Raw genomic sequence first — 122,621 nt, 5'->3', positions numbered from 1 at the left:
GTTTTCTTGTAAAATCGAAAGTTTTTAAACAAACCAATCATGAAGCCAGAACTAAAATCCGTTCTCCGTTTCGCCAAGCTTACGGATCAAGCCTTTGCCCCCTCGAAAGGATCGGTCAAGGCCGCCGGTTTCGATCTCAAAAGGTAAGTGTTAGGCAGGCCATTCGTCCGCCTGGTTAAACACTACTAAAGAAGGTTCTTCCCCCTTCTCGTAGCGCGTACGAGTACACGGTTCCGGCGCGCGGCAAGCAGCTGGTCATGACCGACATTCAGGTGCAGCTTCCGGAGGGGTGCTACGGGCGTGTTGCTCCCCGATCCGGATTGGCCGTGAAGAACTTCATCGATGTGGGCGCCGGCGTCGTCGATGAGGACTACCGTGGCAATCTGGGTGTGGTGCTGTTCAACCATTCGGACAACGAATTCAAAGTGGCCCGGGGTGATCGAATTGCGCAGTTTATCTGCGAGCGAATCTTCTACCCGGAGCTGGAGGAGGTTAGCAGTTTGACGGAAACGGAACGGGGCTGTGGCGGGTTTGGTTCTACGGGAACGCAATGAGACTGAAAGAGACTGGTAAGTGTTAAATAGGGGGTAAGATGTTTGTTGAAGTATAAGGATTGAATAAGGTGATAATAATAAAAGTGCTGTCAAATTTTTTAATAGCTGTGGATTTCACCGGTTTCCGAACTATATCCTTTCGGCTGGACATACATACTTTACCGGTCAGACTAAGGCCTGAGTGACCTCTGCTGTACGTAGGAGTCGTCTCCATTCTACTCGGTCCATGGCTGTCTGTCTCCAGTTCCGCACTCTGAGAAGGGTTCGCTAATCGTCCTCCACTTGATCGACCTACCTAGCTCGCTGCGCTCCACGTCTTCTTGTACCGGTCGGATGACTCTCGAGAATTATTTTAGTCGGGTTGCTATCCGACATCCTGATGATGTGACCCGCCCACTGTAACCACCCGATTTTCGCGGTATGGACGATGGATGATTCTCTCAGCAGCTGATGCAGCTCGTGGTTCAAACGCCTTCTCTCTCCAAGTTCCGTCTTCCGTCTGCACTCCGCCGTAGATGGTACGCAACACCGTCCGTTTGAAAACTCCAAGGGCACGTTGGTCCTCTGCACGTAGGGTCCATGTTTCGTGCCAATAGTGAACTACCAGTCTAATCAGCGTTTTGTAGATAGTTAACTTCGTGTTACGGCGAACTTTATCAGATCGTAGAGTTCTGCGGAGTCCAAAGTAAGCACGATTTCCTGCCACAATGCGCCTCCGAATTTCTCTGCTGGTGTCGTCGGCGGTCACCAGTGAGCCCATGTATACGAATTCTTCAACCGGCCATGTACACGAATTTTATCACCGTCGATATAAATTCGGGGTGGTGGGCGCGGTGGTTCCTCCCTGGAGCCCTTTGCCATCATGTACTTTGTCTTCGACACAATAATGACTAATCCAATTCGCCTGACTTCACTCTTTGGTCGGATGTACGTTTCCGCCATCGTCTCAAATTTACGAGCTATAATATTAATATCATCAGAAACCAAGTAGCTGAACGGACTTCGTGAAAATCGTTCCACTCGTGTTTATCCCCGCTCTCCTAATTACACCCTCTAAAGCAATGCTGAACAGCAAGCACGAAAGACTATCACCTAGCTGTAACCCTCTGCGAGATTCGAAGGGACTCGAGAGTTCCCTGATACTCGAACTACGCACATCACTCGATCAATCGTATCAGTTTATCCGAGAATCCGTATTCGTGCATAATCTGCCATAGCTGTTCTCGATCGGCGTATGATACCGATTTGAAATCGATGAATAAGTGATGTGTGGGCACGTTGTAGTCGCGGCATTTCTGCAACACCTGGCGGATGGCGAACATCTGGTCCGTTGTAGAACTCTCGTGTGTCCCTAGCGCGGTACAGCTCTTAGACTGAGTTCTGCCTGTTCCGCCCATGCTGTATTCTTCTCGTTTTTCAACTGTTCACATTCGCCGTCGTACCAGTTGTTTCTGTGATTTGGAGTCGCGAAGCCTAGTGCTGCAGCCGAGGTACTACCTATGGCGGATCGGATGTCCCTCCAGCCATCTTCAAGTGTAGCTGCGCCAAGCTGCTCTTCCGTTGGTAGGGCCACTGCTAACTGCTGCGCGTAGTCTTGAGCCACTTCTACGTTACGCAGCTGCTCGATATTGAGCCACGGCGTTTGACTTCGACGCGTGGTGGTAACTGTCGAAAGTTTTGAGCGCATGCATACAGCGACTAAGTAGTGATCCGAATCTATATTCGCACTGTGGTATGTGCGGACATTGGTTATATCCAAGAAGAATTTACCGTCGATTAGAACGTGGTCGATTTGGTTTTCTGTTTGGTGGTCGGGTGATATTCAGATGGCTTTGTGGATATTTTTGCGGAAGAAGAAGGTGCTTCGGACTACCATACCACGGGAGGCTGCAAAGTTTACACATCGCTGGCCGTTATCATTCGATACGGCGTGCAGGCTGTTTCGCCCGATTACCGGTCTGTACATTTCCTCCCTTCCTACCTGCGCGTTCATGTCCCGACAACGATTTTCACGGCACGCGGCGAGCAACCATCGTATGTTTGCTCTAACTGCGCGTAGAACGCTTCTTTCTCGTCATCAGGTCTCCCTTCGTGTGGGCAGTGAACGTTAATGATGCTGTAGTTGAAGAAACGGCCCTTAACTCTCAACATGCACATCCTTGCGTTGATCGGCTGCCACCCGATCACACGTTGTCGCATCTTGCCCAACACTATAAATCCTGTTCCCGGTTCATTGGTGGTGCCACAGCTTTGGTAGAAGGTAGCCGCTCGATGACCACTTTTCCACACTTTCTGCCCAGTCCAACAAAGTTCCTGCAACGCCACGATGTCGTAGTTGCGGGGATGTAGTTCGTCGTAGATTATCCTGTCACATCCTGCGAAACCTAGCGACTTGCAATTTCATGTTCCAAGTTTTCAATCGTAGTCCTCATTTCGTCGCGTGGGTCTTTGCCGATTGTATCGAGTCGTATTTTCTCCTATGTTATTCGCAATGGGGATTTTAACGGGTGACTTATTGGGCCTACGCCAACACTCCTGTCTCGCCGGAGGGCCATCGTGTCAGTTCTGTTTAACGTCCCAACCAACACTGGGACGACCACGCTGATGGGGCTACCACCTTGGATATAGCTGGGCGTGGTGCAGCGTTTCTTACTAAGCCGCTGGATGCCAGAACAGACGCTGTTTGAGCCGCACCTCCTTGGTGAACAGACGCTCGGGTCGTGCTTCCTCAATCTAGCTGAAGTCAGAAGGACGCTCTCCTTATTGACTCACCATTTTGCAGCCCAATTCAATGCGCTGATTACAGACTTGCGCACTTGAGAAAGCATTTACCCGCAATCGAAACGGCGGCACGTTTAACTTCACTAACTGAACTCCGATCACATCTTTCCGCTGTGATGAAGAATCACGAAGCCAGTTCAGAATTGGAGATGTTGTAATGCAACATTTCTCCGTGAGAAAAAAAACGATGTAAGTCGCAGCATGAATAGAGTGTCCTTCCCGGGACATCCCGGGACAAGAATTCCCGGGATTTGAGTGATTTCGGGATTTCCCGAATCCCGGGATATCATTTCAGAAATCCCGACAATCCCGGGAATCCCGGGATGAAGACAATTTGTAGATAAAACTGCCAAATATCAAGGCAAAAACTTTATCTGGCCATTTTCACTTTCGAAATATGAGCGGTTTTCTCACACACCACCATCGGGCTTTGGACACTAGGTCATACTTGAAAAAAAAAAATCAATCATTAATGATAAACTTGATATCATGTTATGCATTTCATTCATCTTTTTCTATTTATTGGTTTATTCAGCTTGCAGAACAAACTGGACATAGCCCACATAGTAATATGGTATACATTGTATTTTGGAAATCTTTATTTTATTTTATTTTATTTTATTTTATTTTATTTTATTTTATTGATGAACAAGAGGGTCATGGGGCCAAGTCTCCAATGCAAGTCCAAGAACTCACATCGTCCATAATACACCGTGGAATTTGGGAGTAGGCATATTGCAACCTCTTTAGCCATGCGGCTTTTAAGTTATGCGTGGCCTTAAGGATGAGGAAAGGTGGGAGATTGATTTAGCATATTGAGCTGTGAAAGAATGTGCTGTTAATTAAATGGTCAACGTTATTTACCTTTGCGTATTTTCACACAAAATGAACAAGTTTGACGATATGGTGCTTGATTTTCAGTGAATTGTTTATGCTAGTTCTTCTTGTGATTCTTCTTCTTGTGTCTTCAATATTGGAAACTTGGTTAATAATAATTTCAAAAAAAAAAAAATGGAAGGAAAATGTTTGTATCAACTTCTTTCCTGCAAATAGAAATCAAATATATCAAAAACAACAAAACAGGACCGTGACGCTTCTTCGTTTGATCACGGAAAGTATCGGTTCTTGTTGGCACCACGAGTGTGCATCTTTCTCTGTAGAGTAAAGATACATTTAAGCCCCGAGACCTGACAGCAATCAAGCTGATCACAAGGTTGTGCCTTTGCCCAGGGTATTACATTGTAATTTTAGAAATCTGAGACCAAACTTTTACTATTTTTTTATGTAAATAATTTGAATTTTTCAGAAGAGAATTAATGAATCTCAATAACAAGTACAAAAGTTTTAAAATTATGGAAAACCGCAATTGCAAAAAGAGTCCAACCTTTTGTATTGAAATATTCGGAAACTAAGAGTTCAAAAGGTACTCTTAAGGTATATTGAAGTGCAATTTTTACGATACATAGGGTATCGGGATGCTTCGTTGGCATAGTCCCCTCGTTCGGCCTATCTCAACGTAAACCAAAAACTCAAACAAACACGCATAACTTGATATCGGAAAAGCTTTGCGCCAAACAACTGTAACATTTCGTTTCAATTTTAACACTTCGCAGCATTAAAATTGAATCAAAATATCACTTTGTTTAGCTTTTGTAGACTCCATGATTCTTCGGCTTAGTGGGTAGTCCAATACACATGATCATAAATCGCATGATTTTGGAATATTTCGGATTGGCTTTTTGATAACTGAACATTTTATGTGACGTTCAAGGAAGCTATTTTGAACTTGTATATTTGTTTTCAACGAAAAATAACTATTTTACAAATTGAATGTGGGCCAAATTTTGAGGACATTTTTTTCACTATGTACCCAAATCTTGGCCCTTAAGTAAAGTGACGTCAACAACACCGATTAAATGACGTCAAGAATATTGCTTACGTAAGAACCAGAAAGAACAAACTGGAAGAAAGATTTTTGTGCGGTGACTGTAAAAATATAACACAATAATAGGGTTGCGTTGTTTTCATAACCAAATTAAGAAAGAACTTTAGTTTAAGTGATTTATTTATAGTTTTCTAAAAATTTCGCTCCGAAAATGTACTTTGAAAGTAAGGTTGATGAACAAACAGAGATATACTTTAGCAGAAATATTGAAAAAAATAGATAATAGGTGGTTCTAGCAATAGGCCAACGTTGTATCCAATAATAGGCCAATTTTTGTACCATAGACCAACGTTGCATACCATCGTATCGAATCTTTTCAACTTAATTAAGTAAAATCTTGAAGACTTACGTTAGTTTACTTCCAGTTGGTGAAACATGCATTACCTAGAGTGTGTAATAGGGTCAACATATTATTTGTAGTGCTACAAATTCATGAGTTATGGTCAAAATTGTCAAAAAGGCTTGCAAATTAGGCCAAGGAATGGTACATATACCCTATCTACAATACAAACATCTTCCGTAGCGATATAATACAGATTATGATAATTATTTCTCTTAAACTATTAGATATCGGTGGAAAATTACTTGCAATAATTTAACTACTAAATAGTTGAAAACAGACTGTTCTTGGCGAACTTAACGTTGATACTTTTATATGTATTTCGTTATTGACATTTGTACATCAAGTAGTAGTGCAGTACATTGTATAGACATTTTATAATACAGAAATAACCATAACTTAAAAAATGAATATTTCAACTGCACAAAAGCTAAACAAATCAATTTTCTGGGTTTTGTTGAAATTTTAAAAAATCCCGGGATTTCCCGGGATTAGCTAAGTATTTTGTCCCGAATCCCGGGACACGAAAATTGGCCGGGAAATGGACACTCTAAGCATGAAGATAGGTTGAAGAATAGCTCGTTTGTTGTTGTACGGAGGACTATGACATACATACATTGTCAAGTAGAACGTGGATAAGTCAGTAATGCAAGAGGAACGGGTCTTGGTGAAGTACCTATTGATATTGTGATACTATAATTGCTTTAGGTTTTCCAAGCACCTGCTTGCATTTTATTTACCTACACACTCGTAGTCATCATTTTTTTGCCAGAGCATTGTTTTCTTTCCTTTGAAAAACAACCATCTTAGATAAAATATGTATTTGCTGATCGTCAAAAGTTCTAAAAGCTTACAGGCAAAGATATAATCATAGATAAGTAAGTAATTTTGATTACTTCTAGCAAAGGCACAGCTTAAAACTAACATCCGTAAAACGTTTTTGTATGGTACACGATAAAATGCTTCATTAACCTGTTTGCGTTGGAGGTTAAAACAACCGAATACGAAATGCCTACCGGTAATCGTCGTGATCGCGCTTTAGCTTCTGTTTAATACTCGATATTTATGCCCAGCACATGGTAAAATATTTACAATTGATTGATTAGTCAGTCAATATTGGACGTTTCGAAAAAAAATATGGTGGCCATGACTTACAGTTCTCTAACCCGTTATTGGGGTTCTCCGCGTTTCTCAATATCACAAATTCTTGTCAAGGCTAACTCTATTCGTCTGTTTTCCAAAGTCTTTTGCTATTGCATTTTGATTAGTTTCTCCTTCGATTTTTCCTTTTCATTATCGTACAATGGCACTCTTCAACGGAATCTCCGTTGTAAACTACACGAAAAGAGAAACCACCACGGGTTATAAGTACGTTGGTATTTTTTCAGTACTCATTGCTAAATAGATCAAAATAAGCTCACTTGCGTAGGGCGGACTGTTTGAAAGTTTTAAATTAACATATATTTAAAAAAATACTGATCCTGCCATCAACACTCGTGCGATAGAACAAAGCGAGAGAACAAAATCAAAGTTTCACTCCGTTTTTTTTTTCTTGATAAAGTACACATCTATTCAAATCAACGAATAAGCCATTTTTTTCCTCTGGGCTTCGAACGGGGATTAGATCGCACTGCAGTACGACGAAGGAACCTTAAACACAATTACGGCACCGGAATGCTCGAAGGCAGGCGTCTCGACACCGGCGACGGCTTCGACGCTCAGCGTGCGCATCTTGTTGCCCAGTCGGAGCTGGAACGTCGGCGACACGGTCACCGGTAGGTCCTGATTGCACAGTCTGGAATGGAAGGAAAAAGGATGATTAGGTTTCGTAGATTGTTAGGAAGTCAGGTATAAGTAAATTCTGTTCATGATTCTGTTGTTGAAAACCAAGCTATTGTATTGCTTCTTAAAACTAGGCTGCAAAGTAGCGAGTCTACAACCTGGATGGAGCGTCCAAAATAGTTCTGATGCTCACAAAATGCTAGCTCGTGCTTCAACAGTTCTGTCGATGACAAAGACCACCAGTTAACCTTCCAAATACAGCTCGTTGGGAACAGCTCGCTGACGTAGTGTACGGTTTGAGACGAAAATGACTCTAATACAAAAGGAGGGTTAAGTATTGTGTGGTTAACTGGAAGTTAAGCCTGGCTCCTTTCAGCTAGATTGAGCAGGTTTAGGTGGGAGCCTAGAATTATTGCCCAAGTGACCCATACCCACATACTAGTGTGGACCTACCGCCTTTGGTGTTTCCTCCGGGAAGTGATCCGATTCCTGTAGCGCAGGTAGTTCAAGAGGATAAGGCTTAGACGTGGCAGGGGTTCAGCAGTGCACCCTGATTAGGCAACTAACTGGGTGGAAGTAGATTTCGCTGAACACTCCAGATTAGCGCTAATCCGGCTCTAAGCTCAGTTCCCACAAGGCACTGTTCCAACTCTCTGGTGGCCTTCCTGCTTGCATAGATAACCACTAGAATTGTTCTCGACTACTTCATTGAAAGAAAGGGATAGCGGCTTCAAGAAGGTGCCAGCAGACATGAGTTTTTGTATAATCAAAACAAAAGAGAGCGTGAAATGCGATGTAGATGGAGCGACGCGACCATTAAACCGTTCGCCATAAGGGAACTGTCGTGATCTCCACCACGAAGGGTGAGGATGGGGCAGCAGGGACGATAGTCCTGGAGCCTGAAGCACCCCCCCCCCCCTCGCGTTCGAGTCAGCCGCGTAGTCGCCGGCTAAGAATATGGCTTCTAACCACTACTAACCCCAATGAATTAAATGCTTTGGCTGTTTTCCTACTCTCCGCATCGACCAATGTGGCGCCAGCTTCTATGCGCGAAAAATCGCTAAAAGTAAATCGCAAAAATATTGTATGGCGAATAGCATCTAAAGGCGTATTTCTCGAAGTGGAACACAATATTTGAAAAAATATTTGGTAGCGGTTGTGCACAATGATGACCGATTCGGTGCCTACCAAATATTTTTTTGGTAAAAGCTTTTGATTTCGAGAAATTCGAGTTTAGATGCTTTTCGCCATACAAAATAAAATTATTTTACTCCTGCTGATCAACATTGAACGCACTCTCTGCGGGTAATCCATTGACCAGTGCTGAGGAATGAGTGATCGAGGGGGTGAAAAAGATGCTCGATCTTTAACGGAGCCAGTGGGGTACCTGGGCATCCCCCACAATAAGCTGTCCCTTACCGCGTTAATGCAGGGCTCTGGCGTGGTGGACATTCTTTCCCGTGCGACTCGTGGGATGTAATCATGAATAAATCATATAAAAATCAAAACATAGGTGGAAGTAGTGGTGCGATCAACCCCTCGCAAGAAGCGGGTTTATGAGGTCTCCGACAAGGAGAAGCGTGGGAGCTCCAGTCTACTTCCCGGCAAGCCAGCCGGTGGAAGTTATGGACGGAGCGTGGTTGCTGAGGGCCGTCAACCAAGACGGTCCACAATAGAGGTGGCTGAGCAGCAGCTTGGCAAAATCATCGACTTGGCGTCCACTAAGTCGAATATAAGCAAGGACCTGAAAACGGCCTTACTTCGACGTAGGGTGTCGATCGACGAGGCCAAGCAGGAGCACGTGGTACTCGCATTGCTGACTGCTGCAGCAGCGGAGCCTGCAAAGGAGAAAGCGCCGAAGTTCACTCAAACGGAGGCCTTCTCCTTCGCAGGAAGTCCGAAACAGGTGGAAGCGACTGCTCGCGAAAAACGGGGCAAGCACACGCAGAAGCGGGCGAAGCAGCCGTCAGACGAGGAGCTGTCTGGCGGTGCCCGCAAAGCCAGGGTTCCCGGAAAGCTGGGAAGGGTGGGCCTGAAAAGGCTGGCCCATCCCGGAACTATGGGAACAAGGGTTTGCGACGGCTGGTGGGCCCTCAGCCCTCAGGACCCCCTTGGACGAAGGTAGAGCGGAAGAAGAAAAAGAGACGATTCCACAGGTAGTAGTGCAGGACGCCAAGCCAAGGCGTAGGAGGGCAGGTGCCAAGCGTGAGAAAGGCGACGCGATCGTCATCAAGACGGAACAGCCCAAGTACTCGGACGTCTTGAAGACGATGCGAAGCGACGCCAAGCTTGAGGGTCTTGGAGCCGACGTACGCAGTAGTAGTCGTTCTCGTACGGGCGAGGTGATCCTGGAGCTGAAGCGCCAGAAGGAACACAAGGGCGCCGTCTACAAGAGGCTGACAGAAGAGGTCCTTGGTGAGAGTGTGCAGGTGAGGGCTCTTACACATGAGGCGACTCTGAAGGTCAAGGACATTGATGAGATCACCGAAGTGGAAAAGCTCGTCACTGCACAGTGCGATGTGCAGGTGGCCGCCGCAGCCGTTAAGCTACGGAAAGGGCTAGCAGGGACACAGATAGCTTTGGTTCAGCTACCTGTGGTGACCGTCAAAAAGTCCGTTAAGATAGGTAACATAAAGGTGGGTAGGTGTGTATGTCACCTGACATTCCACGAGCCACCAGAGGTTTGCTTCAGGTGTCTGGAACCAGGACACAAGTCGTATGACTGCAAAGGCCCCGACAGGCGCAAACTGTGCAGGCGATGCGGCGCTGAAGGTCATAAGGCCCAAAGCTGCACGAGTCCACCCATCTGCATGATCTGTTCCTGGAAATCCTTGAACAACAGACATCCGATGGGTGGTCCAAGGTGCCCGGCCTTCAAGAAAGCCGCAGTGAACAACAAATCACAGTGCAGGTAACGCAGCTGAACATGAACCACTGTATGCTTGATTGACACGGCGGGGAAGGTACTCGAAAAGATCATCCTCAATAGAATGTTGAGGTTCACCGAGGGCGAAAATGGTCTTTCGAGCAACCAGTACGGCTTCTGGAAGGGGAGGTCCACCGTAGACGCTATCTTGTCGGGTGGACGAGGTGGACGCGTACGCCGAGGTAAAAGGAGAAAATGCACTGTCGTCGCTGAGTGTGGATGTGATAAGGATCCGGTGCACCAAGACGGAAGAGAAGGGGTAGTTGGAAAAAGAGCTCCTACAATGCATTAGCCCAAGAGGTCTTGGGTAAGAAGGTGCACTCTGATGGCAGAGGCGACTCTACAGTGTAAAAATCTGGACGAGATCGTCGACACTGAGGAGCTCGCAGCCACCCTTGAACAGCAGTGTGAACTAGATGCACCAAGTGCAGCAATTTGTCTGCAAAAAGACCCGACAGGCACTCTGATTGCTACGGTTGAGCTCCCAGTAGAGGATGTTAGCAAGTTGACTGCAGTCGGGAAGATCAGAGTTGACTGATCAGTATGCCCGATCAGCATCTATGAGCCGCCAGGGGCGTGCTTCGGGTTTAGGAGTAAGCTCTGCAGAAAATACAAAGAAAAATCCTCATCGCCAGGGAGTGCAACTCGATTCCAAAATGTCTGGCAGCCCGAATCTACGCCCAGGTTGAGCGTGGATGTCGCGAGGAAGGTCAATTTGACCTTTTGAAGCCTAAACCCTAACTCAGACTGAAGGGTCGACGATGGGTACTAACACAGTGTCCATCTGACAATTCGGTACAGGGCTGAATAAGGAGAAGACAGTGACATCCGAGGGCCGTCGATAGCCATACCGGATGACTGACAAGCCGACGTTTGTGGAGCGATTGCTCGTGGAGGCAAACAACGACGACCTGTCATGCAAAGCCGCAATGCCAAGACGATCCCTGTCCAAGAATGAGCGCTGACCAGTTTACTGGTGGTGATCAGGAATTACAGGACTCCACTCCGCGCATTTTGCCTAACAAGGATGCGAAAAGCTCACACCAATGAGGATAGAACGGAGCGAAGTGAGACCTACAAAGTGGCTAATCTGGCACTGAACAAGGAGATTAAGGACATATATGAGCGAATCCAAAGATGGCCGTAGTTTATGGACAGGCCCCATAGAACATCATGGAAACGTTGCTTTCGCGACACAATACACGACCATGGGCTTCCATTCCCAAATGACCAAACCGACCAAAGCCAGAATGCTCCAGTGACAAATGGGGAACTCATCGCACTAGCAAAGTGACTCAAGGGTTATAAAGCACCTGGACTAGAAGGAATTTTGAATAGTAGCTCTTCTTGATATCTTATTCTTCTACGTTCCCACTGGAACTAGTTACTGCCTTATCTTCAACTTAGTGAAGTCGAGAAAAGTTCCCGACCCGAACGGGATTCGAACCCGCCAAAGCCTTATCCACAAGGCTAACTGGAGACCCTCTTCTTAACAAGTTCAGAATGAATATGCAGATGCGCCAATAAAGTAAAATCAGGACAGTCTGGTAAAACCTTAGACTATAAAATGGAATCTGGACATGTAAACGAGAAAATGCATACGTCTACGATTGGTTGACTTACTCGAAATATCGTTTACACACATGCGCCACTATCTCTCCGATGCGGTCTTCCTTCAGCGGATGCTGTTCACCTTGCAGAGCTATCACCAGATCGTTGTTATGGTGTGAGTGGAATACTACCAGCTGATCCCTACCAGGACTCACACTGATGGACGTGATCTGCAATGAAAAGAAAACAATGGTGTTGTTCTAACTGCCATCCCCCAAAAATTTCATCCTAACCTCTTTGATAGCGACGGTTCGCTTCATGTTGCGGAACTTGTTCCGTGGCCCATCCAGCTTGTAGATGGCTCCGTCGGTCACAATAACCGCCCGATCAGCCGATTTGTTGCACTTGTTGAACTTTTTGACGAACGCCGAGAACAGCACCACCCGGAAGTTGTCCGTGTTCTTAATGTTATTAATACTGGCATTGTACGACGAGTAGTTGGAGTTTTCCGCCGTAATGGAGAGATAGTTGCCCAGCCAGCGTCGATCCTGGCCCCAGAACTTGCGCCGCTTGCGGAACGCACTGGCCGCAATGATCTGCAACCGAAGCTGGGGCCACTCTTCCCGTGGGTACTTCCGCAGAATCGTTGCCGCTCTCCAGCGGGAGAACAGCATCCGAAGCTGCTTTTCCGCTTCGCGACCCACCAGCGGAGGCTGTGGCCATTGGATGCCTTTGCCGTAGTCTCGCATCTGGCGAGCATTACGGAAGCGCATGGCCAACTCCTGGACGTAGCTCTTCAGCTTGTACTTGCGGTAGTGCCGCATAATTACGAGCGCGGCCTTCATCTTCTTGTACTGCTGTCGACAGATCCATCCACGGACCTGCTTCTGAAGCAGAGTTACGATGTGCGGGATCATATCGTTACGTTGTTTTTCCAGCGAGAACAGGGTTTGCGGAGAGCGCAGGAAGATCTTCGTTTTGCCGAACTCTACGTCATGGCTGAAGTTCTTCTCGGTGATCAGTACCTTCACGCCATCCCTGTCGGAACCTCCCCGGAAATTGGGCCACGTGTACTGCGATATCATCTTGTATCGCAGCAGGAATTTGTCGTATCGTTGCCGATGAACGAATCCAGCTCTACGGACCCTCACGTTTTCTAACAGCCCGAGGTAACGGACCTGATGTTCTACACGAACATCATCGAAAACGGAGGCACTTTTTATATCGTTGGGTTTAATACAGCGTACGTAGAAGGGTTCTTTCTTGAGCAACGTTGCGACCAATTCCGTCATCGACCGCTGGAACAGTGTTCCGGCTGTCAACGGTCGCTTCGTAGTCTTCGATATGTCCTGAGCGCCTTCCGGCCACATGGAACTGGTCAAGTTGTCCTTCGAGTGGTAAAGTAACCTCTTGAAGTCCTGGAACAGTGTGTCTCGATTCTTTTCGATGAACCCGTAAATGCAGTAGATGACATCGCCAGCGTAGTGCGTGATACGGAAGTCTTGACGATGCTTCAACTCCTTATCCATCGGCTTCAGCTGCCGGCTACTGTAGTGTGGGTGGTGCGACAGTTTCTTGTCCATGGCATCCAGTAGCATCTCGTCGGTAATTTTTCCTACATTCAAGCAAGCCTCGTCCATGATGGATATCACGCCTTTATGCGGCTGCTCGACTAGTTCGCAGATAATCTGGAAGAATGGGAAACAAATTAGTAAATTTTAGGAATCGCTATCAACCGAATCACACCTGGTTATTGAAGTAATCCACGTTGGTCCACTTAATACCTTCACGTCGGTATTCCTCCTGTTCCTGTTTTAGCACCAACTCGATGAACAACTGCTGCAACTTCTCGTTGCAGTAGTTGATGCAGAACTGCTCGAAGCTGTTCTGATCGAAGATTTCGAAACCGTAGATGTCCAGCACCCCGATCACGCGATTGTACCGTTTTTGGGTATTGCCCCCCGGTACCACTATGGCCTTGTTGATCCGTTGGATTATCCACGTGAACAGTCGATCGTACACGGCCTTGGCCAGGGCATCCCGTCCAAACTCGGCCTGTTCGATGTCGTGAGTTTTGGTCATGATCTCACCGCGAGCTGCGATCACTCGCTCCGTCAGGGAACGCTGCATTTCCTCTTCGGTGACGTGCAGAAGTTGCGCCGCCGTTGACAGGGTTTTACGGTTCGCAATCTGGATCTGGTCATCTTGAGCTGTGGGACGGAATTTTAAATTGTACGTTATTTTTTGTAAAATATTGAGTAAATCTAGCTATGACGGCAAGAACAAACTCTCCATTTTTTTTTTGGAAAGTCCAATTGGAAATCATTGGAGATATACCATGATTCCGTGCGGCTTCCAATATGGCATCGAAAGGCACGTTGTCAAAGGCACTCTCGATATCAAAAAACACCAAAAACAAGATTGCTTTTGAGTGAATGCTTTCTCAATATCGTAAACAACCATGTGTAAAAGAGTCACAGTGGAATTTCCAGATTGATGCTTGGTTCACATGAAGAGGCACGTTGGCCAGATGAACATCACGGATGTGATGATCGTCAATGCGTTCTAAGCAATTCAGAAGAAGAGAGGTCCAACTAATAAGTCTATAACTCTTTGCTTCTTCATACGACACTCGACCCACTTTCGGAATAAACTTTACAGTTTTATACCGCTAGGATTTGAGAATACACTATGTTCCATAATTACAGATCCATCCAACATTTATTTGATATTTATTCAAAGTGCAGCTGATTATTTCATGTCCTACACCACAATGATTACCCGTGCGCCTTACACTTACTGCCGTGAAATTTCATTCATGCACCTGATGTACACACAGAAAACTAAAATATTAAAACCCTCTTGTTTCATGACTATAGATCCAATACATGTGAATCAACCATTGTGCCTAATCCACGCTTAGTTTTTGGTTTAGTGCTCAGTTATCTTTCGGTAATTGACGTATTTTGACGAATAAGCTTTGATGTTTAATATGTAGCAAATATTTATCTTGAGTTGAAAAAGTAAAAAAAATAGAAAATAACGAGAGAATAATGTCCCGAGCAAAGTCCATTTACAAAATTACAGCAAATCGAAAACATGATTTGTATTCAGCAACAAATTGAAATCACATTTTGATATCATTTTATCTTTACTTAATTTGATTTCAAATTTTGCTTTCGGTTTGCTGTCATTTCAAATTAATGTAAATATTTAGTATAACAATAGTTTTTAAATCTTTTAATAAACTATTTAAAGTAATTCTTGGGATATATCATTAGTGCAATTGTATTATTACATTTAGGATTTGAAATCAACCAAAAAACACTACATTAAACGATTTTTCATTTTTTTTTGCGCTGATAACAAAAACAGTTATCAATTTGCTATCATCGATAGCAGGAATGGCTTTCAATTTGGAACATTTTTCTGCTCTCATTTTTGATGTTTTAACCGTTAAAACGACCAAAACAACAGCAACCTGAGTTATCAAAATTTGCAATATCACAACATTAAAATTAGTTTTCAATTTGCTATCAGACTTTGCTCGGGGTGTCTACTCTTCAAATTTCTCGTTATGCAATCAAATTTTAAAGCTCCAATACAATACAGCAGTAACAAAGCATGAGGACAGAGAAATTGCAGACCAATCGTACAGAATATACAATTGTTAGGAGAACAAGCATCTTGCTAAAAAGTCCGAACCAAATGAGGAGAGAAATTGTCACCAAACGTGTCGCGTTCGACAATTTATCTAATCCTGAAAATGTTTGTACACGTTACAAGGGAAAAATTGAAACAAGTTCCACGACCTTCTCGGCCCATATACTGCCGTATGCAGCATAGTTGTCCCATGTTCTACAGGAATCCCTATTAACATGGGACAACTATGCTGCACACGACAGTATAGCCGAGGCGGTAAACGCACGGGTATTCAGCATGACCATGCTGAGGGTGACGGGTTCGATTCCCGGTCGGTCCAGGATCTTTTCGTAAAGGAAATTTCCTTGACTTCCTTGGGCATAGAGTATCTTCGTGCCTGCCACACGATATACACATGCAAAATGGTCATTGGCAGAGGAAGCTCTCAGTTAATAACTGTGGAAGTGCTCATAGAACACTAAGCTGAGAAGCAGGCTTTGTCCCAGTGAGGACGTTACGCCAAGAAGAGGAGAGGAGGACCTTCGTGTCTTACTCGATATGATCTCGTCCGTTTTTTTGTTCTAAATTTGTTCTTTATATGTCGATATACCAATTTGTTATTAACGGGAAAAAGTCCATTTTCCGGATGATAATAAAATACGTCTTGTGCAGAGTACTGACTATAAGGTTCTACTTTATTTATCTCGATCCGATTGAGTATCGGAGTACCACCTATGATTTACAGTTCTCACAGTGAGACGAAAGCCTCACTTATTCGATGTGTGTATTCTGTTCCACCACTACAACTCCTCTACCCTTAAGTAGAAATATATAGTATTCGAAAAGTTTTGATTCTGATTGATTAACATAATCATTTTGATAATATAGTGCTTGGTATGCTATGAAACATACTTTTATAAACTTATGGTCATTCAATTATTTGCACGTTTTCATTGTGAAACACATAAACATTTTTTTTTCACAAAGTTGATAAACTACTTAAATTTCTAACAGGATCTCCTCCCCCAGAAACAAAAAAAATTGTCATATTTCAAAGCTAGAAAAAAAACTTATACACACTCAAAACAAAAATCTTTTGTCATTAATGACTGGTAAAAATAATGATCACACAAATTATTGCTACTTAAAAATAATACAAAAGTGTCAGGTGTCCGACTACACAAAAATAGTACGTGGAAAAAATGAACCGGGAACACAAAACGTATTTAAAAATTACCTTCACCGGCCACTAAAGATAAAAAAAATACATAATCTCTTGGCGGATCGACTGAGAAGTTTACTGTAGGAATTAAACGGCTACGCAGTCTTCAAAACGGAAAACGAAGTTTATTGTTTGCCCGACGTTTCGACACTGGGGTTTTGTGTCATCTTCAGGGGTACTAAAATTTAATACATGTACTAGTTCGACGAATGGATACAAAGTTTGGTCTGGATTACTTACACTAATTGTTCGTTTTTGGTCCAAAAACGAACAATTAGTGTAAGTAATCCAGACCAAACTTTGTATCCATTCGTCGAACTAGTACATGTATTAAATTTTAGTACCCCTGAAGATGACACAAAACCCCAGTGTCGAAACGTCGGGCAAACAATAAACTTCGTTTTCCGTTTTGAAGACTGCGTAGCCGTTTAATTCCTACAACAAAATACATAATGTTGCACAAACTACCGTCCGACGGAAACACACGTACAAAAAATAGCAAATTATGTTACATAAAACAACAAAATCTAAACAGGATACATCTATCACACTAAAAAAAACAGCATCTTTGTTTCCACAAACTCCATCAGTGTAGTAGCTATGGTTCGCACATGCTGAACAACAAACATCTGTGATACGATGGCATTGTTTCACTGTTCCGCTGAAGCTGACCGGCTTGTCTCTGGACATCTGATTGTGTTTAACACGTATTTGACTTCTGGTCCATGCTGATCATAACGTTCGTTGATAGGTGTTACTCATTCTCACTGTGGAGCCTCTCTGCCTCTGAGATTTTGTTGCTCATAAAACAGTACCACTCACTCTCGGGCTGCAAAGATACCATGGCGGTAATCCTCTTCCAGGGGCTCACTTAGAACAAAATGGAAAGGTAAAATGGTCCTCGAAACTGTCGTAGTGGTTGAAATAAAAGAATCTATAAGCCAGATTCAAAATGGTGCAACACTAAAATATGTTGTGATTTCTCTATGTCCGTCTCTATGCACAAAACATAAGTAACAAAATCTGTTGCAACAGGTAAAAACAATTTGTTATTGTGGAAAATGTCCTGTTCATCAACCGGACACATCGCGTAGGAAAATTATTGGACTATTGCACTGCACGTATAAACTTGCGGATACACGTAAAACCCGTTAATTAGGCCGATTGCACGCACTTGAAGCACTGACAAATTAACAAGCCACATTCATTAAAACAAACTATTGAAAAAAAACGTACTTCATCCTCGTACGCCACTGTTATAAACGGGAAAAAGTCCATTTTCCGGATGATAATAAAATACGTCTTGTGCAGAGTACTGACTATAAGGTTCTACTTTATTTATCTCGATCCGATTGAGTATCGGAGTACCACCTATGATTTACAGTTCTCACAGTGAGACGAAAGCCTCACTTATTCGATGTGTGTATTCTGTTCCACCACTACACAATTATCATAGATAGTCCTGGTTTCTTAGCAGCAAAATACTCTAGGAAGGTGAAGTCAGTACCAAATTTTGAAAACGACGTATAATCAATGGTGTAGCATTGATTATACGTCGTTTTCAAAATTTGTTACTGAAGTGTCATTTGTTTTTTATTTGTTTTTCCTAATTACGGAGGTTTTCAAATAAATTCATCATTTCGATCTGTCCCTATCTCGTTGGTTAAATATCCTGATGTAGATAGTCAACTGTAATTTGTTTGAAGATTCAATGGTTTTCTTATATGGATCTTATTTGGATATTTCTGACCGCTTGGATCGACGGGACTTTTTTTCGTACTGGAGAAATTGATTAGAAGAACCACGTTATTTCTCCTCAAGGGGGTGGCTTTATGGTACGGGCAACATTCTGTCAAGATATGTACATTACTGCCGTTGGTGTTTCCGTAAATTCGAATGGACAGACAGTCAGAAATACATCGAGCTTCTGAAGGGATATTGGCTGCCGTTTTTACATCATTATAGTTAAACTAATTAGACGTATTAGGAAGATAATGCACACCTGTTCACACGAGTTGAGGAACCATGGTTTGGTGTCGTGAAAATCATATTCAAGTTATGGGATGTCCAGCATGTTCGCCTTACCAGAACCCAATCGTGAATTATGTGGGAGCTAAATGTAAAAGCAGCGTGTGGAGATAACAAGCGAGTTTGAAGCATTTTAGAACTAAAACGTGCAGTTGTTTCAGCTTGAAATGAAATCCAAGCACCTGCCTATCAATATTAGATTTAAAGTATGCCAGTTAAGCTATCAATCTGATCAATCACCCATTAAATGCAACTACATTAGTGGACTAATAACACTGAGCGCGCTCGGCAAAGTTCCATCATGCCGCTCAAAGTGTTGCCACATATAATGCCCGTAACTCTTATATGACATGTGAGCTGTTTGGGATTCCACTACCCTCATTACATCACGAAGCTCAAGATATATACAGTGTATGTGTGAGATGTTCATCTAAATCGCATCCGAAGGAAAACGGAGCCATGAACCGCTATAGCGGAATCGAGTTCACGTGGATTTTCAATTTAAATTTCATCGAAACGCATTCGATAAATTGCATCGAACACGCATTTCTGTTGTGTAAGGTACACCAGGGCAAGTTGAAACGGGTGGGGCAAGATGAAACAGCAGGTTAACATGATGTTTTCTAATGATAATAAACAGTTAGATCACCATAATACATAGTTTTTGATTCAAACTATCTTTTAGTGAAGGATAGATTTCCAAATTGTATTGAAATCTATATCAAAACTTCGTGTTTCATCTTGCCCCACCCGTTTCAACTTGCCCCGGTGTACCTTACATGGATGCTAAAGCAGTTCAACATTTTGAAAATGATATGTCAGACTTGAAAGTACTTACTTTTGAAATTGATGTTCCCCAGATGCAGCACGGCGGCCACGATTCGCCACACCATCGACAGTTCGTCACCGTTGAAACCGAGTGCTTTGAGGCCGGCCGTCGTGACCCGATAGTCGGTTTTCTCCGACAGAACTTCCACGCTGCCCTGGTTGGTGTAGTGGAACTGGGCGGGATCCCGTGTCAGCTGGAACTGTCTTAGCTCTGCGTCCGATGCACCTCGAAGTAGCTGCAAGGACAGAAAATATTTTGATGACAATTTGAAGACCGTCAGAACTATCCAAGTACATCTGCGATATGTGCCTCCTACACTTATAAATCACTTTGTACCTATTAAGCTTGAACCACTTACAAAGCATATTGCTTTCAGCCGATTGCGATTCGTACATGTTTTTGAAGTCCAGCATCAGTTTCAGAGCAAACATTTGATTTAGGCGTGAATTACCAGTAACATTTTTTACTTCTTCTTCAGGACCCCAATTACTTGCTAATTCACACACGTTTTCATTTAGAGTAACATGTAGCAATTAACGAAATCTATTTTTGTTATAATTGCGCTAGTATTTTGAAAAACATATTTTTTGTTGGGAAAAATATTTTGCCTTTTTCAATTGGGTTGTTTAGTGAATAAAATATTGCTATTTTCTATCGTCTAATCGAAAGAGCTCTTTTTACTGAGTATAACGGGATTTTATTGGATTCCAGTACCTTTGTTTTGATGGTTAAATTAACAAAACAGTTTTTATTTTGTGGATAGAATGACAGTTCAATCGATAAAGTGACCAGTTCGCCCTGAACAATCTAAATGCATTTTAAATAATGGTTCCCGGGCACAAAGAATGATAAAATTTTGGATTTCGAATAATTTTTGGACGGAGATTCCGATTATGTAATAATCTGGATACCCCTAAAGAACCCAATTGTTGGTCCTGAAACGATTATTTGTTTACCAACTTTAAGCTGTCAGTGGGGTTCCAGGATATTGGTTCACTTTTCTACTGTGGGGTGGTATTCAGGTGGTAACCGCTTGATTGCTTTCCATGAAAAGTACGAAGGGTGTTGCTTATGATCAAAATTGACGGTCCTATCCAATATTGATATTAACTTATATCTGATGGATCATCATATAATCAGATAGCTTAGCAATTAAATAGTATGTATGGCATCTGTTCATATTTGAATGCTGCAATTACATGCTTTACGACATCAGTGAGGGGGAATCATACTAAAATTAATTGACATTGGCGGCTTGTATCAATAGCACTTTAAAGCAATTTACGCTCTGATTCAGAAATCATAGCCAGATTGAAATAGGCATGGGATTGATAAAAAAGCAATGAAAAGCAATCATCGAATTTGTAGAGCAATATGTGTAAAGAATGCAAAGTTTGATTCTACTCATTTTTTTTAGTTTTCCATTCGTGGATTAAAACATTTTTTCAATAACCGGCACACCAGAGAATGCATAAAACAACAGCGAAACATTTTTCCGCAATCCTACAGCGAGGATTAGATTTTTATTCCTCCTCCCATACATACCCGAAAATAGGCACACACCCACCTGATAAAAGCAGTGAAAATTCCGTTCGCCCGGATGCTGCTGTATGACGCGTGATTTTTCCAGCAGATAGTTGGTGATGATACCACCCATCGGATCACCCTTGTAGTCGAACTCGATGTCCATGTACTTGCCGAAGCGACTGCTGTTGTCGTTGCGGTTGGTTTTGGCGTTGCCGAAGCACTCCAGGATGGCGTTGCTCTGGATGAGGACGTTTTTTACCCTGCAAGACGCAAAAAAGTGGGAAATGTTACAGTTTATTGACACAGTTAATGAACATTTTTACATTGGCTAATACGATTTTCAACTGTGTTCGCGAAGGATTTTTAGAAGGATGATTTTTCGACTTTTTGTGCTTTCGCCGATGTGTCCTTCCACACTGCAAAATATTTTTGCTGGTAATCAGCAAACTTTGCTGATTTTTGGCGTGCTGATTGCATTCAGCAATACAAATTACTGAGTATCAGCAATTATTTTTCAACTTGCTGAACCATCCAGCAATTTTGACAGTTGATCAGCAAAGTTGTGCTGAAATTCAGCAAAAATGTTGCTGAAATTCAGCAATTTCTTTTGCTGATTTTTGGCGTGCTGAAAGCATTTCAAAAATTTTGGTGTGCATATCTTATTTCTAAGCACTCCTGGTGGCCCATCACATATAACATGTCCCGACTGCTCAACATTCAAGTAAGTGAGACGTACCTAAAGTGCTTAATTGTCAGATTACACGATATTACTCTCTCTAAAATTTGCTAGTTGTAGATTTGTATTTTTTTTATCACCAAGCTCACTAGTTGACCAATTGACTAGTTCAAAACCTGGTGACTCGAACAGTAATGCTCTCACGGTGTGCCAAAAACCGTTATTAACAAATAAAAATGTCCACCCAAGTGGCACCCGGCATTCGAAAGATATACTATTCTAGTATCTCCTCTGAAAATTTGAAAATCTTTCATCGAGGGAAACTAAAGTTTTTGTGATCTGAAGATTTTGAGCCATTTGTATAGAATTTTCTTAAATGAGTAAATATGCACGCACGGTGTGCCTCATACCACTATTAACAAACAAAAATGTACTCAAAACTCACACCCGGCGTTTGAAAGATATACTATTCTAGTATCTCCTCCGAAAATTTGAAAATGTTTTATCGAGGGAAACCAAAGTTTTTACTGTTGGTAGAATTCTCTATATTTTCATAGAATTAGCTCATATATGGGAATATGCGGTGTTCTTCATATCTTAAACAAATTATAACACTGCTAAACAAAATTAAAAAAAAAAATCGTATTATGAGATAAGAAAAAAAGAACAGGGTTTTGGAACCCTAGAAGTGTCATAGTGAAAGAATTTTCGAAAAAATATTGGATTTCACAGTTAATGACCGAAGTTTGAATTGAGAACTTGGGGTGTTCAACTGATATATGCATTAGAGTTTCTAGGGTCCCAAACCCCTATTATTTTTTTTCTCATCCCATGACGCGAACTAGTGTTGAACGGCGTCATGAGTTTCACAAATTCCAAAAGTACAATAAATATTCAAGCAACTTCTCTGAAAATTTGGCAACATTTTGTTTTATCTGTATTAACGAGATTTCTAGCCCTAGGCTAGTATCTCGGGACCCACGATTTACTTCCCTTCCGAAGAAAGAACTCAAATTTTGTGAGTTTGTCGGGAGTGGGATTCGATCCCAGGTCTTCGGCGTGATAGTCAAGTGTTCTAACTATCACACCAGGTCCGCTCCACATTTGGCAACATTTCATTGAGAGGAATGTCAATTACCGTAGTTTAATATTTCATAGTTCTACCTGCTACTTGAATACAAATAAAAATGTGGCACGCCGTGGGCGTTGATTACATAAACTTTCTAAGTGTTTGGCACCGGTTTTTTTTTTGTTTTTAAGCACGTTATAAATATATTGGTATCTTGTCGGTGAATTTGATAACGTTTCATGGTGAAACGAGAGATAAACTGAATTAACAGCCCAATGTTTTGGTATTCCTAGGAAGCTTCGTCAATCGTTGGTATAATGTTTAAGATATTGAAGCTTTTAAAGTAAACCTAAATGCTAATCGTTTTACTACCCAGCTTTTATTCGTCATGTTACTAACGTGTCTTCCGTGAATTTAGAAATTTTACATTTGAACGATTATCAGTAACAACAATATTAAGCTTTCAATTTCAATTTCATTGGAGATATGCATACTACCGCTTTACCTATAAACACTTTAAAAACACTTACTGAGTTTTTTGTAATAGTATCGCAAAATATGTGATATATAATCAAAGTTTTAGATGAGTTACAAAATATATATACATTGCGAGGAAAGATTAACATGAGAAATTGCAATAATATTCTATGAAGTTACTACATTTTCATTACACTTTATCAAGATACGATATAATATTTTCAAACCACTGTAATTTGCGAGCGTTTCAATGAAATGTTGTCAAATTTTCAGAGAAGTTGTTTGAATGTTGTATCTTTGAAATGGTGTTTGTGAAACTTATTAATATGTATTTGTTTATGATTTGAAGAGCCAATGAAACATCCTATGACAATATTACCATATATGAGCTTATTCTATGAAAATAGAGGAAAATCTTCAAACAGTAAAAACTTTGGTTTCCCTCGATAAAACATTTTCAAATTTTCGGAGGAGATACTAGAATAGTATATCTTCCGAACGCCGGGTGTGAGTTTGGAGTACAATTTTTTTGGGTCATAGTGGTATTAGGCACACCGTGCGTGCATATTTACTCATATAAGGAAACCCTAGAGAAATGGCTCAAAATCTTCAAATCACAAAAACTTTAGTTTCCCTCGATGAAAGATTTTCAAATTTTCAGAGGAGATACTAGAATAGTATATCTTTCGAATGCCGGGTGCCACTTGGGTGGACATTTTTATTTGTTAATAACGGTTTTTGGCACACCGTGGCTCTACGATGAAGACACAATCTTTAATAGAAATCGAAATGCTGTAATGGGTGGGACATATTGCGAGAATGCCGGACAACAAACTTGCGATGTTGTTTGTACAAAAATCGTAAAGCAAATAATTTTAAAAATTTATTGGGGATATCATGTTTCTGTTGTTTTTTTTGACCGATTTTAAAAATGTTCGTACCAAAATAATCGATAATGTTTTTTTTATGTTAGGTTCTGTTATTGACCGCACGGTTCCGTAATTATTCCGGGACATCGTGGGTTAGTTTTTTTCGGGTCATGGTACGCATGCCTAATGGTGCCTTGGATTCCTCCATGAGATCCTTCCAAGAGATTTTAGCATTGGCGTATCTAGGATTTTTTCCTAGGGGGTGCCTAGAGGGTGCCAGTTTCAGTGGCTTCTAGGTTATTTTGCTATTTTGCAATTTTTATAAAAAGAAATACCGATCCACCCTCAATTTCTTATAATGATATACTGCGTCGCGGAAAATAATAAAACGGAAAATTAAACGCGCTATATTTTAAAGAACAGCTTTTTTTTGGAAAATACAAACCGATGTACTGATGTGAGGTTTGGGAACTTGATAACTTGATTGCGTATAATACATGGAAAATGTTTTGCAATTTATTTCAATTAAGACTTCTTTTGCAAATCTCTCAGAATTTCCTTTAGATTTGGCAAATTTCTTCGGTGATATCTTTGGATCCCCTTCGGTAATTTCTTTAAGAATTTATTTGGTAATTTGTTTAGAAATTGATACTAAACACCTTTCACGCAACTTTTGAAAATTTTATCGGCAATAACTTTGAAAATATCTTCGTCAGTTCCATTACGAGTTTATTTAGCTTAAATTTCTTTGCAAATTTTTTAATAGTCTTTCAAGCATTGTTTTGTTAATGTCAGCAATTCTATTGATATTTTCTTTCTAAAATTCTTTTAGTAAAACCTTTGGCTATTCATTCGACAATCACTCTGGGAACTTCCTCATAATTTATTTTTTGGAAATGCCATCGGCAGATCATTCTTTTTTTTGGTCGAATTTTTGGACTTTCATTATCTATGCTATACGGTATTCCTTTGCCAATTCCTCCGAAAACTTCTTCGGAAATTCCTTTATAAATCGCTTCCATAATTTTAATAAAAATTCTTTAGAATTTTTTTTCTAGATTTCTTCAGTAATTAATTGAGGAATTCCTGCAGCAGAAAGTTTTGGAATACCTTCGGCAATTCCGATATTACTTGCATTGAAAATTTATTTGGGGATTTTATCAGCAATTTCCTTGTAAATTTAGGAAACTTCGTTTATTACTTTGGAAACTTCTTCAGTAATTCCTTTAGAAATTGATTCGGCAAATTTCTTGAAGATTTCCTTCGAGAATTCATTTGAAAAAAATCTTTGGTGTTTCTTTAAAAAGTCTGTCACGGTGATACTACGACAATTACTTTTAGAATTATTTCAAAATTTTATTCAGCAATTCTCGGCAATTTATTTTGACATTAGATTTAGCCATTTAAAAAAAAAAGCCCTCATATTTTCAGGAATTCCACTGGTAATTTTTATATGAATTCCTTTACAACTACTTTGAAAGTTCTGAGGTAATTTTGATGGAAATTTTTCCAGTAATTTCTTTGGGAATTTGTCGGGAAGTTTTCCGTGAGTTTCATAGGATTTTCTTCAAGCAAGCCCAGTTTAGAATTTCTTAATTTTCGGAAGCAATAGATATAAATAGAATTAAATCATGAGGAATTGCAAAAATAATCATGATGAAAATGCCTGAGAAATTAAAAAAAAAAACTGAAAGAAATGCTAAAATAATTTTAGAAGAATAGCCATTGAAATTATAAAAAAAAATCCAAAGAAATTAAATAAATTAAATTCCAATCAAACTACCGCAGAAATTAAAAAAAAAACATGCTGAAGGAACTCGCAAAGAAATGGCCGTAGTCGAGCGAACACGGAGTCGTGGGTTCGAATCCCACCCATCTCTCAATTTGTCAATTAGCAATATTCTGTGCCTTCTAATTAACCTTCCAGGACGCGCGCCATCAAGCAACAGAAACTGCACCGCGCTCGCGCCGTATACGAAAAGCGAGGTTTTTTGGTAGTGTTGTACTTTTTACAACAGCGCGCGCGCTGAAGGGTTAAGTACATTAATTAATCACTAGAGATTTTTCTAGCATTACCTCCTACGATTTCTCTGGAAATTCCAACTATTCCCGAAAGTAATTCGTTTGAGGGTTCCTCTAGAGATTTATATTGGAATTTCTTCAGCTGGAATTTCTTGAAGAATGCCAAGGGGAGTTCCAGGAGTAATATCATGATACATTTCTGGAGTAATCCATGAATAAAAATTCTAGAGGATCTCCTGGATGAGTCTTAAGAAAAATCCCTGGAAGAATCAAAGGCATTTCTGAAAGTATCTAAGGAAAATTGCCTAGAAGGATCCTAGCAATAATGCCAGAAGAAATCCCTAGAGGGATAATCCTATCACAATAAGAATTTCTGGAGGAGATCTAGGAGATATTGCTGAATCATTAGAGGCAGCAAGAATCGCTAATGGAATCACAGGAGGAGTTCTTGGATGAAAGTCAAGAGGGATTCCTGGAGATATCCAATGATAAATATTTGGAGAAATCTCAGGAAAAACTTCCAATAGGATTTCCAGGATGAAACACTGAAGGCAAGGCTCCTTTGACGATTGCCTTGAATAACCCTAACAAGTTTTTGGAGGAATCCCTGGAGAAATTCTTAGAAGACTTCCAAGAAGGACTCCTGAAGAAATTCAGTAAGTATTTTTAGAGGAGTTCTCGGAGGAATTGCTGGAAGAACCAAAGCAGGAACAGTTTGAGAAATCCAGCTAAAATTCCGGGAGGAAGAGCATGAGAAGCTTATGAGAGAATCCTTGGGTAAAATATCTTGGATAAAAATTCCTGGAGAAATTACCGGAGTGCTTCAGAAAAAAATCACAGGAAAAATCTCAGAAGGTATTATTAGAAGGATTCTGGGATGTATCATTGTAGAAATCTCAGCATAAATCCTAGGAGGAATTGCTGGAGGAAATTATACAGGAAATGCCTATGAGGATCCAAAAAAAATCCTTGGAATACCTAGAGAAGTCCCTGGAAGAACCGGTAAAGGTATTTTGGAAGAATTTATAACGAAGGCTCTGAATGAATCGCAGGAGGAACTTCTGAAGGAATCTAATGAAGATTTCCGGGAAGAATTCCAGCCACTATGCTAAGATGAATTCGTATAGTAATCACTAGAAGAATTTATAGACGTATTCTAGTAAGAATTTCTGGAGAAATTGCTGGAAGAACCGCAGGAAAAGTTGTTTGAGGTATCCTTGGAGGAAACTAAAGTTTCACAGTTATCTGGAGGAATTCTTAGAATTCCGGGAGGTTTCATATAAGGAGTTTCTAGAGAAATCCAAGATTCAGGATAGCCGGGGGTATCCTAATAGTAGTTCCTCTAACAAATGGCTGGAGAAATACCTACAGTTCTCCTTGAAAGAATCGATAGAAGTACACAGGAGGAATCCCTTATGGAATCGCAGGAGGAATTTCTGGATGAATCTCAGGAAGATTTCCCGAAAGTATTGCAGCAAGTAAGTATGCCAGAAGAATTCCCTAGAAGTATTTCTGAAGGAGTCCTAATGGGGATTGCTTGAAGAATTTCAGCCGGAATTCATGGAGGAAGGTCAAGAGAAGTTCTTGGAGAAATCGGCTGTGGAATCTCTGGATGAAACTCCGGAGGAAATCTTGGATAAATCGTTGAAGAAATCTCTGGAAGAATCACCGATGGTATTTTTAGAATAATCATAGGGAGATTTTCCGGAAGAATTTCTGAAACTTCCCTAGTAGAAAAACTGAAGGTACCGCAGTGAGAAGTTTTGGAGGAGTTCTAAGAGAAATTGCTGCAAAAATCGCAGCAGAAGTTGCTTGAGGAGAGCCTCCCAGGTTATAATCCTCCTCGTGTACACTTCACCAATGACAGTTCCTCTATTAAATACGATCTGTCCATGAAACAAGCTGTTCAGGGAATACCAGATCACCTTCGGTGTATATCTATTCCTCGCTTTTTTAACAAAATGTACCAACATGTCAATTCCTGTACGAGATTTTTCACCGATGCACAGTGGGAAAAATCGACCGAAAAAACGGATCTTTTAACGCCGCTGGTTTCGGTACGTGAAGTTGACCATTTCTGACGTAAAAAAATACGAGAAATCGATTGGTGCTAAATTCATTCACCGCACGGCACGGGAAGTGGTCCATTTTGCCTTATTTTCCCCTTTTTTCATACAAAAAGAGAATCAAAATGTACTTTTAAACAGCTAACGCGACTGTAGATCATTGAAAATAGCTGCAGGTGTAATTAGAGGTTAATAGAAATCATAAACATACATGAAAGATCCTTTTAAATGCTTATTTTGCCCCATATGCCCCAACACCTGCTGGAAATTCTGAATTTTATATGATTATGAATAGATTTTTATTGTTACTGATTTGAATTTCATTTTTGTTGCATTAACAAAAGGCGCTAGATCTGTTATCACCAGAATCATCTTCGGGAGTTGTCCAATTTGCCCCATTGTGCCCTATTATCATAGAAAAATGAGATTTAAAATGAATTTATTAGAAACAGATACTGTAATGGAACGTTGAAATTAGTTTTAGTTGCAATTGGAAGCTAACAGCTATCATGCGCATAAATGAAAGATATTTTCCCTATTTTGCCTTACATGCCCCTAAAATTGCTGGATGATAACATTTTTCTATTGTTTGGTAATGTCACTGGTTGCAATACATGAAGTCCTAGATCATTTTTTATATGTACAAATACGGTTTATCGATAAGTTTTAGAATCATCCACGGGAGGGTACAAATAGCTGTCCATTTTACCCCAATTTGCCCTGATTTGTGGTCGCCTCATGAATGAATCGATTTCCCCCATTTGCTTATGTCCGAATTGATGGACTTTTGTTACCAATAGGAATCGAAAGGACAGTTAAAACATATGACTCTGGTGGGGAATGAAGGGTGTAATAAGCAATAACCTTTATCTTAATTTGTGGCAAATATGCTCGCAACTGATTAAATGAGGCATCTTATATATAAATAATTTGATGCTTCGAGACGCCCTATTTAGTTAGTTTAGCGCATATGTGACATATTTTATAAAATGCTTATTATGCCCTTAATTCCCCATCAAAAGCTAAAATTATAGAAAAAGTCATATATATGTCTTATGTATTGGTTTCAGTACCAATGCTAATAAGGGAAATTTATTTATTCATTACATGACAAAAAATCAGGGCAAATTGATTTGTTCATTACATGACAAAAATCAGGGCGAATTGGGGTGAAATGGACAGCTATTTATACCATTCCGAGAATGATTGTAGTATTAATCGATAAACCGCATTTGTATACATCAAAAATGATCCAGGGCTTCATGTTTTGCATCCAGCGGCATTACAAAACCATACAAAATATGTTTTTATCCAGCAGTTTTAGGGGAATGTAGGGTAAAATAGGGAAAATATATTTCTTATATGCGCATGATAACTGTTAGTTTCCAATTGCACCTAAAACTAATTTCAACGTTCCATAGCAATATATGTCTTTCATAAATACATTTTAACTCTCATTTTTCATGAAAATAGGGCAAAATGGGGCAAATTGGACAACCCCCGAAGATGATTCTGGTGATAAAAGCTCTAGCGCTTTTTGTTTATGCCAAACAAATTAACTTCAAGTCAGTAACATTAATAATCCATTCATAATTAGGAAAATTGTGAATATCCGACAGTTGTTGGGGCATATGGGGCAAAATAAGCATTTAAAAGGATCTTTCATGTATGTTTATGATTTCTATTAACCTCTAATTACACCTGCAGCTATTTTAAATGATCTACAGTCGCGTTAGCTGTTTAAAAGTACATTTTGATTCTCTTGTTGTATGAAAAAAGGGGAAGATAGGGCAAAATGGACCACTTCCCGTGCCGTGCGGTGAATGGATTTAGCACCAATCGATTTCTCGTATTTTTTTACGTCAGAAATGGTCAACTTCACGTACCGAAACCAGCGGCGTTAAAAGATCCGTTTTTTGGGTCGATTTTTCCCACTGTGCGATGGGTCTCGTATAAATGGATCCACTGGTTTCGGTGTCTTCAATGAAAACTCCACCGCCTTACGCAAACTTCAGGAACCTTGTTCGGTTTATGTTGCTGAGCTGGCAGCAATCGACTTCGCCTTGGGGATCTCAAACATACCCGCAGACCGTTTCTTCATCTTCTCGGATAGTCTTTGTTCTATTGAGGTACTCCGGTCGATGAAACCTGTAAAGCATCCATCTTACTTTCTTACAAAAATAAGGGAGTAGATGAGTGCACTGGTCTAAAGATCATACAAGATTACCTTTGTATGGGTCCCCTCACATTGCTCAATTAATGGCAATGAGAAGGCGGACTCTCTCGCAAAGGTGGGCGCACAGGAATGCGAGACCTATGATAGAAGAATTTCACACGATGAATTTTTCCATTTAGTTCGCGAGTTCTCTTCAAAGTTGGCGTTCCTACGGCCTAATTTGAGCAATTTTAATGTATCTATTGCAGAGTTGTATTTCTGTATTTCTGTGTCCCAATTATTTCGGATACAGGCTTCAATTCCTAAATCTGAAAACATCCTAGAATGATCTCTAAAAATCTCAGAAGAAACTACCATTTAAAAAAACTGAATAGGATATCAAAATGAAAAAAAAAAAAAAAGATAAATGGATTCCCGATGGAACTGCCTAAAGAATCTAAGAACGAATAGAGGAATAAAAAAATATAAGAACGATAAAATATAAGAGATTCCTAAAAATGTCCCAAAGGAACTGCGAAAAGTATAAGTATATCAAAAGAAGTTCAGGAGAAACCTCAAACGATATTTAGAAAACAAATAATTTAAATTTTTAGAAACTTATTGATTTTTAAATTTTATACCAAAGATTTGTTCTGAGCAGTCTTGCGAATAATCGCGACCATCACGAGACAATCACTTGAACCGCTTTCTGGAGTCACCCTTCCCAAGGTGATACGAACCAGCTAGCATGTCATGCCTGGAATGACAAACATGTTGTGGGTTCCACCCTTCACAGCTTTGCAGCGATAGCAGTTGCTGAGTATGCTTCAGGCGGGTTGCTAGAGAATCAATCTCTCTGAGCAACGATGCATAACGGGCGAAGTGAGAGCGTTTGCCGTAGCCAGGGTGAACTGCGTGGTGCGCTCAATGTGTGCGTTTAAACTGAGCTATGCAAAACGAATAGGATTTATGACGTAGTACCGTGCTTGTGATAATACACATGCATAGTTTTACATACTGTTGCGCGTGCATCTGCTTGAGGCGACGGAGAGAGTCATGACACTCACATGAGCCGTATCCAAGTCAGGATGATTGTAGCAAAACAAGGGTGACCGGGTTACTATGATGGGATTCTGTCTTTTCTGGTGTTAGCGACTGTAGAGAGAGCGAATTAGAAACCGCAGAGACAGGGTGATACAAGTTTGGTGTTTATCAGCTTTTTTGTGACTTGTACGCTGATGCTTCGCGACACTGGCTCTGAGCCACTGTGATTTTTTTTTAAATATTTAACATTTCATTGTGATACTTGAAATCAATTTCGAAGATCAAACAGCATCAAATTAGGCAAGAAATTATATAACCCATATAAAAATCCAGCTCACTACTTTCAATCTAGTATTTCACCGATTGAATTCCAGGATAAAAACTAATTGAGATTCCTCTGTCCTGAGGAATTGCAGAAGGAATCCTCAAAAAAAAAAAATCTGGCTTTCCCGGACACTTTAAATTGAGTCTAAAATGTGTATTAGGCAACCTTCGTTCTACTACAAACAACTGAATTCATTTCGACGAAACAACACCATACTCAGAGCGACGATTACTGGAAGTGACCAGATTATTATTGAATTTATCAAATTCACCGCTTACATTTAACAGCTATCAAAAACCATTCCTCCTGACAGAGCTATCAGATTCCAATTTGAAACCAAAAAAATCCATTCAACCACGTACTTACCTCTCGATATCGTTCTGCTGTCCCTGGTTGGTGACGGCGGCGATGTATTTCATGATAATTTTCGAGGCTTCCGTTTTGCCGGCGCCCGATTCGCCGGAAATCATGATGCAGGTGTCCTGGTTTCTTTGTTTGTGCACCCGGTAGGCGGCATCGGCGATGGCGAAAATGTGCGGCATGTTCTCGAACAGTTCCCGACCTTTGTAGCGACTGACCTGGTCCGGGCCGTAGATGTTCATTTCGCGGTACGGGTTCATGGAAATGCACACCTCGCCAATATATGTGTAAATTTTTCCGGCTTGAAACCTGTGCGGTGTGCCACCAAAACGAAATGAAAGGAAACGGGCGTTAGCGGTCTTTGTTAGGAAATTCGGGGAAATAATGGGAAATGTTGAATGTACTTTATTTTCACAAGGCGGTCACGATCCCAACCATATTAATGAATGCGAAAGTTATTGGACAGAAGAATAAGCTGTAGAATTGATATGCATTGCAAAATAAAAGTTCAGGGCACCCCCTGTATCATGGTTATTTTCATTCAGAAGACAAAAATTTTAAATTGAAAATGATTTATACATAATATTTTTGAATTATTAAACAAATGTAACAAGTTTTTTTCTTATTTATAAAAAAAATCAAAATTAGGTCAATTTTCCAACGTTCAAAGTTTCAGTTGGTTTAGTTCATTGAATAAAAATCTCGCGTTTAGTATCATACAGGCGTATCAACAATGATCGATTTCTCCTCATCGATTTTCTCTTCGGAGTATTCCGGAAAATACGACCAATATCCGGATCTAGCATCTAAAACAACAAAAACAACCAAAAATGATTTGACGGCCAAGTTATTAATCAAAGAGAAAATTGATGAAAATAAATCAATCATTGTAGATACGCCCGTAAGATACTAAGCGCGAGATATATAAAACAGTCTAAAAATGACAACCGAATAATTATGCCTTTTACTAGAATCTCTCTAACTTAATGTAAAATAACTCAATCTTGCCTTAATAATGGACAAGTATTTGATCGTATTTGTCTTGGCCGTATTTTACCTTCACCCCTACTGGTCAAACTACACACGTGGTCACAAGCAATCGATTGAAACAAAAAAACTTTGAATTAGTTGAAAACTGATTGTTGCACAATTCGACAAGGAACGAAATTTGATTTACCTTGTCATATCGTTTTTGACCGTAAATCAAATTTCTTATTCTTTCAAATGCAACACGAATTACCGAGTTTAAAGAAGCAGCTTCAACTAGAATGGTTCGTGTTTTCGTCGCATTCGTCAGGCTGGTTTGATTTGTACCCTGTTATATACGTATGTATGATCTCTCTTTATTTAGTGTGAAAGTTTTTGCTGGCCAAATTGATGACTTTGTAATCTAATAGCAATGGAGCAACGGAGGGATATATTTGTAAATTGGTGAGTTCGTTTCAAGCTATTATCTCATTATCAACAATAGTAGATGCTTTGTCACGTTTATCATGAAAAATGCGGGCAATATGCTTTACGAGTTACTGAAGGAGTCATTAATGTGGCCTTGTTAAAAAAATCTTTAGAACATAATCTGTAGGACTTGTTTGATTAATTATGGGAGAATTTCAGAATCCTTGACGGGATTTCTGAGTCAGTCTTCTAGTGTAACTCTCATCGAATCAAAAAATATTCGCCCAAAGCTCTGACTGAATAAATTGATAAAAGTTGTCAAACATCCATAGAGTCATTGTAAAAAATCTCCGATTTCCTTGATAGGTTCCAAACAGAGAAGAGAGGTCCTTGGTAGAATTTTTGGAAGGCTTTTTAGCAGAATTCTTCCAAAAACCACAGATTGAGCTATTTTGCTGTAAATTGGTGTGTCCAAAAACTCTTGTCATAAGTTTCAAAAAAGTTTCTAAATTTCTACACATACCTAGTTTGCTTAATATTTTGAACCCTTTTTCCTGATTTCTTGAATATTCTCCTTTTTATAGGAATATTTTACACCATGCTTCCTAAATTTTGAAAAGAATTCATCATGAATCGTTAAATCAGAAAATGCACTAGTTATTAAACTACATTCTAATCAATATTCTGCCATTTAGTCATTTCTGATTCCATGGTGTACGTATTTTATTACCGTCGTGCGGGGCTTCTTTTTACACTTTTTCATGGTTTTTCAATTTTATGACATTATAACTCCCAGAGTAGTTTATGGATTTCCACAATTTTTACATACAATAATCGTGAGTATGTATGTAGGATGCATGCACAATGTGAACTAAATCCATCAATAAACAAAAAAAGTTGTTCATACACCAATCGGACACATCCCATATACAGGGGATGGCCAAAATGTTTGGGATAGGCAACTTTTTTTCTCCCACAAAAAAAATCAACATGCTGTAACTTTTCATAGAGTGCATCAAAAAATCTCAAATTTTGACTGTTTGTCACCCTATTATATGTGCATCATTGGTACAAATTTGGGCTCGATTGATTAATTTTTCGCGAAGTTAGAACCCTTCGGGTAAAACACTATTTTTTAGACAACTAGTTTTTGAACTGTCATATCTCGGAAACCAGTGAACCAAATTGAATGAATTTTTTAACGTTCATCAACAATATATTGATACTTAATACGACGTTATAAAATGTAATATTTTCTCACGACGAATTAAGTTATACCGGGTTGAAATTTTTACCCATATAGAGGAAAATAAGTCAAATTTACAATACCACACAAAAATTATTAAATATGCTCTTCCTTCAATCTAAATAGGTTCTAATATATCTGATTAGAGATAATTTGAGAACAGAAGTGGAAAATCTTTGGAAATCAACACGAACATTTATTGACATTGATGTAAAAAAATACATTTTTTCGAGAAGAATCCAAAAAGTGTCAATCCATGATAACTTTGTTCAACGTTTAAAAAGTACTTATGTTTTAATAGTTTGTGAAGCATTTACATATTGTTTGTGTACGTTCAAAATTTAATTTAATTCGGTTCACTGGTTTCCGAGATATGACAGCTCAAAAATGAGTTGTCTAAAAAATAGTGTTTTACCCGAACGGTTCTAACTTTGCGAAATATTAATCAATCGAGCCCAAATTTGTACCAATGATGCACATATAGTAGGTTGACAAACAGTCAAAATTTGAGATTTTTTGATGCACTCTATGAAAAGTTATAGCATGTTGAACTTTTTTGTGAGAGAAAAAAAAGTTGCCTATCCCAAACATTTTGGCCATCCCCTGTAGAACCGTATGGGGGCTACTTTGGACATTTTTATCAATAACAAAACTGCATTTCAAATTCCAGGGTTATTTAAAAAACTACTTTGTACCAATACTGTAGTATACTGTATCATACATAATTTCAATAAAAATATGCGTTTTAAGGTGAAACGGGACGCCGTGTTATTTTTCCTGAAGATGCTGAAAAACAATTAGCATATGCAACACTGCAAGTGAGCATACACAATGATAGGTTTTTGTTGCAAAATATGAAGTAGAATCTAAGATTACCACTTAGTTTCAACAGAGCAATGGCGGATATTTCTGCGACCGTCCCGTTCGCCCTAAAGATGGTCCTGTGCTACCTTTGGTATTATGAGCAGCGTGATATTGCTATAGAGATAGCCTTAAAAAGGGACCATCAATCTTTTATTTAAGAGAAACGGTCATTTATAATGTATAACGATACAAATATCCCCCTTCCGTTTGTCCTCTTCTTGTCGTTGTCTACCAATAAAGTCCTTCCTTTTTAGTTCCGCTACAGATATGGACAATTTGTCCCATCAATGTTTTTAGTATAAGTTAGCAAATAATTTAGTTTTAAACCCATAAATCCCTCCTTCCCAATTTTATTTTATTTTTTCCCCGGAAAACTCAGGTGGAAATTCTTTGTTTTCCCCTGAAATTGAAAAATCATATCTCAAGAACAAAGCAATAGAAACAAAGTTTTTTTTAGAAAATGAGAGCAAATCAAAAAAAATATAAACTGGATAAAGTTTTCCACAAAATTTTCCACAGTTGAGAAAATTCGTAAAGAAAAGTCGGAAAAACAATGCCCGAACTCGTAAAAAATATCAAAAACATATTTTTGAGAAGGCTATTCCATTAATCGCTGAAATTTTTGGAATGCACTTTTTTTTCGTTTTTTGAGATATGGCCAATTTTGTTGAAAAATGTCCAAATGTGTCATATAGGCGGGGCAGTATGGACACCCGGGACAGAATGGACGCCCTCAATATTTTGAAATATGCGAACTTTTATGAACTTTTAATGAATGGAGAATATAAATAGTCCATTTATCTAAAACGTAGTTTCAGGAAAAAAAACATTCGAAATTAAAATTATACTTGATTTTACACGAAAAAGTTGCGTCCTCCGTTTTTTGTGCATGGAAATTATAATTTTCACACCATCTTAAATAAAATTAAGTGAGTAATTTATAGCAGGTCGATGAAAACATAATATTTCTAGAACACGTGCAAGTAGTTTTGCTGTATCTCTACATGCTTAACATTCACGGTGGCCACCCAGTCGGGAATTTCGGGAAAACCGGGAAAAGCTCGGGAATTCGAAACCACCGGGAAAAAGTCGGGAAAACCTCGGGAATTGTTGCCAGCCACCAGGAATCTCCAAAATTCTAAAATTTGTACAGTCTCCAGAAGCATAAGTACGAGAATCTGTGGGAAATGCAGTCAACAACTGTTGAACTATATAACATAGTGGGTGAACTGGCTTAAAAACCATTCTTGGAAATTAATATCTTGTCGACGAGTCATAATAATTAAAGTTAATCATAGTGATGTTACCTAACATCACAATTTGAAAAATTTCAAAGATATTCTAAAGAACATTGTGGTGGAAAAACTGATTGAGACACATTCAAATATTCATAGATTCATATGTCACTTTAGCATTTCAGGATTTTTGTTTATCTGTATTAACGAGATTTTTAGCCCTAGGCTAGTTCATCTCGGGACCCACACTTTACTTCCCTTCCGAAGGAAGATCTCACATTTTGCGAGTTTGTCGGGAGTGGGATTCGATCCCAGGTCCTCGGCGTGATAATCAAGTGTTCTAACCATCACACCAGGTCCACTCCACCATTTCAGGATGTACTGTACATGTTCCTGTTTTATAAAACATAACAAAAAATATAACTTCTTTCTAAAAAATTATCCTTGTACAATCTCTAGGAGAATATTTGATAAACCCTTTGTCCTTTAAGCGAAAAGTCTTTGAGAAATTTGGATGTTGATAGAATTTTGAATAAATAAATTGCCCCAAGAATAATTAAAATTAAAAATTATGAAATTCTAGATGAGTAATTCTGGTGAAAACATTTTAACAATTAAAAAATAGTTAGTGAAAAACAATTGAAAGAATATTTGAAGGGGTTTTTAGTATCTGATGAAATTCCTCAAAGCACGCCTATTGTAGCTCATAAAAGTACTTCTAATATTTTGTTTGAGAGATTTCTGTTGTTTTTCATGAAGCTCTTGAATGTACTCATTTATTGTATTTACTTGTGAATAAAAATGTTCGGAGAAAACCGGGGTAAGATATCGGGAAAATCCCGAAGCTTTAGCAGAAGTCCCTGGTAAAACTCCTGGTTCAGCAAGTTCTCGAGAATTTTGAGTATTCGTAGTTTCTAGCTAAATTAACTGAAATTCTCATTGAGTATTCAAAAGCATCTGGAGAAATATAGTTGTATGATTTATGGAAAAAAAATAATTCCCAAATAATGAATTTGCCTCTACATTTTGGGGGAAATACTTTCTCAAAAACTAATTTTTCAGGAATTTCTGGAGAAATTCTTGATATAGAGAAAATGTGATCAGAATTAAATATCTGAGAGCTTCATATTTCAATCGCTGATGAAATAACTGAATGCTAGACGAGTATCAGACAAAATCTATGATTTCTTTGATCTCTCAAATTTCTCCTAGAATTTACGATTCTAGCGTAAGTAACCTGCCTGACTTTCTGCAGTAGCCATTTACGGTACCATAAAGTTCGCCACTGGTTTTCTATTAAAATATCTTGCATGAGTATAAATAATTCCTCCAGGATTTTTTTCCATAGCTTGTTGCTGCGATTCCATCATGGATTTCTCAAAGGATTCCTTAAGAATTCACCCATACATATCTTCGAGGATTTGTCCTGGGGTATATTTAGTGGTTCCTCCTCTTTGAGGTTTCCTTCACGAATTTCTCCAGAGATCCATCAAGGTATTTCTGCAGGTTTTCCTTCAGAGATATCTACAGGGATTTCTCCATAATATAAAAACGAGTTCGAAGTGCCTTTGAGGCAACAAAACTCAAGAACGGGTGAATCGATCAGCATGATTCTTGCACGGTTTGATTCGTATTCATGGTGGCTGTGTTTATATGTAATAAAAATTACGAAAATCAACCCAGAAAGTAAGAACATTGATAAAGTACTGATTTTTGATAAATTGGGAAGAAAATCAACATGACCGAAATGAAATCAATCTAGAGTGCGGTGCAGCAATGACCTCAACAGTTGTCAAACCATCTCAGCTTGGCAAGACAAAGTTTGCCGGGACAGCAAACTTTGTATACTACACTGAAGATTTCCCTAAAAATCGTTTCCAAATTTTTTTCACGAGTAATGAAGATGTCGTAAATCTTCAATGCCCATCATTGGATACGAGACAAACAACACATAACTTATTTTCAAGTTCATATGAATACTATGTTAAATCCAAGAATTTGAAAATATTCAATACTAGCTGTCCCGGCAAACTTTGTCTTGCCAAGTTCGATCATGTTGATTTTCTTCCCTGGTCATAACAAATCAGTACTTTCTAATTTTTCTTACTTTTTAAGATGATTTTCACAGCTTTTACTATTTATAAACACAGCCACCATGAATAAGAATCGAACCATGCAAGAGTCATGCTGATCGGCTCATCCGTTCGTGAGTTTTGTTGCCTCAAAGGAATTTCAAACTCATTTTTTATGTTATGTTTTATTTTCACTGTAAATCATTATATTTAAGAATCGGGAAAAGTTTCAAAAACCTATCGGGAAAACCGGGAAAAACTCGGGAATTTTATTTGCTGCTCTGAGTGGCCACCCTGCTGCTTCTTTATTACATCAAAAATGTAGTTTGGAAATATCTTCTGCTGCCGGGGCAAAATGGACACTCACCTTTTCGAAAGAAGCGGCAAGGAAAAAATATAACCTAAATCACAAACCAACCAACTTCTTCGATTTCAGTATATTTTCGGTTTAAAGTTCACTATAGTAGGCATAGGGTGAAACAAATTGGTCAATAAACGACAGCAGTGGAAAATAGTTGTTCTAGGCACAGCTGTACATGCCGACAAAAACGAAGCTTTATCCAAAACAGCCTGAATTTAAATTAACTGAACAAAATTGAACTATTTCGGCGTATTATTCATCCATAATATTTGTTTTGTAATGAAATGACTTTATAGGTGTAAATAATGTACGAAATTCGTAAAAGTCTCATGGTGGCCATATTGTCCCATGGGGGTGTCCATTCTGCCCCGTATGTTTGAAGACGGTCATGAAAAACTAACATTTTTTGAAGTGGATAAATCATTTTTCTTCGTGAACACTCTTATGCAATAGATGCTAAATAGACTTTAAAAGGATACATGTATCAAAAAACTAAACATTTTTGACATCTTGCCAGGTAAAGTTGGCAAAAACCATAGGGTGTCCATACTGCCCCGCCTGCCCCTAAACCTTTTCTTTGAAAAATCATAACTCAAGAACGAAGCATCGTAGAAACAAAGTTTTTTTTAGAAAATGAATGCAAATTTTCTCAGGAATCCAATAAAAAATATGAAAAGGTAAAAGTTTTCCACAAAATTTTCCACCATTGAGGTGATTCATAAAGAAAAGCCGGAAAAAACTATGCCCGAACTCGCGGGAAATTTTCAAAAAAATTTTTTTGAGAAGGTAGTTTCATAAACTTTTATGGCTGAAATTTTTGGAATGCACTTGTTTTTCGTTCTTGAGTTACACACTCAGTTTTGATTGCCGAACTCGGTAAAATTTTACTGGGTTTTTGAACAGCAGAGTTAACTCAGTAAAAATGTTGATTACCGAATAATCAGTAAGGCACAAAGCTCTCGAGCTGTCAAAATAATACCGATTTAGTCAGTAAATATTGCTGTCAGTATATTACGGACTTTTTTCGGTAAATTGAATTTTGGTTGCTTTACCGACTTTTTCAGTAATAATAATGCCGTCCCCGAACCTTCTGGTTCATCCCAATTTCCATAGGTATATTCTCAGGCTAGTTCAGGGCAATTCAGCCCAATTGTAAAGTTCATGATAATCTCAGCTCATATATCCTTGTTGTTTCTTTGTAGTGGAACGCCGTTTCAGTGGAAGTATTAAAAATCTCCAACGACCAAACGATTAGTAGATCTACAAGCAAAGTTTTGCAACATAACTCCGATAACATTGATGAGCGCCAGCTGTACTTTACTGAAAATCACATAACACGTCGTTCGTTGGAGGTATTCAATTACTTACCTTTAACAGCGTTCCAATTTCTTGCAGGAGTTTCTTTTTTTAATGAAAAATCTCCACCGATGCTGCGCAGTTGCTGCCGAAGCTTTGACTCCAGCAAACATTTTTATTTGACAGCTGCTGAAATGAGCGTGGTTTGTTTTCATTGAAATTTGACGAAAACTCGGTAATACGTAGTGAATGATGAAAAGTCGGTACTTATTTGTACTGACTTTTTACCATATTCGGTAAATATGAAATTTTGCTGGACTATCGTTAATAAACATTGCTGAATTCAGCGAATAAAATTAGAATGTTACTGAAAGTCAGTATTTTTGATAGATTAAACTGATATTTCGGTACTTTTTGGGCTTTACTGATCAAAAGCCGTAAAATAAATTACCGAACAACTAAAACGTGATTGAGTGTGTATGGTCAATTATGTGAAAAATGACCATATAATATATGCGTACATGATTATTTTTCACAAAATTGACCATAACTCAAGAAAAAAAAAGTCCACTCCAAAAATTTCAGCGATCAAAGCTTATAAATTTATCTTCTTAAAAATATTTTTTTGAAAATTTTCCGTGATTTTCTTTTTGCATTTTCTCAACGGTGGAAAATTTTGTGAAAAACTTTTTCCACTTCTTATTTTTTTTTATTCCTGTGAAAATTTGCTTTCATTTTAATTAAAAAAATTGTTTCTACGATGTTTTGTTCTTGAGTTATAATTTTTCAAAGAAAAGGCTTATATGATACATTTGGACATTTTTCAACGAAATTGGCCATAATTCATAAACGAAAAAAAAGATCATTCATAAGCTTATGAAATAAGATTCATAAGCTTATGAAATAACCTTCCTAAAATATTTGTTTGAATATTTTCCAGGAGTTCAGGCATTGTTTTTTTCCGGCTTTTCTTTGCGAATTTTCTCAACTGTGGAAAATTTTGTGGAAAACCTTTTCCAGTTCATATTTTTCTAAATTTCCGAGAAAATTTGATTTCATTTCCTAAAAAAAAAATGTTTCTATGATGCTTCGTTCTTGAGTTATGGTTTTTCAAAGCAAGTAGTGTCAGGGGAAAACAAAGAATTTCCACCTGAGTTTTCCGGAAAAATAGGCGACCCTGATTTTTTTTATTTTTTTTTGTTCATATATTCATGAGCCCAGCCTATGGAAAAATTTTCATGAAAATCTGAGACCCTTCGGCCCAATTTGTACGATAATGAAAAAAAGCCCAGTAGCCCCGCACGACGGTACACAAGTGGTTTCAATCGTTATTCGAAGCGAAACATAATAAGTGAAAGTCTTTCAATAAAAGTGCCCGGAACATGAAAAATCCCAAAAAAATGACCACGTGGTTTATGGACAGCCCCTAAGTGTTTACCTCGAAGCCCAGAAGTCCTTTGTTGCTACTATCAGTCAAATTTCAGCAATGAACCTGGGTGAGAACATAACATTAATCACGTTATTGTCGATTCCATTGATTCGATTGTTTAATCTTCCTTGTGCATTGTGGTTATTATCGACCCAAACCGTACACTACGTCAGCGAGATGTTCCCAACGTGATGCATTAGGAAGGTTAATAGCATAGTTTTATGACAAGGTATTTAGAGTTCATGGCTCAAGTTTTCTAGCGCACCGTTTTGGTTGAGCGAATGTGACTAAGGCTCATCCCGATGTTGACAATGGCTGAACAACCATCATGATGTTTTTTTCAGCCATGTCCGTTCAGCGGTTCTTTGAAGCTGTGCTCTGGAGGATGTGAGCTATATACTTCAAATATCTCGATCTTGTTTTTTTTTAACAGTGGGCGAGAAAAGTTGTTTAATTTCGTTTCCGGGAGCGAACACTGGCGATTAAACCTAGACACAAGGAGCAAATCCCTTTGTCCCATTCCAGGATCCCAATGGCAATGGAGTGACAATGATTTTCTTAGCAAAGCCACTCCCTACCTGCTTACTGCCACTGCTTACCTACATATATATGTTTCATTTAAGGCTCAAGCATCCGTCATCATTTTTCAGAAAATAAAAAGCAGTTTTCTCGCTTCAAATCAAAACAACGATCATGAAAATATATTCACTGCATTATATTCCTCATGTGGAGTACAGTGAATATATTTTTATAGCATAAACTTTTGTTTTGAACGAAAAAACTGCTTTCAAATGTTTGATGATGACGATGATTTCAATGACGAAAAGTTCAACGTTAATGACACATTTCAGCGTAACGGGACACCGCGAGGAACTAACTTTCGTGATCAAATAACGTCTGCAATCGAATATAATGTTCATGACCATATGGTTTAACAGGTTTTATAACAAGCTTATTAGACGTACTTCCTGATGCAATACTTGTTCTATGGGGGTTTGGTTCCAATTCACTTTATATAACATGTTACATTTCGTAACGGGACACCATCGCAGAAATCTTCTTTTTTAAATTTTCAAACTGAAATGCGTAAATCAGCTCTGCTATGAGGTTTTGAATAATAGAGTCTTCTAGGCATTTCTTCTTTGGATTGATGTGAACAAGATTGCCGAAGTGAGTTTTACTGAGAAATGTATAGTTTAGGATATATTCTTAATTTAGTTTTGGGAGCGCAGCGTTACGCTCTCGTGAAAACAGTGTCTTGCAAATGGTGTCCTGTTACGGTGAAAGACATCTAGTTGTAGTCTACAACTTGTAGATGAAATGCTTCGCTAGATAGAATGTTGGTGTCTTCAGCAATGTTTTTCAGACAGATGGTAGCTGTCCGGCAGGACACAAATAGGCCTTCAACCCCGCTCTGGCCCTATGGTGGCCATCGGAATGGGCCCTGGGGAACCTGTTTCGAGTTTTATTTAGCCTTCACGTACCCGACCCCCGACAACTCATTTTCAAAGTGCTGGTATTTTGTCAATTTTCATTGAAGTCGTCCTCAATTGATCATAAATTGGTGCTAGTTTATTATACTCAAGTGGCCATGCAATATCCGAAACCATTCCGGCGATATTTTGGATTGTGCTAAGCTCAGGAGGTTGCTAAAATGGCTAAAAATGATTATTTCATGTGTGTTATTGTGTTTGAGAAACCTCCGCGGAACCTGTTCCAGGTGTTACGGAGCGGCCATATCAGTTGATGCATCAATTGCACAAGATACTCAGAAACAGTTTTATTGTCAGCATCATCTTACTGAATAAATAAGTATAAAAGCGAGGAATCTTATTTAGTAGTCCAGTCTACACATCCTGCCAAATATTTAACTTTTATATCGTTTATTTATCCAACTGGTTCTATCGATTGCAAAACTTCTCATCATCTTTTTTTTATTATTTCATTTATTTGAAGGCTCATGCGCCATGGGAATTAAGGAGCCAACTTCATTTGAAATAAATTTTACATTTTTAAGGGGATTTTTCTTTTATTCTATGTTAGTTGAACTTGCAGTTTGGTCGAGGTTTGAGAGAACAAAGTTTTTTTTTTGAGGGGATGAGGTTATGTGGGCTTTCTGTTGATATTTAGCCAACTGGTAACGATACAAACGGATTTCGAAAAAAAAAGAGGTTGACAACCAAAACGACAAGAGGGAGGTCGCTAGACTTTCAATCAATGGATACAAATTTATGTTGTCACAAAAAGTAATACAACGCCATTTTCGTGATGCATTTTACACTTTTTCTTAATAAGAACATAAGCTTCAAAATATGTTTGTCGTCATAAGAGTGAATTATACGGTGATTAATGGAGTAAAGAAGGAATGCCAAATTGCCAACCATCACTTCGGGATCTTCAAGTTTTGAACGCTGTGTGATTCTATACACCTTCTTATACATCATGGTGGTAATTCAATGGGCATGTTAAAAAGGTTATAGCATTTAAAGAGTATGCTGTCACCACAAAACTTAATAAAATATCACTTTTTATACTGATCCACCAGAATACCTGCCCTTTGTTTACGTAGTTTTCGTGGAAAGCTGAGAAGTGGACTTTGTTCCAGTAGGGGCGTTACACCAAGAAGGATAATGAAAATATATACACCCTATAATATCATTTCATCATGGTTACAGATTTTTGGTTGAATATTTGATCAAACCAGACTTATTTATCCACTTATGAATGTCTTTAAAATTTTCGTAACGGGACACCGTATCTACGCACCCATTGTAAAGCCCAAGATAACGCGTCGATCAAGGTCACCCATATGTTAGAGGAAAGGTCTCTACGAGTACTAAGAGAATACTGAAAATAATTTTTCTAAAGTTCGTAATAAATTCGTTATTACAACAAATATACTAGGGGTACTCACTAAACAGATTAAATTGCTGCGTAAGCCATGATTTTCTGCTTATTTGAAATGTTTCATGATTTTGCGAATGAAATAATCAAAGATTGCCTTGATGATCGCGACGTTTAATCAGTTTAATCAGTTTACGCTGTTAAGTGAATCCCCCTATTATTTTCGTAACGGGACACCATTAAATTGCGGCTATTGCAAAAAGTGCTTAGAACATATCAAACCCATTTTTAAGAAAAGTTTCCTTTGATGTATAAAATATATGTTATTACACTACATTAATAAAAAATAGGTTTAATGTTTTCGAACTTTAACATGCAAGCAGGTATATTTGAAAATTATCAATAAAAAATTTCATTTTTATTACATAAAATGCTATTACTTCACCTAGCTATTTAAATATGCTACCAGTCAAATTTTAAGTAAAACAAATGGTTTTCCTAAGATTGAATCTACCCTTTTTCATATGCTGGAAAGCTTGGGGCGAAACAATCACTTTGAAATTTCACACCCTTGGCGTAGAAGTGCGTGGAATGTGTCTAATACACGTTTACAGATCGTGTTAGTACGTTAGTACGAGATGTCTCCGATCTATAGTTTTTCCTGGAAAATCAACGCAGCACAGTAGGCCTGGCCGCTTTAATACTTGTAATAGGGCACTGCATTGTTTTGATTTTATATGGGATTTTGACGTTTCTCGGCCTTGTTGTTTACAAAATTTCTGTAAGAGTGAAAGAGAAGGAAAGATTTTCATGCAGTCCCCTATACATTTTTACGACTGCAAGTATTAAAAATGACAAGGAAAATGATAGAAGTAGTCGACTCTATCATTTTCTAGGATTCTTTCAATGAAAGGCTGTGTATGTGTTGACTGGACAGGTTTTATCCCAGTTGTCCCAGGTGAAGTTACGTCATAAATTGTTTTAAAAAAAAATCGAAAAAAGAAAAGTAATACAATGTAGAAATTTCTCTGTACCAAGAAGGAGTTCCTCCAGTCTCTCCATTTACCATTCCCCACACTACTCGTTTATGTTCTAACAGCTGCCTCTATGATGCAAGTAATTTCTATAAATTGAAGCAAATTCAAACGATAATTGATAATTGATTCAAAAAGCCGCGCACCACCGAGCGGTGCGCGGCTCGGTGTTTTGTGCCGGTGAGCTCATTTTCAGGTTTTGTTTGATTTCTCGCCTCTTTCCCACCCTCTCGTGCAAAGCAAACGATGCGACTACATTATTGGCATTGGAGGAGATCGTTGCATTTTTACTGCGCGCTGAATCTATTGGTGACCTCGCGGCCACAGCAGCAGCAGCAGCAACAGCAACAACAGTATCGGTTGGTATGGGGTGGTGAGCATTATGCAGGTCTAGGCATTATTGGTGGTGATTTTGATGGAATGTAGTTGGATTTTTTTGCACGTCGTTTACCTACTATTGACGTTTGATCCAATCGGTCAAGGCGTACCAGATTTTGTGTTGAGAAAAAGAGATGAGTATTTTGGGCATGGAGAAAGAAAGGCATCATCTCCATTATACTAAGATGGAGAGACTATAATTACCAAAAAGCTGTAGGCGATTGCAGTCAGCCCTATTTTGCATTTTTTTTTAATTTATTGATACAATTTGCTACAACGTTATTTGATTTAACGTTTTCAATAATTTGAAGAAAACATATTGAACTTTAGGACGCCAGCAACTAGAATGGACATAAATGTGCTTTTCACGGCTAAAATCGAGTCATTCCTTAGGGGACGCATTATACCCCGATATCCCGTGGGCTGCAAAACGGTGAGTCGATAAGGAGAGCGTCCAACATAGCTCTGGTCCTCACAAGTTCCTACCTCATGCTTCCACGGGTCAAGCGATGACAAAGACCGCCAGCTAAGAGTTGTGTGCTTCACTTAGCTGGTAGTGCAGCCTGGGTACTGTTGTCCTTCTGACTTCAGCTAGATTGAGGAGGTACGTCCCGCGCGTCTGTTCACCAAGGAAGTGCGGCTCAAACAGCGTCTGTTCTGGCATCCAGCGGCTGAATATGAAACGATGTATCGCGTCAGTTATATCTAAGGTGGCAGCCCCACCAACGCGATGTAAGTAGCGCGACCCCGGTAAGGTACCCGGGTAGAGGAAAAGAGCTAAATAATAGCATATTTTGATATGGAGATCAAAAACTGATTTTGGTTTGATTGATATAAGAGATAAAAGATCTAAAAATAATATCACAAATTTACTCCTGGAACATCATCATCATATCATATTTAGATTTTGTAAGATCTAGCCAATAGCAGCGAGCTATTCGTTTGATCTTGAAATATCAAATTTCGATATTGTTCAGATGTTCCAGGAACATTTTTTAGATATTATTTGCAGATCTTTTATCTCTTATATCAATCAAACCAATATCGGCACCTACATTTCAAAAGGGCGTAACTGCATTTGAAAGTAATACCTTCTTTCAAAGCTGTAGGTCGTACTGCCTCCCTTACACTCAAACCACCGTGGTTGTCGGAAAGAGGAGAGTTTTTCCCATCTGGTACTTGTTGTGAAATACATGGAAAGCATAATACATGATCCACAGCTTTAAAAGAAGGTGATGACTCGAAAAGCAGTTACGCCATTTTGAAATGTTGGTGTCGATATCACGTTTTGATCGTCAGTATTTCACCTCTACCCGTGTAGCCTGTCGAAGCCTTCCAACACTACGAAAAATGAAGTTAGAAATAGAATATGCGAACGATTCTCTCGGAAACCGACCCGGCAACGAAATAAGGACTATGATTGGAAACTCGGTACCTGGAACGTCAGGACCGTAAATGAACCTGGACGAGTGAGCCTTTTGGCGCGTGAATTACAGAAAGTTGATGTGTGCGTGGCTGCTATACAGGAAGTACGGTGGCCCAAAACTGGTGAACGTGAATTTAGGGCGGTGGTTCCCGTCGTCAACACAGCGTTCAAATATAACATCTACAACAGCGGCAGCGATAAGGCAGAACATGGGGTCGGATTCATAGTGATCGGGAAACAGATGAAGCGAGTTATGAGGTGGAAGTCGATCAACGAGCGGATCTGCGTAATGAGATTCCGGGGCCAATTCTTTAAATACAGCCTGATCAATGTCTATGCGCCGACCAACGAGGAAACCGATGATGTGAAGGATGCGTTTTATGAATGTCTTGACAAGACCTATGGAGAATGCCCAAAACACGACGTTAAGATTGTCATCGGTGACGCCAACGCGCAGGTCGGAAGAGAGGACTTTTTCCTTCCAATCATCGGTACGGAGAGCCTTCACTCCATTACTAATGAAAACGGCCTGCGATTAGTCAACTTTGCTGCCGGCAGGGGGATGGGATAGCACCTACTTTGCACGCAAGGATATCCGCAAGCACACCTGGAGACACCCAAACGGCGATATTTGAAACCAAATCGACCATGTGCTGGTAGATGGCATTATTTCTCGGACGTAATTGATGTTAGAACTTTTAGAGGTCCCAACATCGACTCAGATCACTATCCCGTAGTTAGTAAGATTCGAGCTCGGTTATCAACCGTGTCAGACTTCAAGAATCGGCGATCGATGCGTTGTAACATCCAGCGTAGCTGACTATCACCGGAAGCTGGATGAGCGGATAAGTGAGATCAACGAGAGCGATAATCTCAACATTCTGTGGGAGTCTATCCACGGAGCGATGAGTACGGCAGCGCGGGAGGTGATAGGTACTGCTCAAAGACGACCTAGAAACGGGTGGTTCGACGAGGAGTACCAGAGGGTAACGGACGAGAAGAATATTGCTAGGAGCCGGATGCTGGTGTCGGGGACCAGCATATAGGGAAGCAAGAATAGCCGAAAAACGAATCCACCGCAAAAAGAAAAAAGAGCACGAGGAAAATGTGATTGCTCAGGCGCAAGAGAGTATGGAACAGAATGATATGCGGAGATTTTACGAAACTGTCAACGGCGTGCGGAGAAAAACAACGTCTTCTCCCGTCATGTGCAACGACCGTAATGGAAGCTTGCTGACAGACAAGACAATGGTGGCTGCCAGGTGAAGAGAGCACTTTAAGGTATTGTTGAACGGTGGGCGTGTAAGAGCGACGGACAGAATTCGAATCGACGACGACGGACAAGCTATGGAACCTCCAACGCTAGACGAGGTCATGACAGCCATTAGGAGACTGAAGAACAACACGGCTGCTGGGAAGGACGAACTCCCGGCCGAGCTTTTCAAGCACGGTAGTGAGCAGCTGTATCAACTCTTACACCGTATTATATTGAAGCTATGGGAGGAGGAAAAACTGCCTGCTAGTTGGTTGGATGATCTCATTTGCCCTCTTCGAGAAAGGGCATCGACTGGAGTGCGCGAATTACAGAGGAATAACACCCCTCAATTCAGCGTACAAACTTTTGTCCGAAGTTCTGTTCCACAGGCTGAGGCCGATTGAGGAGACCTTCGTCGGCGAATATCAGGCAGGATTTCATGAGGGCCGATCAACGACGGATCAGATGTTCACCCTGCGGCAGATTCTCGATAAATTTCGGGAGTACAACTTGCAGAACCATCATCTGTTTATTGATTTCAAGGCGACGTACGATTCAGTGAAGCGAAACGAGTTATGGCAGATTATGATCGAACATGGATTTCCGGCGAAGCTGATTAGACTGATTCGTGCGACGCTTGACGGATCGAAATCAAGTGTACGGGTTGCGGATGAAATTTCGTCATCGTTCGTAACCTTTGACGGACTGAAGCAGGGCGATGCTCTTTCGAACTTACTGTTCAACATAGCACTGGAAGGAGCGATAAGGAGAGCTGATGTGCACAGGAGCGGAACCATTGTCACGAAGTTGCATACGCTCCTGGGCTTCGCGGTCGATATCGACATCATCGGAATCGACCGTCGGGCTGTGGAAGAGGCCTTTAAAGAGGGAGACTGCGAGGATTGGACTTACGATTAACACCACAAAGACTAAGTACATGATTGCTGGTGGTCAACGTCGGTCCGGCCATGGTAGTGGTGACGAAGTGGTTCTAGGTGGGGAAAAATTTGAAGTTGTGGATGAATTTGTTTATCTTGGTACTTTAGTGACGTGCGATAATGATGTTACCCGCGAGGTGAAAAGACGGATTGCGGCTGTGAATCGGGTCTTTTTCGGTCTGCGAAACCAGCTAAAGTCCCGCAGGCTGCTAACGAAGACAAAACTCGCGTTGTACAAGTCTCTGATTCTTCCGGTCGCTTTGTACGGTCATGAAACGTGTACGTTGAAAGAAGTTGATCGGAGAGCTTTTGGAGTCTTCGAACGTAAAGTGCTGCGAACAATACTCGGCGGTAAACTGGAGTACGGCATCTGGCGGCGTCGCATGAACTACGAATTGTACCAGGTATATAAAAAGATGGATATAAAGTAGCGAATACAACACGGCAGGCTGCGGTGGGCTGGACACGTAGCTCGTATGCCGGAGGAACGACTAGCTAAAATTATTTTCAGCAGAGAAGCAGGAAGGGGTCGTCGGCTTCGTGGAAGGCCGCGCACACTTTGGCTTTTTGCAGTTGAGGAGGACCTAAGGACTCTAAACGTTCAGGGCGACTGGAAGCGATTGGCCCAGGACCGAGGCCAGTGGAGGTGGGTACTTCATTCGGCGTAAACTCACCGCTACGAGTTGTAGCCCATCAAGCAGCAAGTAAGTATCTGAAAGCCACCTTTGGTCGGAGTTGCCAAACATGGAAAGGGGATATATTTAGATGATCGATAGTGTGTAGATCATAGGTTCCCAAACTTTTCGGGTGGCGACCCGCCTAGCTACAAGACTGACTTTTCGCGACTTACCAGGAAAAACGGTAACTTAAAAAACATTTATAATATGTTATTACACGGAACTACTTTATCATTTTGTTTTACTTTTCCAATTTTGAACCATTATTATGAGATTTCATTGTTTTTTCATTAACCCCAAAGTGAGACTGTCTTTCGCGGTCCCCTGGTAGAAGGCCGGCGACCCAACTGTTTGGGAAACTATGGTGTAGATATTACTCTGAAGGAAAAGCGGCACGGTTCGCTTGATTGCATTACTTGACGTAGGCGTTATATAAAAGATTGACACAGTGCTGTCAAAGTTTGAAGGAAGGGAAACGGCCTTTTACCCGTTTCTTTTCTAGCGATGGCCTCTGAACTTATGCATATATGTACAGGGGATACTCAAAATAACTGGGACAGGTAAAATTTTCACTTTTCAAAAAATGTTCAACTCGCTGTAACTTTTCGAAAAGGGCATCAAATATTCTCATATTTTTACTGTAAGTTCATCAACTACTTGTGTATCAGTGGTCAAAATTTTGAAAAGATCGGGGCATTCTACACAAAGTTATAAAGGTTCTAGAAAAGGGTATAATTATTCGATAGCCAACTTTGAGCTGTTATATATCCGGAATCAATGAACCAAATGCAATGAAATTTTGATCGTTTATATAATCGAAATAATTTTCTTTAGTGTGAAGAATTTTAAATTTAGTCAAATGTTTTTAATAGCTCATTATATAAGTCATAAATGATCAAAATTTCATTGCATTCGGATCATCGAATCCGGAGATATAACAGCTCAAAATTGGCTATCGGATAATTATACCTTTTTCTAGAACCTTTATAACTTTGTGTAGAATGGCCCGATCTTTTCCAAATTTGGACCACTAATACACAACAGCGAAAAGTTACAGCGAGTTGAGCATTTTTTGAAAAGTGAAAATTTTACCTGTCCCAGTTATTTTGAGTATCCCCTGTACATGAGTTATATATGTAGCGTTAGAAAAGAGAGAAAGAAGATAGAATTATTCAAAGTAAGAGGAAAGAGATGGGCCAGGGATTAAACCCAGAATCATCTGTATACGAATTAGAAGAGAAAACCACTAGACCACCAAGCCCATCTATTTAAGGTGATACGAGATGCCGTGTTATTTTTCTCATCTTTCCTCTCTTTCTAACAATTTGCCTCGCAATTTTAAAGATGGTAATCTCGATTTCTATCGCACTGAAGATGCTGAAAAGCAATCAGCATATGCACTGCAAGTGAGAATACACAATGATAAGTTTTTGTTGCAAAATATGAAGTAGAATCCGAGATTACCATCTTAGTAGCCACAGAGCAATTTCGGATATTTCCTCGATCGTCCCGTTTGTCCTTAAGATGCAAGAAAACTTCAAATGGTATTACGCAGTGTTATTGGTTCATCGTCTGTGGAATGACTAATTGTTGTTCACGCTCAATACCATCGAGGATACATTCTTGTGAGATAATTTAAGGTTGTTGTTCATTAGCAACGTATTCGTTGAACGTGATTCATCGTGATGGACGGAAGTTGATTGGAGATATGCAAAATGTCTGTCGAAGTATGTGCAGTGCATCTACGTGATTTTATTTTTATTATCGGTTCAAAGGCTTGGGGTTCCTACTCATCAAAGGTGGCACCTTTGACTAATAGGCAAAAAGTTATCACACATATACCACAGAAAAACAGATGTAACACTTCAGACATTTTTCGATTCAAATCATATACAGTCAGGTTTTTTTACGCGGGGGATACGTACCGTGTAAAAAAACTCAGTTCAAAATTCAAAAAAACCGCGTAAAAAAAGTCTCACCATTTCTCGATGAATCATGCAAAAATAAGACGATGAATTTTTATTTGTATGGAGTTTTCATTTACGTGGCCGCGTAAATGAAAACCGCGTAAAAAACCTGAATGTAGTCACGAAAACATGTTGTCCCAATGCTAAAAGGACTGAGTTTGGTTAACCATCAACTAGATGGCGGTAGTAGGCAAACATCAAACTCGAACAAAAACGATGCGAGCGCCACGTGGCCAATAATCAAATTTTTAAATAAACCGTTAAATCGGTGTGCGATGGGAATTACGTGCTACGTGTGCTACGTCTGTTTGTCTGGGCATATACTGTCCGACAAAATTTAAGAATCTTTCCCAAAAATAATGGATCATATAGAAAATAAATATGTGATTCATATCACAAGAACATGTATTCAATGTCTTTGGATTCAGAACAAAAAAAAAAACAATAAAAATATAATGAAAAATACCACAAATCGTTTCAAAACACACTTGATGTAAAACGCGCTGGATTATATCTTGGTATTCTACTATCTTATCAATTTTGCAACTTGAAACAAGATCGCGCCATGGTGCCAATAAGCAAATACTAGCAATGGTGGAAGGTACTCATAAAGATGCCTATCGAGTGATACGGACGGAAAATAAACCAATCCACACTTGGTTCATTATCGCGGCTGATTGTTAAACGGGTCAATAGATGGCTCAAAGGCTGCGAATTGTTACCGACCAAACACACGCCTTGCATTGATACGATACACGCTGTCAGTCGACCGTCGCAAAGTCTTGAATGCCACCCACGTGTGCGTATATGCGTGTGTATGTGCCTCTATCGAGCTTCCTTGCCTCGTTTATACTCCAAACGATAATCACAGTCACTCAAGGTTCGCGAGTAAAGCTTCTATGAGTAAACATGAGTAAACAGATGATGTCATATTCTGGGCCATGCTGCGCCGGCAATGATGCGATGACAGCATGCATCGCATTGATCGATGGAGATGATTCATTGAATATTATAATTATTATCGAGCGATATATGTAGTTGTTATACCCAAATGTGTAAATTACTCAGTGTTGGGATTCCCAGAATCGAGCTTTATTTTAAATCGAGACAAATTGCAAATTCTGCATCTATTGAAAGCATTCTTTCCGTTATCTAGTAGTGCCATAATTGGTACAGGCACCCTATTTGAAATTGACAATTATTTTCAACATATGCATAACCATCGATAACCGTATTCATCGTACTCCGTTTAGCGACTCTGCATTTCCTCCATAGCTGTCTCTGGAAGGAGTATGCTGCTGACCAGAATCACATGATAAGATTGTAACTAAATTATACATAAAAAAACAAAAGTTAGGTAAAGAATATGAATATGAAAATAACACGAAAGACATTTTCAGATAGAAAGCCATACATGATCAAAATCTCGTTTGAATTGAAAAAGGTAGCATCTACGCAATTCGTGCGTTTTTAGAGTTCCCCGGGAATTTTTTGAACATGCTGAGTTTCATGGAAGTGTACTTTTTTGGGTTACCTTCTTCCACGATTCTACTTATATATCTCTTGAAATATGTTTTGTGATTCCTCGATGAGCTCAAATTGAGATCCTAAAAGTGTCATCGTCACATTTCTTCTTACATTTCTCGGAAGTTACTACGAGAATTATCTCAAGATCAACACCGCGAACTCCTCCATGAGTTCGTTCTGAGATTCTCCCAAAAAATCCTTCTTTGATTCCTGTATGGATTTCTACTAAAATTGCTTTAGGTTATCCTATGGAATCAAGTTCTTCAAATTTTATGGAGAATGATCTTCAAAATTGGACATAATGCATTTTTTTTTAGACCAATGTACTAGTTTTTAGGTGAGTATTGCTTATTTGTACGAAAAGCGTCGACTTCATCCAAATTTCATTGATTTTCAGAAGTCTCGACCACCACCCCGCCAAATATTTACGTAACAAGTTGGCGTGCATGCCTAGAATTCGTTCAAGTAATTTCCTTCGAGAATCTTTTGGCATTCCTTATTAAAGAAGTCTCTGCTGGGTTTATCGTAGAAGTTCATTGGGTGCTCCAGGACTTCCGTAGGAATTTCCTTTAGAAGTTCTACCACCACTTATTCCACGAGTTTCTTCTGAGATTCTTCTGGGATTTCCCCAACGGTTTTTTTCTAGAATATCTTGAGGAAATCGCATGGAATGTTTTTATGTAATCTTTTGGAATTCCTCTTGGGTTTTCTTGTCGCGGTTTTGCTCGTGTCCGCGAAATTTGATTCAGTCGACATTTTTCCTGCATTTCTAACAAATTTAAAGTGAGATGTAGGGTATGTGTGCCATCAGTAATCTCATTACGGCACCGATTGACTCCGTTCTTTTTGTTTTCATGGGTGTTCACTTCTAACAAAAAATACAAAAATAAGAAACAAAACAAACAGCGCTTCAATCCTTTGTTTTTCGTGGGATGAAAATGGGAGCCACATGCTTAATAAGGGAACAAATACCCTACTTTTCGAATCCTACAAGTACAACTTGGAAGTGAGTGATTGCTTCATGAAAGAAGTAGAAGTATGGTGTTTTATTTGGTAATATTGCAAACGTCCTCACGGTGTGCCAAAAACCGTTTTTAACAAATAAAAATGTCCACCAAAATGGCACCCGGCATTCGAAAGATATACTATTCTAGTATCTCCTCTGAAAATTTAAAAATGTTTCATCGAGGGAAACTAAAGCTTTTGTAATTTGAAGATTTTGAGCCATTTCCATATGTAAAATCCTATAGGATTTTCTTGTATGAGTAAATATGCACGCACGGTGTGCCTGAAACCGCTATTAACAAATATAAATGTACACAAAACTGACACCTGGCATTCGAAAGATATACTATTATAGCATCACCTCCGAAAATTTGAAAATGTTTTATCAAGGGAAACATTCCATTGAGAGGAATGTAAGTTACCGTGGTTTGAGAATCTAATTAATATTCCATAGTTCTACCTGCTACTCGAACACAAATAAAAATGCGACACGCCGTGAGCGATGATTACATAAACTTTCTAAGAGTTTGGCATCCGTTTTTTTAAGCACGTGATATTTTGGTATCTTGTCGGTGAATTTGAAAACGTTTCATAGTGAAACAAGAGTTAAAGTGAATTCACAGCCCAAGGTTTGGTATTCCTAGGAAGCTTTGTAAATCGTGGTATAATGTATAAGATATTGAAGATCTTAACGTAAACCTAAATGCTAATCGTTTTCTTAGCAAGCTCTTATACGTCATGCTACCAACGTGCTTTCCGTGAGCTTGAAAATATTTTATCTGAAAGATCGTCAGTAACAACAATTCTAAGCTTTGATTCCAATTTTATTGGGGATATGCACATTATCGCTATGTCTATGAACATGTTAGAAACACCTATTTAGTTTTGTAACAGTAGAGCGGAAAATGGAATATATAATCAAAGTTTTTTATGAGTTAAAAATATATATTCATTGCGAGGAATGATTAACATGTGAAATTGAAATAATATTCTATGAAGTTACTACATTTTCAATATACTTTATCATATCTTATATTTTCAAACCATTGTAATTTGCGATGAAATGTTGTCAAATTTTTAGAGAGAAGTTATTTGAATTTTGTATCTTTGAAATGGTGTTTGTGAAACTTAATAATATTTGTTTATGATTTGAAGAGCCAATGAAACACTCTAAAACACAATATTGCCATATATGAGCTAATTCTATGAAAATGGAGGAAAATCCTCAAACAGTAAACACTTTCGATTCCATCGATGAAACATTTTAAAATTTTCTGACGTTATGCTAAAACAGTATATCTTTCAAAAGCCGGGTCTCAATATGGTGTATATTTTTATTTGTTAACAGCGTGCGCGCATATTTACTCATATAAGAAAATACTACGGAAATGGCTCAAAATCTTCAAATCACAAAAACTTCGGTTTCCCTCGATGAAACATTTTCAAATTTTCAGAGGAGATACTAGAATAGTATATTTTTCGAATGCTTAGTGGCATATTGATGGACATTTTTATTTGTTAATAACGGTTTTTGGCACACATTAGAAGTTAGAAGAAGGTATGCATATTATTGTGTAAGCCTAGCAGCTATTTGGGCTTTGACCAACGAAGAACCTTTACAGCGGTGAAATTTAGATTGATTTGAGAGTTCTGAAAAATCACAGATACCAAAACAAGTTCGTTTCATGCGTTATGGTACATTTCCATTTATATATCTCATCCTTTTATATGATATACTAGCTGTCCCGGCAAACGTTATATTGCCTGTCTACTGTGTTTTTGACATGCAGTCCTACAGAAAAAATGGTCCAAAAAATTGAATTTCTAGTTTTGTCGTTTTGTTGCTTTCCCGGTCGATATTTCCATTTTTTTCGTTCGAACTCGATATTTCCATTTTTTTCGTTCGAACGGATGCAACAGTGAAAGAATTATGTAGATCCGTTACCCCTTTCCAAGCGTATTCATGACATACAAACGCCATTCCATTTTTTTATATAGATATTAGCGTGGTTCAAAAAATCGTTTTTGCTCCACACCGCTTATTCGATTCGTAACCAGATTCTATGTCTACTACCAAAATTTGAGCTCATTTGGTTAAAAATTGAGACTGCACAAGCCCTTCAAAGTTTGAAAGTGAAACATAGTAGCCATGATTTCAGTGTGCTATCTTTGGCGCCACATGCAGCAATGTTGCCTGCTGGGAAGCTGGAGGATCATTGTTAAAGTTTGACCAGTTGGATACAAATCTATAATTAATTAATCGGCCGTTGTGGCCGATAGAGTAGCCTAGGAGTACCAAGGGTCAACTAACGCTCTGGGGCACTTTGGGAAATACTACGGTCGATTGAATCAAACTTTGAAGGGCTTGTGCAGTCTCAATCTTAAACCAAATGAGCTCAAATTTTGGGAGAAGGCATAGAATCTGGTTACGAATCGAATAAGCGGTGTGGAGCAAAAATAATTTTTTGAACCATGCTAATAGATATATTCTATACACTGACCACACAACTCGGAGCGTTTATCCACGCATCTTTTCTCCCCTGTAGATTCAAGAGATGCTTTGAGAGTCATGCGGTAAACACAACGCAGTAGACCTGGCCACTTTGACGTTTGCATCACAGTTTTGTTATGCTACAAGCATCAATACTGACAAAAATAATGAGGCGTAATCTATCCTACTTATCTTCCAAGATGCTTCCTCGTACTGTCTGCGTATGTATTAGATTAGATTGGATTAGATGAGTAAACTCTAGAAATTCATCCAGAACTGCTTTGAGGTTTCCCTAAGATGATCATTCTGGGATTCCTCTACTTCTTTGTCGTACAATTCCGCTCGATTAACTCCGGAACTCGATGGAAAGTTTTTTTATCTTCTTTAACGAGATGTTTAACCCGCTATCTAGCCAGTTAGCTCATCGCGGGAGAGAAATTTTTGTTTGGATGCCTTAAAGAGTTCCTGACTCATGGGTCCAAGAGTTTTTTTTCTGGTATTAACCCGAATGTCGCTTTTTATATTCCTTTTTGAAGTCCTACAGTGTATCAAGCAATTGTCATTATAGCAAATTTTTCGTCAAAACAATTTTTCATTAAAATGTTCATAACTTTTTTTATACATCAATATAAAACGCTGAAATTTCGACCAATCATAAACCATATTGAAGCTCCATTGGTAAAATTTTGAGCGAGATTGAATAAGTTTTCTGACGGTTATAAAACTAGTTGACGATGTTTATAAATCCACCATAATTTACACATATAATCTGCCAAACGTTTTCCACTAATAAAAGTGCATTAATTGAACGAACAATACATAGGACCGCAGAGTATGTGGTTTAGTAGGTCCTTTAAAAAAAATATTACATTAAGGACAAACGTCTTGAAATCCCGCTTCAACAGTGCGCCAGAACTTCAGACGCACAAATCTCAAGAAGCAAGCTTCAAACAACAGTGCATTTTATTATTCTGTTATTGCTCAGTTGTAATAAGCTTAAAATAAGAACATCAGGTGCGCTAGGTTTGTTTACGAAGAGATTTGTGCGCTCGAGATCGTGAGTAGGTGAAACGGTCGACCATTGTGATGGCCATTTTGAGATTCTTACAAGTCTGTCCTTAAGAATGTTTTAAGAAGTTGAAAACACTTGGCGCTTTTATTGATCAAAATATGATAAATTTTCAAATAAGACATATGCAGATTTTTCATATTTTTTTGTACTAAATATAAAACTTCAAACAAAGATGCCTTAGATATAAGCTGTAGCACAACAAAAAATGAAAAAGTTTTATAAATTACATATGAAGATATATTGTTTGAAAAATTTGTTAAAAAATGTCACAAGTTTTACTAAAAGTTCTATAATTTCCAGAAAACTTATTCGATCTTGCTCAAAATTTTAACAATGGAGTTTTAACACCGACGAACCGACGCACAGTGGGAAAAAATATGTATAAAACGCGAAAAAATTCAATATCTCAGCTCGGAGTGGATAATTTCGAATGAATTTTTACACAAACTGTAATAATCTCTACAGTTTCAGATAAGGAGGGTGTCATTTGCCGCACGATGCTGGAAATCAGAGTATTGAACTCGTTTTACCCCACTCTCTCTTTCTCACACATTTTTGAGAATATCCTCATCTATTCCCGCCTGGTGTTCAAAATAAATGCTTAATTTCACTCGTATTTGTGTAAAAACTTCCACAGTATCGGCAATTTGACATAGGATTGGTCCTGCTCTTATGGTTTGCGTTCCACTTCTGGTGGAGAAGCATGTGAAATTTTAAAGAAAAAGGGGATGTCTGGGTAATTTGAAAATATTTCAATTTTTAAGGCCCTGTGGTAAGCCAAACCAGCTCCATTCGATACTACGGAAGTTTTTATACAAACACAAACTAAATAAATCATTTATTTTGCACTCCAGGATTTTTCCAAAAAGGTGAGAAAAAGAGAAAATGGGGTAAAACAGACCCGATACACTGATTTCCAGCACTGTGCGGCGAACGACACCCTCCTTATCTGAAACTGTAGAGATTTTTGCAGTTTGTGTCAAAAATTCATTTGAATTCATCCACTCCAAGCAAAGATATTGAATTTCTTCGCGTTTTAAGGGGGCGAAGCGAGCGAACGCTTCTATCAAATCAGCGCAGACACGAACCTCTTCCTATATGAATACACGGGGGTTTGGAATCATGCTACCAAAACAACGCGAACCGTTATAGAGGAGGCGGTAGTGTTCGGCTATTTTTCATCATGGCGTCGGGGACAACAAATTTGAATATATTTGTTCTAGCTGTCACGTCGGTTCGTCGGTGGTTTTAATGTATTGTTTATGATCGGTCAAAATTTCAGCGTATTTGATTAACGTATAAAAAAGTTATGAACGCTTGAATGAAAAATTATTTTGGTGAAAAAATTGCTGTACGAACACTGTATGAGGTGTCTTACTTGAGGTGCTTTATTATGATTTAGAATTTCTTTATTAATCCATTCTGAGTTTTACTCAGGAAATCTTCTTGAAATTCCTACAAAAGGAAGCCTCGTTGGATAAATGTACAACTCGTTCTGTAAAAATCATCATTTTGTAACTCGTTGCATAAATAAGAATTATTTTTCGTATTTGGCGCCCAACGTGTTTACAACAATTTACAAACTTCCCGAATAGAAGAAAATAACAAGTGAATGACATATCAAGGTATTTATCTTCAATACTACCATACCTTGATATGCCCTTCATTAGGTGGTAATAAGAGGCAAAATAACAAAAACGAATACCAAAACAAGTCTTGTTATTTCAATAATGAATGCATACCTAAAATTTCAAATGATGTATTTGTTATCCCAAAGTTATTGAATAACAAACCAATAACATTTCTTGTTATTAAATGTTTCATATGTTCGATGCCTTCATTATGTAATAGCAAATCTTGTTCTTCGGTTGTTTTCATTGCTAATTCAACAAATACTACATCAATACCAAATTCTGCTCAAATACCTCCAACTGTTATTGTGATGTTCTCATAACATTTCGTTGAATACCGCAGCAATAACAATGGTATTAGAGCACATGATGCTCTTCGCATGGTATTTGTAAGGTATGCCCTTCTGCTCGGGTTAACAAGCCCTGCACGAATACAATAGTGGAAGTATTTTTGGAATCCGTTAGCCCGTTTCCTAGCCTATTCGTGACATTCAAACACCATTTCATTTTTATTTATATTGATATAATATCGAAATATTTATATGCATATTATGTAATTGAATATTTCGACATTGAATTTGTCATTTAGCGACATATGTATTTATATTGCATTCACATTTAAAAACACAGTGGCATACGTAAGACCGAGCATAACTCGCGGACGGAACGTTCGACTTGGTTTATAAGGCAACACACATCGTAAAACTAACTAGTGAGATTTTTTTCTAAAATCGGTTTTTCATACACTTCAAACGGGGACTTGGACCTGAACAAAAAAAAACGCAGTGGCAATATGAGGTTTGTGCAACATTGAACTTTTTTTTATAGAATATAAACAAAATGTAGAAAAAAAAATCAAAATATGAGAATAATGATACATTTTAAGGTCAAAGGATTAGGACAAATATTAAGCTGAACGAATCCGGCTTTAGGACATTTCCCCGAATTCCATTACCCCAAATTCCATTACCCCGAATTCCATTACCCCGGATTCCATTACCCCGAATGATCCATTACCCCGAATGACTCATTACCTACTCCGGATGATTTATCCACAAGCCTATCTGGAGACTCGCTAACGGTGGACAGTTCATTACATTATGGAGCAGTTCACTACATTATCAACAATAAAAATGCTTCTTTGAGCATATGTTGTTCTTCCTGACCATGCTACTGAGGAACGTTTTGGCACTCTAACTGCTTAAGTGATCATCAGATATCACGGCGTGGGTATGGGAAAAGTTTATAACAAAAAAATAGGCATCGTCAAATTTTTCGCTATTCAAAAATAGAGGCTTTCAGCTTTCATTTGCAGGGTCCCTCAAAAAAATCCAGCGAGGGATCCCGAACAACTTTTTCAGAATACTGTTTTTCCCCATACAAAATGCACGGTTCCAAATAAATCCCTATTTCTACTTAACAAATATACCCAATTTTTATATGAAAAAGTTCCCCCGATGGAATATTTCGATGTTGGGCTGGAATGGAAGCTGGTAGCGTCAACTTTCACGTAGCGTAAAAATTAGCGATGCCCATTTTTTTGTAATAAATTTGTTCTACCAGACACACCGTGATATGTATTGGATGAATGTCGGACCAAAATGGTCATTGCTCGGCATTATGACCAACAGTATAAATACACCTTTACATTTTATTACTGAAAACAAACATCTGAAGAGATCTGAAGGTATAAGAATCTAATCCGAGAAGTATAAAAGGATTTAGTGTTTTCTCGAGGTATAAATGGATCATTGAAGCTGACTTTTCCGTTACTCACCGCATCAAAACAAAAACGCCACCGTATATGGACGGTAACACAGTGACAGCAGTCGAGTTACGTCAAACACACAAGGCTACGGTGGCGCTATCTGTTCATTTCATAGCGGTCGTTTTAGTTATTTTAGTGATCCATTGTAAACTGCACCAATATAGCATGTTTTAAAGTATGTACTACATGCATATGTATTGCTCTGCGATTCACTTAAAATTGATCGTGCTGAACACATGTTAATTACACGCATATTTTATGTTACAACTGGTTGGGATCGTGCATTCTTTCCCGTTGCTGTCCCCCACCCGCCATGTTCTTACCTTTTCTTCAAGTTGGCCATGAAGTTCTCCATCGTTACCACATCGAGCAGTACAAAATCTTGTACGCCGACCTCCTGACTGTTCTGGTGCAGTGCCATCGTGGTGACTGTTGTTTTGTGTTATTTTTTTCTCCGTTTTTTTTCGATGCTGATGTTGCTGTTACTACACAGCTGCTCCTCTCACTTCACGTTCACACCACGCCTTCTCACTTCACCCTTTTTTCTTCTGCTGGATTACTTTCCGTGTGCACTTCACAGCTTCACAGTCAGTGGACTGCGCGTCCCGTCCATTCGATGCACTACTACTATGTGTCACCAACACCGAGCTCCCACGTCAAGCCGGTCGGTCGCGAGTTTTCTTCTTTAATGGGCGATGATTTTTTCTTTGCTATTTTAAGAACACGCCTGTTTTATATTAAACACAACAGTTAGGCCACCATAATTCGGTATCGTTCAAGAAGGTATATTTGAAATCCTTAATGCATTACCGTTCATTTGAACGACACCTTATGTAAACAGATGTAAACCAACCGGATTTATTATTAATTTTTACATCTAGCAACCCTACAAGCATTAAATATGAAAAAATATATGGATGACATGTATTTTTAACAAGCATTCAAAAGATCATACATATATTTTTCGTATTTACAATTATTAAAACTTTCCTAATATTGTAAGTGCGAAAATTTTAAAATTTTATTTTTTAATCATTTATTCATTTAAAATTTCAAATTTTAATTTTAAATTTTAATTTTAAAATTTTAATTTTTAAATTTTAAATGAATAAATGATTAAAAGTAGGTCATATTATTTCAGAGTAATGCATTATTGAAGTATTCGAGATTCTAAAATGAAAATCATTTTGGAGAATTTGATTAACAAATAATCTTAAATCTTGCATTCTAAAACTTTTCCATCGCAGGTGTCAGTTTTTGATCCGTACAATAAAATAAACGGAAATATAGATTCTTCGCATTCCTTTTGCGATATTGTTCAAATATCTTTATCTTGTTAACAAGTGAACGGGTAATTATCTGTTATCAAGTTGACTGTTGTTTTCGTACTACGAAAAGTTATGAATCATCGGCTCTGATTCTGATGGCTAGCAATTCGATTCACACTGTTGAAACAAAAAAAAGCCCCTCACTATCATACGTATCTGAAACTGTTTCGATCGAATCTTCTTGTACACAGTAGCATAGTCCAGCCTGTTCGCGCGCGCGTACCGCAAAATCGGTTACCGAACTGAAGTTGTAATGTATTCCAGTCATTCGGCCGAGCTGGTTGATGCATTTTCAGTTGGGAATAAAATAAAGCCACAATTTTCGCGTACATCGCTGATCGCAGTGAAATAATTCATTCAGCAGTAGCAACAACAAATGTACGCTTCCTACCTAGTACGCTAGTGGTGACTATTATGTACAAACAGTGGAAGTATAGTTCACTTGTTGAATTAAATGACAACGCGAAAGTTTAACTCTTTCTCTTTCCTGTTCCTCCTCGTGCGGTGAGGGAAGGGTGGACGTCACCATGACCGAAACTGGATAGCGGGCGATAGACGAACCGAATCAAATTTAAACAATTAAGAAAGCATGCGACGTTCTAAATATGTGAGAATGATTCGACTCAGTTTTCGCATCTATTGAAATTAGGAAAACTCTAGTATCCAATCTACGGAGTATACCGTAACTACGCTAACGCTAACGCTATTGAAATTAGGAAAACTCTAAATTATTATTAAAGCACAAACAGGTGTCTCATTCTACCCACTTCCTATCGTTTCCCTTTTTAACGGACTATTCAAATATTCTGTAGTTCGCAAATTTCTCGCTCATGGCACTCGCAGCACTTTTGCTCCTGTTTGACGTTTGCGCACTATCGTCATCTACTCAGTGGGTTTGCGAAACACAGCGTATTCAGCATTGGGCGATTATACTTTCGTGACGATGATTTTATAATTGCACTTTGTTCCAAGTGATACGTTTGTTTGTCTGCGGATAAAGCTTTAAACACTTAATTTTTTGCGGCATGTCTAATGATGCATTAAAAATGGGTTTCTTATTTGCACATGATGCATTCAAATGCAAGTGACATCAAGGAATTTCAATCCATGAACTTTAAAATTTTTCTTGTATTTTTGTAGTAATATTTCAATCGCACTTTCCGCATGCCCAACAAACAATTGCAAGTCACAACCAAGCAAACTTGCTGAATTGTAGCTTGATAATGGTAATGCTAGCTGAACTAAAATTATGCTCTACACATCACTGTATAAATGATTTTTCTATTGAGAAAATAGTCAATGTTCGACTTTTCTCATCGGTATCAACAATATAAATTAAAACACTTTTCAAAAGTTTAACAAGAAATTTATTCGACAAGCATTGATTCCTTAACAAAAGAGTTTACCTTACCGGTCAGGCTAAGGCCGGGGTGGCCTCTGCTGTACATAGTAGCCGCCTCCATTCCACTCGGTCCATGGCTGTTTGTCTCCAGTTCCGCACTCTGCGTAGGGTCCGCAGATCGTCCTCCACTTGGTCGACCCACCTAGCTCGCTGCGCTCCACGTCTTCTTGTACCGGTCGGATGACTCTCGAGAACCATTTTAGTCGGGTTGCTATCCGACATCCTGATGACGTGACCCGCCCACCGTAGCCTCCCGATTTTCGCGGTATGGACGATGGTTGGTTCTCCCAGCAGCTGATGCAGCTCGTGGTTCATTCGCCTTCTCCAGGTCCCGTCTTCCATCTGCACTCCGCCGTAGATGGTACGCAACACCTTCCGTTCGAAAACTCCAAGGGCGCGTTGGTCCTCTGCACGTAGGGTCCATGTTTCGTGCCCATAGAGGACGACCGGTCTAATCAACGTTTTGTAGATGGTTAACTTCGTGTTACGGCGAACTTTATTCGATCGTAGAGTTCTGCGGAGTCCAAAGTAGGCACGATTTCCTGCCACAATGCGCCTCTGAATTTCTCTGCTGGTGTCGTTGTCGGCAAGACGGGCTTGGTGGTCTAGTGGCTACCGCTTCTGATTTATATGCAGAAGGTCCTGGGTTCAATCCCTGGCCCGTCCCTTTCCTCCTACTTTGTATCTTTCTATATACTTTCTCTCTGCTCTCTACATATACAACTCATGTATATAAACATGTTCATAGCCGTCGCTAGAACAGAAACGGGTTGAAAAAGCCGTTTCCCTTTCTTCCAAACTTTCACAGCACAGTGTCACAATCCTATTAGAAAACGCCTACAAGTTATGCAATCAAGCGAACTGTGCCGCACATCTTCAAAATAATAAAAACACACAATTCTATCACCTTCCCCTGGTATCCACACACCAATGTGTGAACCTTCTGCCAACCAATTCCCACCAACACTCCAACATCCGCATGAATTTGTGCTGGCGCAGAGGTATATTCGGCCAGATGTGGATACAAACGCATGCAATCATCACTTCCTTACCCCTTCCCCACATTGACCTGCAACCTGACGTGGCAGGCGCCATTGTCGCCTAAAAATAGAAGATCACCAACGCTCACACACTGAAGATGCCTGCTAGTCCCCGGCAGTTATCTCATTGGTCCTTGTGTGAGTGTAGCTGGTCTGGCGATACTGGAGTAGCATCCACGGGCGGTCAATCAAGCTCAAGCTCAAGCTCAAGCTGGTGTCGTTGTCGGCAGTCACCAGTGAGCCCAAGTACACGAATTCTTCAACCGCCTCGATTTCATCACCGTCGATATGAATTCGGGGTGGCGGGCGCGGTGATTCCTCCCTGGAGCCCTTTGCCATCATGTACTTTGTCTTCGACACATTAATGACTAATCCGATTCGCCTGGCTTCACTCTTTAGTCGGATGTACGTTTCCGCCATCGTCTCAAATTTACGAGCAATAATATCAATATCATCGGCGAAACCAAGCAGCTGAACGGACCTCGTGAAAATCGTCCCACTCGTGTTTATCCCCGCTCTTCTTATTACACCCTCCAAAGCAATGTTGAACAGCAAGCACGAAAGACCATCACCTTGCCGTAACCCTCTGCGAGATTCGAAGGGACTCGAGAGTGTCCCTGATACTCGAACTACGCACATCACTCGATCCATCGTCGCCTTGATCAACCGTATCAGTTTATCCGGGAATCCGTATTCGTGCATAATCTGCCATAGCTGTTCTCGATCGATTGTATCATACGCCGACTTGAAATCGATGAACAAGTGATGTGTGGGCACGTTGTATTCGCGGCATTTCTGCAACACCTGGCGGATGGCGAATATCTGGTCCGTTGTAGCGCGTTCACCCATGAATCCAGCCTGATATTGCCCCACGAACTCTCTTGCAATCGGTGATAGACGGCGGCATAAAATTTGGGAGAGTATCTTGTAGGCAGCGCTCAGTAGTGTGATCGCACGGTAGTTTCCGCAATCCAACTTGTCGCCCTTTTTGTAGATGGGACACACGATACCTTCCATCCATTCCTCCGGTAATACTTCCTCCTCCCAAATCTTGGTAATGACCCAGTGTAGTGCTCTCACCAGTGCTTCTCCACCGTATTTTAGAAGCTCGCTTGGTAGTTGATCTGCTCCAGCGGCTTTGTTGTTTTTCAACCGGCCAACCTCCTCCTCAATCTCTTGAAGGTCAGGGACCGGAAGTCTTTCGTCCTGTGCACATACTCCTAGATCGGTTACCACGCCACCTTCGGTACTTGCAACGTCGCCATTGAGGTGCTCATCGTAATGCTGCCGCCACCTCTCGACCACCTCACGCTCGCTCGTGAGAATATTCCCGTGATTATCTCGGTACATGTCGGCTTGTGCCACAAAGCCTCTGCGCGAGCGGTTCAGCTTCTCGTAGAACTTTCGTGTGTCCTTAGCGCGGTACAGCTCTTCCATCGCTTCGCGATCTCGTTCTTCCTGCTGGCGCTTCTTCATCCGGAAGACTGAGTTCTGCCTGTTCCGCGCCTGTTTGTAACGTGCCTCATTCGCTCTCGTACGGTGTTGCAGCATTCTCACCCATGCTGCATTCTTCTCGTTTTTCAACTGTTCACATTCGCCGTCGTACCAGTCGTTTCTGTGATTCGGAGTTGCGAAGCCTAGTGCTGTAGCCGAGGTACTACCTATGGCGGATCGGATGTCCCTCCAGCCATCTTCAAGTGTAGCTGCGCCAAGCTGCTCTTCCGTTGGTAGGGCCACTGCTAAATGCTGCGCGTAGTCTTGAGCCACTTCTACGTTACGAAGTTGCTCGATGTTGAGCCGCGGCGTTCGACTTCGACGCGTGGTGATAACTGTCGAAAGTTTTGAGCGCATGCATACAGCGACTAAGTAGTGATCCGAATCTATATTCGCACTGCGGTATGTGCGGACGTTGGTTATATCCGAGAAGAAATTACCGTCGATTAGAACGTGGTCGATTTGGTTTTCTGTTTGGTGGTCGGGTGATCTCCAGGTGGCTTTGTGGATATCTTTGCGTGGGAAGAAGGTGCTTCGGACTACCATACCACGGGAGGCTGCAAAGTTTACGCATCGCTGGCCGTTATCATTCGATACGGCGTGCAGGCTGTTTCGCCCGATTACCGGTCTGTACATTTCCTCCCTTCCTACCTGCGCGTTCATGTCGCCGACAACGATTTTCACGTCACGCGGCGAGCAACCATCGTATGTTTGCTCTAACTGCGCGTAGAACGCTTCTTTCTCGTCATCGGGTCTCCCTTCGTGTGGGCAGTGGACGTTGATGATGCTGTAGTTGAAGAAACGGCCCTTAACTCTCAACATGCACATCCTTGCGTTGATCGGCTGCCACCCGATCACACGTTGTCGCATCTTGCCCAACACTATAAATCCTGTTCCCAGTTCATTAGTGGTGCCACAGCTCTGGTAGAAGGTAGCCGCTTTTCCACACTTTCTGTCCAGTCCAACAAAGTTCCTGCAACGCCACGATGTCGAAGTTGCGGGGATGTAGTTCGTCGTAGATTATCCTGTCACATCCTGCGAAACCTAGTGACTTGCAATTCCATGTTCCAAGTTTCCAATCGTAGTCCTTATTTCGTCGCGTGGGTCTTTGCCGATTGTATCGAGTCGTATTTTCTCCTATGTTATTCGCAATGGGGATTTTTACGGGTGGCTTATTGGGCCTACGCCAACACTCCTGTCTCGCCGGAGGGCCATCGTGCCAGTTCTGTTTAACGTCCCAACCAACACTGGAACGACCACGCTGATGGGGCTACCACCTTGGATCTAGCTGGGCGTGGTGCAGCGTTTCTTACTCAGCCGCTGGATGCCAGAACAGACGCTGTTTGAGCCGCACCTCCTTGGTGAACAGACACTCGGATCGTACCTCCTCAATCTAGCTGAAGTCAGAAGGACAACAGTGCCCAGGCTGCATTACCAGCTAAGCACACAACTCTTAGCTGGCGGTCTTTGTCATCGCTTGACCCGTGGAAGCATGAGGTAGGAACTTGTGAGGACCAGAGCTATATTGGACGCTCTCCTTATCGACTCACCGTTTTGCAGCCCAAAAAAGAGTTTAACGTTGAACTTTTCGTCATTGAAATCATCGTCATCATCAAACATTTGAAAGCAGTTTTTTTCGTTCAAAACAAAAGTTTATGCTATGAAAATATATTCACTGTACTCCACATGAGGAATATAATGCAGTGAATATATTTTCATGATCCTTGTTTTGATTTGCAGCGAGAAAACTGCTTTTTGTTTTCCGGAAAATGATGACGGATGCTTGAGCCTTAACAAAGCATTTGTCTGCATTTTATTAAGCTGATGTATCGATAAGCATATGCTCCTGAACAATGTGCTTTTCACTTGTCAAATAAACGCCTTCAGCCCGTCATAGTTTGACTCGGAACTTTGTTTGGATAATGGGATAAATCATGGCTAAAACTATTTAGACAACCAAGTTATTAAAAAACCAAAATTTTAAACGAATCACATAAAATAAAACAGAATAGAATTATGTAGTTTAACATTGTGTGCCAAGAGACGTAATCAACGTAAAAATCAGGCACTTATTTATTATTATTAGTCTGTGACAAGATATCTTGTACCTTGATTATTATATTTTTTATCTTCCGCAGCAGTTCGATTGTACGAGACGCTTGGATCGATGCATTTGACATTGCAGTGCTGTAGTGTTTACTGAATATTATTCCCACAGTCTCCTAGATAACCAAACAGCATTCAGAAAACGACACATTTCAAGTATCCCTAAACATCCTTATGCACTATTTATTGAACATAATATCAAGATTCCATGACTTAAGCATAAATAAAAAAATGCTTTACGGATCTTTGACTGAGCATGAGTAGATTACCTGAACAGGTGCTGTGAATGCACCATGTCCAAGACCATACCGCATCACATTTTGTTATATATTTATAAATATCGATATTTAATAATAAAAATAAAAACATATTCATATCGCAATTAGTACGTCTGAAAACAATATCTTCAATAAGGACCAACACTTTTTGGCCGCATTCGATACAAGTTTTCTTACCGTGCGATAAAAATACTGACAGCGAAATCAGAATGGAAAACACGTGTTTTGAGCTGAGCAGCTGTTGAAGTATAAGGCGTTGTTCAGTTGATTACCACGTGCTGTGTTAATTCACCACTGCTGAACATAAGTTCAGGAGTGATTATTATTGAGTCATGGGAAGATTATGGTTTGCTTTGGGAGCTGCATCTCACCATCTCTAGGATGGCGCAGATAGGAAGGCATGCGGCTGGCAATCGACAGGTCTCGAGTTCTAATCCGGATTTAGGTACCGTAATCCGGGGTCAAATTGATCGCTTTAAAACAACTTTTGCGGATAACATCAGTGTCTGTTCAAATATTGCCAAAAGAATTTCTGTAAAACCAGTACCCAGCGGATCTCCATGGAACCATGTGACAGAATTTTGTTCAACAAATTTAAACTTTAAGTTAAATAAGTTCAAATATCAAAATTTTGGAAATGCCACTTTGGGGCGAAATTGATCAGTACACAATTAAGCATCGGTTGGAAAGGAAAATTTCCTTCACCACTTAATTTCGCTCTTCAAAAACCGAATAACGCGTCTAAAATCTTACAACTAGTGAATTTAATACTTTAAATGCAAAATTGAAATTTTAAATTTCCCCTTAAACGCCTAAAGGTACGCAATGACTATTTCTTCATAAAATGGACTATTTTAAAACTATGCCATATTCTGATTAGCTGCATAACATCCCAACCAAGGCTCCACAAAAATGTTAAAACTGAGAATTCACGGGAAGTCCAATTAGCAATTGATTGTTTAGTAGCAATGGTTTCAGCTAAATGAAAAATACATTGCAAATTCCTTGAAAAAATAAGGCAAAACTAACTTTTTTCTAAAAAATTAAAAGTCTACACTCATCTCTAGACATCAACGAATCAGATGACGTAAAATGTTTTAGATCATTACGACGCTTAAGAGTTCCTAGTACGGAATTACAATGTAGTACCCGAGTGATCAATTTCACCCCGCTGATCAATTTGACCCCGGTTTACGGTAATTTTATATGTAATTCTTATTTTATAATAGGTGTTCTCAACATGAGAGCAAATAATTACACTCGTGAGAGTTCAACATTTTTGCATTTTATTTATTTTCAGTCATTTTTGCCAAAGCTTAATAACAACTTTCTTGTACATTTGTAAAAGGCTTTGAACAACAAAAAATTAAGTTGGTGCACAACATGATGCTTTATAACTTCTCCAAATTTATGTGAACAAAACCCGAACATATGTTGTACGTGAAAATAATTCAAATGTTTTTCAACATTATGCTGAATTAATTCGTCATAATGGTGCCTGTTAAATGAGTGATTGTTAGTTGGGTGGGGCGTGTTCATAGTTGTTCAGTAGGAGAAAAATCAAAAATGCCCTCAAACCGTGCGCCTTTAACCCTTTCAGGACGGTGGGGTCATTTGCACCTCGCTGACGTGTTCTACAGCGGCGAGGTTGGTGAAAAAAGTCGTCCCGAAGGGGTTAAACAACGTCTCTGAAAAACAAAACCCACCTATGAAGGAGACAGCTGGAATCAGCTATAGTGATATGGCTAAAAGCGTGTAGGTCGAGATAATAGACGAGTGCACCGCTCGCTGAAAGTTCACTCGGACAGCGAATTTTGACACCACAGCGGGGTCGACTCTCAACAACTTCTACCCAGCAGAAATTTTGTTTAATTTATTGCATCTAGTTTTTGCGATGAAGTTGCAAAAATTTGGGTAAGGGCATTAACTATATGCATATGCATCACTTTAAATGTAAATTTATGTAAGAAATCAAAGAAAAATATTATCAGCGCATTTTGGTGATGCATCTCTGAGTAGAAGTTGTTGAGAGTCGACCCCACTGTGCTGTCAAAAAAATGTTCATCGGTGCACTCGTCTATACCCAAAGACTTTCCCGCCGTCCAATTCACTTCAGTAACAGCATTTCTGCTCAGAGTAGTTCAACAGTGAAACGAGTCGATAAAACCCAAATTAAACAACCTTATCTACAAGTCCGGCTACATGGTTTTAATCTGTAAGGATCAAGACTACCGATTGGTTAAAGAGAATACCCCCATCCATGAAACCTTAGGAAGGTGCAGAGCTGATGGCCATTGGCGTAGCTAGAGGAGGGGGGAGAGGGGCTGCAGGCCAGCAAATTCATACCAACTATGTATTTTTTATAACTAAACGTACCGTAAACCGGGGTCAAACTGATCAGCGGGGTGAAATTGATCATTCAGGTAGTACATTGTTGTTCCATGCTAGGAACTTCTAAACGTTGTAATGATCTTCAGCTTCTTACCTCATCTGGTCCATACATGTCTAGAGATGAGTGTGAAGCTTTAATTTTTTAGAAAAAAGTTAGTTCTGCTATATATTTTTATGAATTTTCAATGTGTTTCTCACTTAGCTGAAATCATTGGCACCAAACAACCCATTGCCACTAGGACTTCCCGTAAATTTTCTGTTATAACATTTTTGCGAAGCCTTGATTGTGAAAATATGTAGCTATTCTGAACTTGAATCAGTTTATTAAATGTCATTCTTCAATGAAATAGTCATTAATTCTGATAAAAATCACTTATTTTAATGGAAATTGCCTTCCTTTAGGCGTTTATAGGGCATTTTCAAAATGTTATTTTGCATTTTAACAGCTAAATTCACTAGTTGTAAGAGTTTTACGCGCTATTCGGGTTTAGTAGAGAAATTGAGAAATTAAGCGGAAAAAAAATCCTTTCTAACTGATGTTCAATTGTATGGTGGAGAAAAATGCCTTTTCTGGGTAAAGTCTCTCAAAACAAAACAAAAAATTGTATGGTGATCAATTTCGCCCCAAAGTGGCAATTTCAGTTTTTTTTTATTTTTTGTAGTTATTTAACTTAAGTTTAAATTTGTTAAACAAAATTCAGATCACGTAGTTTCATGGAGATCCACCGGGTACTGACTTTACAGAAATTCTTTTGGCAACATTAGAATTGCTACTTATGTTCTCCGCGAAAGTTGTTTTAAAGTGATCAATTTGATCCCGGATTACGGTAACACGTTTGGTTCCGACGTTTTTTTTATTCAGAAGATTAAGGTTTTTTCTTTACTTGTGCATTCTCTCTTCTCGAGCTTATATTTGTTAATATTTTCAAAACTATCGCAACTAATCATAGCTGAACACTTTCGGAAATTACGAACTCTTTTTAGGATTAACTCAGAATATTCCTCATGATTTCCTTCAAAATTTTCTCCAGTAGAACACAATTGAAACCCCTCCGAAGATTTTTTGAAAATATCTACATAATGTCTTTTATGAAATACTGGAGCTTTTTCAATAATTAATCATCCAATTTATCTAAGCTTATTAGCAATCTTGAAATAGCCTGGATCTCTGTTCCTCAAATAATTACCCTTCAGTTGCATTGTTCCTAGTACATCCTTGCCGGAATTTCTTTAAACACAGTTTTATATACTCATATACTGCTTATACTCATCTCAGCAGGGATGGGAACACTCACTTGCAAAGAGTTACACTCACTTGCAAAGAGTTACACTCACTTGCTATTTTCTCAGCTCAGAAGCATGCAATCGAGAAACGATGTATGGACGACTTTTGCCTTGTGGTTTTGTCTAAAAGTTTGCCGAATAGAGTAGGGGAGGACTGAGGGGACTTGATCCCTGGGAAGACTTGTTCCCTCATATTTTCTCGGAATCAAAAACAATTGAGAATGCCTGGAGAAATTCTTGAAGAATTATTTTCGGAGAACTCTCAAATGATGGAATTCTTGGAAAAATCCAGGACTTCACCTGAAGGACTTCCTGGGCGAATAGCTGGAATGTATTAAAAAAAAAAGGTCTTTAGGAATTCGTAGAGCATTTTCTGGAGAAATTTCGGGAGGAAACCATGGGAGAATTCCCAAAGAGTCTTCTCTGGGTGAATTCCTGAAAAATCCTGAAAACGCTTCTAGCATGTACGAAAGTAACACCGACTGTAAAAGAATAACAGTTTATATTCCTGAAAGAATTGCAGGACAAATTTCTGAAGAAACTCCTTTGCAAGAGCTGCAGGGGATATTCTTGGTGGAGTGCATGGGTGGATTCCTGAAAAAATCTGCGGATGAACTCCTTAAAGAGATTTTCGAGATTATTGTGAAAGAATTTCTAGATGGCTTCTTGGAGAATTTCCTTACTGCTGTACTGCCCCCACTCGCAAAACAGTCCCATATGAATAGGAATGTCAGCAAAGATGGGACTTTTATGCCAGTGACGGCAGTGTATCCCTCTAAAATTATCTCAAAGTATTCCAATTCAAATCGCTTTAGGAATTCCTGTAGAAATTTTTCAAGTTATTGAAAAAATCTTCAGGTAATTCTGGAAAAAAATCTTGGAGGAATCCCTGGAAAAGATGATAAACGGATGCCTGAAATTTCTGACCGAGCCCTTGAATAAGTTTTTGTAAAGATGCAGAATGAAATTTCTGAACGAATCACTACAGAAATTCCTAGGGCGATCCCTGAAAGAACTCTTGGAGCAACCGCAGAAGGAATTCCTGGAGAAATCCCTAGAGGAGTTCCTGCAAGTATGCCTGCAGTAAACCCTGGAAGAGTCCCTGGATAAATTGCCTCCTTAGAGCAAATATGAAAGGAATTCTTGGAGAATTTTTCGGATGAATTGCTGGTGAAATTTCTAGAGGAATTTATGGAGAAATCCCTAGAGGAATTCCTGGAAAAATCCCCGCAGCAATTCCTAGAGGAATTTCTGGAGGAAAACCTGGAGCAACTTCTGGAGAAATTCCTGGCGGAATCCTTGGAGGAATTTCTGAAAGTATATTTGGAGGAATTCCTGGAGAAACAGCTAGAGAAATTCTGGGCGAAATCCCTGAAGGAATTTCTTAAGAAATAATGAGAAGAAATCCTGAAGGCATCCCTGGAGCAATTCCCTGGATAAGTTTCTAGAGAAATCCCGGAATGAATCCGTTGAAGAATTCCTGAAGGCAATCCTGCCAGAATACCTGTAGGAAACCCTGGAGGAATTCCAGGAGAAATTCCTGGAGAACTAACTGCAGAAATTCCTCAAAGAATTCGTGGAGCAAACCCTGGGAGAAATCCTGAAGTCCATACATTGATTCCTGGAGTATTCTCTAGAAGAATTCTGGGAGGCATCCCTGGAGAAATTTCAGAAGAAAACTCTTGAGAAATTCCGGGAGAAATCCTTAGAGATGTTTTTGGAGAAATTTTTGGAAGGATCCCCGGGAAATTCTTGGAAAAATCCCTGTATGAAATCCTGAAGCAATTTCTGGAGGAACCTCAGAAAGAATGCCTGGAGGAACTTCTAAACAAATTCCTGGCGGAATTCCAGGAGGATTTGCCGGAGAAATCCCAAAGGAATTCTTGGAGTACTTCCGAGGATTTCCAGGAGAAATTCCTGGACGAATTGCTGTAAGACTTTCCGAAGGAATTCATGGATGAATTTCTGGAGAAAATTCTGGAGTAATACCTGGAGGTATTCTTGGTGGAATTCCTGGGGTATATCTAGAGGAATACTTGGAGGAATCCCTAGAGGAATCTCTAGCAGAATTTTTAGAGGAATTCCTGGAGAAATCCCAGGAAGAAAGGAATTCCAGAAGGAGTTTCTGAAGAAATCCCTAGAGGAAGCATTGAAGAAATCGCTGAAATTCATGAGGAAATCCTGAAGGAATCCTAAACTCTTGGAGGAATCGCTGTAGGAGCTCCTGAAGAAACCCCAGGAGGAATCTCGGAAGCAATGTGAAGAGGAATTTCTAAGGGAATCTCTAAGCAGTTCGTGGAGGAGTTTTCTGAAAGAATTCCAGGAGGAATTCCCGAACGAATCCCACGAAGAGTGCTTGGAGGCATTTTTTAAATAATCCCGGAAGTTATTCGTGAAAGAATCGTAGAAGAAATTCCCGGGTGAATCCCTGGAGGAATTCTTAGAGGAGTTTCTGAAGAAACCCCATGAGGAATCCAGGAAACAATCCCGTGAGGAATCCCTAAGGAGAATCACAGGAGAGTTTTATTTGCGAATTCCTGGAAAAAAATCTGTAGAAATCCGTGTCTGTAGTGGGTAATTCTAGCTGAAACCAGGCCGCCATTTACATAAAGTCTGGGATTTCAAATTATTCTTGCTTATTGGCAAGAATATAATAAAAAAAGAGGATGAAAATCACTTTGGTTGGGTTGAATTGATGGACCCCTCGTTTGCCAAGAGGCTGACAAGGTGACAAAAATAACGATGTTTCATCGAATTGCGCCTAGTTGGTTGCATAATATCTCAAAAATTATTGTTGTAACATATACAAAACTTCACATTTCTATGAAGGGAAAGTATAGACCCATATTCTAGCGAATAAGCAAGAAAAATTGGAAATCCCAGACTTTATGTAAATGGCGGCCTGGTTTCAGAGACAATTACCCAGTAATTGCTAGACGATTTATTGAAGGAACAATTGGATGGACTCCTAAAGGTTTTTTGATACAAAATTTTAATCAATTCCTGAATAAATGTTTGAATAATCTCAAGTAAAATTTTCTGAAAAAAAAAACATCCTGCAGAAACATTTCGAATAATTCGTAACGTGGTCATCCTATATATTAAATAGATAGATGCCACCCATTCTTGGGTGCGTTCATATTTAGAACGTTACATGCTTTCCAGTAATGACACCATGAATCGAAACGGTCGCGTCGCTTCCCAAAATGTAAAAACACCTCAATGCGGAGGAAAATTACACCGTGCAAATCAAAACACTCCGCTCTCTGCTCTGGTCGGTCGCCTCTGATGAGCTGATAGGTATGCCCTGAGAGGTATGCCAGCCGATGGCTGACCGATGCTCGTCGAACAATGAAAGTGCAACAGTAGCTCAGGTCTCGTCGTATACGCGCATTCCTACACGCCGTGCCGCGTATCTACTGAACACTGATGGTCGACGTCAGATTTTGTTAGCTCCAGGGGCTTTTGTTGTATGTATTATTATCACTTCACATCGGACAACGGTAAATATTCACACCTTTCTGTGTCTAAAGCGTAGCCACAGAGCTGCCCAGTTAATCGCCGATGAAACGTAGTTAGAATGGATTTGGGTTTGTACCTTTGCGGCAAACCGATTGATATCTAGCTTTTGATTCACTGACACTGCCCTCCAAGGAGAGATGACATAAGCACACACCGTATTGACTTCCTACAAGTTGCACTTTATCCCGACAAGATTAGCAAACCTTCAGGGACACTGCCGCGCCGTGGTTACCATATTTGTACACACAGAGACGAAACACAAGAAGCACAACCGTCCGCAGTTATGAGTCGTGAGACTTGGAAAGGAATCACCACAGAACCAGTATAAAGTAAGAGTAAGAAGCTTTAAGCAAAACACGGACGGAGGCCACGCGCACGGAGTCGGAGCGACCGAAAAGGTTGACTTGATTCCGACGGAGTCCGCACAAAAACTAACAGCTGGTAGCAGACAGAACAGTGTACACCGCCACCAGGCCACAAAGCGAACGCAAAGGAATCGACGAAGAAAGATAGGTATTGCATGGACACAGAAATTACCACCACGCGCATCGTCATCGACGTCGTCGTCGTCGTCAACCGTTGTATTAAACCAGTGATGGTACTATACAGCGATGATGCGGGCTATCCTCTATCCCAGGGCTGTCCAATGTATGGTCTGCGGGTCACAATCAGGCCACAGTTGAGTTTTATGCGGATCGCAGCAAGCTTTGATAGGATTTTGTATACTTTCGATGATCTCATATTGGATTGTTACTCCGTTCAAAAAACGTTGGGCAACCCTGCACTATCCTATCCTACATGCATGCCGCTTGATTCGAATGCTTTAGGCGAGGGAGACGCCGTAGAGTGTTGATTCGATTATGGTGTGCTATCGCCGGTCTGAGTCACCATTTCAGTCAGATGCGACATGACATTCCAGTAAAAAGTTGCGTTGCATCTGTTTAACTCAGTAATGTGACTAGAATCTGTAGCTAGAAGTTCAGAACACAAAAAAAAACGTTACAGGGTTGATACCTAAAGACAAAATGAAAATGCATTTTTTTTATTGATAAATAACGAAGCAATTGTTTCATAATCGGTTTTCATCGAAAAGTTTCTTAAAAATTAAAAAGAAACAACAGTGGGAGTGATCGGTGCTGCTCAAAGACGACTTAGGAACGGGTGGTTCAACGAGGAGTGTCAGAGGGTAGCGGACGATAAAGATGTTGCCAGAAGCTGGACGTGGTGTCACGGCAGAGCACGAATTCACTACAAAAAGGAAAGAGAGCATGAGGAAAATTTGATTGCTTAGGCGCAAGAGAGTGTGGAACAGAATGATATGCGAAGGTTTAACGAAATTGTCAATAGAGTACCTACGGAGAAAAACAGATCTTCTCTCGTCATATGCAACGACTGTGATGGACACACGCTAGTAACTCGCGATGGAAAACAATGGTGGAGAGAGCATTCATGTACAGTAGTAATCAGTTGTATCAACTCTCACGCCGTACTATGATAATTGACATATGGGAAGACTCCCTATGTTCTTACTTCACATATACAACACTCCTGTTAGTTGTATTACATCTTGTATATTAATTTTTCATCAAATATGTATAAAGTTGAGCGTGTTATGTAGTTGCTCTAGGGGCAAGACAGATCTAACGAGAGAAAATCTGTGTTCGAAGCGTTGTTCAGAATGCCTCACAGTTCCTCAGATTTTCTCCCATTTATACCAAAGTGTGATCTGGCACCAATGTCACACTGCAAAGTGTGGCGTGTACTGAATGAAAATTGCAGTTTTGGGGATGTATTCCAACAAATTTCGTAGAACATCGATAAAAATATTAAAAATTATATTGAAAATGTTGGAGATGTGAATAATGTAAATAATGCCCTTGAAGATATAATTACAAAGTACAACCTAATACGCGAAAGTTGCACTAAAGTAGTGTCAAAAGAGGCGAAAGTGAAACATGTTCAATGTCCATGGATGACTTTCGATTTATGGCAACTGATTAAAATAAAAAATAAGTACCTAAAGAAAACTAATCGTAGACCCTTAGACGAGCAAACCAAAAATATGCTTATACATGTTTCGAGTAAAGTTGATAAGTTAAAAAAAATATGTCAGAAAAAGTACTATGCTTACCTTTTGAACAACACTACACATTCAAAGCTGTGGAAAAATATCAGTTCAATATTTGGATTTACAAAAAAACCGAGATAAAATCTGTCTTACTGTAAATGGCACTGAAACTGAAAACGATTGGCAGACGTGTGAGCTTTTGAATGCTCATTTTTCTAGTATTGGGAAAAACCTCGCAAATAGCATCCCAACGATCAATAGATCCGATTCTTTTTCGATCATACACTGTATACATGATTCGATTTATCTTTTACCTTGTTCAGAGAATGAAATAACAACATTGATTTTTGAACTATACTCTAAAAAAGCTTGCGGCTATGATAACATTCCAGCCCGCCTTCTCAAAGATAACTGTTCTACATTTTCCAAAATACTATGCCAATGCTTCAACACCATGATAGAAACCGGACAGTATCCAGATTGTTTAAAAACTGCAAAAATTGTCAAAATTTTCAAAACAGGTGACCCTCTTCCACCTGATAACTATCGTCCCATATCCACTCTCTCCGTATTCAACAAAATTTTTGAGAAATTGTTAGTATGTCGTTTGCTATCGTTTTTTAAAGGGCATAACATAATCTACAATCTACAATACGGGTTTAGAAAAGGTTGCTGTACCACCACTGCTATCACAGAACTTGTCGATTTTTTAATCACAGAAATTGATGTTAAAAAAACCGTAGGTGCCCTATTTATAGATTTGAAAAAGGCTTTTGATACGTTAAATCACGATATTCTTCTGGGTAAACTTGAACGTTACGGAGTGAGAGAAATTGCTTTGAATTTGATTAAAAGTTACCTAACTGATAGACACCAATTCGTATCGATTTGCGGTTGCAGTAGCACACTACAGAAAGTTTCTATGGGTGTTCCTCAAGGAAGCAACATTGGGCCCCTGTTATTTTTAATTTATATGAATGACCTTGGGAACTTTGCTTTAAAAGGAACCCCCCGTTTATTTGCAGACGGCACTGGATTATTTTATCCTTGCACAAATCCAAACTTAATAGAGTAAGGTGGGGCAAAAGTTCGACCCTAGTAGAAATTGCAATCTTTTTCAAAAAATCGAAGCAGATAAAAACATATGAATACCGTGTGGTGATTCTACCCTCCATGGGCTAAAATTTTGCTGAAAAAAGTTACGCCAAATGTCTTTTCAGTTTTGAGTTACAACACTTTTTGTATGTGTGTGTCTTATTCGAACTTTTGCCCCACCACTGGGGCAAAAGTTCGAATCAAGTGTTTGTGGAATTTCGCTAACCGTAGCACACTATTTTGACACTTTAGTTATAGGAATACCTAAAACTAATTAATATTTGATGTTAGAACTGGAATACACTTTAAATTTCGATCTGGATTTTACCCAAATCAGGGTTAAATTTAATACACCAAAAATTAGTAGTTTTCTGCCAAATTCAGTTAAAACAACATTTTTTTTCAAACTTTGATCGACTTTTTTCACTAATTCCATCATTTTTAGAGATAACATGTACATTTTGCAGAGTTTTAGGTTTTTACCTAAGGTTGCTACATGACTCGAACTTTTGCCCCACTATGTGTAAAATGTGATTTCCAAATCTTTTTTTCTAAACTTTATACATGCTAAAGCATCTTCAAAATATACCTAGTTACGCCCCAAAATAAAATATCGAACTGGATTTTATTACAATTCCATTCCATGCGTTGGAAGGATCATCGCATATTACAATTTTTTGATGAAAAACCAACTTTTTGTCAAAACTTTTCGAAATATTGATCAATTTTCATAATTTTTGGAGTGAGAGACACTTTTTCAAAAAGGCTTCAAACAACCTTGACACTCGAAAGAAATAATTTGAATTGAGCTCAAAAACTTCAAAAGAAACTCTTGCCCCACTCGAACTTTTGCCCCACTCTACTCTAACTATTCAAATAAATGAAGACTTGAACATACTACAAAATAACTTCACTAACAATCTGTTAACATTAAATCTGTCAAAAACTAAATACATGGTTTTCAAGTCAGCACGTAAAATTCTACCACATTTTGAAGATCTTGCAATTGGATCAACTTGTATTCAATACGTTCATTCATTTAAATATTTGGAAGTTCATCTTGACTCTATTCTATCATGGGAAATGCATATTAAGCAAGTCTGAAGAAGAGTTGCAATACTCTGTGGACTTATGAAAAGGGTTGTTGATTTCGTTCCTTGTCATGTTTTGCTTAAGTTCTATCACGCTCATATACACTCTTGTTTACAATACTTAGTTTCCTCATGGGGTCGGGCCTGTAAGTCCAAGCTTATGAAACTTCAAGTGCTACAAAACAGATGTATCAAATTAATTTTTAATCTACCATTTCGGCACCCTACCTTAGAGTTATATTCAAACGCAGCTCATAATATACTACCTTTACTAGGTTTGTGTGATCTGCAAACACTCCTTTTAATTCAATATATTCTACACAACACAAATGTGCATTGTAACCTAGTGGTGAATGTTGGAAATCGCTTGCACAATTCTAGACAGCTTGGTCATTTGAACTCGCGTATAGGGGCATCTACTAATTTAGGCCTGAAACGATTTTCATGTATGGGTCCATCTAAATATAATAGTTTACCACTAGAGCTCAGACAAATAAACAATCGAAATCTGTTTAAAGCCCATCTCAAAAAGTACTTTCATGCAATTCAGTGTCATAATTTCTATTTTATACTACTCATTTCAGTATCATAATGACCAACTTTTCCGTACCAGTTTATAATGCAACTGAAATGAGTTGCATAATGTTCATAATGCAACTCATTTGAGTTGCATTATGAACATTATGCAACTCAAATGAGTTGCATTATGAAAAAAATCATTGCATAAAATGTTGTATGGGACTCGTTGCAAAACTCGATTTTTTCAGGACTCTTCGTATTTATCCAACTCGGCAAGCCTCGTTGGATAAATGTACGACTCGTGCTGAAAAAATCAACTATTTGCAACTCGTCACATAAATAACTATTTGCAGCTTGGCACTAAAATATTGAATTTTATACTTGCCGTTTTAGCACGGGGGTGAATCTTCGTCACGAAAAGCACTGCTCGTTTGAAAGTTCAACACTAGCGAACCTGGTGGTGGAAGTCAAGCTTTTTCCTACAGCTAGCATAGGGAGACGACGTAGCACGCTTTGATGATTTTTTATTTTCCCATGGAAATTCATTGCAATCTAGTATTCCAAGTGACAATTTCACGACTTCCACCTCGAAACTTCATAGCACAGCTTGCTTGATTCTAATTTTGCGTCTAGCTTGATGGAACACGTGGGTGATCCCGTTCAACCACCAGGAAGCATGATGATACTGATGGAAATGGTCATATTAAAGTGATTTTTTTTCTCATTACAAAAAATGCATACAACATGCAAAACTCGATTTTTACAGCACTCGTCATATTTATCCAACTCGGCAAGCCTCGTTGGATAAATGTACGACTGGTGCTGTAAAAATCATCATTTTGCAACTCGTTACATAAATAACTATTAAAACCATAGTTAATGAATTTGTGCTATAAAATCAAAACCATCACCACAAAACTTTATTATATTTTGTTTTTTTTTCTTCATTTTAGTGTTATTGTTATATTTTCTATCTATATAATCTATTTTTGTTGTACTTTGCAGATTCTTTTGAAGCAGCTGTAATTTTTGGCATAATTTGTGTAACTTGCTTGTGCTTGTGTTGTTGCTGTTGTTATACTTATTTGTATTTTTTTCTTATACGTATATATATTCTGTTAATATGTATTAATTAAATTTCTGAATGTACTGTTTAGAGTTTCAGTAGGATCCAGAAGTAGGTTACGAACGTTTTTAAAAAGGAAAACACTTACAGATTCATATAATACCCATAGTTAGACAGGCAGCTTGCGGGTGTCGGTAGGACTGGCATTATTTTGAATACTGCATGTGTCTTTCTTAATAAATAGCAAAACCTGAAATCGCTTCCACGTCATTCTTTTCAACTTTCAGTATTTTTATGCAATGCATTGTTATTGTTATTATTATTATTATTTTTTCGTTGTATTTAATGATTTAATTATTATAAAACTAGAGTAATTCGAAACGCAATTGTCGCTAAGCATTGTGGCTGTTGTCAAAACTGATGTGTACAATGAATCCCTTAAAAGGAGGCTTTACTCCACTGGAATTTGGTGTGAATAATACACAGATCGAAAAAAGAGTGTAAAGTTCTGTGACATATGACGCACATAATTGGAGCGTGGGATATCACAGAAGTTTACATGACATATCATGTAAAATTCATAAAATATCATGTAAACTTCCATTATATGTCATGTAATTCAGCATGACTCTGAGTTTTTACATGACATGTAACACAAATTTACATGATATATCATGTAAACCATCATAACATTAAGTTTACATGACTGAAATGAAGTTTACATGACGTGTAAATCTCATTTTTATCTGTGAAGAATATAGTTACTCCTCATTTTTTATATTTTCAATTTCTTTGTTTCATCTCAGCCATTAAATATAGTTTTTTATTTAAGTGTTGCTAAACTGGGCTGAGAATAGTTGCATCCACTACCAGGAGGCTCCAAACACATCATTCTTGGGCGTCGAGTCTTTTGGTGTGGGGGTGAGTGGAAAAAAAAATAGTAACTCCGAATTTTTCAGAGTTGGTCTCTTTTGCACAGTGTCTTGCCTCCAGTAGTTGCTTGTATTTTTTTCGAAAATCGTTCAGCCAGAGTGGACCAAGTACAATCAATTACTTAGCTATCGCTGGTTTAAGATTTATTTTTCCTTTTTTTCGCAACTAATACAAGAAAATTTGTTGAAAAACTAAAAATTTACTTCAACATCGCTTTCCTCGAAATTGAAAAAAAAAGACACATGGTCCTCTCTGTTTTAACCCTCGAGTGATCGGGCTGTTGTATTTTGTACAACACGTTGAAAAAAATCTCGCTCTCTGTATACTAAATACTAAATAATGAATACTTTAGTCACAGACAAACAGACGTATCACTTGGAACAAATAGCGACAAAAATCATCGTCATGAAAACATTATCGCCCAATGCTAACCAGGATGTGTTAGGCAAACCACTCAGTAGGTGGCGGTAGAGAGCAAACGTCAAACAAGAGCAAAAACGATGCGAGTGGCGTGACCGAGCGATTTGCGAACCACGAAATATTTGAACTAACCGTTAAAAAGGGTAACGATGAGAAGTGAGTAGAGTGAGACGTATGTTTGTCTGTGCTTTAGTGTTTTAATATCTTTAAAAAAATACCTACTTGTAGGCGTTATCTGGGATTAAGAGTATTTCAATTCTAAAATAAACCAATACATACCTGAGTTATAAGAATACGTATCAACGGATACGTATCACGATACTTAATCATTATTGTTCATTGAACCGACTGTTTGAAGAAATATAATATAATATAATCTACAGGACAAATATAAATACAGGGTGTTTGGTTCCGGGTTTTGGATATTTTCAGGGCTGATAGGTCTTGATGAGAGATGAAAAAGTTCCCATGGAACATAGGGTCGGAAATCACTGCTAAGTGAGTTAATCACATTTAAAGTTTTTTATTTTTGGTTATCTTTGAAGTCCTGTATCTACTAAACTATCAATCGTACAAACTTTCTCAGCGCACGAATTGAAAGCTAATAACTTCTACTTTCTTAGTCTCTTGGACGTTTACTTTGTAAAAATAGTTTTAAAGGCCTTAAATTGAAAAATAATGCAAAATTGGTCGAAAAAATCGACACTTTTTTGGACATTTTTGATGATTTAAATATGAAAATAAAGCTTTTGTTAAAAAAGTTCTTCTACAAAACATGCACGAACTTGTTCCCTAAAAATGTTTCTTTGACACCAAAACTCTATCTTTTGTAGTTAAGCCAAAAAATGTTTTTGAAAATAACGTTCCAAATTGCATTAACTTCATGCCAAAACAATGGTCATCACCCTATCCGTCGTGCGTTCGTGTGCTGTTGCTCCACGGCATGAGGACGACTACTGCTGCTGGCTTGGCTGCTGGTGATGTCATCGCATACAGAAAACGAGCTCGCTCTTTGTCGCGTCACATCTCCGCCTGTGGAATCATTTGAGTCGGCGTTTGGATTTGCGCATACTAAGTGCGACGTGCAGTTAACTTGTTTTTCGACGGAGCGAAAGGAAAGCGCCGACGAAAGTGTATTTACAAGAGCAACCATTTAAATCCTTCGCACTCGTAGCTCTGCTGCGGTGCTGTTCAGATGGGGGGTCTGTGCGTGCGGCAATTTAGAGCATGCACTTATTTGATGCATTTCATTTTTTTGTATGATGTGCAAGGATAATGATTCTTCTTATTTCTTGCATAATATTCCCATTGGGACAGAGCCTGTTTCTCAGCTCAATTGTAAAACATACAGCAATAAATTCCATTGGAAACAATCATGGGGGGTCCTTGGGAAATGATACCTTTGGGGATTTTTAGGAGATATTGGGGATTTTTAAGGAACATTGGGGATTTTTAGGAGATATTGTGGCGGGTAAAGGGAACTTAGGAATAATGGGGGTCCTTGGAAAATGATACCTTTGGGGAATCTAATCAACAAGTTGGACATTTTAGGAGAAGTTGGGGATTCTTAAGGGACATTGGGGATTTTTAAGAGATATTGGGGATTTTTAAGGAACATTGGGGATTTTAGGGCCGGTAAAGGGAACTAAGGAATCATGGGGGTCCTTGAGAAATGATACTTTTTGGGATTTTTAGGAGATATTGGGGATTTTTAAGGAACATTGGGGATTTTAGGGCCGGTAAAGGGAACTTAGGAATCATGGGGGTCCTTGAGAAATGATACCTTTGGGGATTTTTAGGAGATATTGGAGATTTTTAAGGAACATTGGGGATTTTTAAGGAACATTGGGGATTTTAGGGCCGGTAAAGGGAACTTAGGAATCATGGGGGTCCTTGAGAAATTATACCTTTGGGGAATCTAATCAACAAGTTGGACATTTTAGGAGAAGATGGGGATTCTTAAGGGACATTGGGGATTTTTAGGAGATATTGGGGACTTTTAAGGAACATTGGGGATTTTAGGGCCGGTAAAGGGAACTTAGAAATCATGGGGGTCCTTGAGAAATGATACCTTTGGGGATTTTTATGAGATATTGGGGATTTTTAAGGAACATTGGGGATTTTTAAGGAACATTGGGGATTTTTAGGAGATATTGTGGCGGGTAAACGGAACTTAGGAATAATGGGGGTCCTTGAGAAATGATACCTTTGGGGAATCTAATCAACAAGTTGGACATTTTAGGAGAAGTTGGGGATTCTTAAGGGACATTGGGGATTTTTAAGAGATATTGGGGATTTTTAAGAAACATTGGGGATTTTAGGGCCGGTAAAGGAAACTAAGGAATCATGGGGGTCCTTGAGAAATTATACTTTTTGGGATTTTTAGGAGATGTTGCGGATTTTTAAGGAACATTGGGGATTTTAGGGCCGGTAAAGGGAACTTAGGAATCATGGGGGTCCTTGAGAAATGATACTTTTGGAGATTTTTAGGAGATATTGGGGATTTTTAAGGAACATTGGGGATTTTTAAGGAACATTGGGGATTTTTAGGAGATATTGTGGCGGGTAAAGGGAACTTAGGAATAATGGGGGTCCTTGGAAAATGATACCTTTGGGGAATCTAATCAACAAGTTGGACATTTTAGGAGATATTGGGGATTCTTAAGGGACATTGGGGATTTTTAAGGAACATTGGGGATTTTTAAGGAGCATTGGGGATTTTTAAGGAACATTGAGGATTTTAGGGCCGGTAAAGGGAACTTAGGAATCATGGGGGTCCTTGAGAAATGATACCTTTGGGGATTTTTAGTAGATATTGGGGATTTTTAAGGAACATTGGGGATTTTTAAGGAACATTGGGGATTTTAGGGCCGGTAAAGGGAACTTAGGAATCATGGGGGTCCTTGAGAAATGATACCTTTGGGGAATCTTATCAACAAGTTGGACATTTTAGGAGAAGTTGGGGAATCTTAAGGAACATTGGGGATTTTTAGGAGATATTGGGGATTTTTAAGGAACATTGGGGATTTTTAAGGAACATTGGGGATTTTTAGGAGATATTGGGGATTTTTAAGGAACATTGGGGATTTTTAGGAGATATTGGGGCGGGTAAAGGGAAGTTAGGAATAATGGGGGTCCTTGGAAAATGATACCTTTGGGGAATCTAATCAACAAGTTGGACATTTTAGGAGATATTGGGGATTCTTAAGGGACATTGGGGATTTTTAAGGAACATTGGGGATTTTTAAGGAGCATTGGGGATTTTTAAGGAACATTGGGGATTTTAGGGCCGGTAAAGGGAACTTAGGAATCATGGGGGTCCTTGAGAAATGATACCTTTGGGGATTTTTAGTAGATATTGGGGATTTTTAAGGAACATTGGGGATTTTTAAGGAACATTGGGGATTTTAGGGCCGGTAAAGGGAACTTAGGAATCATGGGGGTCCTTGAGAAATGATACCTTTGGGGAATCTAATCAACAAGTTGGACATTTTAGGAGAAGTTGGGGAATCTTAAGGAACATTAGGGATTTTTAGGAGATATTGGGGATTTTTAAGGAACATTGGGGATTTTAAGGAACATTGGGGATTTTTAGGAGATATTAGGGATTTTTAAGGAACAATGGGGAATTTTAGGAAATATTGGGGCGGGAAAAGGGAAGTTAGGAATAATGGGGGTCCTTGAGAAATGATACCTTTGGGGAATCTAATCAACAAGTTGGACATTTTAGGAGAAGTTGGGGATTCTTAATGAACATTGGGGATTTTTAGGAGATATTGGAGCCGGTAAAGGGAACTTAGGAATCATGGGGGTCCTTGGGATATGATACCTTTGGGGAATCTAATCAACAAGTTGGACATTTTAGGAGAAGTTGGGGATTCTTAAGGGACATTGGGGATTTCAGGAGATATTGGAGATTTTTAAGGAACATTGGGGATTTTTAAGGAACATTGGGGATTTTTAGGAGATATTGGGGCGGGTAAAGGGAACTTAGGAATCATGGGGGTCCTTGAGAAATGATACCTTTGGAGAATCTAATCAACAAGTTGGACATTTTAGAAGAAGTTGAGGATTCTTAAGGAACATTGGGGATTTTTAGGAGATATTGGAGATTTTTAAGGAGCATTGGGGATTTTTAGGAGATATTGGGGAGGTTGAAGGGAACTTAGGAATCATGGGGGTCCTTCAGAAATGATACCTTTGGGGAATCTAATCAACAAGTTGGACATTTCAGGAGAAGTTGGGGATTCTTAAGGATCATTGGGGATTTTTAGGAGATATTGGGGAGGGTAAAGGGAACTTAGGAATCATGGGGGTCCTCGGGAAATGATACCTTTGGGGAATCTAATCAACAAGTTGGCCATTTTAGGAAAAGATGGGGATTCTTAAGGGACTTTGGGGTTTTTAGGCGATATTGGGGAGGGTAAAGGGAACTTAGGAATCATGGGGGCCCTTGAGAATGATACCTTTGGGGAATCTAATCAACAAGTTGGATGTTTTAGGAGAAGTTGGGGATTCTTAAAGATTCGGGGACATTGGGGATTTTTAGGAGATATTGGTAAGAGTAAAGGAAACTTAAGAAAAATGGGGGTCCTTGGGATATGATACCTTTAGGGAATCTAATCAACAAGTTGGCCATTTTAGGAGATATTGGGGATTTTTAACGAACATTGGGGATTTTTAAGGAGATATTGGGGAAGGTTAAGGGATCTTAGGAATCATGGGGATCCTTGGGATATAATACCTTTGGGAAATGTAATCAACAAGTTGGACATTTTTGGAGATATTGGTAATTTTTAAGGGACATTGGGGATTTTAAGAAGCTATTGGAGATGGTAGAGGGAACTTAGGAATCACGGGGGTCCTTGGAAAATGATCCCCGTTCTCTTAAAATTCCCTAATATCTCCTTAAGAATCCCCAACATCTTCTAAAAAGTCCAACTTGTTTAGATTCCCGAAGGGTATCATTTCCCAAGGACGCCCATTATTCCTTAGTTCCCCATAAACTCCCCAATATTTCCTAAAAATCCCCAACGTTCCTTAAAAAAATCCCAATATCTTCTAAAAATTCTCAATGTTCCTTAAGAATCCCCAACTTCTCCTAAAACGTCCAACTTATTCGATAGATTTCTCAAAGGCATTTTTTCCCAAGAAGACCTCCATAATTCCTATGTGCTCCTTACCCTCCCCAATATCTCCTTAAAATCCCTATCGTTCCTTAAAAAAAATCACCAATATCTCCTCAAAAGTCCCAAGGTTCTAAAAAATCCCCTATATCTTCTAAAAAGCCCCAACATTCCTTAAAAATCCCCAATATCTCCTACAATTCCCAACCCTCCTTGCAAAATTCCCAATATCTCCCAAAAAATCCCCAACGTCATGAAACATCTCCAATATTTCCTAAAAATCCCCAAAGTTTCTTAAAAATCTCCAATATCTCCTAAAAATCCCCAATGTTCCCTAAAAGTCCACAATATTTCCTAAAAATACCCAATGCTGCTTAAAAATCCGCAATGTTCCTTAAACTTCCCCAATATCTCCTAAAAACCCCCAATGTTCCTTAAGAATCCCCAACTTCTCCGAAAATGTCCAACTGTTTGATAAGATTCCCCAAAGGTATCATACCCCAAGCAGCCCCATGATTCCTAAGTTTCCTTTACCGGCCTCAATATCTCCTAAAAATCCCCAATGTACCTTAAAAATCCCCAACTTCTCCTAAAATGTTCAATTTGTTGATTAGATTCCCCAAAGGTATCATTTCCCAAGGACCGCCATGATTCCCTTTACCCGCTCTTATATCTCCTAAAATCTCCAATATCTCCAAAAATATCCATCTTGTTTATAAGAATCCCCAAAAGTATCATTTTCCAAGGATCCCCATGATTCTTAAGTTCCCTTTACCCTCCCCAATATCTCCTAAAAACCCCCAAGATTCCTTAAGAATCCCCAACTTCTACTAAAATGTCTGACTTGTCGATTAGATTCTCCAAAGGTATCATTTCCCAAGGACCACCATGATTCCTAAGTTCCCTTTTCCCGCCCCAATATCTCCTAAAAATCCCCAATGTTCCTTAAAAATCCCCAATATCTCCAAAAATGTCCAATTTGATGATTAGATTCCCCAAAGGTATCATATCCCAAAGACCCCCATGATTCCTAAGTTCCCTTTACCGGCCCCAATATCTCCTAAAAATCCCCAACTTCTCCTAAAATGGCCAACTTGTTGATTAGATTCTCCAAAGGTATCATTTCTCAAGGACCCCCATGATTCCAAATTTCCCATTTCCCGCCCCAATATCTCCTAACAATCCCCAATGTTCCTTAAAAATCCCCAATATCTCCAAAAATGTCCAACTTGTTGATAAGATTCCCCAAAGGAATCATTTCTTAAGGACCCCCATGATTCCTAAGTTCCCTCTCCAATATCTCCTAAAATCCCCAATGTTCCTTAAAAATCTCCAATATCTCCAAACATATCCATCTTGTTGATTAGATTCCCCAAAGGTATCATATCCCAAGGACCCTCATGAATCCTAAGTTCCCTTTACCGGCCCCAATATTTCCTAAAAATCCCCAATGTTCCTTAAGAATCCCAAACTTCTCCTAAAATATCCATCTTGTTGATTAGATTCCCCAAAGGTATCATATCCCAAGGACCCTCATGATTCCTAAGTTCCCTTTACCCGCCCCAATATCTCCTAAAAATCCCCAATGCTCCTTAAAAATCCCCAATATCTCCTAAAAATCCCCAATGTTCCTAAAGAATCCTTAACTTCTCCTAAAATGTCCAACTTGTTGATTAGATTCCCCAAAGGTATCATTTTCCAAGGACCCCCATGATTCCTAAGTTCCCTTTACCCTCCCCAATATCTCCTCAAAATCCCCAATTATCCTTAAGAATCCCCAACTTCTCCTAAAATGTCCAACTTGTTGATTAGATTCCCCAAAGGTTTTATTTCCCAAGAACCGCCATAATTCGTAAGTTCCCTTTACCCTCTCCAATATCTCCAAAAAATCCTCAATGTTCCTTAAAAATCTCCAATATCTCCAAAAATATCCATCTTGTTTCCCCAAAGGTTTCATATCCCAAGGACCCCCATGATTCCTAAGTTCCCTTTACCCGCCCCAATATCTCCTAAAAATCCCCAATGTCCCTTAAGAATCCTCAACTTCTCCTAAAATGTCCAACTTGTTGATTAGATTCTCCAAAGGTATCGTTTTCCAAGGACCCCCATTATTCCTAAGTTCCCTTTACCCGCTCCAACATCTCCTAAAAATCCCCAATGCTCCTTAAAATCCCCAATATCTCCTAAAAATCCCCAATGTTCCTTAAGAATCCTTAACTTCTCCTAAAATGTCCAACTTATTGATTAGATTCCCCAAAGGTATCATTTCTCAAGGACCCCCATGATTCCTAATTTCCCTTTACCCGCCCCAATATCTCCTAAAAATCCCCGATGTTTCTTAAAAATCCTCAATGTTCCTTAAAAATCCCCAATGTTCCTTAAAAATCCCCAATATCTCCTAAAAATCCCCAACGATCCTTATGAAACCCATATATCTCCTCAAATGGCCAACTTGTTGATTAGATTCCCCAAAGGTATCATTTCTCAAGGACCCCCATGATTCCTAAGTTTTCTTTACCCGCCCCAATATCTCCTAAAAATCCCCAATGTTCCTTAAAAATCCCCAATATCTCCTAAAAATCCCCAATGTTCCTAAAGATTACCCAACTTCTCCTAAAATGTCCAACTTGTTGATTAGATTCCCCAAAAGTATCATTTCTGAAGGACCCCCATGATTCCTAAGTTCCCTTTACGCTCCCCAATATCTCCTAAACATTCCTCAATGTTCCTTAAAAATCCCCAATATCTCCTAAAAATCCCCAATGTTCCTTAAGAATCCTCAACTTCTTCTAAAATGTCCAACTTGTTGATTAGATTCCCCAAAGGTATCATTTCTCAAGGACCCCATGATTCCTAAGTTCCCTTTACCCGCCCCAATATCTCCTAAAAATCCCCAATGTTCCTTAAAAATCCCCAATGTTCCTTAAAAGTCCCCAATGTTCCTTAAAAATCCCCAATATCTCCTAAAAATCCCCAATGTCCCTTGAGAATTCCCAACTTCTCCTAAAATGTCCAACTTGTTGATTAGATTCCCCAAAGGTATCATTTCTCAAGGACCCCCATGATTCCTAAGTTCCCTTTACCGGCCCCAATATCTCCTAAAAATCCCCAATGTTCCTTAAAAATCCCCAATATCTCCTAAAAATCCCCAATGTTCCTTAATATTCCCCAACTTCTCCTAAAATGTCCAACTTGTTGATTAGATTCCCCAAAGGTATAATTTCTCAAGGACCCCCATGATTCCTAAGTTCCCTTTACCGGCCCTAAAATCCCCAATGTTCCTTAAAAATCCCCAATGTTCCTTAAAAATCTCCAATATCTCCTAAAAATCCCCAAAGGTATCATTTCTCAAGGACCCCCATGATTCCTTAGTTCTCTTTACCGGCCCTAAAATCCCCAATGTTCCTTGAAAATCCCCAATGTTCCTTAAAAATCCCCAATATCTCCTAAAAATTCCCAACGATCCTTATGAAACCCATATATCTCCTCAAATGGCCAACTTGTTGATTAGATTCCCCAAAGGTATCATTTCTCAAGGACCCCCATGATTCCTAAGTTCCCTTTACCCGCCCCAATATCTCCTAAAAATCCCCAATGTTCCTTAAAAATCCCCAATGTTCCTTAAGAGGAAAAAAACCATCATCGTTTAGCAAAAACTCAAAAGCAGTTTTCTCGCTGAAATCTCAACCAATGTCAATGAAAATTTATCACTGCACTCTGATCACCATCTGGATAACAATGAAATAATTTTCAATTTCGGTTTTGTGACTTAGAGGAAGAAAACTGCTTTTGAAAAATTGATGATTGCTAATGACTGAATGATGGTTATTTGAGCCTTAAAAATCCCCAATGTTCCTTAAATATCCCCAATATCTCCTAAAAATCCCCAACGTTAGGAGTTGTTGAGAATTCACAACTCCTAAAATGTCCAACTTGTTGATTAGATTCCCCAAAGGTATAATTTCTCAAGGACCCCCATGATTCCTAAGTTCCCTTTACCGGCCCTAAAATCCCCAATGTTCCTAAAAAATCCCCAATGTTCCTTAAAAATCTCCAATATCTCCTAAAAATCCCTAAAGGTATCATTTCTCAAGGACCCCCATGATTCCTTAGTTCTCTTTACCGGCCCTAAAATCCCCAATGTTCCTTGAAAATCCCCAATGCTCCTTAAAAATCCCCAATATCTCTTAAAAGTCCTCAAGAATCCCCAACTTTTCCTAAAATAGCCAACTTGTTGATTAGATTCCCCAAAGGTATCATTTTCCAAGAACCCCCATTATTCCAAAGTTCCCTTTACCCGCCACAATATCTCCTAAAAATCCCCAATGTTCCTTAAAAATCCCCAATGTTCCTTAAAAATCCCCAATATCTCCTAAAAATCCCAAAAAGTATCATTTCTCAAGGACCCCCATGATTCCTTAGTTCCCTTTACCGGCCCTAAAATCCCCAATGTTCCTTAAAAATCCCCAATATCTCTAAAAAATCCCCAATGTCCCTTAAGAATCCTTAACTTCTCCTAAAATGTCCAACTTGTTGATTAGATTCCTCAAAGGTATCATTTCTCAAGGACCCCCATGATTCCTTAGTTCCCTTTACCGGCCCTAAAATCCCAAATGTTCCTTGAAAATCCCCAATGCCCCTTAAAAATCCCCAATATCTCTTAAAAATCCCCAATGTCCCTTAAGAATCTCCAACTTCTCCTAAAATAGCCAACTTGTTGATTAGATTCCCCAAAGGTATCATTTTCCAAGAACCCTCATTGTTCCTAAGTTCCCTTTACCCGCCACAATATCTCCTAAAAATCCCCAATGTTCCTTAAAAATCCCCAATATCTCCAAAGGTATCATTTTCCAAGGACCCCCATTATTCCTAAGTTCCCTTTACCCGCCACAATAAATCCTAAAAATCCCCAATGTTCCTTAAAAGTCCCCAATATCTCCTAAAAATCCCCAATGTCCCTTAAGAATCCCCATCTTCTCCTAAAATGTCCAACTTGTTGATTAGATTCCCCAAAGGTATAATTTCTCAAGGACCCCCATGATTCCTTAGTTCCCTTTACCGGCCCTAAAATCCCCAATGTTCCTTAAAAATCCGCAATATCTCTTAAAAATCCCCAATGTCCCTTAAGAATCCCCAACTTCTCCTAAAATGTCCAACTTGTTGATTAGATTCCCCAAAGGTATCATTTCTCAAGGACCCCCATGATTCCTTAGTTCTCTTTACCGGCCCTAAAATCCCCAATGTTCCTTGAAAATCCCCAATGCTCCTTAAAAATCCCCAATATCTCTTAAAAATCCCCAATGTCCCTTAAGAATCTCCAACTTCTCCTAAAATAGCCAACTTGTTGATTAGATTCCCCAAAGGTATCATTTTCCAAGAACCCCCATTGTTCCTAAGTTCCCTTTACCCGCCACAATATCTCCTAAAATCCCCAATGCTCCTTAAAAATCCCCAATATCTCCTAAAAATTCCCAAAGGTATCATTTCTCAAGGACCCCCATGATTCCTAAGTTCCCTTTACCGGCCCTAAAATCCCCAATGTTCCTAAAAAATCCCCAATGTTCCTTAAAAATCCGCAACATCTCCTAAAAATCCCAAAAAGTATAATTTCTCAAGGACCCCCATGATTCCTTAGTTTCCTTTACCGGCCCTAAAATCCCCAATGTTCCTTAAAAATCCCCAATATCTCTTAAAAATCCCCAATGTCCCTTAAGAATCCCCAACTTCTCCTAAAATGTCCAACTTGTTGATTAGATTCCCCAAAGGTATCATTTCTCAAGGACCCCCATTATTCCTAAGTTCCGTTTACCCGCCACAATATCTCCTAAAAATCCCCAATGTTCCTTAAAAATCCCCAATATCTCATAAAAATCCCCAAAGGTATCATTTCTCAAGGACCCCCATGATTTCTAAGTTCCCTTTACCGGCCCTAAAATCCCCAATGTTCCTTAAAAGTCCCCAATATCTCCTAAAAATCCCCAATGTCCCTTAAGAATCCCCATCTTCTCCTAAAATGTCCAACTTGTTGATTAGATTCCCCAAAGGTATAATTTCTCAAGGACCCCCATGATTCCTAAGTTCCCTTTACCGGCCCTAAAATCCCCAATGTTCCTTAAAAATCCCCAATGTTCCTTAAAAATCCCCAATGTTCCTTAAAAATCTCCAATATCTCCTAAAAATCCCCAAAGGTATCATTTCTTAAGGACCCCCATGATTCCTTAGTTCTCTTTACCGGCCCTAAAATCCCCAATGTTCCTTAAAAGTCCCCAATATCTCCTAAAAATCCCCAATGTCCCTTAGGAATCCCCATCTTCTCCTAAAATGTCCAACTTGTTGATTAGATTCCCCAAAGGTATAATTTCTCAAGGACCCCCATGATTCCTAAGTTCCCTTTACCGGCCCTAAAATCCCCAATGTTCCTTAAAAATCCCCAATGTTCCTTAAAAATCCCCAATGTTCCTTAAAAATCTCCAATATCTCCTAAAAATCCCCAAAGGTATCATTTCTCAAGGACCCCCATGATTCCTTAGTTCTCTTTACCGGCCCTAAAATCCCCAATGTTCCTTAAAAGTCCCCAATATCTCCTAAAAATCCCCAATGTCCCTTAGGAATCCCCATCTTCTCCTAAAATGTCCAACTTGTTGATTAGATTCCCCAAAGGTATAATTTCTCAAGGACCCCCATGATTCCTAAGTTCCCTTTACCGGCCCTAAAATCCCCAATGTTCCTAAAAAATCCCCAATGTTCCTTAAAAATCCCCAATATCTCCTAAAAATCCCAAAAAGTATCATTTCTCAAGGACCCCCATGATTCCTTAGTTCCCTTTACCGGCCCTAAAATCCCCAATGTTCCTTAAAAATCCCCAATATCTCTTAAAAATCCCCAATGTCCCTTAAGAATCCCCAACTTCTCCTAAAATGTCCAACTTGTTGATTAGATTCCCCAAAGGTATCATTTTCCAAGGACCCCCATTATTCCTAAGTTCCCTTTACCCGCCACAATATCTCCTAAAAATCCCCAATGTTCCTTAAAAATCCCCAATATCTCCTAAAAATCCCCAAAGGTATCATTTCTCAAGGACCCCCATGATTCCTTAGTTCTCTGTACCGGCCCTAAAATCCCCAATGTTCCTTGAAAATCCCCAATGCTCCTTAAAAATCCCCAATATCTCTTAAAAATCCCCAATGTCCCTTAAGAATCCCCAACTTCTCCTAAAATAACCAACTTGTTGATTAGATTCCCCAAAGGTATCATTTTCCAAGAACCCCCATTATTCCTAAGTTCCCTTTACCCGCCACAATATCTCCTAAAAATCCCCAATGTTCCTTAAAAATCCCCAATGTTCCTTAAAAATCCCCAATATCTCCTAAAAATCCCCAAAGGTATCATTTCTCAAGGACCCCCATGATTCCTAAGTTCCCTTTACCGGCCCTAAAATCCCCAATGTTCCTAAAAAATCCCCAATGTTCCTTAAAAATCCGCAACATCTCCTAAAAATCCCAAAAAGTATAATTTCTCAAGGACATCCATGATTCCTTAGTTTCTTTTACCGGCCATAAAATCCCCAATGTTCCTTAAAAATCCCCAATATCTCTTAAAAATCCCCAATGTCCCTTAAGAATCCCCAACTTCTCCTAAAATGTCCAACTTGTTGATTAGATTGCCCAAAGGTATCATTTCTCAAGGACCCCCATTATTCCTAAGTTCCGTTTACCCGCCACAATATCTCCTAAAAATCCCCAATGTTCCTTAAAAATCCCCAATGTTCCTTAAAAATCCCCAATATCTCATAAAAATCCCCAAAGGTATCATTTCTCAAGGACCCCCATGATTTCTAAGTTCCCTTTACCGGCCCTAAAATCCCCAATGTTCCTTAAAAGTCCCCAATATCTCCTAAAAATCCCCAATGTCCCTTAAGAATCCCCATCTTCTCCTAAAATGTCCAACTTGTTGATTAGATTCCCCAAAGGTATAATTTCTCAAGGACCCCCATGATTCCTAAGTTCCCTTTACCGGCCCTTAAATCCCCAATGTTCCTAAAAAATCCCCAATGTTCCTTAAAAATCCGCAACATCTCCTAAAAATCCCAAAAAGTATAATTTCTCAAGGACATCCATGATTCCTTAGTTTCTTTTACCGGCCCTAAAATCCCCAATGTTCCTTAAAAATCCCCAATATCTCCTAAAAATCCCCAAAGGTATCATTTCTCAAGGACCCCCATTATTCCTAAGTTCCGTTTACCCGCCACAATATCTCCTAAAAATCCCCAATGTTTCTTAAAAATCCCCAATGTTCCTTAAAAATCCCCAATGTTCCTTAAAAATCCCCAATATCTCATAAAAATCCCCAAAGGTATCATTTCTCAAGGACCCCCATGATTTCTAAGTTCCCTTTACCGGCCCTAAAATCCCCAATGTTCCTTAAAAGTCCCCAATATCTCCTAAAAATCCCCAATGTCCCTTAAGAATCCCCATCTTCTCCTAAAATGTCCAACTTGTTGATTAGATTCCCCAAAGGTATAATTTCTCAAGGACCCCCATGATTCCTAAGTTCCCTTTACCGGCCCTAAAATCCCCAATGTTCCTTAAAAATCCCCAATGTTCCTTAAAAATCCCCAATGTTCCTTAAAAATCTCCAATATCTCCTAAAAATCCCCAAAGGTATCATTTCTTAAGGACCCCCATGATTCCTTAGTTCTCTTTACCGGCCCTAAAATCCCCAATGTTCCTTAAAAGTCCCCAATATCTCCTAAAAATCCCCAATGTCCCTTAGGAATCCCCATCTTCTCCTAAAATGTCCAACTTGTTGATTAGATTCCCCAAAGGTATAATTTCTCAAGGACCCCCATGATTCCTAAGTTCCCTTTACCGGCCCTAAAATCCCCAATGTTCCTTAAAAATCCCCAATGTTCCTTAAAAATCCCCAATGTTCCTTAAAAATCTCCAATATCTCCTAAAAATCCCCAAAGGTATCATTTCTCATGGACCCCCATGATTCCTTAGTTCTCTTTACCGGCCCTAAAATCCCCAATGTTCCTTAAAAGTCCCCAATATCTCCTAAAAATCCCCAATGTCCCTTAGGAATCCCCATCTTCTCCTAAAATGTCCAACTTGTTGATTAGATTCCCCAAAGGTATAATTTCTCAAGGACCCCCATGATTCCTAAGTTCCCTTTACCGGCCCTAAAATCCCCAATGTTCCTAAAAAATCCCCAATGTTCCTTAAAAATCCCCAATATCTCCTAAAAATCCCAAAAAGTATCATTTCTCAAGGACCCCCATGATTCCTTAGTTCCCTTTACCGGCCCTAAAATCCCCAATGTTCCTTAAAAATCCCCAATATCTCTTAAAAATCCCCAATGTCCCTTAAGAATCCCCAACTTCTCCTAAAATGTCCAACTTGTTGATTAGATTCCCCAAAGGTATCATTTTCCAAGGACCCCCATTATTCCTAAGTTCCCTTTACCCGCCACAATATCTCCTAAAAATCCCCAATGTTCCTTAAAAATCCCCAATATCTCCTAAAAATCCCCAAAGGTATCATTTCTCAAGGACCCCCATGATTCCTTAGTTCTCTGTACCGGCCCTAAAATCCCCAATGTTCCTTGAAAATCCCCAATGCTCCTTAAAAATCCCCAATATCTCTTAAAAATCCCCAATGTCCCTTAAGAATCCCCAACTTCTCCTAAAATAACCAACTTGTTGATTAGATTCCCCAAAGGTATCATTTTCCAAGAACCCCCATTATTCCTAAGTTCCCTTTACCCGCCACAATATCTCCTAAAAATCCCCAATGTTCCTTAAAAATCCCCAATGTTCCTTAAAAATCCCCAATATCTCCTAAAAATCCCCAAAGGTATCATTTCTCAAGGACCCCCATGATTCCTAAGTTCCCTTTACCGGCCCTAAAATCCCCAATGTTCCTAAAAAATCCCCAATGTTCCTTAAAAATCCGCAACATCTCCTAAAAATCCCAAAAAGTATAATTTCTCAAGGACATCCATGATTCCTTAGTTTCTTTTACCGGCCATAAAATCCCCAATGTTCCTTAAAAATCCCCAATATCTCTTAAAAATCCCCAATGTCCCTTAAGAATCCCCAACTTCTCCTAAAATGTCCAACTTGTTGATTAGATTCCCCAAAGGTATCATTTCTCAAGGACCCCCATTATTCCTAAGTTCCGTTTACCCGCCACAATATCTCCTAAAAATCCCCAATGTTCCTTAAAAATCCCCAATGTTCCTTAAAAATCCCCAATATCTCATAAAAATCCCCAAAGGTATCATTACTCAAGGACCCCCATGATTTCTAAGTTCCCTTTACCGGCCCTAAAATCCCCAATGTTCCTTAAAAGTCCCCAATATCTCCTAAAAATCCCCAATGTCCCTTAAGAATCCCCATCTTCTCCTAAAATGTCCAACTTGTTGATTAGATTCCCCAAAGGTATAATTTCTCAAGGACCCCCATGATTCCTAAGTTCCCTTTACCGGCCCTTAAATCCCCAATGTTCCTAAAAATCCCCAATGTTCCTTAAAAATCCGCAACATCTCCTAAAAATCCCAAAAAGTATAATTTCTCAAGGACATCCATGATTCCTTAGTTTCTTTTACCGGCCCTAAAATCCCCAATGTTCCTTAAAAATCCCCAATATCTCCTAAAAATCCCCAAAGGTATCATTTCTCAAGGACCCCCATTATTCCTAAGTTCCGTTTACCCGCCACAATATCTCCTAAAAATCCCCAATGTTCCTTAAAAATCCCCAATGTTCCTTAAAAATCCCCAATGTTCCTTAAAAATCCCCAATATCTCATAAAAATCCCCAAAGGTATCATTTCTCAAGGACCCCCATGATTTCTAAGTTCCCTTTACCGGCCCTAAAATCCCCAATGTTCCTTAAAAGTCCCCAATATCTCCTAAAAATCCCCAATGTCCCTTAAGAATCCCCATCTTCTCCTAAAATGTCCAACTTGTTGATTAGATTCCCCAAAGGTATAATTTCTCAAGGACCCCCATGATTCCTAAGTTCCCTTTACCGGCCCTAAAATCCCCAATGTTCCTTAAAAATCCCCAATGTTCCTTAAAAATCTCCAATATCTCCTAAAAATCCCCAAAGGTATCATTTCTCAAGGACCCCCATGATTCCTAAGTTCCCTTTACCGGCCCTAAAATCCCCAATGTTCCTAAAAAATCCCCAATGTTCCTTAAAAATCCCCAATATCTCCTAAAAATCCCAAAAAGTATCATTTCTCAAGGACCCCCATGATTCCTTAGTTCCCTTTACCGGCCCTAAAATCCCCAATGTTCCTTAAAAATCCCCAATATCTCTTAAAAATCCCCAATGTCCCTTAAGAATCCCCAACTTCTCCTAAAATGTCCAACTTGTTGATTAGATTCCCCAAAGGTATCATTTTCCAAGGACCCCCATTATTCCTAAGTTCCCTTTACCCGCCACAATATCTCCTAAAAATCCCCAATGTTCCTTAAAAATCCCCAATATCTCCTAAAAATCCCCAAAGGTATCATTTCCCAAGGACCCCCCATGATTGTTTCCAATGGAATTTATTGCTGTATGTTTTACAATTGAGCTGAGAAACAGGCTCTGTCCCAATGGGAATATTATGCAAGAAATAAGAAGAATCATTATCCTTGCACATCATACAAAAAAATGAAATGCATCAAATAAGTGCATGCTCTAAATTGCCGCACGCACAGACCCCCCATCTGAACAGCACCGCAGCAGAGCTACGAGTGCGAAGGATTTAAATGGTTGCTCTTGTAAATACACTTTCGTCGGCGCTTTCCTTTCGCTCCGTCGAAAAACAAGTTAACTGCACGTCGCACTTAGTATGCGCAAATCCAAACGCCGACTCAAATGATTCCACAGGCGGAGATGTGACGCGACAAAGAGCGAGCTCGTTTTCTGTATGCGATGACATCACCAGCAGCCAAGCCAGCAGCAGTAGTCGTCCTCATGCCGTGGAGCAACAGCACACGAACGCACGACGGATAGGGTGATGACCATTGTTTTGGCATGAAGTTAATGCAATTTGGAACGTTATTTTCAAAAACATTTTTTGGCTTAACTACAAAAGATAGAGTTTTGGTGTCAAAGAAACATTTTTAGGGAACAAGTTCGTGCATGTTTTGTAGAAGAACTTTTTTAACAAAAGCTTTATTTTCATATTTAAATCATCAAAAATGTCCAAAAAAGTGTCGATTTTTTCGACCAATTTTGCATTATTTTTCAATTTAAGGCCTTTAAAACTATTTTTACAAAGTAAACGTCCAAGAGACTAAGAAAGTAGAAGTTATTAGCTTTCAATTCGTGCGCTGAGAAAGTTTGTACGATTGATAGTTTAGTAGATACAGGACTTCAAAGATAACCAAAAATAAAAAACTTAAAATGTGATTAACTCACTTAGCAGTGATTTCCGACCCTATGTTCCATGGGAACTTTTTCATCTCTCATCAAGACCTATCAGCCCTGAAAATATCCAAAACCCGGAACCAAACACCCTGTATATAAATGCAGTGGCATACGTGGGACCGCGCATAACTTGCGAATGGAAGGTCCGATTTCGGTTGTTTTAGTTTTATTCTGTTAGGTTTCACCCAAGGAAGGCTTATGAGGCAAAAAACATGGAAAAATTTAGAGTTTTTGAAAATTGATCTTCAAACGTTTTGACCGGGGACTTGGTCTTGGCAAAAAACTTGAAACGTCAAAAACGCAGTAGGCAAGATAAAGTTTGCCGGGTACAGCTAGTATAATATAATATAATATAATATAATATAATATAATATAATATAATATAATATAATATAATATAATATAATATAATATAATATAATATAATATAATATAATATAATATAATATAATATAATATAATATAATATAATATAATATAATATAATATAATATAATATAATATAATATAATATAATATAATATAATATAATATAATATAACATAATATAATATAATATAATAGGGGTACTCACTAAACAGATTAAATTGCTGCGCAAGCCATGATTTTCTGCTTATTTGAATGTTTCATGATTTTGCGAATGAAATAATCAAAGATTGCCTTGGTGATCGCGACGTTTAATCAGTTTAATCAGTTTACGCTGTTTAGTGAATCCCCCTAATATAATATAATATAATATAATACAATATAATATAATATAATATAATATAATATAATATAATATAATATAATATAATATAATATAATATAATATAATATAATATAATATAATATAATATAATATAATATAATATAATATAATATAATATAATATAATATAATATAATATAATATAATATAATATAATATAATATAATATAATATAATATAATATAATATAATATAATATAATATAATATAATATAATATAATATAATATAATATAATATAATATAATATAATATAATATAATATAATATAATATAATATAATATAATATAATATAATATAATATAATATAATATAATATAATATAATATAATATAATATAATATAATATAATATAATATAATATAATATAATATAATATAATATAATATAATATAATATAATATAATATAATACGTATACACATTAGGGTGTCCCAAAATAGAAAAAGTGTCAAAAAGTTAACTTGCTCATCCTTAGAAAGATAGATTAGGGTCCTAGCAACAATAGTTCCATACATGAAAACTCAATCAAAAAATATTTAGAGGTTGCACGCATCGATTTTATGAAAAAAGGACGATTTTTGGTATTTTTACCAAAAAAATGCTAATATGAGTTGAAAAATAAAAGAAATAAAAGTCATCAATCAAAGTAAATCATAGTTCTGGGTCCCGCAAACAAAGTTTGGATGGAGTTTAGCTCATCAAAGCTGATTTTATATATTTAGCAAAGGTTAAAATATCAAAAATCGCAATTTTTTCCACCAAATTTTTCAAAAATGATCAATTTATAAGGATTTTAAAATTTTTCCTGCGATTCACAATTTTCCTATTTTATAACAAATTTTGTGTAGATTATTTCGGCTGAAGACAGTTTTGAGCTATCTCCTTCATGACCTGAGATATCGGTATAATAATGATAACACAATCAATGAAAGAAATCGGATTTTCTTATGTTATTTGTTTTTGTTCATTAGTTTCTATGACTACCATTCAAAAAAAAAGCAAATAACAAGTTTTTGACATGATATGTTATGCAAATATACATTTTTGAAGATTTTCAGAAATAATTGGGTTACTTTGATAATTTTACATTGATTGTGCTTACCGGTTCAAAGAAAGACTCAAAAAGAGGCTCGCTGCGAAATTTCAATAATATAAGTGATCGCATGTCACACAATCATATACGATATATTTTGAGTGATGTGTAGATTGCTCAACAATGTTTACCTTTTTCAAATAGATTTTGGTGCTCTTGTTAACCCTAAAAGGGATACCTGGGGTCCATTGGACCCAAAACGCCTTTCAGAGCTCGTCTTTGATGGAACACACTCAGCGAGGTGACGAAACTGAGGCCATGAAGATATCCCTTTTAGGGTTAAGCAAACATATAGGTTCATTCTAGTTATACCAGAACTAATGCTCTAGCATTGAAAACAACTACAATGAAAATAAAATGGCTAATAAAAACTGTAAGAAAGAAATATATATATAGTTTTATAGTTTCAGCCAATCGACATAAAGAATTAAATATGTGCATGGAAATGCAGGTATTTTCACGAACATAAGGATGTTTTTTCTTCTTTTTATTCGCGAATTTAACTAAAGCTAATTCTTTACACAATATTGATTTCTATTATATAGTTTGATTTTAAAAGAAAACCATTAGCGCACATATTTGCAGATAGCGTTGGATTTCAGAAAGCATCAGGATGTTTAGATTACACTAGTTTACAGCATTTTTGAACTCGGTAAGCTGGTGATCAATTTTGGTGTAGAATCATGCCCTGAGTTCGAAAACGCGGAGGAAAAAAATTACAGTAGAGCAGAAATTTTTTCGACTTTCCATAGAAGGTTGATGATTTGAGATCGATTTTTGTTCCATGTTTAAGCAAAGTCGCTCACTTCAAACATCTCATTTACCGTAATCATGCTCCGATTGAGCTGAAATTTTTACTGTAACTCGCCTACATATGATATGTCAAATAAACGTCGAGAAAGAATTTTTAAATTGATTTTTTCTCATTGAAAAAAATACATTTCTTCAAAAAAAATTGAGAATTTTGCTAAAATTTAAGGAGATCGTCCATAAAACACGCCAATATCTTGAATTTCATCAATCTAACGCAACACCTGTTTTCAGATGATCAAATGGTATTGTATTCAGCTTTCGATTTATGGAAAAAGATTTGAAATTGGTTGAACAAAACGTAATATATTTGACTTTTAGTAAATTACATATTTTGAAAAGTTGTAGAACTCGATATTGAGCTAAAACTCAAAAACTGTTCTACTTAAAAATTTTTGAAGGTCGGTTTCGAAATCAGCACTAAATTGTGCTCCAAAAATGTTGGTCGTTGACAGAAGTTCTCGACTTTCGTTTTATTTTGTAAACTAGTGTTACACTACTGTAAAAAAAAAAAAAATAAATATAACTTTTAGTGACTGGCCTAATATGTTACAAGAGGTTAACCAAAGAAATGTCAATGTTGAAATCTTTCTGCTGCGCTGCTTACTTGTTAAAACATAATTTTCAACCAAAATTACAAGTTTTGAATCGGTGGCTTGCTACTGTTATCTGATCAACAGATGAAATCTTTTCGTGTTCACAAAGCGGGTGTGAAAAGTTATGTTCAGCATATGTAGATATAAAACGATGATTAACTCTCAAAACATTTACATATTGTTACTGTCATGCAGTATGAATCGCAACACCAATAATTCCTGAAATTCTTCAAAAATGTACACTTGCACGTACTATAATGTCTAAAATTAGTCGTGTGTTGTTTTAATTGCATGGTAGTCATGGAAACTACACGCTAAGATCAGTTTACCTTTTGTCCAAAAAGTGCACAACCGCAAATATGCGTAAATGATACTCAAATATAGGTAAACAGAACTTAAATATGGGTAATGTGGACACAAATATGAGTAATTGTAACCCAAATATGGGTTAATATTACCTATAAATGCGATTGTGCACTTTTCCAAAATATGAGTTTTATTTACCCATTTTTGGGTAAAGTTTACGCAAATTTGAATAAAATTTACGCATATTTTAGAAAAATAGGTAAACTGGTCGTAGCGTGTAGTGAACAAAATCGATTCACGTAAGAAAACATGATTTTTTCTTATTGATTGTGTTATCATTATTATACCGATATCTCAGCTCATGAAGGAGATAGCTCAAAACTGTCTTCAGCCGAAATAATCTACACAAACTTTACTATAAAATAGGGAAACTGTGAGTCGCAGGAAAAATTTTAAAATCCTTATAAATTGAGCATTTTTGAAAAATTTGGTGGAAAAAATCGCGATTTTTTGATATTTTAACCTTTGTCGAATATATAAAATCAGCTTTGATGAGCTAAACTCCCTCCAAACTTTGTTTGCCGGACCCAGATCTATGATTTACTTTGATTGATGACTTTTATTTCTTTTATTTTTCAACTCATATTAGCATTGTTTAGGTAAAAATATCAAAAATCGTCCATTTTTCATAAAATCGATGCGTGCAACCTCTAAATATTTTTTGATTGAGTTTTTATGTATGGAACTATTGTTTCTAGGACCCTAATCTATCATTCTAAGGGTGAGCAAGTTAACTTTTCGACACTTTTTCTATTTTGGGACACCCTAATACACATATGTAGTCGTACTTTTCCATCCGGTGTATCATTACACGCCTGATCAATGATATGTTGCATTACCGGCATTTAGCGTAGGAAAATGATTCATAGGGTACGGGTACGCAATACAACCCGTCCCAACACAACTGCAGCATGCGACATAAGGCAACATAAAACCTGTCGCGTACTAAAGTTTAGTCACCGCATTCTGTGTATAGGTATGTATGTTCAGATGAAGTTCTACACAACATTGGCATTGGAGGGGTGATGATGATATCATCACACCGCCCGGTTACGACGATGCGACGTTTCATTCATTCCCGGTCATTTAAAAACGTATTTTTGTGTTGGTGTGACTACGATTAAAGCAACGCCACTCACTGGTCTGATGTTAAACGACAATAACCGACAGGAGTTCAGCTTTCATTCACGCAATAATGCTTTCGCGCTACACAAGCTTTAAGGCCAGTAGTACACAGGGTCAAATATTTGACAAGGAAAGAACTCAAGAAACAACATCAGTTTGACACTAATGAAAATTTGATCGAGTCAAACAAGATGTTTGAGCATTGGTTTCTTTTCGGACAAATATTTGACCCTGTGTACTAGCAGCTTAAGAATCTAAACGTGTGGAGATACCGTAAAGGTCTTATTTTCGGATTCTTATTTTAAAAAGGTAGAATTACTTGACCAGAATCAAGATTGTAACAAAATTATTACAGCTGTTGTTGGAAACAACGGAAGATAATACTGTAAGTATTTTTCTATGTGAACGAATAAGATTTGTTATTATTTTAGTAACATAGTTAGAAAAAAAATGTTTCATTTGATCAAACAAATGTATACAAACATTAATTACATCATTCATAACAATATTATTGCCTACAAAATAATTTCGTAAATCATGTATGATAATATACGCATATTTGTTACACATTTTTGTAACAAAATTATTCAATATATTATTTATTGTCATGTTCAAGTTTGATTTATTTCGTTATTTTGGTCACCCGAACTTAGACATTCATAAAACAACTTTTTTGTTTTGAGAAAGATACCTAATAGAACTTGTTTTAATTTAACACACTTATTCTCACAAAATTGATAATAATCATGTTACGGCTATATCACACTTTTTTATATATTTATGTTTTGATTGGAGGGAGTTTTGTTTCAATTTTGGTTATTTTTGCTACTCACGGTACATGTGTTATAACAAACTAGCTGACTTGGCAAACGTCGTACTGCCTGCCTACTATGTTTTTGACATGCTGCTCTGTAGAAATATGCATAAAAAATTGAATTTCAAACTTTCTCGTTTTCGGTGCGTTCCCGGTCAATTTTCCCAATTATTTTTTCGTACGAACACGTCGGAGCCCTGCACGAATGGAACATTGAAAGAATATTGTAGATCCGTTGGCCCGTTCCCGAGCCTATTCGTAACATACAAACACCATTCCATTTTTATTTATATAGATATCACACTCTGGCGATTTACCTGTCAAAAAATCACTATCATTCCGTCGTTGGTCGTATGATTAGAAGTACATGATCTCATATGGTACAATACATTTATATGTCTTAGTTAGCTTAAAATATCGACGAAACATCTAAACTTATTATCTAATGCAAGTTAAAACAATGTATATGAGATGCTGTTTGGTTGGTAATACATTGGTATCTCTGTACTATTGCTCTTAAATTTGGTGTTACGAGTTACGAGCATCATATGGTACAGTACAATAAAATGCACCAAAGCCAAACTAATCAACTTTAGATTACCATATCTCAGTTGTTTCTCAACCGATTGTTTCCATTCATCATTCATCGAACTACAAAACATTTCAATTTTTAAAACCTATTCAAAAAGTTCGGTAATAACTATTGTTATAAAAGTTACACACCTCAATAAAGTACCGTATTCAGCTGTTCTATTTTCGGTAAAAGTTCAGATTACCGAATGTTCAGCAACATATTACCCAAGTTCGTCAAAAAATTACCGAACGTTCGGTAAACTCTACTGAATCATCGGTAATGTTTACCGAACGTTCGGTAAAAAATAGCCGAACTTCGGTAAAACTGTGCTGAACTTTGGTAATCCGAACTTTTACCGAAAATAGAACAACCGAACAAGTTACTCTGAAATAAGTGTGTACAGATAGGTTGAATTTTGACAATAAAAATTCACCAAGACATAAAATCCTATAACATAAAATGTTTACGTCATGTCATTATGGTGTCTTCGGCAAATATGTTTCTCGTGTGATGACAAATAAATTTGCTGAAGAGACCAACATGTTTTGACTTCAGCATTTTTTGCTATAATATGTTTTGTCTTGGTGCATTTTTATTGTCAAAATTCAACCGTCTGTAACTATTGCATCAATAGTTATCACTGGACCATTTCAATAGTTTTAAAAATTGAAATGTTTTGTAGTTCGTCACAGAATAATAAAATCAATCGGTTGAAAAACAACTGAGATATGGAAATCTAGAGATGACTATTTTGTATGGGAAAACGGCTTTGCATTTTTATTGTTTATTGTATATGCAGTAAATGGTACCTATTCTTTTGATATAACGAAAAGAAAAGAGAGAAAATGCAAGGGTATTTTTTTTCTTGAAATAAATTGCACATAAATTATATGATTTGATGATATGATTAATCACCAAATAGCGGCCTGCCGAAGGGAGAAACCAAACGGCACTTGCAAGCAAGTTAGAGGCTTGAACTTGCACATATGCAGGGTGGTTGAATTACCCACAGTGGAGTGAGCTACATACATTTAGGCGAACTCAGGCACCATATGTTACGATACACTGAAACCTCCATTTAAGTCGATGCATGGCTGATCGAAAATATTTTTTACCATGCAGGCAATGACAAAACTATAGACTTTTATATTTTTTGACACTTCGCATGACCAAGGAGATTTGTCAAAAAATATAAAACTGTATAGTTTAGTCATTGCCTGTACGGTAAAAATTATTGTCGATCAGCCATGCATCGACTTAAATGGAGGTTTCAGTGTACTGAGCATTTCCAGCCCAAAACACGAAAAAAATGCCATTTTTGACTCGATATTTTTCAATTTGAATGAGATTTTGTTCATGCGTTGCATTTTTCCACACCTAACTCTTGAAAAGGGCGCATGAAAAATACGTAATTTTCGTCCTCAAAAAATATAACTCTTAAACGGATTGTTAGATTGAAATAATGTCTTCAAAGGTGTTTAAGGATATTTTAAGGACTTAATGATTTATCGCGAATTTCCGTTAGATGTCATACAATTTCAATTATCTAGAAGTCTTACCCCAATGTGATATAAAGGAGGTGTGGAGGAACTGGTCGTTCACTTGTGTTAGTAGGAATAGAGAAGTAAACAACTTTTGAGGGGAAGAGAGGTGACGTCATACAAGTTCAATAACAAACGGCAGCACTGCATGTTCCAACATACAGCGTTTAGTGGGATCGAGAAGTACAAACTTGTGAGAGCAAAACAAAATCTATAAGATCTTAAGATTACACAATTCAATCTGAAGTCCCCCCTAAGAGCATTTTATATACTGAAATACGTTGGGAAAGTGCCAGAAAAGTTGCCAAATGAATGCTCAGAGAGAACTTTAAAAGCAGCTCAAATACATTTTTAGTGGGAAATCTGGAGTCAAGTAGTTTTACAGGAGTAGCTGAATGGTTTCTGAACAAATTACAGCATAATCTTCAGAGCCATTTCTAGAAAATTATGAGGTAAAATTGCCTCGTGTAGTGAAAAAACCTCGATGAATCTTCTTTTAGCATACCGGAGAAGGTATTTCTGCCTATCAAACGACGACCATCAGTGTTTCGTTGAATCTTCTCACAATGCTGCCGTAAAAATATGAAAGTTTCAGCTCCCATTGTTTGTCAATTCGTAATCGTTTTTCACTACCAGCATTTCGTAATCCTAAAATGAAATAAAATGATATAAAATAACGAATCCCTACGACTTTTCCTATCGGTGAAAAACTTGGTCTGTGTTTGTGTTTGATCAACAACATGTAAATCACCCGTAGTAACCGTAGAAAGTAGGGGAAGCAAAAATCTGGGCGGGCTTTGAAAAACGACAACAACTGACTGTATGACGTCACGCGTTGTCAAGATGCTACAGGTTGCTATGTAGAATCAAACATAGCGCACTAACACTAGCATACTGCTGTGTATTATACAAAATGATAACCTCACCTCCATTTACAGCACATTGATTGTAGCCCCCTCTAGGAATTTCACCAAGTGACGTCAATGGCTGGCTGACTTTCAGCCTCAAAATTTTCCAAGAAGCCCAGGATGGTCAAAGAAGCCATTTTTTCTCGAATTTTTATTTTTCATCAATTTTTGAAATAAGCAAGAGCAATTTTTTTTATTTTTTTTTTATATCAATAACGAATTTCACGTTCATTTAACCATGCTTAAGTCAGAGCGAATTTAAAAAATCACTAAAATAAGGAAAATGTATGGGACCTTGTTAAATGTCATTCGTGATTTTTTTAAACTGTTTATTATTTTTTATTCAGACCGTGTGTTAACATTTAACAAGGTCCATTTAGTTTTTATTCTTCAATTCATTGTAAGCAGTGGGGGACACAGCTGTCAAACTCGGTACATCGCCGCCCTAACCATCAACGTTTGTGGTTCGTCGCGTTTTGGTACTCACTTTCTGGTCGATTTACCCTAACTTGTTCCTGATTTTCGGGTGTGTGGCTCATGTGTTGCTAGTGCTTATTTCAAAAATTACACATTTCGAACGAAATGGTTGCTTTTGATGATTGTTTCTCTTTGTTTATCACTTTGCACGATATTATATGTAGCAGAGAAGCAGTGCCGATAGTTTAAACGCATTTTTGCCATGACCAAAGAAATAAAAACAAAAACATTGGACGCCATGTTGGGTAGCTGATTCTGGCCCTTCGTCAACCCCCTGATTGTAAGGCCAATACTTTATATGTGATCGTGTGGTCTTGTAAATTTGACTTATTTTTCTCTTTAAGGTTGAAAACGTCAAACCAGTGAAGCTTTTTCGTATTGGAGGTCACTATTTACACTAGCGCCACGTAGTGGTGAAATTCGGAACTAAGCTCTTCATGACCTGGAAGCAGGGATAGGAACACTCACTTGCAAAGAGTTACACTCACTTGCTTTTTTCTCGGCTCAGAAGTATGCAATCAAAAAACGATGTATGGATGACATGTGCCTTGTGGTTTTGTCTAAAAGTTTGCCGAATAAAGTAGGGGTCGCACACGAATACCAAAGTCGTGACAGCGCTGTGAAAGCGACTCTCCACGAGGTGAGTGTAATTTACAATGACCTCGTGGAGAGATGCCTACTCTATTCGGAAAACTTTTAGACAAAAACACAAGGCAAAAGTCGTCCATACCTCGTTTATTGATTGTACGCTTCTAAGCTGAGAAAACAGCAAGTGAGTGTAACTCTTTGCAAGTGAGTGTTTCCGTCCTTGCCTGGAAGTACTTATAGTCCTGAACAACTTTGCCGAATATCGTATTTTCGTATCTGGCTTCAATCTCGTGCTATATTCCACTACAGTTGTACCGGAAGTCACTATGTACACTAGCGCCACGTAGTGGTGAAATTCGGAACTATGAAATCCATCACCAGGAAGTAATTGTTGTTCTGAACAACTTTGCCGAATACAGAATGTTGCTATCTTGTTTAGGTTCCGAGAGAACTCGTTACAGACATGGTTTAATATGGTCTTTTACAAAGTTGTTCCTAAAAATAAGCCCCTTTTTTCAAAATACATGAAAATTAGGGTGGTCCATATTCAAAGAAATTGGAAACCAAGCTTTTTTATTTGCAAGGATAACTATACATTCTTCGGAAAAGTTGTAGATCTATCAATTTTGAGCAAGTTTGCTGAAGACACTAGTTATGTAGCTTTAAAATCGACCGATCTAGGGGTATTTTTTTAATAAACTTAGGGTGGTTCAAGAAAACCGGTTTTCTGACGTTAACCTTTTCAGTTTCGAATTTTCATCAAAGTCACTCAAGAAACACTTATAGAGCATTTGAAGACGCGTTGTTTCGTGCGCTGAAATAGTCTTTATCTCTTTTGGTTCAATAGTTACAGGTGTTTTTTTTCCTAAAAAATCATATATTTTTGAAAAGATGATATGACCGATTGGGGCAAACATAAAAAATATATTCTGCCCGCATTCAAAAAAAGAAATGTTGTTATAAAACATATAAAAAAATTGGAGGGGTGTTATTTTTGTAACTCAAGTGAAAAATACTTGAAAAGTGCCTATTTTTTCAAGAAAATCATCAATATCTTTTGAACGGAATGACGTAGCAACATTCTCAGCACACGAAAATGTGCGTTTTTTTAGCTCTAAAAATGGTTCTAAGACAACTTTGATGAGAAATTTGAAACAAAAAAGATAAAGCGTGTAAACTGTTTTGACCAAGCATTTTTCCATAGTTTTCATAGGGAGACCCTAAAATAAATCGTTTTTTTGCTTTATCTTTTTTGTTTCACATTTCTCGTCAAAGTCGCCTAAAAACCACTTTTAGATCTTCCAAAAACGCGCATTTTGGTGCACTGAGAATGTTGCTACGTCATTCCGTTCAAAAGATATTGATGATTTTCTAGAAAAATAGGCACTTTTCAAGTATTTTTCACTTGAGTTACAAAAATAACACCTCTCTAATTTTTTGATATGTTTTATAACAACATTTCTTCTTTTGTATGCGGGCAAAAGATATTTTGTATGTTTGCCCCAACCCGTCATAACACCTTTTCAAAAAACTATGAATTTTTAAGAAAACACCTGTAACTATTGAACCAAAAGAGATAACGACCATCTCAGCGCACGGAACGACGCGTCTTTAAATGCTCTACAAGTGTTTCTTGGGCGACTTTGACAAGAAATTTGAAACTGAAAAAGTTAACGCCAGAAAACCGGTTTTTCTTGAACCACCCTAAGCTTATTCAGAAAAATATATCTAGATCGGTCGATTTTAAAGCTACATAAAAAGTGTCTTCAGCAAACTTGCTCGAACTTTCCCGAAGAATGTATACAGTTATTCTTGAAAACAAAAAAGTTGATTTTAGATTTCTTTGAAAATATGGACCACCCTAATTTTCATGCACATTGGAAAGAGGGCCTTATTATTAGGGGCACCATATTTGCCTAAAAAATCATTTGAAGGCGTTGAATGCATCTTTCCTCGTAAATCTGGTTCGAGGACCACTGTGCAATGTTAGCAAAAAGTTGTTCGGTAACTTTGGCTGAAACTTCACGTGGCGAACCTTCCAATATTTGTTGAGAAACAAACAAAATTTCCTCTTCTTCAGGACGCGTGCCATTGTAAAAAGTACAACAAAACCAACAAAAAAATCGTACGTCGTATACAGCACGAGCGTGGTGCAATTTTAGGCCCAAAAAGGTGCGCGTCTTGAAAGGTTAACAGAAATTTCAATAACTTCGAACGAGCTCACCGATAAATATCTATCTAAGTGTCCAGTAGTTATGGGCGGGATAAAAGCAGCCATTCAAAGGAGCTGCCGTCGCGAACCATACTCTCTGTCCATAAACCAAGTTACAGATTTTATCTCGTTTAAATAAGCTTACGATTGCATTGATTATCAGTACCGTCATCCGGGGTAACATTGATCAGAATTTTCGATCTTTCTTGAACAATTCTCTTGTTAAAGCAAATGTTACATGTTTTATATTTTTAAAACAAGTACTGGCCCTCTGATTATGTGTTAAGCTACTCGAAAACGTATTGTAAAACTTTTAAACATGTTTAAAAAGGCTTTTTAATCTAATTTTTTAATTTGTTGATTAGGGGTAACATTGATCATGTCAGTGATCAATGTTCGTTGGTGTTGAAAATACCCTTACTTACTAAATTCGGGGTCGCTGATTTCGAATATGTTGTCCAAATTCTTACAAGTTATGTACTTTTTGAGTTATTTTAGGATAAAAATCCTCCAAACCGCGAATAACGCCTAAAGGTAGGCAATGGCTTAATGAATTGATATCCGACTTTTAATAAAACGTATATTTTATTGAAAAGCAGCATTTTCATAAAAGTTTAGTTTATCAAATCCAACTCTAGGATATCATATTGAAGTAATACAGTGATTTCGAAACTCATATTTTACCTAATATTCTCGCCAAACATGAATGTTTGACAATGTATCTCATTGCGTCACGAAACACAGTTATGGAAAAATCGATTTATTTCAATGTTTATAAAATTCAATTTTCACGAATTGCATGTCATTCAATAGCTAAATGATAGCAGATAATGATATACCATTCGATAGTAGAAACTGAATCAATGTAAAATGTTTGTTTGAACATTTCATGAGATCGGTCTAGCCGATCAATGTTACCCCGCTGATCAATGATACCCCGTTTTACGGTAATTGCCATTACTATTCCTGAAATAAACGTACATGCTGGTTCTCAAAAAAAATCTACATAATGCTGGTGTACCAAGTGGTACTAATCTGACAAAATTAAAACTAGCATTTATTTCTGAACAATATCTTTTCTGGCGAATAGTGAATACTGGTAAACGATTTTCTGGCAAACAGATTCTGATAAGCGGCTTACAAAAAAAATGTCATACAAGCCGACTAATTTGAGTAAGTGCTGTGATTAAGATCAGTGAATAATGATAAAAAAGAAAATCAAAAACAAATTGTGATTATATGTGATTAATGATTTATGATTAATTATAATCATTAATCTTTGAACATGATATCATTTCTGATTCATTATCAACGCAATGCTGCACACCCACGCTCATACATCTTCATCCTCGTCCAGGCACGAATTCATTGGACCTAACGTAAAGTAAATGGAATGACCTTATCCATTTTTCGGAACGAATCCGTGCACGCTTTGCAATGTTTGCATGCAGAGTTTCACCACGAGCCGCCACATAATTGAATTGTGATGCTTGCCCTTCTAGCTTCATGGGCAGCGTTGAATCAAAACCGTTGAACATATCGGCACGACCATCATCATGATTTGGGGAAAATTGAAAACGATATCCAATCAATACGAACGTTAGTGTACAAATTTTCATCCAATTTGAGCATTGGTCCTAATTTGATTGCGGTACGGAGTTTATCGGGCAGTCATGGGAAATGGATAGATGAGTCCGTTTCGTTCATTGAGGAAAACGCGTTCTAATCTTGATAGAACAATGTTGTTCCTTCTCAATCATGAACATCCGATCAAATCGCATGGATGATTAATTGTTTTCATTGGAAAGTACACCGACGAATTTTAACTTTCCTGTATCAGAGGTGGGATAGAAACAATAGCTCTATACTCGATTTAAGGAATCCCAAACCTGTGAGAACAGTTTTCATTCATCCACATATACTTTTCTTACTCACAGCTAACAACGAGAATCGAATGGAACATTAAATTGCTTACAATCGATAGACGAGATCCCAAGCAAGGAGCTGTTTACCTACTTCAATAATGTTGCGTTGTGCAGTTGAAAATGCAAATTTGCAAGTAGGATGCGCTTGGCTCAGGAACACACCGACTGCAGGAAGAGTTCTCAGAAGCTTAGCATTGCCAACGCAGTAAAATTCATCTCAGTGTTGAACGATGTGGGCGCAGGATGTTGACAATAATAATAGTTGGGTTGCTACTGGTTGAACGCTCTGTGGGATAATCAAATGTAGCATTTTTTCAGAAATTTGTGTTAAAAGTGTCAAATAAACTTTTTCTAATCTAACCTAACACAAACGCATCCAGTACGAGGAAACATCCTGGAAAGTAATTGGGTAACATTAGGCCCAATTACTTTTCTTGTCAATATTAAGGTTTACAGCATCTCAATGTTGTGCCGGGGCCCATAGCGTAGTGGCTACACGTTCACTTCATAAGCGGATGGTCATGGGTTCGATCCCAGCCCCGGCACTTGCAATTTTCCTCAGTTGCTCTCCCCCCGAGAGCGGCTGCCACCTGACCCTCTTCTGAGCATATGCTCTAACGGACCTGGAAACATTGGATATCGGCTAACGGCAACTCATAATGGACCCCCAATTGGACTGTAAAAGGAAAAAGAGCCACACATCAACATCCTCTCCTCGTGTTCATCATTCCACCATGGATAGGGTAGAAAAGTGACAGCGTTTATCAACAATATATCAATGCGTCAACAGTTTTTAAAACATACATATATACTTTTTGAACGGTGCAAAAAGTTATGATGGATTGACACTTTTTTTTATCTTTCTCGAAAAAATGTATATTTTTTACATCGATATTATTACATTTCAGTCTTGATATCCAAAAATTGTCTACTTCTGTTCTCAAGATATCTTCAATAAGATATTGTTTGTGCAAATGTGTTAGTATATGTACCCTCAACCCAAGTGTATTTGTATGTATAGAATAAGATCAATAAATCAGTACACTTTTGACCATGGCCATGGAAAGATGCCACCGTACCCCGCGTAATTTATTATCCCGAAAATCACAACTATTCTAGTGGAGGCTCGACTGTATCGTTTCAACTATCATTAAAAACGGCTACGCAGTCTCGAAATTAGCAAACGATGTTTATTACTTGCCCAACGTTTCGACACGGGGTTAGTGTCTTCTTCAGGGGGAAACTAATTAGTTTATCTGTGACAGACCGAGCTGATGGTCACATTCAGCATGTTGCGTCTGAAGAGGGCTGAAGAGTAGTAAGCCGAAACGCGTAACGCGAATTATGCTGCTTTTTCTTAAGTCACCGAAAAGAGCCAACCCACATAAATTAGGAAACTAATTTGGTCGTTTTTGGTCTTGTGTTTCGTCTAACTGTAACTGTCCTGTCATTAATTTGTTGGTACATAACTTGTTTTGCTTGTTATAACTTTTTGATTGTCAAATGTCCGTTGGAAGTTATAACAAGCAAAATAAGTCATGTACCAAAAAATTAATGACAGGACAGTTACAGTTAGACGAAGCACAAGATCAAAAACGACCAAATTAGTTTCCCCCTGAAGAAGACACTAACCCCGTGTCGAAACGTTGGGCAAGTAATAAACATCGTTTGCTAATTTCGAGACTGCGTAGTCGTTTTTAATTATAGTTGAAAATCACAACGTATCAAAGGGTCCACCCGTGCGCGAACAGATATATTAGAGCCTATTTGGATTAAAAGAAGAACAGAGAGAAAAAAAAAGTTTCCTATCCCAAACATTTTGGTCATTCCCCGTATATGTTGAGGTGCGAAAAAATAAAGAAAACGTCGAATTTTTGTAAAACCATGTAATCAAGCTTGAGAATCCCTGATCTACGCATCCTAAATTCGTAAATATAATATTCGCCATTTGACCAAAACTTCTTGAAGAATTTAAATAGTGTTTTATACGGGGGTCATTCAAATATGACATCTACCGTTTTGGGGGGAGGGGAGTCTGAGAAAAAGTGAATCTTCATGTATTAGGTGGTGGAGCGGACTTGGTGTGGTGGTAAATACCTGTGACTGTCACGCCAAGGACCTGGGATCGAATCCCGCTCCCGATAAACTCATAAAATGTCAGTTCTTCCTTCGTAAGGGAAGTAAAGCCGTGAGTCCCGAGATGCACTAGCCCCGGGCTAAAAATCTCGTTAATACAGACAAAAAAAAAATGTATTAGGTATACAAAAGCATAGAAATGCATAGAAATGCATAGCTAACAATATGTATCAATACAAAGCCAATAGTAGTAATCAATACAATCTCTCGATCGCTCAGAGTTTTTTTTTCTGGTGGACCAGAATTCCCAGGGTTGCTTAAATACCGAACATTCATTGCATTTATTTAGTTAACATCAAATTCATTATAATACTGAATGAACGATTTGTCGCCATAATACTCGAATTGCAGCTGCAGCTCTTCAACGTCGGTCACGCCCAACACTCGCCAGATCACGCTCCACCTGGTCCGCCCATCGTGCTCTCTGCGCTCCACGCTTTCTTGTACCAACCGGATGGTTAGCAAACACCAACTTTGCAGGGTTGTTGTCCGGCATTCTTGCAACATGCCCTGCTCACCATATCCTTCCGGTTTTGGCCACTTTCTGGATGCTGGGTTCGCCGTAAAGTGCAACGAGCTCGTGGTTCATCCTTCTCCGCCACACACCGTTCTCCTGCACACCGCCGAAGATCGTCCTTAGCACGCGTCGCTCGAAAACTCCGAGTGCTTGAAGGTCCTCCTCGAGCATCGTCCATGTCTCGTGTCCGTAGAGAACCACCGGTCTTATTAACGTCTTGTACATGGTACATTTGGTGCGGGGGTGAATCTATTTGACCGCAGTTTCTTCTGGAGCCCATAGTAGGCACGACTTCCACTGATGATGCGCCTTCGTGTTTCACGGCTCACGTTATTGTCAGCCGTTAGCAAGGAACCGAGGTAGACGAATTCTTCTACCATCTCGAAAGTATCCCCGTCTATCGTAACATTGCTGCCAAGGCTTGTCCTGTCTCGCTCAGTCCCACCTACCAGCATGTACTTTGTCTTAGCCGCATTCACCACCAGTCCGACCTTTGCTGCATCACGTTTCAGGCGGGTGTACTGTTCTGCCACCGTTCCAAATATTCTAGCAATAACATCCATGTCATCCGCAAAACAGACAAATTTGCTGGATTTCGTGAAGATCGTACCCCGGCTGTTGAGCCCGGCTCGTCGCATAACACCTTCCCGGGCGATGTTGAATAGTAGGCAGGAAAGTCCATCACCTTGTCGTAACCCCGTCGAGATTCGAATGAACTGGATAGTTCACCCGAAATCCTTACGCTGCAGCGCGCTGTTCTGCACACTGTCCATGGTTGCTCTTATCAGTCTAGTCAGTTTCCCGGGAAAGCTGTTTTCGTCCAAAATTTTCTATAGCTCTGTGCGGTCGATACTGTCGTATTTCGCTTTGATATCGATGAACAGGTGATGCGTTGGGACCTGATATTCACGGCATTACTGGAGGATTTGCCGTACGGTGAAGATCTGATCCGTTGTCAACCGGCCATCGATGGATCCGGCTTGGTAACTTCCCACGAACTCATTTACTTTAAGTGAAAGACGACGGAAGATGATCTGGGATAGCACTTTGTAGGCGGCATTCAAAATGGTGATCACTCGAAAGTTCTCACACATTAACTTGCCGCCTTTGTTGTGGATAGGGCAGATTATCCCTTCTTTCCACTCCTCCGGTAGCTGTTCGGTTTCCAGGATCTTGACTACTAACTGGTGCAGACAGGTAGCCTACTTTTCCGGGCCCATCTTGATGAGTTCTGCTGCGATACCGTCCTTACCAGCCGCTTTGTTGTTTTTGAGCTGGTAGATGGCATCCTTAACTTCCCTCAGCATGGGAGTTGGTTCGTTCCCGTCCTCTGCTGCACCAACATAGTCATTTCCTCCCTTGGTCCTCCGTGCCTACATTCTCTTCGCCATTCAGGTGCTCGTCGAAGTGCTGCTTCCACCATTCGATCACCTCACGTTTGTCCGTTAGGGGCTGTCCATTAATTACGTAAGGGTTTATAGGGTGAGAGGGGGTTCGAGAAATCTTACGCTCCATACAAAAATATTTCAGTTCTCATACAAAAAAATCTTACAAGGGGGGGTGGGGGTGTCGAAAAATCGTAAAAAATCCCTTACGTTATTAATGGACAGCCCCTTGGGAGGCTCCCGTCCTTATCCCTGCAGATTTCGGCTTGCGGCACGTAGCCTTTGCGTTGAGCTTCTGGTAGAACTTACGTGTTTCCTGTTAACGGCACAGCAGTTCCATTTCCTCGCACTCCACTTCTTCCAGGCGGCGCTTTTTCTCCCGGAAGTGACGAGTCTGCTGCTTCCGCTTCTGTCTGTATCGCTCCACATTCTGTCAGGTTCCATACCGACCAGTTAAATCAAAATAACAATGTATTTTAATTGTTTCTCTGAATCTTAAGACGGTAGCCATCAACGCCATTCTTCGTTGGTAAGGAAGGCAAGTTAGAAAAAGAATCAGAATGCTCGAAATGCTAAAGAACACAAAAAAAAGATAAGTTTTCGACCCCATCTTCAACGCCGATGTTTAAAACTGACTCAAGAAACGTTGCTCAGTTAACGCTTAAGAAAAAAAAAACATGATGCATTCACAAGCAAAATACACGAGATTATGGATATTGTTGTTGATGATGTGGCTTATCAGTTATGCAAAGGTCACAAGCAAATCGCCATAAAGATTACTGAAGCTATCTAGGGTTACGGATGTCGATGCTCCTTAGGTAACGAGACATCGGGAGCAGAAGTTTTCAAAGCGCGTGAATGAGCTGTGTGATGAGTATGTTTTCGATAAAATTGTTGGGCATATGATCATCTACAACAGGGCTGCCCAACCTTTTTCGCATGTTTCATACAGTTTTGGTTCGTACGATCGTAAAAACGATCAGATATTGGATCTTTTAGCATCAAATGGAAGCCTGGTATGAAGGCTAATGGATGCATGTGTTGAAATCCAAATTTCACTTTTCCGTGGGCCGGATTGTTTTTTAGGTTCAGCTTCACCGCACCGGGAGCTAAAAATGGTCAACAAATCCTAACTTTTTCACTTGATGTAACACTAAGTTTTCATTTGATGCTAAAATATACCATGTTTGACTTGTTTTGCGAACGTACCGGTTGAAAATGTCTGAAACATGCGAAAAAGGTTGGGCAGCCCTGATCTACAAGAATACCAAAGCCCACCAAGCAACAAAAATCGCAAACCTAAAATTTCTGCATACATACATTTGGCCAATTCTTCCCATACAAATTTCAAGTTCATTGAGCGCTCCCTTAGACCTTATCGATTTCACTCAAATTTTGAACGTAGCTTCTGAGAGTACAAACAACTGATTCAGGAGGTATGACTTGACATTTTTTTTGTGTGGTTACACTCGGCATTTTAGGGTATTTGTAGCCTAGGTTTCACAAAGAAGTAACTCTCACTGAGGTGCCGATTTTCTGAAAGTCCTAGCTAAAAAAGTAAGGAAAAAGCATTTGGTTACTCAAATTGATGGACCCCGTGAACGCCGCCAGCGTCGCCGTCGGAGGACAGTGAGAACGGTAGAGGAATAGAAGATGGAGTACTGTTAGACTCGCTGTTAGAGAACGGGAAATAAAAGTGATTTGTATAAAAGTGCGTTTCTTGCGTTTAGGTTTTATTCTGAGATCCGACAAACTTGGCGACGAGGATCAAATAACAAGTGCAGTGACGATTGTGAAAGTGAATTTGCGGGCAGTAAAATCGGGTTGGGAAATCGGCGGCAAGTGGAAAAAAAAGACGCGTGCCGATTGGCAGGGCGGAGACCCGCAGCAGTACGAGAGGTTAGGTCAGCCGTGAAAGAAATGTAAGTACGAAGAGAAAAGAAAAAGAGAAACAGAGCGAAAAGAAAACAGTGAGTGGTTCCCAATGTTTTTCATGTTGAGTCTAATGGGGGAATATGGTTTTATATCAATAAAAACAAAAAAAAAAGTGTGGAGGGGGATCTCCAATGCAGTTAATATGAATTTCATCTATTTTGCGACAGTTTTTGTGATAGCATATTGGTGTTGTGCAGCGATTCCAGTCAGAAAAAAACGACAGGTGAGTAATTAACTTCAGATCTTCTTTCATTATTGTGTTCAAGTATCAGTCACAGAAAAAAAATTAATGAGTTATTCATTGGTAGTGTGAGTACATTTTGCTTGACATTTTATTGCTGATGATGTTCCACTGACTGTATATGTGTGGAAAAAAATATCCTGTCATGGAATTGGTTGATTGCTGGGCAGAATTCGTATGAAGTTTATTAACTCAACGAGACTTCGCCTGGCCAAGTATTAAAACTTCTATGACTGACAAATAAAGGCGTCAATGGTTGAATGTGGGTTTTTGTGGATTATTGCTTGTTAAAGTTGTGTGTTGGGCTATGTATCCTATTGTATTCATATGGGTTGTGATCTATAAAGGATAATGATTGTGTTCCATGCAAAAGACTGGGTGTGTACTATAAAAATAATTGGTTATGAACCACGAGAGTGTTGGTTTTGTACCATAAGAGTTCATCGAGTTCCATCCGAGATACTGGTTATGTACCATAATAGTTAGTAATTGAGTTCTATCAGAGATATTGGTTGTGTACCATAAAAGCACAGACAAACAGACGTATCACTTGAAACAAAATACGATAAAATTCATCGTCACGCCATGAGCGAGCGATTTGCGAACTACGGAATATTTGAATAATCTGTTAAAAAGGTAAACGATGGAAAGTGAGTAGAGTAAGACGTCTGTTTGTCTGTGATAAAAGTAATTGGTTTTGTACCATGAGAGATTGGTTGTGTACCAGAAGAACTATTGGTTGTGTACCATAAGAATTGACGATTATGTTCCATGAGATATACTGGTTGTGTACCATAAAAGCAATTGGTTGTGTACCACGAGAGATACAAGCTCTTAGTTGTGCACCTCGACGAATATTGGCTATGTGCTATATGAGCAATTGGTTGTGTATCATAAGAGAAAATGGTTGAGTACCTTGGGATGTTGATAGTGTATG

General features: G+C 38.7%; 2 protein-coding genes across 10 annotated transcripts; one reads left to right on the top strand and one right to left on the bottom strand.

Annotated features, from left to right (window-relative positions):
• Nucleotide 1: 1 nt before the first annotated feature.
• LOC109429382 (deoxyuridine 5'-triphosphate nucleotidohydrolase-like) lies at nucleotides 2-650 on the top strand. The gene is made up of 2 exons (XM_019705292.3): nucleotides 2-143; nucleotides 215-650. The coding sequence occupies exons 1-2, from the start codon at nucleotides 40-42 to the stop codon at nucleotides 552-554; spliced, it is 444 nt and encodes a 147-aa protein (XP_019560837.2). The 5' UTR covers nucleotides 2-39; the 3' UTR covers nucleotides 555-650.
• Nucleotides 651-6,426: 5,776 nt separating this feature from the next.
• LOC109425117 (unconventional myosin ID-like) lies at nucleotides 6,427-77,402 on the bottom strand. 9 transcript variants are annotated; one of them, XM_062850912.1, is made up of 9 exons: nucleotides 77,023-77,402; nucleotides 62,425-62,828; nucleotides 32,197-32,499; nucleotides 21,168-21,387; nucleotides 19,610-19,835; nucleotides 13,626-14,089; nucleotides 12,173-13,567; nucleotides 11,952-12,109; nucleotides 6,427-7,415 (listed from the first exon to the last, which is right to left on the bottom strand). In XM_062850912.1, the coding sequence occupies exons 2-9, from the start codon at nucleotides 62,520-62,522 to the stop codon at nucleotides 7,241-7,243; spliced, it is 3,039 nt and encodes a 1,012-aa protein (XP_062706896.1). In that variant the 5' UTR covers nucleotides 62,523-62,828; nucleotides 77,023-77,402; the 3' UTR covers nucleotides 6,427-7,240. The 9 variants fall into 9 exon arrangements, with proteins under 9 accessions (XP_062706896.1, XP_062706897.1, XP_062706898.1 ...); XM_062850913.1 differs by having other exon boundaries at nucleotides 77,101-77,402; XM_062850914.1 differs by having other exon boundaries at nucleotides 77,150-77,402.
• Between the last annotated feature and the right edge of the window lie 45,219 nt (nucleotides 77,403-122,621).

This window comes from Aedes albopictus, chromosome 2 (assembly GCF_035046485.1).
Source record: "Aedes albopictus strain Foshan chromosome 2, AalbF5, whole genome shotgun sequence".
In the NCBI taxonomy this organism is placed as follows: Eukaryota; Metazoa; Arthropoda; class Insecta; order Diptera; family Culicidae; genus Aedes; species Aedes albopictus.
Note: the sequence above shows the minus strand (reverse complement) of the source record. Positions and strands in the feature narration are given on the sequence as shown.

Excerpts from the sequence above, each read along its gene's own strand:
- LOC109429382 (XM_019705292.3), top strand. The coding sequence starts at position 40 with ATGAAGCCAGAACTAAAATCCGTTCTCCGTTTCGCCAAGCTTACGGAT. Across the intron at positions 144-214 it reads GCCGGTTTCGATCTCAAAAG|CGCGTACGAGTACACGGTTC; the intron begins GTAAGTGTTAGG and ends CCCTTCTCGTAG.
- LOC109425117 (XM_062850912.1), bottom strand. The coding sequence starts at position 62,522 with ATGGCACTGCACCAGAACAGTCAGGAGGTCGGCGTACAAGATTTTGTA. Across the intron at positions 19,836-21,167 it reads ATTTTCACTGCTTTTATCAG|CTACTTCGAGGTGCATCGGA; the intron begins GTGGGTGTGTGC and ends CTGTCCTTGCAG. Across the intron at positions 12,110-12,172 it reads GAACCGTCGCTATCAAAGAG|ATCACGTCCATCAGTGTGAG; the intron begins GTTAGGATGAAA and ends TTTTCATTGCAG.